The 121,896-nt window shown below is 40.9% G+C and overlaps 6 protein-coding genes and 3 pseudogenes across 9 annotated transcripts; all 9 read left to right on the forward strand.

The window, feature by feature from the left end:
* Positions 1–6,758: 6,758 nt before the first annotated feature.
* LOC308634514 (interferon-induced protein with tetratricopeptide repeats 1B-like) lies at positions 6,759–15,353 on the forward strand. Its single transcript, XM_081268371.1, has 2 exons — positions 6,759–7,175; positions 13,665–15,353. Exons 1-2 carry the CDS (start codon positions 7,171–7,173, stop codon positions 15,067–15,069), a joined length of 1,410 nt encoding a protein of 469 aa, XP_081124497.1. The 5' UTR covers positions 6,759–7,170; the 3' UTR covers positions 15,070–15,353.
* A 3,551-nt stretch (positions 15,354–18,904) lies between these two features.
* On the forward strand, positions 18,905–24,617 carry LOC308634406 (interferon-induced protein with tetratricopeptide repeats 1B-like; annotated as a pseudogene). The gene is made up of 2 exons: positions 18,905–19,053; positions 23,184–24,617. The product of its transcript is annotated as an interferon-induced protein with tetratricopeptide repeats 1B-like (transcript).
* A 1,992-nt stretch (positions 24,618–26,609) lies between these two features.
* On the forward strand, positions 26,610–34,918 carry LOC308634624 (interferon-induced protein with tetratricopeptide repeats 1B-like). Its single transcript, XM_081268621.1, has 2 exons — positions 26,610–26,741; positions 33,230–34,918. The coding sequence occupies exons 1-2, from the start codon at positions 26,737–26,739 to the stop codon at positions 34,632–34,634; spliced, it is 1,410 nt and encodes a 469-aa protein (XP_081124747.1). The 5' UTR covers positions 26,610–26,736; the 3' UTR covers positions 34,635–34,918.
* LOC308634625 (interferon-induced protein with tetratricopeptide repeats 1-like) lies at positions 26,643–44,120 on the forward strand. The gene is given in 3 exon segments (XM_081268622.1): positions 26,643–26,741; positions 42,749–42,942; positions 42,945–44,120. Coding segments are annotated over 3 exon segments (747 nt in total). The 5' UTR covers positions 26,643–26,736; the 3' UTR covers positions 43,493–44,120.
* Positions 44,121–46,265: 2,145 nt separating this feature from the next.
* On the forward strand, positions 46,266–54,546 carry LOC308634623 (interferon-induced protein with tetratricopeptide repeats 1B-like; annotated as a pseudogene). Its single transcript, XR_014024337.1, has 2 exons — positions 46,266–46,306; positions 52,776–54,546. The product of XR_014024337.1 is annotated as an interferon-induced protein with tetratricopeptide repeats 1B-like (transcript).
* Positions 54,547–66,380: 11,834 nt separating this feature from the next.
* On the forward strand, positions 66,381–74,140 carry LOC308634120 (interferon-induced protein with tetratricopeptide repeats 1B-like; annotated as a pseudogene). The gene is made up of 2 exons (XR_014024338.1): positions 66,381–66,481; positions 72,742–74,140. The product of XR_014024338.1 is annotated as an interferon-induced protein with tetratricopeptide repeats 1B-like (transcript).
* Positions 74,141–81,384: 7,244 nt separating this feature from the next.
* LOC308634119 (interferon-induced protein with tetratricopeptide repeats 1B-like) lies at positions 81,385–93,579 on the forward strand. Its single transcript, XM_081267699.1, has 2 exons — positions 81,385–81,430; positions 89,811–93,579. The coding sequence occupies exons 1-2, from the start codon at positions 81,426–81,428 to the stop codon at positions 91,213–91,215; spliced, it is 1,410 nt and encodes a 469-aa protein (XP_081123825.1). The 5' UTR covers positions 81,385–81,425; the 3' UTR covers positions 91,216–93,579.
* A 7,284-nt stretch (positions 93,580–100,863) lies between these two features.
* LOC308634121 (interferon-induced protein with tetratricopeptide repeats 1-like) lies at positions 100,864–110,418 on the forward strand. The gene is made up of 2 exons (XM_081267700.1): positions 100,864–101,287; positions 107,279–110,418. Exons 1-2 carry the CDS (start codon positions 101,283–101,285, stop codon positions 108,669–108,671), a joined length of 1,398 nt encoding a protein of 465 aa, XP_081123826.1. The 5' UTR covers positions 100,864–101,282; the 3' UTR covers positions 108,672–110,418.
* A 1,345-nt stretch (positions 110,419–111,763) lies between these two features.
* On the forward strand, positions 111,764–121,655 carry IFIT5 (interferon induced protein with tetratricopeptide repeats 5). Its single transcript, XM_081267698.1, has 2 exons — positions 111,764–112,698; positions 117,241–121,655. Exons 1-2 carry the CDS (start codon positions 112,694–112,696, stop codon positions 118,682–118,684), a joined length of 1,449 nt encoding a protein of 482 aa, XP_081123824.1. The 5' UTR covers positions 111,764–112,693; the 3' UTR covers positions 118,685–121,655.
* The last annotated feature ends 241 nt before the right edge of the window (positions 121,656–121,896 follow it).

Below are 121,896 nucleotides of genomic sequence, written 5' to 3' on the forward strand. Positions count from 1 at the left end.
TGTTTGAGTTATTGATATATCTTGGAGATATATCAGAGGTGCATGTGGTAATGATTTTCTCCCTTTCTGTTCGCTCTCTCTTCATGTTATCATTTTTTTTTTTTTTTGCTGAGAAGAAGCATTTTAGTTTGGATCCCATCCCATCTTTTGATTATGTTTTAATTTGTTCAAATTAGTTATACATGATAGAATAATTCATGTTGATTCATTCTACACAAAAGGAGCACACCTTTTCATTTCTCTGGTTGTATACAATGTAGATTCACACCACTTGTACCTAGGGTAATGATGTTCATCTCATCCCACCATCTCTCCTGCCCCCATGTCCCCTCCCCTTCCCTCTCTCTGCTTTGTGCAATCAGTGTTCCTCTATTCTCCAGCTCCCCCAATTATGGATCAGTATCCACTTATCAGACAGTACATTCATCCTCTGGGTTTTTGGGATTGGATTACTTTCCTTAGCATGATATTTCCAGATCCTTCCATTTACCTTCAAACACCATAATTTTATTCTCTTTTAATGATGAGTAATTTTCCATTGTGTATACATACCACAGTTTCTTTATCCAAGTGCAAGTTGAAAAATGGGAGTTCAAAACCCAATTGAGTCTAATGTATGAAAGATGATATATCATGAGCTCTGTAATGTTTTCAACAATCAATAAAAAAAAAGAAAAAGACATAAAGAAGTTTCTATAGTTTTTAGGTGGTGTGTGATATACGCTCCGTTTTTCATCTGCCCTGAAATGATCATTAAAATTTGCCAAAAGTACAAACTCTTCCAGTGTGTTTTGTTGGCCACATGACATAAGGACAGATGTGAAAGAAAAGTGTGTAAGGGAAGGGGAGAAGGGATAGGCAGGGTAATAGATTTGGTGGATACAATCAAAGTTTGTTAGATATGTGTATGAAAATGTCACAGGGGAACCCATTATTTTGTACAATTAATATGCTCTAATAAATATAATGAAATGTTTTTATTAAAAGTTTTGTGATGAAATGGAGAACTGTGGAACCAACTCACACAGCCCTGGGAGTCCAAAGAAAGGGAAGTGAAAAAGGGTGTGCATGTGGCTTAGTATCAACGTCATGGCTCTTTGCACAACAGACATTGAAAGGTTGGCAGCATCAGCATTCTCCACGAGTGGAGTTTTGGATAATCTTGCTGACCCCATACAGCATATATATAGTTATCTATGCATATATATAGTTTCATTCAACTATAAATATTCAGCAAAATGTTCTAAGATCACCAATTCTTTAAGTGTGGTTAGAAACTTCACAAAATATGTATATTCCCTGTTTGCTTGCAAACAGAAAACTGTACAATCCACTCCTACACTATTATAAGGTCTGAAGCAAAGACATTCATGCCAATATCTACACTACCAAAGTCTTTAGAAAAGACAAGGGAGGTATTCAGTTTCAGAAGCCATAAAATTGGAGGGCTGACATGTCACCTAAATTCCTGAGTTATGAAACTGGCCAATAGCACATAAACACACACATTCACATCACATATAACTAGATACATGAGAGCACCTTTTAAAATTCTCTCAAATATCTCTGCTTGCAATACACATGATAAAATGTTTCAATGAAAGAGCAAATACTAATCTCCAAGAAACAAAGCAGAGTGAGATAAATGAGCCAAAATATGTATGGGTAGAGAGAAACCCATGTGGAGAGGCAGTGTTCCCAAGAACTTTTAATTAAACCACTCCTATTTAACAAGATATACATAAGAAAGAGAGAAAGAGAGAAATATTTGGTCTTATTTTGTTTGTGTGGAACTTTTAATATTTTTCTCTGTGAATGCTTAATAACTCGAGTCTGTGAAATAAATTAGCAATAGTGAGAGTTATGGCTTCAATCTTAAATGTTCCCCCAAGTCTCATTTTTTGAAAGTTTGATTCCCAATTTGATTGGATCATGAGGGCTCAGACTTCATAAGTAGATTAGTCCACAGATTCATCATTTGAATGAGAAATTAGGAGGTGGCAGAAACTGTAGAGGGAAGGGCCCATTAGGAGGGAATGGGTTTTGGATGCATAATTTTGGGGACCCTATCTTGTGCTTGGTCTCTCTCTCTCTCTCTCTCTCTCTCTCTCTCTCTCTCTCTCTCTCATTCTGTCTGTCTCTCTCTTTATCTCACCTTCCCATATTCCCACCTGTGATTCCCATCTGCAATGTGTTGAACTACTTGCACCCACCATGCCCTTCCACCATGATGTATTGCCTTACCACAGGCCCAGAAGGAATGGAGTCAGCCAACCACACACGGAAACTTCTAAATCTGTGAGACAAAACACATGTTTTATTCTCTAAGTTGATTTCCCCAGGTATTATGTCCCAGTGACAAAAACTGACTAACATAGAAAATTGATGCCAAATAGAGAGGTCATTCTTGTGACAATACTTGACCATGTGGCTCAGAGCCTTTGGAACTGGTTTGCAAGAAGAGTTTGGAAGTTTTGGTGATACAGGCTAGAAACCTCCTAGAAAGTTAGACGCAGAGCTTAATGGACAATTCTGGTATGAGCTCAGAAGACCAGAATGCTGATGAAAATTCACAAAGTACAGACAGTGCTGATGAGTTTCCACATGGGAATGAGGACACTATTGGTAAATGAACTAGAGGCCATGTGAGTCACATTATGTCAAAGAACTTGTCTACATTTTGTCCATGCACTGAGATTTTTGTGAGATACCCTGAGGGCATATTAAGAATTAGTTGGGCCTCACCTATCATAGCAACATACATGCCCCTGCCTGAATGCTGTATTGCATTAAAGGTGATAAACTAATTAATTAGATGGAGAATATTTCCAGGGAATACAGCATTCAGGCAGGGGCATGTGTGTTGCTGATGGTTATGAGTCCCATTTCCTGTAAGAAAAGAGTAAGAAGCTGAGCAGAAAGCTTTGAACAACTTTCAGTTTGGCTAGAAAAGCAAATGTACAATTGGGCCCAAGGAAGTGGACACTAAAGAGATTACCCCTACTAAAGAAAAGCGAAGGACTATGCACTAGGACAATGAGATGCTTTGAGGGCATATTAAGCATTAGTTGGGTCCCACCCATCACAGCTCAAGGGTGTAAAAGTGTAAACTGTTTCAAAAAACTTTGGTTGAAAAGAGACCCTGTGATGCCCTATGTGCAGAGGGCCATCTAGGGAATTGTCTCAATGGGATGCCTTTCCCCATATTCAGCCATCCAGGCACTCAGAGATCACACAGTCATGGTCCCAGGTGTCTGGACTACTACCTCCACTGGTGGCAAACCTTGGCATTATCCAGGTGGTGCTAGCTTGGCAGGAATGCAGAATGTCAGAGTTATGGGGTCATGGAAGCTTCCACTAACATTTCAAAAGAAAGCCTAGGGTCCCAGGCAGTGTGTGACAAGGTTGGAATCCATGAGGGCAGCCCCTTAGTGGATGACATATGAAGCTGTGAGAATGAAGCCAAAACTGCAGTGGAGACCCCAGGGACTTAAAGATGCCAGGAAAATGGAACATCTGCCCAGGAAAGCTGTAGGCAGCAAAGACAGCCAGCCCAACAGAGAGGCCCTGTGTGCTGGAGAGGCCCTGTGTGCTGTGACCAGCAAGTCCACATAGGTAGGACTGCCCCAGCTCTTTGGAATTCACATTTCACTGTCTCATGGCCTAGTTGTTTGACACGGACCAACAGGATATCATGATTGCCCAGCTGGGTTTCAGTCTTGCTTTGGCCCCATCATTTCTTCCCTTGTCAGCATTTCTCTTTTTTGAAATGGAAATGTTTATTTTGTGCATATCTCACCATTTGATAATGGGAATCTGAAACACACTTTATTATTTTGACAGAGGCTGACAGATAAGAGCTGCCTTGAGTCTGAGAAGAGTCTTTGGGCCTGGACTTTTGGGCAATGCAGAAACCATTAAAACTATAGGGACACTTTGGGATGGACTAATAGTATTTTTCATTATGAGATGGACATGAACTAGGGTGAAATGTTATGATTGGACAGGAAATGTACCTCAAATTCAAATGAGTTGAAGGTTTGGTTCCCAATGTAGCAATGTAGAGAGGTAGGGGTTTGGAGGAATGGCAGATCATGAGGGTTCTTACCTCATCAATGGATTACTCCATTGAGGGATTCAAGGCCATGTGACTATTGGCAGTTGGTAGCATCTATAGGAGGTACAACCTATTGGGAAGGGGTGGGTCCTTGGGCATGAGTCCTTGGGGGCTATATCATGTCCCTGAACCCTTCCTCACTCTCTGCTTCCCTGTTACCATGAGGTGAACAGCTTTCCTCCATCACACCCTTCTGCCATGATGATCTGCTTCATCTCAAGCCTAAAGCAATGGAGCCAGCTGACCATGAATTGAAACCTCTGAAATTATGAGCCAAAATAAATCTTTCCTTCTTTCCATTGTTCTTCTCAGGTATTTTGAAAAAGTGATGATAATCTGATTAACAAAGAGAGATTATGGGGGTGGGGTGGGGAGATACACAACTACTAGTGTGCTCAAACATGAGGCCATGACAAAAGAACAAGTCTCAAAGGCAGATGTGATATTGAGGCTTAAGTAACCTGCTAACAGGGAAGAAGAGAAGAGGGAAGAGGACTGTAGGCAATCTTAGAGACACAGTAAGTAATGATTAAAGAGAATAAATGGATGAAGAAACAGAAAACCACTTGTGAAACATTCTCTGTGGAATTTGAGTGAGCCTTGGGGGCAGATATTACCTTGTGAGAAAATCCATCTGAGTTTGCATATACTCCTTATCATCTCTTCTGCCACAGAAAGTGAGATTTCAGGATGCTGTGGAAAGCAAATGTACTCACTTTTTGGTTCTGATTTTAAAGCAGATTAAATAAAATCTTCTCCCCTGCATTTGGGAGGTGAGAAACAAGGTATGAGGTACTAGGATTCTGAGGCCCAATCTAAGCATCTCAGCATGTCAAGGGACCAATCTTTGTCAGTTTTGTTTTAGGTAGCTTTTTTTTTTCTACTGTGACTAAAAGACCTGACAAGAACAAATTTAAAACGGGAAATTTTTTTTTTTTTTTGCGAGATGTAGGGGGGCTTGCAGTTTCAGAGGTCTCAAACCATAAATGGCCAACTCCATTGTTTGTGTGAGGGGTGGTGAAATGTTAGGGCAAAAGGGCATGAGGACGAAAACAGCAGCTCAGGATGTGACAATCAGGAAACAGAGATACACTAAGCTTGGCTCCCCAGAGACAAAATACACACCCCAAAAGCACACCTCCACCAACCCACTTCATCCAGCCTCACCCTACCTGCCTACAGTATCACCCAGTTAATTCATTCAAGTGAATTCACGCACCGATTAGGTTAAGGCTCTCCTAACTAGACATTTCACCTCTAAACTTTCTTGCATTGCCTCTCCCATGAGCTTTTGAGGGACACATCACAACTTAGTCATAACACACTTTCTCACCCCTAACACACTCACTCCTAAACCAAGTTGATCATTTATTTCTGTCAAACTGACTCACATATAAGAATCAGAAAGCTTTTTACTACGTTAGGAAGCCTCTTTATATGCTATACCAGATACCCCTGCACCGAGAAAGCTAAGTAAAACAGAACTGCCTCCCTCAATTCTCTTCTTCTCTAAGCAGTCCAGATACTAGACACCAACCTCCATGAGAGTCCACAAAGGGCTCTTGTTCCTTGGTAGGGTGTGAGGCAAATGTATTTCCCAACGCTGACCAGTCACTGGGTTTCTGCACCTAAGAAGGACGTATGGTCCAGCAATATAGTCACTGGTAATGTGCTTTTGACAAATCAACACTCATCCGAGAAGCATAAAATGCTGCATTTGGACTTGCACCATGACTCTTGACCACACAACTATGAGGGAAAAGCCAAAAAAGAAAAAAAACAACTTCAGGAATTTCCATGTCTTATCTCATATTCCCTTTATCCCAGTTCAATTGCCTGATGTTCTTCTCTGTTTGAGAACAATATTGTTTTTATGTTCAGGCCACAGGGAAAACATGGTTGACTGTGGTACCGAAATTATACATGACAGGCCCAGCACATTCAGATTCAGCTTTCCAGAGAAGGAAGTCTGACACCTCCTCCCAATAAAGGGCTTTGCCATGATTAAATGAACTGAGGCTGGGGTGAGTTTGCTCTCTGTAAGCTATTGGAGAGCCATGACATCACCACAAAAGCCAGGAAAAGGGAGAAATTTCCAGAGAAAGTTAGGAAAAGCAGAGCTCAGCAGAACATCAGTAAAAAGAACCGAAGCTGTACCCATAATCTTACATGCAGCACAGGGGTATTCTTCTTGGGCTCTGCCTATGAATTCAGAAGATTGCACGGGCAGGTAAAGGCAGAGCAAGGACAGTTTTCATGACACCAAGGGGACTTCACACAGCTCTGAAGAATGTTCTCGTATGCATGGCTGTGAGAACCATTTCTGGGGAATCAGATCACCTTAAGGGGCTAGAGAAGAGAGCCTCATCACTGAGAAACACATTGTCATTCAGCCCCAATGTGCTCTGTTTGAAGGCTCAGAATGCAGGCATATTGGGCTTCTCTCTTCCTATGAATAAACAAGAGGTTAATAGACCATTTAGGACTCTCTAGAAGGTAAGCACAATATAGACTACTTAGTAAAACAACCTCTCTGAGAAAGGCAGCACACTTGGAATAAGACTTCATTCAGATAATTATAGAATTTTACGCCATATCTGAACAATCCCTATTCCAGATGGGCAAAGGGGAGGCATGACTTCTCCAAGTTCACACAGCCATTTCCATAGGTCCTCCTGACTCGGGGGACTCTGAAGTAACTCCCAAGTCCTTGCACCCAGAATGTCCCCCAGGCTGGGAGACAGGAATTCACACCTCAGAACAACTGCTGTCACCAGCCTTCTCTCATCCAGTTCTCAGAAGGAAACAAAGAAGGAATTTCTATCTCTGCTTAAGTTTCAGTTTCTTTGACCAGGAACATGCCAAGTTGAGTTGCACTTTTGACTTTCAGATTCCAGTTCCAAATTGCAAGGACACACCTTCAAATTACATCATCTGTTGCTTATAAAGCCCTGAGGTTTCACTATAAGAAGACCTACACACCAGCAACGAGATCTCTGAGAAACCAACCTGACTGAAAATACTTCAGAACTGCAACCTCATTCACAGCAACCATGAGGTGAGAATTTCTCTGCTATTTGTTTATTTATTTTTAAATTAATTAATCTATTTATTTTAATTAGGTATATATGACAGCAGAATGAATTTTTCTTTGTAGACAATTGCAGCATAACTTTTCATCTCTCGTTGTACATGATGTAGCATCATACCATATATGCAATCATACATGTACCTAGGGTAATGACTGCTATTGCATTCCAACATCTTTCCTGCCCCCATTCCCTTTCCCCATCTCTCCCTCCCCTTTGCCTAATCAATATTCCTCCATTTATCCCATGACTGCACCCTCATTTCTCTGCTTTTTTGCCATTATGTCTTAAGGATTAGAAGCAATGTTAATCAATATTATCTCAACAGGTTGATTTTCAGGCATCCTAAATTTTCTATTTGAGTATCTGTTCATAGACTGATGTGTACATGTGAGTGTGTTACCCGCTAGTGCATTCATACCAGAACTTGAGCTGTTGTATTAGTGTAGGCATTTTCATTTCTGTTGGCCTTATGAAGCTGTCTTCATGCTTCATAAAGAAAGACAGGAAAAAGGGAGAGAGTTTGCAGGAAAGGAGAAAATCATTCCAGATTGCGAGATTTTTTTCATCACACTATTTTCCATCTAGGGAAAGGAGATCAGTTTGTCGGATCTCTGATTAGAGACATCTCTTTCTCTTCATTCCTCATTTTGCTGGAAAATTAGGACCCACACAGCAATATGAGCTTCAGTGGAACCTCCCAGATGTCTGGGGAGATACTGTGGGGATGGGGTGGGAGAAGCTCATGGCCTTCTTCTGGAGACTCCTCAACTCACCTTCTGAGGGGCCAACTCTGATGAAGCTGTGATTAGATTGAATTTGATCAGATCACATTTCCTGGGGCTGCCCATTACCTGCAGGTTCTTGGCATCCACCTGTCCATGGGTCTTGGCTGGACTTCTGAGCTTAGGAACATTCACATCTTCCTTACAGGAAGGGCTAAATGGGAATTTCTCTATGGTCCCAACCGAATCTTAAATCAAGCAACTACTCAGATCAAAAGATAAAAATCCTCTAGTTAATATTGACTTGCAAATGTCCCCTAAGAGTTCCACTGGGCAAAATTTGAGAGAGGCAGAATTTCCAGGAACTACAAAACCACAAGTCAACCCTGTGTCAAATATACACTTGTAACTGATACCTAAAATGAGAAATAGTAATAATACCAAAGGATATATAGTAGTTATCTCATCCTCAATAATTATTCAATGCCAGACTGTTTTCTAAAACTGTTTTGTAAATTATTACATTTAAATCTTAAAAGAAAACAATGAGATAATCATATATCCTAATGTTGCAAAGGGGGGTGATGTCAGATTTAGATAAGCTAAGGTCACCCAGTCCATTAGAGGTGGAACTGAGATACGAAAAAGACAGTTCATTAAACTCTTAAGCCTATTGCTCCAAAAGAGTTACAATGCAGGTTCCTGACCTCATTTCAGAATACATCCTAATGAGTTCTAAAATTTTAATTTCAATATGTACCAGGAAAGAAATATGCGTAAAATGCGACATCATTTGCCATTTAAAAATTTTAAGCACTAAAATTTATTGGTGTTTAGCATCTTCACCATGTTGTGGGAGCATCACCATGATATAGTTTAAGGATGTCTAATAACTGTGAGAAGATACCTCGTATACATTGTCACTTCCTACTCGGCCCTTGCTCCAGGCCCCAGCAAATTTTCTGCATTTGCCTATTTGGTTCTGTCACATGAATGGACACGTACAATATGTGACAGGAGTGGATTCCTTCAATTTTATGTTGCCTCAGTCTCCATTTTGAAGACGAGTTGGCCTTTCTCATGTGGAAACAGAGCTAAGTCTCCCTTGACACAGCTTCCAGTTCTTTACCACCTCCCAACTCCTCAGGGTGACTGATCCAGACATCTGCCTTCTGCAAACTCCTCCTGGTAACCAATTTTGTGGGATCTCCTTTGGGACCAGACAATAATTCACGCCTAAGGAGATTTACCCAACTGACCCCTAAGCCCTTCCCAGACTGGGTAGATATGCCACAGGACCATATCTCAGTGACACCATGACCCCTTAGAACTAGAACCAACTTGCTCAAAGCTGACCAATTAATATTCTCTGCACATTTCTCATCTAAGTGATGTTGTAGACCCCAGTAAAGGATCATCCCAAAGAGGCGATCTTCTTTCTCTTTTTATGCCCACCCACTGCTTAAGCTTCAGTGTCCCTGAAGCTCCCCAATTCCTGTTCTCCCTGAAACGGGTCTTGCTGTCTTTTCTCTGGGATCTGTTAGTGAGAACTTGCTTCTGTTATTTCCCCTGTGTCTTGGAGTGGCTGCCTCTGTGTCTCTCCTGATGGACATGTCTGCAGTGGAGAGTGGTTACTTTGTTGTGAAGAAGGTAGAGAAGGTCCAACAGAAGCCACTGGATGGTTTTCCGGTATAAAGAGGTTTGCTGTGAGGGGACAGGGGACACCTGGTCATGGGTCAGACACACAGGTACTGGGCTGTACACCAGGATGAAGAAGTAGCCACTGAAGGCACACTGCAGATATCCAGGAACAAATACCATGAAGTTACATCAGAGCAGGACAAGAGTTTACAATCACTTCCAGGAGAAATCTCAAAACTAAAGAAGAAAAAAAAAATGAACACTACAATGTCCTTTTATCCTGTATCCCTTCATCTGCCATAAATTTGCTTTTTGGAAGGGGGCAGCACTGAACATTGAACCCAGGACCTCTCTCAGGTGAGGCAAGCACTCTACCATAGAGCTACATTCCTAGCCCTTTTTCACATTATTTTGTGATAAGGGCTCTCACTAAGTTGCCCAGGGTAGACTCATACTTGCAGTCCCCCTGCCTCAGCCTCTTGATAAGCTGGATTACAGGCACACACACCTACACCTGGGGACCATCATGATTTCAAGGCTCTTCCCTATTGTAACATGTATCAGCCTTTGTTGCTTTCCATGGCTGAATAATATCCAGTTGTGTGGGTATATGACATCTGCTTATCCATTTATTAATTCATGAACATTTGTGCAGTTGTCACCTTTGGCTATAGATAGTGCTACAATAAACATCCATGCACAAGTGTTGGTTTCAAACCTGTTTCCAATTGTTTTGAGCATCAATGTATGCTAAAGATACACTCATTTCAGATAGTGGTTGCAAATATTTTCTATCATTCTGGGAGCTCTTTTATCAGTCTGTTGATGGTGGCCTTTGATGCACAAATTTCTTCATTTTGGTCAAGTTCAACTCATCCCTTTTTCTGTTGTTTCCTGTGATTTGGTTGTCACAGCCAAGAAAGCATTGTCAAATGCAATGTCAAGAAGCTTTTCCCTTATATTTTCCTCTGCAAGTTTTATTGTTTTCGTCTCACATTTAGGTTTTTAATTCATTTTGAGTCATTTGGTATACTAAATGAGGTAGATGTCCAACACACTGTTGTACAACTGATGTTCTAGTTTTTCCACAACATTAGTTGTAAAGACTGTCCTTTATCCCAGTGAGTGGACTTGACATGCTTGTCAAAGTTGTTTCATCAGTGTTCTTAACTGAATCCAAATCACAAGTTCAAATCTCTAAATATTAGCTTAATGTGACAGTCTCTTGAGATAGGGTCTAGAAGGAGGTACAAAGATTAAGGAGAAACATAGGATGAGGCCTTACTTCTCTAGGGTCAATGTCATTAGAAGAAGGTAAAGGGATATTTAAGTTGTCTGAATCCACGGGCCAGGGAGGGATGGCCTAGTGAAGTACAAAGAAAGTGACCACTGGGCTGGGGTTTTGGCTCAGTGGTAGAGCGCTTGCCTAGCATATATGAGGGTTCAATTTTCAACACCACATAAGTAAATAAAATAAAGGTTGTGTCTACCTACAACTAAGAAATATTTAAAAAATAAATGATTCATATGGCCATCTCCCAGTCAGTGGCCTTCTGTAAAGAGCCCTTGCTAGGAACCATAGGCACACACTTTTACTTGCAATTCTAGCGTCCAGAACCCTGAGAAGAGTTTTGCCACCACATGCTTTGTTATTATGGCAGCCTGGGCTGACTAATGTAACTCTACAGACAAGAGTTTATTTCCAGGGTCTCTCTTTTCTTGGTCTTTGTGTTTCTTATATCTTTCATGTGGTCATTACACCACACCATAATGTTTGGATTTCTATAGCTTTGTATTCACCTCTGAAATCAGAAAGTGTGAGAGGTCCAGCTTTGTTCTTTGTTCTCAAGATTATTTTGGCTATCTCAGTGCCTTTGTGTAATGGTTAATCTGCATTGCCAACTTGATTGTGATAAGAGATGCTGAGGATTATGGGTGTGTCAATGATAGTGAGTCTAGGAATGATTGGCATGTGGGATAGCCTAACCAAAAGGAGAACCTCCAATAGGATGATGGTTTAAATGTAATAAAAGTTGGAAGAACAAAGAAACAGCAGCAGATGCAAGCTGGATTCTTACTGAAAGTCTTCTTGATTGCTGCTACCATATCTGGGGATATCAGACTCTCTCTTCTTTACTTTTCTGAAGCAGACTCTGACAGTGATTCTCCAGGAGGCTTAGTGCTCAGACTCGAATAGCACCATTGATCCCTCTTGTTCTGAGGCTTCAGCCTCTTGGACTGCCCAGCTACTGGTTTTCCCAGCTCTCCAGCCTGCAGATGGCCACTGTGCACTATTCAACTTCTGGTTGCATACGCCAACTCTCTTCACGTTATCATTTTTTTTTTTGCTGAGAAGAAGCATTTTAGTTTGAATCGCATCCCATCTATTGATTATGTTTTAATTTGTTCAAATTAGTTATACATGATAGAAGAATTCATTTTGATTCATTCTACACAAATGGAGCACACCTTTTCATTTCTCTGGTTGTAGACAATGTAGAGTCACACCACATGTGCAGTTATACTTGTACCTAGGGTAATGATGTTCATCTCATTCCACCATCTCTCCTGCACCCATGTCCCCTCCCCTTCCCTCTCTCCAATTTGTGCAATCAATGTGCCTCCATTCTCCACCTCCCCCCAATTATGGATAAGTATCCACTTATCAGACAGTACATTCAGCCTCTGGGTTTTTGAGATTAGATTACTTTCCTTAGTATGATATTCTCCAGCTCCTTCCATTTACCTGCAAATGCCATAATTTTATTCTCTTTTAATGCTGAGTAATATTCGATTGTGTATACATACCACAGTTTCTTTATTCTTTCATCTGTTGAAGAGTATCTAGGTTGGTTCCACAGTTTAGCTATTGTGAATTGAGCTGCTATGAACAATGATATAGCTGTGTCACTGTAGTATGCTGATTTTAAGTCCTTTGGATATAGACTGAGTAGTAGGATAGCTGGATTAAATGGTGGTTGCATTCCAATTTTCTATGGAATATCCAAACTGCTTTCCACAGTAGTTGCACCAATTTGCTCAGCCACCAGCAGTGTATGAGTGTACTATTATCCCCACATCCTTGCTAACACTTATTTTTGCTTGTATTCTTGATAATTGCCTTTCTGATGTGAGACAAAATCTTAGAGTAGTTTTGATTTGCATTTCTCTAAACACTAGAGAAGTTGAATGTAAATGTTTCTGGGAAAACTGGAAATCCACATGTAGCCAAATGAAATTGAAGAAATATTTCTCACCATGCACAAAGCTCAACTCAAAGGGGATTAAGGACCTAGGAATTAGATCAGAAACCGTGCACCCAATAGAAGAAAAAATAATCCCAAATCTTCATCGTGTCTGCTTAAGTCCTGACTTCTTTAACAAGACTCCTAAAGCACAAGCAGTGAAATCAAGAACCAATAAATGGTCTATTGTATATCCTCTTCTGAGAAGTGTCTGTTACATCACATTTTTATTCATTTATATATATATATAATATATGTATTTTATATATATAATATATGTATTATATATATACATACACACACATACACAATATATATGATTTACTATTACTCAACTTTATAAAAGAATAAAATTATGGCATTTACCAGTAAAGGAATGGAGCTGGAGAATATTATGCTAAGTGAAATAAGGCAACATCAAAAAACCAAAACCTCAATGTTTTCTCTGATAAATGAATGCTAATTCACAATGGGGGCACTATGGAAAAATAGAGTTACTTTAGATTAGGTAGAAGAGAGTGAATGGAGGGGAGGGGTGTGTGGGTAGGAATGATAGTAGAATCAATCAGACATTATTATCCTAAGTACACACATTAACTATAAGACTGGGAGGATTCTATACTATGGACAACCAGAAGAATGGCAAATTATATTCCATTATATATGATGCAAAAAAGTGCATTATACTGTCATGTATAACTAATTAAAACATATTTTTAAAATTATTTTTAAAAATCTGAATACAGGGGAAACATTCAGTTTGCACTAATGTTGTAGTAGGTGTTTCACTGGAGTTTTCCTTATGACTGTTCCTCACCTAAAGACAAAATCCACTTTTGTTTCACAGTGAGAATGCACATGATCATGGGATCCAGGACAAGCTGCGGCAGTTGAGATGTCACTTCACGTGGGAGCTGGAAATTGAAGACAATGAAATACCAGATTTAGAAAGTAGGGTCATGGAAGAGATTGAGTTCCTAGACACCAGATACAATGTGGGGATTCACAACCTCCTGGCCTATGTGAAGCACCTGAAAGGCCAGCATGAGGAGGCCCTGCAGAGCTTGAGAGAAGCTGAAGACTTGGTCCAGAGGGAGCACGCAGACCAGGCAGACCTGAGGAGCCTGGTGACCTGGGGCAACTGTGCCTGGGTGTATCACCACATGGGCAGATTGGCAGAAGCCCAGACTTACCTGGACAAGGTGGAGGACACTTGCAAGAAGTTCACAAGTTTCTCCCGCTACAGGCTGGAGTCTCCTGAGATGGAGTGTGAGGAAGGATGGGCCTTGCTGAAGTGTGGGAGAAAGCACTATCAGAGGGCCAAGACCTGCTTTGAAAGGGCTCTGAGCGGGAAGCCTGAAAACCCTGAATTCAGCCTGGGGTTCGCCATCTCCTCCTTCCATCTGGATTATGATGATAAAAATGTAATTTCTCTAGAGCCCCTGAGGAGAGCTGTCAGTTTAAACCCAGAAGATGTATATGTTAAGGTTCTCCTTGCCCTGAAGCTTCAGGATGTAGGACAGGAAGTGGAGGGAGAAGGCTACATTGAGGAAGCTCTGAACAGCACATCCTCCCAGCCCTATGTCTTTCAATATGCAAGCAAATTTTACCGAAAAAAAGGCTGTGTGGATAAAGCTATTGAGCTCCTTAAGAAAGCCTTGGAGGAAAGACCCAACTCTGCCTCCCTGCATCACCAGTTAGGGCTTTGCTACAGGGCAAAAATGTCTCAAGTAAAGGATGCAACAAATGTGAACCCTAGAAGGCAGGAAAGAGAAAATGTGCACAGATGGGTTCAATTGGCTATAAAAGAATTTCAAGAGACTGTAAGATTAAAGCCAAGATTAGAGATGGCTTACGTTTACATGGCTGAAATGTATGCAGAAATACACAAGTATGAAGAGGCAGAGAAAAATTTTCAGAAAGCATTATGCATGGACAATATTGCTCCCTGCATTCAGCAAGACATTCATCACCGCTATGGCCGTTTCCAACAATTTCACATGAGATCTGAAGACAAAGCAATCACCCACTATTTAAAAGGTCTAAAGATACAAGAAAAGTCCTTTGCCAGGAAAAAACTCATAAGTGCCTTAGAAAAACTGGCTAAAAGCCAGGTGAACCAGAATCTGAGAGATGTGAAGAGTGTCAGCCTCAAGGGGCTCACCGATGAATTAAAAGAGGAAATGAACGAGGCCCTGAGGTGGTATGAGAAGGCTCTGAGGCTCCTTGATCAGCTGAACCCTGTGTTTTGAGGAAGGGCCCCACCCTCCATTTCATCTACTCACAACTAAATAGAACAACAAGCTTCCCTGCTTGCTGCCTCCCAAAATGTACGACTGACGAAATAAAAAAGTAGATCGGGCAGCACATGCCCTCTCCCCTCCCTGCCTGCTCCTGCCTTCTCCCTGCTTCCTTAGTGCCTAGGCCAGGAGCATCCATCCTCTCTCCTGGCATCCCTGCACTCATTGGCCCTGGATGAAAATCCTGTTTGACACCCAGCAGCTGCTGGATCCACCAGGATCCTTTTGCTAAAGACTGTGCCTTAGAAATGAAGTGCTTCCTCCTTGAGTGAGACTGTTGTCCTGGACCAAGGAGAATTCAACAGAAAGGGTTCTTTTTTTTTTTTTTTTTGATGGTGGTGGGGGGGTCCTGGGAATTAAACTCAGGAGCATTCAAAAACTAACCCACAAATATTTTTTGTATTTTATTTAGAGACAGGATCTCACTAAGTTGTTGAGTGCCTTATAGTTGCTGAGGCTGGCTTTGAACTCTCAGTCTTCCTGTCTCAGCCTGCAGAGCAGCTGTGATTAAAGATGCAGGCTATCATACCCTGCCAGGGTTTCTTTCTTATGTGGCCAGGTCTCCTCAAGTACTTCAAGATCTAAGAGTAAGACAACTTTTCGTCCTCTAAAATCATTCCTGTCAGGTCTCTTGGTTACAGCAAGGAAAAAGCTGAACAAACCAGATCAGTAAATATAATACTATATAACAATAACCATTATTATTATTATGTACCACTAGAATGGCCATCCTATGTATCAAAAAGAGAATGAGGAGTTCCTTGTCCACTGTGTCGGGAGGGCAACAACATAGAGTAAGGAAGACATTGATATTGACCTCAAAGAAAGGGAAGTGGGGCCAGAGATTGGGTCCCACACCAGTGAACAAGACCAGTTCAGACATACAATAAGCACCAGGGATCTCTGAGGCCCTGATCAGAGCCCAGGTGCACAGCTAAATCCATCCCCTCAGAATTCCTTTTTAACATTGAGTCTGGGGGCCCACTGCACATCCAGAAAGGAGTTCCATAGATCTTGGGCAGGGCCTAGTAGGAATTACTTTTAAAACTTCCCTGCACATGACCCTTCTGTGTTATGAGGGTCGAGATCTGCATAGCTATTCCAAATCACTTTTTTTTTTATTAGCCAAGAGAAAGGAGGTTCACAGAGGTCTGTAGGTTCTCATAACTGTTCAGTGTCTACAGAGATGGTCTAGAATTCCGGGAAAACACTCAGAAGCTAGTACTGACATTACATTTCTTCAAGTTTCGTTTTCTCCAGCTCTAATTTTTTATCTTATCTCTGCACTTGTGCCAGCGCAAAATGGCTAGGGATGTAGTTTAGTGGTAGAACTATTGCCTAGAATGTATGAGGCCTTGTGTTCATTTCTCAGGGGGAAAATAAAAGCCTTTGTCACATATTATTCTCAGTTTAATGGTCTTCTAATGCACTTCTAATCAGTCTTTCTTATTTTTTACTAATAGTTAAATAAAAACCTTTTACATAGCATGTGATATGGAATGTGCTCTGCATAAGTAGGCTTATTAATGTTCCTAAAGGCCAGGGTGACAAGTGCCATTGTTATCATAACTTTACAAATGTGATTCTAAAGAATGGAGTGGTGACTGGCTTAGAATGTGCCAGAACAATGCTATGAAGCCAAGCAAACTACAATCACTATTCATGCATAGCTTAAAGATCTAAATACATTGATGTCGTTTCATGTTGTGGGCCACAGCTGAGTCGGAATGGCCCCTGGCATTTTGCCAGAAGTAATGATTGAGAGGCGAGCCATTAAGATGACGCTGGATTGATTCAATTGTATATAGACCCCTTCTGTCTGCCTCGGGCTCCCGCTACTTTGGAGTTCTCAAGAGGATTCCTGGGGAGTTCATGTTCATTGGTGAAGTTCCAGTGGTGGGAGTTCCGGTTGGTGTCTGGTGCCTGAGAGGGGCCACGTGGATGGCATTTGGGAGAGTTCCCGGGGAGGGTGCATGGAGTGCTGTTGGAGTTCAGGCAATAAAGTTTCCTGTTTGAACATACAAGTGCTTTGTGGCGGCTTGATGACTTGTGCCCAGCCAGACTGCGGCATTTGGTGGCCCATGCAGGGAACGCCTGAAGCTTGGGGGTAAGTGAAATTGCTTGCTCCTGAAGGAAGGCGAGAGAATGGGTGACCAAGTCTAACTGTCTGTCTGATACAGGAATACATCTTTCACAAATCCAGTCGTCAATTCATTATGTTTTCCTTTAACAAGAACTAGACTTCAGATGCCATCTAACTGAATTTTTTGTGATTGAAACTAAAAAAAAAAAAAAAAAAAAAAAAAAAAAAACCTTAAGTATCAATTCCAATGGGTGTGGCTATTTACATACATTTTTCTTTGTATTATTTTTGATGTCTTCTTAAGGCCAAAATATTTCTCTCTGCTGCATAATAATGCTGCTTAGTAAAAGCAGCCCCAAATTGATGGTTTAAAACAAGGCTTTTCTTAGTTTACAAGTCATCAAGTTAGCAGATCAGGTTAAACTCTGCAGAGCTGGTCTTAGGTGAGTTCAAAAAGATATGGGTTGAGTGGCTGGCTACAGACACAATAGTGGCTAGGCCATGTGTCTCGTCATTCCTGTGGAGTAGCCTGCATCAGCTTCCCTGGCAAAAATGAGATGAAAAGAGAAAATGGATACCTGCACTTGCCTCATGTTTGCCACCCATGAACTAGCACTTGTTCTGTAGTCAATCACGGAGGCAGTGGAGAGTACATAAAAAGTGTTGGGTAATAGCAGAGTTAGATATCAACATAAAGCAAATAAAACAATCACCCTACGTGCACAATTAATGCAATTTTATATGTGTCAGGACTAATCTAATAAAGGGATAAATCCTATTACCTGTGCTGATCAATAGGCTAAATGGTTTTATTTAGCAATAAATTAAAAATGTAGGTATCATCTGTTTGCAATATTTTCCATGACTAAAACTTTAAAATCATCCCTATTATCATTTTTTATGAAGTTGGTTATCCACACATACTGTGCTTGATTGGCTTATTGTAAGAGTCTTTTCATTTCATCCCAGTGAATAAATATAAATGCAAACCTCAAAAAAAAAAAAAATCAAAAAACAATCTGTTCTCATTTTAATTTGTTTTGTTTTTGTTTTAAGCTGCCTGTCCCTAGAACTTTCTCAGGCAAACTGGGTAAAATGGTTTGCTCAAGGTTTGAAGTTGTTCGGCCCTGAGAAGAGATAGAGATAGACCACGAAAATACATTTCAAGAAAACAGGAAAATTGATACAACGATTTTTTGTTCCGTTTTTGTTTCATTCTGTTTCGGTTTTGTTTTGTGTTATCTTGTTGGGTTGCATTATCTTTATAGTAGATTAGAAATTAGTAAAAAACAAACTGAAAGAGTGTTAAGTAAATTGTTAGAGGTTCTGACTATGGAGGAAGACATTTTAGACCAAGTAAAAGAGAAGGTCTCTTGAGCTAGTCAGACAGAGGAAGAAAATGAGGAAGGACTATCAGGCAAAAAGTTAAAACAGGAGGCTGCTACTAACACCTTTCTATCACCAGAGAGCGTAAGTGTCCAACGAACAGCTCCACCTGTACAGACAACATATGCTGTTGATAGATGGGATCCTGAGACAGGACCTCAAAGATTAGCATGCCCTGTACTTGATCAGGCAGGAGGGCAGCAAATTCACCGTGCTTTAGATTTCAAAACAGTGAAGCAGTTAAAGGAGGCTGTAACAACCTATGGTCCCCAAGCACCCTTCACTGTAAGCATGGTCGAATCCATTAACAACTTGGACATGACGCCAGCAGATTGGGCTAGAATGTGTAAAACTGTGCTAAATGGAGGGCAGTATTTGTTATGGAAGGTTGCCAACGAAGAATTTTCCACTGAGATGGCTGGGCGATATGCAGCAGCCAGTTATCCTCAGCGAAACCTAGATATGTTGTTAGGAAAAGGACCTTATGAGGATCAGCAGCAACAAATTAGATATGATCCTGCTATATACTCACAAATTGCTGCAGATGCAGTTAGGGCATGGAAGACTTTACAAGGACATGGAGATTTACAATGTCAATTATCTAAGGTAATACAGGGCGCTAATGAACCTTACGCTGAATTTGTAGATAGGCTTATTCAAACAGTTACCAGAGTTTTGGGGGATATAGAACAAGCAATGCCATTAATAAAACAACTGGCATATAAGCAAGCAAATCGTTGGTGCAAAGAGGTCATTAGACCAAGGAAAAATGAAGATTTAAACACATATATTAAATTATGTAGAGAAATTAATGAACAAGGGCAAGTCTTGGCAGCTTCAGTACAACAGGCTTTCGTTACCAGGCCAAAAACATGCTGCAAATGTGAACAAACAGGACATTTTAAAAGCAATTGTCCCATAGGAAGATGGTTTAACAAAACTAGGTATAAAAGAGGTAGAATACCGGGTATTTGCCCATGATGCCGTAGAGGGAGACATTGGGCTAATGAATGCCATTCTCAACCACCATAGAGGGTACTCCATTATCAAAAAATGGACAAGAACCAGGTGTTTACCCATGATATCATGGAGAAAGGCATCAGGCTCCATTGCCAAAAAATGGACAGGGGGGCCCAATGCTCTGGGGCCCACGACCACAAATATACGGGGCACTGGAGGAACCCAGCAACACCATGGAGGAACCCAGCAACACCATCAGGGTAGTGTTCAGGACACATTATCCATCAGATCTCTCATCAGACAAACCACAGGAAGTGCAAGGTTGGACATCTGCACCTCTGCCAGAGCAGTACTAACTCCAGAGATGGGAGTTCAAATCATTCCCACAGGAGTAAAAGGACCTCACACGCCCACTGGCACCAAGGCCAAATTTGGGGGCCAACAGACATGAGGTAAAGAACCTCATCCCTCCACTGGCACCAAGGACAAATTTGGGGGCCAACAGAGGTGAGGCAAAGAACCTCACCCCCCCCCCCCACTGGTGCAAAGGCCTATCCACAAGTAAGGCTTTATGCTGGACCTGTAGTCAATGATGGGTAGATCCAATTACAATGGTACCAATCTGGACAGGAGGCTGACGCCTTGAGGTCAGCTGATCCAATGACGGGTAAGACCATATGTAGAATTGGACAACCTAAACAGGCATGGTGCCTAAGCCACATTGCTTATTGTTTGATTAAACAGAAGGGGGGAGATGTTGAGGACCACAACTGAGTCCGAATGGCCCCTGGCATTTTGCCAGAATTAATGGTTGAGAGGCGAGCCATTAAGATGATGCTGGATTGATTCAATTGTATATAGATCCCTGCTGTCCGCCTCGGGCTCCCGCTACTTTGGAGTTCTCAAGAGGATTCCTGGGGAGTTCGTGTTGGTTGGTGAAGTTCCAGTGGTGGGAGTTCCGGTTGGTGTCGGGTGCCTAGAGGGGCCACGTGGGTGGCGTTTGGGAGAGTTCCCGGGGAGGGTGCATGGAGTGCTGTTGGAGTTCAGGCAATAAAGTTTCCTGTTTGAACATACAAGTGCTTTGTGGTGGCTCAGTGGTTTGTGCCCAGCCAGACTGCAGCAGTTGCATCATTGTTATATGCTCATTTTAAATCCTTTGGGTTTGGACCCAGGAGGGGATACCTGGGTCAAATGGTGGTTCCATGCCACATTTTCTGAGGAATCTCCACATTGCTTTCCATAAAGGTTGCAGCAATTTGCAGGCCCCCCAGCAATGTATGAGTTTGCCTTTTCCCCACATCCTCACCAACATTTATATTTGCTTGTATTCGTGAATATTGCCATTCTGACTGGGGTAGATGAAATCTTAGAGTAGTTTTGATTTGTATTTCTCTAATTGCTAAGGATGTTTAACATATTTTCATATATTTGTTGATCAATTGTACTTGTTCTCCTGTGAAGTGTCTGTTCAGTTCCTGAGTCCATTTACTGATTGGGTTATTTACTTTTTTGGTGTTAGAGTGTTTGAGTTATTGATATATCTTGGAGATATATCAGAGGTGCATGTGGTAATGATTTTCTCCCTTTCTGTTCGCTCTCTCTTCATGTTATCATTTTTTTTTTTTTTGCTGAGAAGAAGCATTTTAGTTTGAATCGCATCCCATCTATTGATTATGTTTTAATTTGTTCAAATTAGTTATACATGATAGAAGAATGCATTTTGTAGACAAAAGGAGCACACCTTTTCATTTCTCTGGTTGTATACAATGTAGAGTCACACCACATGTGCAGTTATACTTGTACCTAGGGTAATGATGTTCATCTCATTCCACCATCTCTCCTGCCCCCATGTTCCCTCCCCTTCCCTCTCTCTGCTTTGTGCAATCAGTGTTCCTCTATTCTCCAGCTCCCCCAATTATGGATCAGTATCCACTTATCAGACAGTACATTCATCCTCTGGGTTTTTGGGATTGGATTACTTTCCTTAGCATGATATTTCCAGATCCTTCCATTTACCTTCAAACACCATAATTTTATTCTCTTTTAATGATGAGTAATTTTCCATTGTGTATACATACCACAGTTTCTTTATCCATTCATCTGTTGAAGGGCATCTAGGTTGGTTCCACAATTTAGCTATTGTGAATTGAGCTGCTATGAACAATGATATAGCTGTGTCACTGTAGTATGCTGATTTTAAGTCCTTTGGATATAGACTGAGGAGTGGGATAGCTGGGTCAAATGGTGGTGCATTCCAATTTTCTATGGAATCTCCATACTGCTTCCTACAGTATGTGCACCAATTTGCTTTGACACCAGCAATATATGAGTGTACTTTTTTCCCCACATCTCTGCTAACACTTATTTTTGCTTGTATTCTTGATAATTACCATTCTGATGTGAGACAAAATCTTAGAGTAGTTTTGATTTGCATTTCTCTAAACACTAGAGAAGTTGAATGTAAATGTTTCTGAGAAAACTGGAAATCCACATGCAGCCAAATGAAATTGAAGTAATATTTCTCACCATGCACAAAGCTCAACTCAAAGTGGATTAAGGACCTAGGAATTAGATCAGAAACCATGCACCCAATAGAAGAAAAAATAGTCCCAAATCTTCAACATGTCTGATTAGGTCCTGACTTCCTTAACAAGACTCCTAAAAAACAAGAAGTAAAATCAAGCATGAATAAATGGTCTATTGTATATCCTCTTCTGAGAAGTGTCTGTTCAGTTCCTTAGCCCATTTATTGGTTGGGTTATTTACTTTTTTGATGTTAAGTTTTTTGAGGTCTTTATATATCCTGGAGATTAGTGCTCTATCTGATGTGTGTGTAGTAAAGATGTTCTCCATTCTGTGGGCTTTCTCTTCATGTTAATGATAGTTTCCTTTTAGGTACTAGAGCAGAGAGCCTGTGCCTAATAGAAGAAAAATAGGTCCAAATCTTCACCATGTGAGCTTAGGATCTGACTTCCTTAATGAGATTCCTGAAGCACAAGCAGTAAAATCAAGAATCAATAAATCGTATATTGTATATCGTTTCTTAAGAAGTGTCTGTTACATAACATTTTTATTCATATACACACACACATACATAATATATATAAGTTACTATTAATCAGTTTTATAAAAGAATAAAATACGGCATTTCCAGTAAAGGAATGGAACTGGAGAATATACTATTATGCTATGTGAAATAAGGCAACACCAAAAAATCAAAAGCTCAATGTTTTCTCTGATAAATGGATGCTATTTCACAATGGGGGCACTATGGAAAAATAGAGTTACTTTAGATTAGGTAGAAGAGAGTGAATGGAGGGGAGAGGTGTGTGGGTAGGAAGGATAGTAGAATGAATCAGACATTATTACCCTATGTACACATATTAACTGTAAGACTGGCAGAATTCTATACTATGGAAAACCAGAAGAATGACAAATTATACTCCATTATATGTGATGTATCAAAGTGCATTCTATTGTCATGTATAATTAATTAAAACATATTTTAAAACTTATTTTTTAAAAATCTGAATAGGTGAAACTTTCAGTTTGCACTAATGTTGTAGTAGGTGTTTCACTGGAGTTTTCCTTATGGCTATATCTCACCTAACAGAGAAAATCCACTTTTGTTTCACAGTGAGAATGTACATGATCATGGGATCCAGGACAAGCTGCGGCAGTTGAGATGTCACTTCACGTGGGGGCTGGAAATTGAAGACAATGAAACACCAGATTTAGAAAGCAGGGTCATGGAAGAGATTGAGTTCCTAGACACCAGATACAATGTGGGGATTCACAACCTCCTGGCCTATGTGAAGCACCTGAAAGGCCAGATGAGGAGGCCCTGCAGAGCTTGAGAGAAGCTGAAGACTTGGTCCAGGGGGAGCACGCACACCAGACAGACCTGAGGAGCCTGGTGACCTGGGGCAACTGTGCCTGGGTGTATCACCACATGGGCAGATTGGCAGAAGCCCAGACTTACCTGGACAAGGTGGAAGACACTTGCAAGAAGTTTGGAAGTCTCTCCCACTACAAGCTGGAGTCTCCTGAGATGGAGTATGAGGAAGGATGGGCCTTGCTGAAGTGTGGGAGAAAGAATTATGAGCAGGCCAAGGCCTGCTTTGAAAGGGCTCTGAGAGTGGAGCCTGAAAACCCTGAATTCAGCCTGGGGTTCGCCATCTCCTCCTTCCATCTGGATTATGATGATGAAAACATAATTTCTCTAGAGCCCCTAAAGAGAGCTGTCAGGTTAATCCCAGAAGATGCATATGTTAAGGTTCTCCTTGCCCTGAAGCTTCAGGTGGTAGGACAGGAAAAAGAGGGAGAAGGCTACATTGAGGAAGCTCTGAACAGCACATCCTCCCAAACCTTTGTGGTTTAATATGCAAGCAAATTTTACCGAAAAAAGGGCTGTGTGGATAAAGCTATTGAGCTCCTTAAGAAAGTCTTGGAAGCAAGACCCAACTCTGCCTACCTACATCACCAGTTAGGGCTTTGCTACAGGGTAAAACTGTTTCAAGTAAAGAATGTGAGAAATATGAACCCTAGAAGGCAAGAAAGAGAAAATGTGCACAGAATGGTTCAATTGGCTATAAAAGAATTCCAAGAGACTCTAAGATTAAGGCCAAGATTTGAGATGGCTTACGTTTTCATGGCTGAAATGTATGCAGTAAGAGGCCAGTGCAGAGAGGCAGAGGAAAATTTTCAGAAAGCATTATGCATGGATAAACTTGGTGACCACATACAGCATGACATTCATTACCAATATGGCCGTTTCCAACAATTTCACATGAGATCTGAAGACAAAGCAATCACCCACTATTTAAAAGGTCTAAAGATAGAAGAAATGTCCTTTACCAGGAAAAAAAATTATAAGTGCCTTAGAAAAACTGGCTAAAAGTCATGTGAACCAGAATGTGAGTGTTGTGGAGAGTGTCAGCCTCCTGGGGCTCAGCCATAAATTAAAAGGGGAAGTGAAGGAGGCCCTGCTGTGCTATGAGAGGGCTCCTAGGCTCCCTGATCAGCTGAACCCTGTGTTTTGAGAAAGGGGCCCCACCCTCCATTTCATCTACTCACAACTAAATAGAACAACAAGCTTCCCTGCTTGCTGTGCCTCCCGAAATGTATGACTGACAAAATAAAAAAGTAGATCGGGCAGCACATGCCCTCTCCCCTCCCTGCCTGCTCCTGCCTTTTCCCTGCTTCCTTAGTGCCTAGGCCAGGAGCATCCATCCTCTCTCCTGGCATCCCTGCACTCATTGGCCCTGGATGAAAATCTTGTTTGACACCCAGCAGCTGCTGGATACATCAGGATCCTTTTCCTAATGACTGTGCCTTGGAAATGAACTGCTTCCTCCTTGAGTGAGGCTGTTGTCCTGGACCAAGGAGAATTCAACACAAAGGGGTTCTTTTTTATGTGGCCAGATACCCTGAGGCACTTCAAAATCCAAGAGCAAGACAACTTTTCCTCCTCTAAAATCATTCCTGTCGACTCTTTTGGTTATAGCAATGAAAAAGCTGATGAAAATGCATCGCTGGAAATTTGTTCAAGCTAACAAGACTTTTGATGTTTTAGGGAAATAAAAAGAAGAAGAAAAACAAATCTTGTGTGAAATGTGCAAGTTGAAAAATGGGAGTTCAAAACCCAATTGAGTCTAATGTATGAAAAATGATATATCATGAGCTCTGTAATGTTTTGAACAATCAATAAAAAAAAAAGAAAAAGACATAAAGAAGTTTCTATAGTTTTTAGGTGGTGTGTGATATACGCTCCGTTTTTCATCTGCCCTGAAATGATCATTAAAATTTGCCAAAAGTACAAACTCTTCCAGTGTGTTTTGTTGGCCACATGACATAAGGACAGATGTGAAAGAAAAGTGTGTAAGGGAAGGGGAGAAGGATAAGGCAGGGTAATAGATTTGGTGGATACAATCAAAGTTTGTTAGATATGTGTATGAAAATGTCACAGGGGAACCCATTATTTTGTACAATTAATATGCTCTAATAAATATAATGAAATGTTTTTATTAAAAGTTTTGTGATGAAATGGAGAACTGTGGAACCAACTCACACAGCCCTGGGAATCCAAAGAAAGGGAAGTGAAAAAGGGTGTGCATGTGGCGTAGTATCAACGTCAGGGCTCTTTGCACAACAGACATTGAAAGGTTGGCAGCATCAGCATTCTCCACGAGTGGAGTTTTGGATAATCTCGCTGACCACATACAGCATATTTCCAGAGAAAGTTAGGAAAAGCAGAGCTCAGCAGAACATCAGTAAAAAGAACCGAAGCTGTACCCATAATCTTACATGCAGCACAGGGGTATTCTTCTTGGGCTCTGCCTATGAATTCAGAAGATTGCACGGGCAGGTAACGGGAGAGCAAGGACAGTTTTCATGACACCAAGGGGACTTCACACAGCTCTGAAGAATGTTCTCGTATGCATGGCTGTGAGAACCATTTCTGGGGAATCAGATCACCTTAAGGGGCTAGAGAAGAGAGCCTCATCACTGAGAAACACATTGTCATTCAGCCCCAATGTGCTCTGTTTGAAGGCTCAGAATGCAGGCATATTGGGCTTCTCTCTTCCTATGAATAAACAAGAGGTTAATAGACCATTTAGGACTCTCTAGAAGGTAAGCACAATATAGACTACTTAGTAAAACAACCTCTCTGAGAAAGGCAGCACACTTGGAATAAGACTTCATTCAGATAATTATAGAATTTTACGCCATATCTGAACAATCCCTATTCCAGATGGGCAAAGGGGAGGCATGACTTCTCCAAGTTCACACAGCCATTTCCATAGGTCCTCCTGACTCGGGGGACTCTGAAGTAACTCCCAAGTCCTTGCACCCAGAATGTCCCCCAGGCTGGGAGACAGGAATTCACACCTCAGAACAACTGCTGTCACCAGCCTTCTCTCATCCAGTTCTCAGAAGGAAACAAAGAAGGAATTTCTATCTCTGCTTAAGTTTCAGTTTCTTTGACCAGGAACATGCCAAGTTGAGTTGCACTTTTGACTTTCAGATTCCAGTTCCAAATTGCAAGGACACACCTTCAAATTACATCATCTGTTGCTTATAAAGCCCTGAGGTTTCACTATAAGAAGACCTACACACCAGCAACGAGATCTCTGAGAAACCAACCTGACTGAAAATACTTCAGAACTGCAACCTCATTCACAGCAACCATGAGGTGAGAATTTCTCTGCTATTTGTTTATTTATATTTAAATTAATTAATCTATTTATTTTAATTAGGTATATATGACAGCAGAATGAATTTTTCTTTGTAGACAATTGCAGCATAACTTTTCATCTCTCGTTGTACATGATGTAGCATCATACCATATATGCAATCATACATGTACCTAGGGTAATGACTGCTATTGCATTCCAACATCTTTCCTGCCCCCATTCCCTTTCCCCATCTCTCCCTCCCCTTTGCCTAATCAATATTCCTCCATTTATCCCATGACTGCACCCTCATTTCTCTGCTTTTTTGCCATTATGTCTTAAGGATTAGAAGCAATGTTAATCAATATTATCTCAACAGGTTGATTTTCAGGCATCCTAAATTTTCTATTTGAGTATCTGTTCATAGACTGATGTGTACATGTGAGTGTGTAACCCGCTAGTGCATTCATACCAGAACTTGAGCTGTTGTATTAGTGTAGGCATTTTCATTTCTGTTGGCCTTATGAAGCTGTCTTCATGCTTCATAAAGAAAGACAGGAAAAAGGGAGAGAGTTTGCAGGAAAGGAGAAAATCATTCCAGATTGCGAGATTTTTTTCATCACACTATTTTCCATCTAGGGAAAGGAGATCAGTTTGTCGGATCTCTGATTAGAGACATCTCTTTCTCTTCATTCCTCATTTTGCTGGAAAATTAGGACCCACACAGCAATATGAGCTTCAGTGGAACCTCCCAGATGTCTGGGGAGATACTGTGGGGATGGGGTGGGAGAAGCTCATGGCCTTCTTCTGGAGACTCCTCAACTCACCTTCTGAGGGGCCAACTCTGATGAAGCTGTGATTAGATTGAATTTGATCAGATCACATTTCCTGGGGCTGCCCATTACCTGCAGGTTCTTGGCATCCACCTGTCCATGGGTCTTGGCTGGACTTCTGAGCTTAGGAACATTCACATCTTCCTTACAGGAAGGGCTAAATGGGAATTTCTCTATGGTCCCAACCGAATCTTAAATCAAGCAACTACTCAGATCAAAAGATAAAAATCCTCTAGTTAATATTGACTTGCAAATGTCCCCTAAGAGTTCCACTGGGCAAAATTTGAGAGAGGCAGAATTTCCAGGAACTACAAAACCACAAGTCAACCCTGTGTCAAATATACACTTGTAACTGATACCTAAAATGAGAAATAGTAATAATACCAAAGGATATATAGTAGTTATCTCATCCTCAATAATTATTCAATGCCAGACTGTTTTCTAAAACTGTTTTGTAAATTATTACATTTAAATCTTAAAAGAAAACAATGAGATAATCATATATCCTAATGTTGCAAAGGGGGGTGATGTCAGATTTAGATAAGCTAAGGTCACCCAGTCCATTAGAGGTGGAACTGAGATACGAAAAAGACAGTTCATTAAACTCTTAAGCCTATTGCTCCAAAAGAGTTACAATGCAGGTTCCTGACCTCATTTCAGAATACATCCTAATGAGTTCTAAAATTTTAATTTCAATATGTACCAGGAAAGAAATATGCGTAAAATGCGACATCATTTGCCATTTAAAAATTTTAAGCACTAAAATTTATTGGTGTTTAGCATCTTCACCATGTTGTGGGAGCATCACCATGATATAGTTTAAGGATGTCTAATAACTGTGAGAAGATACCTCGTATACATTGTCACTTCCTACTCGGCCCTTGCTCCAGGCCCCAGCAAATTTTCTGCATTTGCCTATTTGGTTCTGTCACATGAATGGACACGTACAATATGTGACAGGAGTGGATTCCTTCAATTTTATGTTGCCTCAGTCTCCATTTTGAAGACGAGTTGGCCTTTCTCATGTGGAAACAGAGCTAAGTCTCCCTTGACACAGCTTCCAGTTCTTTACCACCTCCCAACTCCTCAGGGTGACTGATCCAGACATCTGCCTTCTGCAAACTCCTCCTGGTAACCAATTTTGTGGGATCTCCTTTGGGACCAGACAATAATTCACGCCTAAGGAGATTTACCCAACTGACCCCTAAGCCCTTCCCAGACTGGGTAGATATGCCACAGGACCATATCTCAGTGACACCATGACCCCTTAGAACTAGAACCAACTTGCTCAAAGCTGACCAATTAATATTCTCTGCACATTTCTCATCTAAGTGATGTTGTAGACCCCAGTAAAGGATCATCCCAAAGAGGCGATCTTCTTTCTCTTTTTATGCCCACCCACTGCTTAAGCTTCAGTGTCCCTGAAGCTCCCCAATTCCTGTTCTCCCTGAAACGGGTCTTGCTGTCTTTTCTCTGGGATCTGTTAGTGAGAACTTGCTTCTGTTATTTCCCCTGTGTCTTGGAGTGGCTGCCTCTGTGTCTCTCCTGATGGACATGTCTGCAGTGGAGAGTGGTTACTTTGTTGTGAAGAAGGTAGAGAAGGTCCAACAGAAGCCACTGGATGGTTTTCCAGTATAAAGAGGTTTGCTGTGAGGGGACAGGGGACACCTGGTCATGGGTCAGACACACAGGTACTGGGCTGTACACCAGGATGAAGAAGTAGCCACTGAAGGCACACTGCAGATATCCAGGAACAAATACCATGAAGTTACATCAGAGCAGGACTAGACTTTACAATCACTTCCAGGAGAAATCTCAAAACTAAAGAAGAAAAAAAAAATGAACACTACAATGTCCTTTTATCCTGTATCCCTTCATCTGCCATAAATTTGCTTTTTGGAGGGGGCAGCACTGAACATTGAACCCAGGACCTCTCTCAGGTGAGGCAAGCACTCTACCATAGAGCTACATTCCTAGCCCTTTTTCACATTATTTTGTGATAAGGGCTCTCACTAAGTTGCCCAGGGTAGACTCAGACTTGCAGCCCCCCTGCCTCAGCCTCTTGATAAGCTGGATTACAGGCACACACACCTACACCTGGGGACCATCATGATTTCAAGGCTCTTCCCTATTGTAACATGTATCAGCCTTTGTTGCTTTCCATGGCTGAATAATATCCAGTTGTGTGGGTATATGACGTATGCTTATCCATTTATTAATTCATGAACATTTGTGCAGTTGTCACCTTTGGCTATAGATAGTGCTACAATAAACATCCATGCACAAGTGTTGGTTTCAAACCTGTTTCCAATTGTTTTGAGCATCAATGTATGCTAAAGATACACTCATTTCAGATAGTGGTTGCAAATATTTTCTATCATTCTGGGAGCTCTTTTATCAGTCTGTTGATGGTGGCCTTTGATGCACAAATTTCTTCATTTTGGTCAAGTTCAACTCATCCCTTTTTCTGTTGTTTCCTGTGATTTGGTTGTCACAGCCAAGAAAGCATTGTCAAATGCAATGTCAAGAAGCTTTTCCCTTATATTTTCCTCTGCAAGTTTTATTGTTTTCGTCTCACATTTAGGTTTTTAATTCATTTTGAGTCATTTGGTATACTAAATGAGGTAGATGTCCAACACACTGTTGTACAACTGATGTTCTAGTTTTTCCACAACATTAGTTGTAAAGACTGTCCTTTATCCCAGTGAGTGGACTTGACATGCTTGTCAAAGTTGTTTCATCAGTGTTCTTAACTGAATCCAAATCACAAGTTCAAATCTCTAAATATTAGCTTAATGTGACAGTCTCTTGAGATAGGGTCTAGAAGGAGGTACAAAGATTAAGGAGAAACATAGGATGAGGCCTTACTTCTCTAGGGTCAATGTCATTAGAAGAAGGTAAAGAGATACTTAAGTTGTCTGAATCCACGGGCCAGGGAGGGATGGCCAAGTGAAGTACAAAGAAAGTGACCACTGGGCTGGGGTTTTGGCTCAGTGGTAGAGCGCTTGCCTAGCATATATGAGGGTTCAATTTTCAACACCACATAAGTAAATAAAATAAAGGTTGTGTCTACCTACAACTAAGAAATATTTAAAAAATAAATGATTCATATGGCCATCTCCCAGTCAGTGGCCTTCTGTAAAGAGCCCTTGCTAGGAACCATAGGCACACACTTTTACTTGCAATTCTAGCGTCCAGAACCCTGAGAAGAGTTTTGCCACCACATGCTTTGTTATTATGGCAGCCTGGGCTGACTAATGTAACTCTACAGACAAGAGTTTATTTCCAGGGTCTCTCTTTTCTTGGTCTTTGTGTTTCTTATATCTTTCATGTGGTCATTACACCACACCATAATGTTTGGATTTCTATAGCTTTGTATTCACCTCTGAAATCAGAAAGTGTGAGAGGTCCAGCTTTGTTCTTTGTTCTCAAGATTATTTTGGCTATCTCAGTGCCTTTGTGTAATGGTTAATCTGCATTGCCAACTTGATTGTGATAAGAGATGCTGAGGATTATGGGTGTGTCAATGATAGTGAGTCTAGGAATGATTGGCATGTGGGATAGCCTAACCAAAAGGAGAACCTCCAATAGGATGATGGTTTAAATGTAATAAAAGTTGGAAGAACAAAGAAACAGCAGCAGATGCAAGCTGGATTCTTACTGAAAGTCTTCTTGATTGCTGCTACCATATCTGGGGATATCAGACTCTCTCTTCTTTACTTTTCTGAAGCAGACTCTGACAGTGATTCTCCAGGAGGCTTAGTGCTCAGACTCGAATAGCACCATTGATCCCTCTTGTTCTGAGGCTTCAGCCTCTTGGACTGCCCAGCTACTGGTTTTCCCAGCTCTCCAGCCTGCAGATGGCCACTGTGCACTATTCAACTTCTGGTTGCATACGCCAACTCTCTTCACGTTATCATTTTTTTTTTTGCTGAGAAGAAGCATTTTAGTTTGAATCGCATCCCATCTATTGATTATGTTTTAATTTGTTCAAATTAGTTATACATGATAGAAGAATTCATTTTGATTCATTCTACACAAATGGAGCACACCTTTTCATTTCTCTGGTTGTAGACAATGTAGAGTCACACCACATGTGCAGTTATACTTGTACCTAGGGTAATGATGTTCATCTCATTCCACCATCTCTCCTGCACCCATGTCCCCTCCCCTTCCCTCTCTCCAATTTGTGCAATCAATGTGCCTCCATTCTCCACCTCCCCCCAATTATGGATAAGTATCCACTTATCAGACAGTACATTCAGCCTCTGGGTTTTTGAGATTAGATTACTTTCCTTAGTATGATATTCTCCAGCTCCTTCCATTTACCTGCAAATGCCATAATTTTATTCTCTTTTAATGCTGAGTAATATTCGATTGTGTATACATACCACAGTTTCTTTATTCTTTCATCTGTTGAAGAGTATCTAGGTTGGTTCCACAGTTTAGCTATTGTGAATTGAGCTGCTATGAACAATGATATAGCTGTGTCACTGTAGTATGCTGATTTTAAGTCCTTTGGATATAGACTGAGTAGTAGGATAGCTGGATTAAATGGTGGTTGCATTCCAATTTTCTATGGAATATCCAAACTGCTTTCCACAGTAGTTGCACCAATTTGCTCAGCCACCAGCAGTGTATGAGTGTACTATTATCCCCACATCCTTGCTAACACTTATTTTTGCTTGTATTCTTGATAATTGCCTTTCTGATGTGAGACAAAATCTTAGAGTAGTTTTGATTTGCATTTCTCTAAACACTAGAGAAGTTGAATGTAAATGTTTCTGGGAAAACTGGAAATCCACATGTAGCCAAATGAAATTGAAGAAATATTTCTCACCATGCACAAAGCTCAACTCAAAGGGGATTAAGGACCTAGGAATTAGATCAGAAACCGTGCACCCAATAGAAGAAAAAATAATCCCAAATCTTCATCGTGTCTGCTTAAGTCCTGACTTCTTTAACAAGACTCCTAAAGCACAAGCAGTGAAATCAAGAACCAATAAATGGTCTATTGTATATCCTCTTCTGAGAAGTGTCTGTTACATCACATTTTTATTCATTTATATATATATATAATATATGTATTTTATATATATAATATATGTATTATATATATACATACACACACATACACAATATATATGATTTACTATTACTCAACTTTATAAAAGAATAAAATTATGGCATTTACCAGTAAAGGAATGGAGCTGGAGAATATTATGCTAAGTGAAATAAGGCAACATCAAAAAACCAAAACCTCAATGTTTTCTCTGATAAATGAATGCTAATTCACAATGGGGGCACTATGGAAAAATAGAGTTACTTTAGATTAGGTAGAAGAGAGTGAATGGAGGGGAGGGGTGTGTGGGTAGGAATGATAGTAGAATCAATCAGACATTATTATCCTAAGTACACACATTAACTATAAGACTGGGAGGATTCTATACTATGGACAACCAGAAGAATGGCAAATTATATTCCATTATATATGATGCAAAAAAGTGCATTATACTGTCATGTATAACTAATTAAAACATATTTTTAAAATTATTTTTAAAAATCTGAATACAGGGGAAACATTCAGTTTGCACTAATGTTGTAGTAGGTGTTTCACTGGAGTTTTCCTTATGACTGTTCCTCACCTAAAGACAAAATCCACTTTTGTTTCACAGTGAGAATGCACATGATCATGGGATCCAGGACAAGCTGCGGCAGTTGAGATGTCACTTCACGTGGGAGCTGGAAATTGAAGACAATGAAATACCAGATTTAGAAAGTAGGGTCATGGAAGAGATTGAGTTCCTAGACACCAGATACAATGTGGGGATTCACAACCTCCTGGCCTATGTGAAGCACCTGAAAGGCCAGCATGAGGAGGCCCTGCAGAGCTTGAGAGAAGCTGAAGACTTGGTCCAGAGGGAGCACGCAGACCAGGCAGACCTGAGGAGCCTGGTGACCTGGGGCAACTGTGCCTGGGTGTATCACCACATGGGCAGATTGGCAGAAGCCCAGACTTACCTGGACAAGGTGGAGGACACTTGCAAGAAGTTCACAAGTTTCTCCCGCTACAGGCTGGAGTCTCCTGAGATGGAGTGTGAGGAAGGATGGGCCTTGCTGAAGTGTGGGAGAAAGCACTATCAGAGGGCCAAGACCTGCTTTGAAAGGGCTCTGAGCGGGAAGCCTGAAAACCCTGAATTCAGCCTGGGGTTCGCCATCTCCTCCTTCCATCTGGATTATGATGATAAAAATGTAATTTCTCTAGAGCCCCTGAGGAGAGCTGTCAGTTTAAACCCAGAAGATGTATATGTTAAGGTTCTCCTTGCCCTGAAGCTTCAGGATGTAGGACAGGAAGTGGAGGGAGAAGGCTACATTGAGGAAGCTCTGAACAGCACATCCTCCCAGCCCTATGTCTTTCAATATGCAAGCAAATTTTACCGAAAAAAAGGCTGTGTGGATAAAGCTATTGAGCTCCTTAAGAAAGCCTTGGAGGAAAGACCCAACTCTGCCTCCCTGCATCACCAGTTAGGGCTTTGCTACAGGGCAAAAATGTCTCAAGTAAAGGATGCAACAAATGTGAACCCTAGAAGGCAGGAAAGAGAAAATGTGCACAGATGGGTTCAATTGGCTATAAAAGAATTTCAAGAGACTGTAAGATTAAAGCCAAGATTAGAGATGGCTTACGTTTACATGGCTGAAATGTATGCAGAAATACACAAGTATGAAGAGGCAGAGAAAAATTTTCAGAAAGCATTATGCATGGACAATATTGCTCCCTGCATTCAGCAAGACATTCATCACCGCTATGGCCGTTTCCAACAATTTCACATGAGATCTGAAGACAAAGCAATCACCCACTATTTAAAAGGTCTAAAGATACAAGAAAAGTCCTTTGCCAGGAAAAAACTCATAAGTGCCTTAGAAAAACTGGCTAAAAGCCAGGTGAACCAGAATCTGAGAGATGTGAAGAGTGTCAGCCTCAAGGGGCTCACCGATGAATTAAAAGAGGAAATGAACGAGGCCCTGAGGTGGTATGAGAAGGCTCTGAGGCTCCTTGATCAGCTGAACCCTGTGTTTTGAGGAAGGGCCCCACCCTCCATTTCATCTACTCACAACTAAATAGAACAACAAGCTTCCCTGCTTGCTGCCTCCCAAAATGTACGACTGACGAAATAAAAAAGTAGATCGGGCAGCACATGCCCTCTCCCCTCCCTGCCTGCTCCTGCCTTCTCCCTGCTTCCTTAGTGCCTAGGCCAGGAGCATCCATCCTCTCTCCTGGCATCCCTGCACTCATTGGCCCTGGATGAAAATCCTGTTTGACACCCAGCAGCTGCTGGATCCACCAGGATCCTTTTGCTAAAGACTGTGCCTTAGAAATGAAGTGCTTCCTCCTTGAGTGAGACTGTTGTCCTGGACCAAGGAGAATTCAACAGAAAGGGTTCTTTTTTTTTTTTTTTTGATGGTGGTGGGGGGGTCCTGGGAATTAAACTCAGGAGCATTCAAAAACTAACCCACAAATATTTTTTGTATTTTATTTAGAGACAGGATCTCACTAAGTTGTTGAGTGCCTTATAGTTGCTGAGGCTGGCTTTGAACTCTCAGTCTTCCTGTCTCAGCCTGCAGAGCAGCTGTGATTAAAGATGCAGGCTATCATACCCTGCCAGGGTTTCTTTCTTATGTGGCCAGGTCTCCTCAAGTACTTCAAGATCTAAGAGTAAGACAACTTTTCGTCCTCTAAAATCATTCCTGTCAGGTCTCTTGGTTACAGCAAGGAAAAAGCTGAACAAACCAGATCAGTAAATATAATACTATATAACAATAACCATTATTATTATTATGTACCACTAGAATGGCCATCCTATGTATCAAAAAGAGAATGAGGAGTTCCTTGTCCACTGTGTCGGGAGGGCAACAACATAGAGTAAGGAAGACATTGATATTGACCTCAAAGAAAGGGAAGTGGGGCCAGAGATTGGGTCCCACACCAGTGAACAAGACCAGTTCAGACATACAATAAGCACCAGGGATCTCTGAGGCCCTGATCAGAGCCCAGGTGCACAGCTAAATCCATCCCCTCAGAATTCCTTTTTAACATTGAGTCTGGGGGCCCACTGCACATCCAGAAAGGAGTTCCATAGATCTTGGGCAGGGCCTAGTAGGAATTACTTTTAAAACTTCCCTGCACATGACCCTTCTGTGTTATGAGGGTCGAGATCTGCATAGCTATTCCAAATCACTTTTTTTTTTATTAGCCAAGAGAAAGGAGGTTCACAGAGGTCTGTAGGTTCTCATAACTGTTCAGTGTCTACAGAGATGGTCTAGAATTCCGGGAAAACACTCAGAAGCTAGTAGTGACATTACATTTCTTCAAGTTTCGTTTTCTCCAGCTCTAATTTTTTATCTTATCTCTGCACTTGTGCCAGCGCAAAATGGCTAGGGATGTAGTTTAGTGGTAGAACTATTGCCTAGAATGTATGAGGCCTTGTGTTCATTTCTCAGGGGGAAAATAAAAGCCTTTGTCACATATTATTCTCAGTTTAATGGTCTTCTAATGCACTTCTAATCAGTCTTTCTTATTTTTTACTAATAGTTAAATAAAAACCTTTTACATAGCATGTGATATGGAATGTGCTCTGCATAAGTAGGCTTATTAATGTTCCTAAAGGCCAGGGTGACAAGTGCCATTGTTATCATAACTTTACAAATGTGATTCTAAAGAATGGAGTGGTGACTGGCTTAGAATGTGCCAGAACAATGCTATGAAGCCAAGCAAACTACAATCACTATTCATGCATAGCTTAAAGATCTAAATACATTGATGTCGTTTCATGTTGTGGGCCACAGCTGAGTCGGAATGGCCCCTGGCATTTTGCCAGAAGTAATGATTGAGAGGCGAGCCATTAAGATGACGCTGGATTGATTCAATTGTATATAGACCCCTTCTGTCTGCCTCGGGCTCCCGCTACTTTGGAGTTCTCAAGAGGATTCCTGGGGAGTTCATGTTCATTGGTGAAGTTCCAGTGGTGGGAGTTCCGGTTGGTGTCTGGTGCCTGAGAGGGGCCACGTGGATGGCATTTGGGAGAGTTCCCGGGGAGGGTGCATGGAGTGCTGTTGGAGTTCAGGCAATAAAGTTTCCTGTTTGAACATACAAGTGCTTTGTGGCGGCTTGATGACTTGTGCCCAGCCAGACTGCGGCATTTGGTGGCCCATGCAGGGAACGCCTGAAGCTTGGGGGTAAGTGAAATTGCTTGCTCCTGAAGGAAGGCGAGAGAATGGGTGACCAAGTCTAACTGTCTGTCTGATACAGGAATACATCTTTCACAAATCCAGTCGTCAATTCATTATGTTTTCCTTTAACAAGAACTAGACTTCAGATGCCATCTAACTGAATTTTTTGTGATTGAAACTAAAAAAAAAAAAAAAAAAAAAAAAAAAAAAACCTTAAGTATCAATTCCAATGGGTGTGGCTATTTACATACATTTTTCTTTGTATTATTTTTGATGTCTTCTTAAGGCCAAAATATTTCTCTCTGCTGCATAATAATGCTGCTTAGTAAAAGCAGCCCCAAATTGATGGTTTAAAACAAGGCTTTTCTTAGTTTACAAGTCATCAAGTTAGCAGATCAGGTTAAACTCTGCAGAGCTGGTCTTAGGTGAGTTCAAAAAGATATGGGTTGAGTGGCTGGCTACAGACACAATAGTGGCTAGGCCATGTGTCTCGTCATTCCTGTGGAGTAGCCTGCATCAGCTTCCCTGGCAAAAATGAGATGAAAAGAGAAAATGGATACCTGCACTTGCCTCATGTTTGCCACCCATGAACTAGCACTTGTTCTGTAGTCAATCACGGAGGCAGTGGAGAGTACATAAAAAGTGTTGGGTAATAGCAGAGTTAGATATCAACATAAAGCAAATAAAACAATCACCCTACGTGCACAATTAATGCAATTTTATATGTGTCAGGACTAATCTAATAAAGGGATAAATCCTATTACCTGTGCTGATCAATAGGCTAAATGGTTTTATTTAGCAATAAATTAAAAATGTAGGTATCATCTGTTTGCAATATTTTCCATGACTAAAACTTTAAAATCATCCCTATTATCATTTTTTATGAAGTTGGTTATCCACACATACTGTGCTTGATTGGCTTATTGTAAGAGTCTTTTCATTTCATCCCAGTGAATAAATATAAATGCAAACCTCAAAAAAAAAAAATCAAAAAACAATCTGTTCTCATTTTAATTTGTTTTGTTTTTGTTTTAAGCTGCCTGTCCCTAGAACTTTCTCAGGCAAACTGGGTAAAATGGTTTGCTCAAGGTTTGAAGTTGTTCGGCCCTGAGAAGAGATAGAGATAGACCACAAAAATACATTTCAAGAAAACAGGAAAATTGATACAACGATTTTTTGTTCCGTTTTTGTTTCATTCTGTTTCAGTTTTGTTTTGTGTTATCTTGTTGGGTTGCATTATCTTTATAGTAGATTAGAAATTAGTAAAAAACAAACTGAAAGAGTGTTAAGTAAATTGTTAGAGGTTCTGACTATGGAGGAAGACATTTTAGACCAAGTAAAAGAGAAGGTCTCTTGAGCTAGTCAGACAGAGGAAGAAAATGAGGAAGGACTATCAGGCAAAAAGTTAAAACAGGAGGCTGCTACTAACACCTTTCTATCACCAGAGAGCGTAAGTGTCCAACGAACAGCTCCACCTGTACAGACAACATATGCTGTTGATAGATGGGATCCTGAGACAGGACCTCAAAGATTAGCATGCCCTGTACTTGATCAGGCAGGAGGGCAGCAAATTCACCGTGCTTTAGATTTCAAAACAGTGAAGCAGTTAAAGGAGGCTGTAACAACCTATGGTCCCCAAGCACCCTTCACTGTAAGCATGGTCGAATCCATTAACAACTTGGACATGACGCCAGCAGATTGGGCTAGAATGTGTAAAACTGTGCTAAATGGAGGGCAGTATTTGTTATGGAAGGTTGCCAACGAAGAATTTTCCACTGAGATGGCTGGGCGATATGCAGCAGCCAGTTATCCTCAGCGAAACCTAGATATGTTGTTAGGAAAAGGACCTTATGAGGATCAGCAGCAACAAATTAGATATGATCCTGCTATATACTCACAAATTGCTGCAGATGCAGTTAGGGCATGGAAGACTTTACAAGGACATGGAGATTTACAATGTCAATTATCTAAGGTAATACAGGGCGCTAATGAACCTTACGCTGAATTTGTAGATAGGCTTATTCAAACAGTTACCAGAGTTTTGGGGGATATAGAACAAGCAATGCCATTAATAAAACAACTGGCATATAAGCAAGCAAATCGTTGGTGCAAAGAGGTCATTAGACCAAGGAAAAATGAAGATTTAAACACATATATTAAATTATGTAGAGAAATTAATGAACAAGGGCAAGTCTTGGCAGCTTCAGTACAACAGGCTTTCGTTACCAGGCCAAAAACATGCTGCAAATGTGAACAAACAGGACATTTTAAAAGCAATTGTCCCATAGGAAGATGGTTTAACAAAACTAGGTATAAAAGAGGTAGAATACCGGGTATTTGCCCATGATGCCGTAGAGGGAGACATTGGGCTAATGAATGCCATTCTCAACCACCATAGAGGGTACTCCATTATCAAAAAATGGACAAGAACCAGGTGTTTACCCATGATATCATGGAGAAAGGCATCAGGCTCCATTGCCAAAAAATGGACAGGGGGGCCCAATGCTCTGGGGCCCACGACCACAAATATACGGGGCACTGGAGGAACCCAGCAACACCATGGAGGAACCCAGCAACACCATCAGGGTAGTGTTCAGGACACATTATCCATCAGATCTCTCATCAGACAAACCACAGGAAGTGCAAGGTTGGACATCTGCACCTCTGCCAGAGCAGTACTAACTCCAGAGATGGGAGTTCAAATCATTCCCACAGGAGTAAAAGGACCTCACACGCCCACTGGCACCAAGGCCAAATTTGGGGGCCAACAGACATGAGGTAAAGAACCTCATCCCTCCACTGGCACCAAGGCCAAATTTGGGGGCCAACAGAGGTGAGGCAAAGAACCTCACCCCCCCCCCCCACTGGTGCAAAGGCCTATCCACAAGTAAGGCTTTATGCTGGACCTGTAGTCAATGATGGGTAGATCCAATTACAATGGTACCAATCTGGACAGGAGGCTGACGCCTTGAGGTCAGCTGATCCAATGACGGGTAAGACCATATGTAGAATTGGACAACCTAAACAGGCATGGTGCCTAAGCCACATTGCTTATTGTTTGATTAAACAGAAGGGGGGAGATGTTGAGGACCACAACTGAGTCCGAATGGCCCCTGGCATTTTGCCAGAATTAATGGTTGAGAGGCGAGCCATTAAGATGATGCTGGATTGATTCAATTGTATATAGATCCCTGCTGTCCGCCTCGGGCTCCCGCTACTTTGGAGTTCTCAAGAGTATTCCTGGGGAGTTCGTGTTGGTTGGTGAAGTTCCAGTGGTGGGAGTTCCGGTTGGTGTCGGGTGCCTAGAGGGGCCACGTGGGTGGCGTTTGGGAGAGTTCCCGGGGAGGGTGCATGGAGTGCTGTTGGAGTTCAGGCAATAAAGTTTCCTGTTTGAACATACAAGTGCTTTGTGGTGGCTCAGTGGTTTGTGCCCAGCCAGACTGCAGCAGTTGCATCATTGTTATATGCTCATTTTAAGTCCTTTGGGTTTGGACCCAGGAGGGGATACCTGGGTCAAATGGTGGTTCCATGCCACATTTTCTGAGGAATCTCCACATTGCTTTCCATAAAGGTTGCAGCAATTTGCAGGCCCCCCAGCAATGTATGAGTTTGCCTTTTCCCCACATCCTCACCAACATTTATATTTGCTTGTATTCGTGAATATTGCCATTCTGACTGGGGTAGATGAAATCTTAGAGTAGTTTTGATTTGTATTTCTCTAATTGCTAAGGATGTTTAACATATTTTCATATATTTGTTGATCAATTGTACTTGTTCTCCTGTGAAGTGTCTGTTCAGTTCCTGAGTCCATTTACTGATTGGGTTATTTACTTTTTTGGTGTTAGAGTGTTTGAGTTATTGATATATCTTGGAGATATATCAGAGGTGCATGTGGTAATGATTTTCTCCCTTTCTGTTCGCTCTCTCTTCATGTTATCATTTTTTTTTTTTTTTGCTGAGAAGAAGCATTTTAGTTTGAATCGCATCCCATCTATTGATTATGTTTTAATTTGTTCAAATTAGTTATACATGATAGAAGAATGCATTTTGTAGACAAAAGGAGCACACCTTTTCATTTCTCTGGTTGTATACAATGTAGAGTCACACCACATGTGCAGTTATACTTGTACCTAGGGTAATGATGTTCATCTCATTCCACCATCTCTCCTGCCCCCATGTTCCCTCCCCTTCCCTCTCTCTGCTTTGTGCAATCAGTGTTCCTCTATTCTCCAGCTCCCCCAATTATGGATCAGTATCCACTTATCAGACAGTACATTCATCCTCTGGGTTTTTGGGATTGGATTACTTTCCTTAGCATGATATTTCCAGATCCTTCCATTTACCTTCAAACACCATAATTTTATTCTCTTTTAATGATGAGTAATTTTCCATTGTGTATACATACCACAGTTTCTTTATCCATTCATCTGTTGAAGGGCATCTAGGTTGGTTCCACAATTTAGCTATTGTGAATTGAGCTGCTATGAACAATGATATAGCTGTGTCACTGTAGTATGCTGATTTTAAGTCCTTTGGATATAGACTGAGGAGTGGGATAGCTGGGTCAAATGGTGGTGCATTCCAATTTTCTATGGAATCTCCATACTGCTTCCTACAGTATGTGCACCAATTTGCTTTGACACCAGCAATATATGAGTGTACTTTTTTCCCCACATCTCTGCTAACACTTATTTTTGCTTGTATTCTTGATAATTACCATTCTGATGTGAGACAAAATCTTAGAGTAGTTTTGATTTGCATTTCTCTAAACACTAGAGAAGTTGAATGTAAATGTTTCTGAGAAAACTGGAAATCCACATGCAGCCAAATGAAATTGAAGTAATATTTCTCACCATGCACAAAGCTCAACTCAAAGTGGATTAAGGACCTAGGAATTAGATCAGAAACCATGCACCCAATAGAAGAAAAAATAGTCCCAAATCTTCAACATGTCTGATTAGGTCCTGACTTCCTTAACAAGACTCCTAAAAAACAAGAAGTAAAATCAAGCATGAATAAATGGTCTATTGTATATCCTCTTCTGAGAAGTGTCTGTTCAGTTCCTTAGCCCATTTATTGGTTGGGTTATTTACTTTTTTGATGTTAAGTTTTTTGAGGTCTTTATATATCCTGGAGATTAGTGCTCTATCTGATGTGTGTGTAGTAAAGATGTTCTCCATTCTGTGGGCTTTCTCTTCATGTTAATGATAGTTTCCTTTTAGGTACTAGAGCAGAGAGCCTGTGCCTAATAGAAGAAAAATAGGTCCAAATCTTCACCATGTGAGCTTAGGATCTGACTTCCTTAATGAGATTCCTGAAGCACAAGCAGTAAAATCAAGAATCAATAAATCGTATATTGTATATCGTTTCTTAAGAAGTGTCTGTTACATAACATTTTTATTCATATACACACACACATACATAATATATATAAGTTACTATTAATCAGTTTTATAAAAGAATAAAATACGGCATTTCCAGTAAAGGAATGGAACTGGAGAATATACTATTATGCTATGTGAAATAAGGCAACACCAAAAAATCAAAAGCTCAATGTTTTCTCTGATAAATGGATGCTATTTCACAATGGGGGCACTATGGAAAAATAGAGTTACTTTAGATTAGGTAGAAGAGAGTGAATGGAGGGGAGAGGTGTGTGGGTAGGAAGGATAGTAGAATGAATCAGACATTATTACCCTATGTACACATATTGACTGTAAGACTGGCAGAATTCTATACTATGGAAAACCAGAAGAATGACAAATTATACTCCATTATATATGATGTATCAAATTGCATTCTATTGTCATGTAAAACTAATTAAAACATATTTTAAAACTTATTTTTTAAAAATCTGAATACAGGTGAAACTTTCAGTTTGCACTAATGTTGTAGTAGGTGTTTCACTGGAGTTTTCCTTATGGCTATATCTCACCTAACAGAGAAAATCCACTTTTGTTTCACAGTGAGAATGCACATGATCATGGGATCCAGGACAAGCTGGGGCAGTTGAGATGTCACTTCACGTGGGGGCTGGAAATTGAAGACAATGAAACACCAGATTTAGAAAGCAGGGTCATGGAAGAGATTGAGTTCCTAGACACCAGATACAATGTGGGGATTCACAACCTCCTGGCCTATGTGAAGCACCTGAAAGGCCAGATGAGGAGGCCCTGCAGAGCTTGAGAGAAGCTGAAGACTTGGTCCAGGGGGAGCACGCACACCAGACAGACCTGAGGAGCCTGGTGACCTGGGGCAACTGTGCCTGGGTGTATCACCACATGGGCAGATTGGCAGAAGCCCAGACTTACCTGGACAAGGTGGAAGACACTTGCAAGAAGTTTGGAAGTCTCTCCCACTACAAGCTGGAGTCTCCTGAGATGGAGTATGAGGAAGGATGGGCCTTGCTGAAGTGTGGGAGAAAGAATTATGAGCAGGCCAAGGCCTGCTTTGAAAGGGCTCTGAGAGTGGAGCCTGAAAACCCTGAATTCAGCCTGGGGTTCGCCATCTCCTCCTTCCATCTGGATTATGATGATGAAAACATAATTTCTCTAGAGCCCCTAAAGAGAGCTGTCAGGTTAATCCCAGAAGATGCATATGTTAAGGTTCTCCTTGCCCTGAAGCTTCAGGTGGTAGGACAGGAAAAAGAGGGAGAAGGCTACATTGAGGAAGCTCTGAACAGCACATCCTCCCAAACCTTTGTGGTTTAATATGCAAGCAAATTTTACCGAAAAAAGGGCTGTGTGGATAAAGCTATTGAGCTCCTTAAGAAAGTCTTGGAAGCAAGACCCAACTCTGCCTACCTACATCACCAGTTAGGGCTTTGCTACAGGGTAAAACTGTTTCAAGTAAAGAATGTGAGAAATATGAACCCTAGAAGGCAAGAAAGAGAAAATGTGCACAGAATGGTTCAATTGGCTATAAAAGAATTCCAAGAGACTCTAAGATTAAGGCCAAGATTTGAGATGGCTTACGTTTTCATGGCTGAAATGTATGCAGTAAGAGGCCAGTGCAGAGAGGCAGAGGAAAATTTTCAGAAAGCATTATGCATGGATAAACTTGGTGACCACATACAGCATGACATTCATTACCAATATGGCCGTTTCCAACAATTTCACATGAGATCTGAAGACAAAGCAATCACCCACTATTTAAAAGGTCTAAAGATAGAAGAAATGTCCTTTACCAGGAAAAAAAATTATAAGTGCCTTAGAAAAACTGGCTAAAAGTCATGTGAACCAGAATGTGAGTGTTGTGGAGAGTGTCAGCCTCCTGGGGCTCAGCCATAAATTAAAAGGGGAAGTGAAGGAGGCCCTGCTGTGCTATGAGAGGGCTCCTAGGCTCCCTGATCAGCTGAACCCTGTGTTTTGAGAAAGGGGCCCCACCCCCCATTTCATCTACTCACAACTAAATAGAACAACAAGCTTCCCTGCTTGCTGTGCCTCCCGAAATGTATGACTGACAAAATAAAAAAGTAGATCGGGCAGCACATGCCCTCTCCCCTCCCTGCCTGCTCCTGCCTTTTCCCTGCTTCCTTAGTGCCTAGGCCAGGAGCATCCATCCTCTCTCCTGGCATCCCTGCACTCATTGGCCCTGGATGAAAATCTTGTTTGACACCCAGCAGCTGCTGGATACATCAGGATCCTTTTCCTAATGACTGTGCCTTGGAAATGAACTGCTTCCTCCTTGAGTGAGGCTGTTGTCCTGGACCAAGGAGAATTCAACACAAAGGGGTTCTTTTTTATGTGGCCAGATACCCTGAGGCACTTCAAAATCCAAGAGCAAGACAACTTTTCCTCCTCTAAAATCATTCCTGTCGACTCTTTTGGTTATAGCAATGAAAAAGCTGATGAAAATGCATCGCTGGAAATTTGTTCAAGCTAACAAGACTTTTGATGTTTTAGGGAAATAAAAAGAAGAAGAAAAACAAATCTTGTGTGAAATGTGCAAGTTGAAAAATGGGAGTTCAAAACCCAATTGAGTCTAATGTATGAAAAATGATATATCATGAGCTCTGTAATGTTTTGAACAATCAATAAAAAAAAAAGAAAAAGACATAAAGAAGTTTCTATAGTTTTTAGGTGGTGTGTGATATACGCTCCGTTTTTCATCTGCCCTGAAATGATCATTAAAATTTGCCAAAAGTACAAACTCTTCCAGTGTGTTTTGTTGGCCACATGACATAAGGACAGATGTGAAAGAAAAGTGTGTAAGGGAAGGGGAGAAGGGATAAGGCAGGGTAATAGATTTGGTGGATACAATCAAAGTTTGTTAGATATGTGTATGAAAATGTCACAGGGGAACCCATTATTTTGTACAATTAATATGCTCTAATAAATATAATGAAATGTTTTTATTAAAAGTTTTGTGATGAAATGGAGAACTGTGGAACCAACTCACACAGCCCTGGGAGTCCAAAGAAAGGGAAGTGAAAAAGGGTGTGCATGTGGCGTAGTATCAACGTCAGGGCTCTTTGCACAACAGACATTGAAAGGTTGGCAGCATCAGCATTCTCCACGAGTGGAGATTTGGATAATCTCGCTGACCACATACAGCATATTTCCAGAGAAAGTTAGGAAAAGCAGAGCTCAGCAGAACATCAGTAAAAAGAACCGAAGCTGTACCCATAATCTTACATGCAGCACAGGAGTATTCTTCTTGGGTTCTGCCTATGAATTCAGAAGATTGCACAGGCAGGTAAAGGCAGAGCAAGGACAGTTTTCATGACACCAAGGGGACTTCACACAGCTCTGAAGAATGTTCTCGTATGCATGGCTGTGAGAACCATTTCTGGGGAATCAGATCACCTTAAGGGGCTAGAGTAGAGAGCCTCATCACTGAGAAACACATTGTCATTCAGCCCCAATGTGCTCTGTTTGAAGGCTCAGAATGCTGGCACATTGGGCTTCTCTCTTCCTATGAATAAACAAGGGTTAATAGATCATTTAGGACTCTCTAGAAGGTAAGCAAAAGATAGACTACTTAGTAAAACAACCTCTCTGAGAAAGGCAGCACACTTGGAATAAGACTTCATTCAGATAATTATAGAATTTTACGCCATATCTGAACAATCCCTATTCCAGATGGGCAAAGGGGAGGCATGACTTCTCCAAGTTCACACAGCCATTTCCATAGGTCCTCCTGACTCGGGGGACTCTGAAGTAACTCCCAAGTCCTTGCACCCAGAATGTCCCCCAGGCTGGGAGACAGGAATTCACACCTCAGAACAACTGCTGTCACCAGCCTTCTCTCATCCAGTTCTCAGAAGGAAACAAAGAAGGAATTTCTATCTCTGCTTAAGTTTCAGTTTCTTTGACCAGGAACATGCCAAGTTGAGTTGCACTTTTGACTTTCAGATTCCAGTTCCAAATTGCAAGGACACACCTTCAAATTATATCATCTGTTGCTTATAAAGCCTTGAGGTTTCACTATAAGAAGACCTACACACCAGCAACCAGATCTCTGACAAACCTACTTGACTGAAAATACTTCAGAACTGCAACCTCATTTACAGCAACCATGAGGTGAGAATTTCTCTTCTATTTGTTTATTTATTTTTAAATTAATTAATCTATTTATTTTAATAGGTATATATGACAGCAAAATGCATTTTGCTTTTGTAGACAATTGCAGCGTAACTTTTCATCTCTCATTGTACATGATGTAGCATCACACCATATATGCAATCATACATGTACCTAGGGTAATGACTTCTATTGCATTCCAACATCTTTCCTGCCCCCATTCCCTTTCCCCACCTCTCCCTCCCCTTTGCCTAATCAGTATTCCTCCATTTATCCCATGACTGCACCCTCATTTCTCTGCTTTTTTGACATTATGTCTTAAGGATTAGAAGCAATGATAATCAATATTATCTCAACAGGTTGATTTTCAGGCATCCTAAATTTTCTATTTGAGTATCTGTTCATAGACTGATGTGTACATGTGAGTGTGTAACCCGCTAGTGCATTCATACCAAAACTTGAGCTGTTGTATTAGTGTAGGCATTTTCATTTCTGTTGGCCTTATGAAGCTGTCTTCATGCTTCATAAAGAAAGACAGGAAAAAGGGAGAGAGTTTGCAGGAAAGGAGAAAATCATTCCAGATTGCGAGATTTTTTTCATCACACTATTTTCCATCTAGGGAAAGGAGATCAGTTTGTCGGATCTCTGATTAGAGACATCTCTTTCTCTTCATTCCTCATTTTGCTGGAAAATTAGGACCCACACAGCAATATGAGCTTCAGTGGAACCTCCCAGATGTCTGGGGAGATACTGTGGGGATGGGGTGGGAGAAGCTCATGGCCTTCTTCTGGAGACTCCTCAACTCACCTTCTGAGGGGCCAACTCTGATGAAGCTGTGATTAGATTGAATTTGATCAGATCACATTTCCTGGGGCTGCCCATTACCTGCAGGTTCTTGGCATCCTCCTGTCCATGGGTCTTGGCTGGACATCTGAGCTTAGGAACATCCACATCTTCCTTACGAGAAGCGCTCAATGGGAGTTTCTCTATGGTCCCAACTGAATCTTAAATCAAGCTGAGATCAGAAGATAAAAATCCTCTAGTTAATATTGCCTTGCAAATGTCCCCTAAGAGTTCCACTGGGAAAATTTGAGAGAGGCAGAATTTCCAGAAACTACAAAACCACAAGTCAACCCTGTGTCAAATATACACTTGTAACTGATATCTAAAATGAGAAATAGTAATAATACCAAAGGATATATAGTAGTTATCTCATCCTCAATAATTATTCAATGCCAGACTGTTTTCTAAAACTGTTTTGTAAATTATTACATTTAAATCTTAAAAGAAAACAATGAGAGAATCATTTATCCTAATGTTGCAAAGGGGGGTGATGTCAGATTTAGATAAGCTAAGGTCACCCAGTCCATTAGAGGTGGAGCTGAGATACGAAAAAGACAGTTCATTAAACTCTTAAGCCTATTGCTCCAAAAGAGTTACAATGCAGGTTCCTGCCATCATTTCAGATGACATCTTAATCAGTTCTAAAATTTTAATTTCAATATGTACCAGGAAAGAAATATGTGTAAAATGCGACATCATTTGCCATTTAAAAATTTTAAGCACTACAATTTATTGGTGTTTAGCATCTTCACCATGTTGTGGGAGCATCACCATGATGTAGTTTAAGGATGTCTAATAACTGTGAGAAGATACCTGGTATACATTGTCACTTCCTACTCGGCCCTTGCTCCAGGCCCCAGCAAATTTTCTGCATTTGCCTATTTGGTTCTGTCACATGAATGGACACGTACAATATGTGACAGGAGTGGATTCCTTCAATTTTATGTTGCCTCAGTCTCCATTTTGAAGACGAGTTGGCCTTTCTCATGTGGAAACAGAGCTAAGTCTCCCTTGACACAGCTTCCAGTTCTTTACCACCTCCCAACTCCTCAGGGTGACTGATCCAGACATCTGCCTTCTGCAAACTCCTCCTGGTAACCAATTTTGTGGGATCTCCTTTGGGACCAGACAATAATTCACGCCTAAGGAGATTTACCCAACTGACCCCTAAGCCCTTCCCAGACTGGGTAGATATGCCACAGGACCATATCTCAGTGACACCATGACCCCTTAGAACTAGAACCAACTTGCTCAAAGCTGACCAATTAATATTCTCTGCACATTTCTCATCTAAGTGATGTTGTAGACCCCAGTAAAGGATCATCCCAAAGAGGCGATCTTCTTTCTCTTTTTATGCCCACCCACTGCTTAAGCTTCAGTGTCCCTGAAGCTCCCCAATTCCTGTTCTCCCTGAAACGAGTCTTGCTGTCTTTTCTCTGGGATCTGTTAGTGAGAACTTGCTTCTGTTATTTCCCCTGCATATTGGAGTGGCTGCCTCTGTGTCTCTCCTGATGGACATGTCTGCAGTGGACAGTGGTTACTTTGTTGTGAAGAAGGTAGAAAAGGTCCAACAGAAGCCACTGGATGGTTTTCCAGTATAAAGAGGTTTGCTGTGAGGGGACAGGGGACACCTGGTCATGGGTCAGACACACAGGTATTGGGCTGTACACCAGGATGAAGAAGTAGCCACTGAAGGCACAGTGCAGATATCCAGGAACAAATACCATGAAGTTACATCAGAGCAGGACTAGAGTTTACAATCACTTCCAGGAGAAATCTCAAAACTAAAGAAGAAAAAAAAAATGAACACTACAATGTCCTTTTGTCCTGTATCCCTTCATCTGCCATAAATTTGCTTTTTGGAAGGGGGCAGCACTGAACATTGAACCCAGGACCTCTCTCAGGTGAGGCAAGCACTCTACCATAGAGCTACATTCCTAGGCTTTTTCACATTATTTTGTGATAAGGGCTCTCACTAAGTTGCCCAGGGTAGACTCAGACTTGCAGTCCCCCTGCCTCAGCCTCTTGATAAGCTGGATTACAGGCACACACAACTACACCTGGGGACCATCATGATTTCAAGGCTCTTCCCTATTGTAACATGTATCAGCCTTTGTTGCTTTCCATGGCTGAATAATATCCAGTTGTGTGGGTATATGACGTATGCTTATCCATTTATCAATTCATGAACATTTGTGCAGTTGTCACCTTTGGCTATAGATAGTGCTACAATAAACATCCATGCACAAGTGTTGGTTTCAAACCTGTTTCCAATTGTTTTGAGCATCAATGTATGCTAAAAATACACTCATTTCAGATAGTTGTTGCAAATATTTTCTATCATTCTGGGAACTCTTTTATCAGTCTGTTGATGGTGGCCTTTGATGCACAAATTTCTTCATTTTGGTCAAGTCCATCTCATCTCTTTTTCTGTTGTTTCCTGTGTTTGGTTGTCACAGCCAAGAAAGCATTGTCAAATGCAATGTCAAGAAGCTTTTCCCTTATATTTTCCTCTGCAAGTTTTATTGTTTTCGTCTCACATTTAGGTTTTTAATTCATTTTGAGTCATTTGGTATACTAAATGAGGTAGATGTCCAACACACTGTTGTACAACTGATGTTCTAGTTTTTCCACAACATTAGTTGTAAAGACTGTCCTTTATCCCAGTGAGTGGACTTGACATGCTTGTCAAAGTTGCTTCATCAGTGTTCTTAACTGAATCCAAATCACAAGTTCAAATCTCTAAATATTAGCTTAGTGTGACAGTCTCTTGAGATAGGGTCTAGAAGGAGGTACAAAGATTAAGGAGTAACATAGGATGAGGCCTTACTTCTCTAGGGTCAATGTCATTAGAAGAAGGTAAAGGGATATTTAAGTTGTCTGAATCCACGGGCCAGGGAGGGATGGCCAAGTGAAGTACAAAGAAAGTGACCACTGGGCTGGGGTTTTGGCTCAGTGGTAGAGCGCTTGCCTAGCATATATGAGGGTTCAATTTTCAACACCACATAAGTAAATAAAATAAAGGTATTGTGTCTACCTACAACTAAAAAATATTTTAAAAATAATTCATGTGGCCATCTCCCAGTCAGTGGCCTTCTATAAAGAGCCCTTGCTAGGAACCATAGGCACACACTTTTACTTGCAATTCTAGCGTCCAGAACCCTGAGAAGAGTTCTGCCACCACATGCTTTGTTATTATGGCAGCCTGGGCTGACTAATGTAACTCTACAGACAAGAGTTTATTTCCAGGGTCTCTCTTTTCTTGGTCTTTGTGTTTCTTATATCTTTCATGTGGTCATTACACCACACCATAATGTTTGGATTTCTATAGCTTTGTATTCACCTCTGAAATCAGAAAGTGTGAGAGGTCCAGCTTTGTTCTTTGTTCTCAAGATTATGTTGGCTATCTCAGTGCCTTTGTGTAATGGTTAATCTGCATTGCCAACTTGATTGTGATAAGAGATGCTGAGGATTATGGGTGTGTCAATGATAGTGAGTCTAGGAATGATTGGCATGTGGGATAGCCTAACCAAAAGGAGAACCTCCAATAGGACGATGGCTTAAATGTAATAAAAGTTGGAAGAACAAAGAAACAGCAGCAGATGCAAGCTGGATTCTTACTGAAAGTCTTCTTGATTGCTGCTACCATATCTGGGGATATCAGACTCTCTCTTCTTTACTTTTCTGAAGCAGACTCTGACAGTGATTCTCCAGGAGGCTTAGTGCTCAGACTAGAATAGCACCATTGATCCCTCTTGTTCTGAGGCTTCAGCCTCTTGGACTGCCCAGCTACTGGTTTTCCCAGCTCTCCAGCCTGCAGATGGCCACTGTGCACTATTCAACTTCTGGTTGCATACGCCAACTCTCTTCACGTTATCATTTTTTTTTGCTGAGAAGAAGCATTTTAGTTTGAATCGCATCCCATCTATTGATTATGTTTTAATTTGTTCAAATTAGTTATACATGATAGAAGAATTCATTTTGATTCATTCTACACAAATGGAGCACACCTTTTCATTTCTCTGGTTGTAGACAATGTAGAGTCACACCACATGTGCAGTTATACTTGTACCTAGGGTAATGATGTTCATCTCATTCCACCATCTCTCCTGCACCCATGTCCCCTCCCCTTCCCTCTCTCCAATTTGTGCAATCAATGTGCCTCCATTTTCCACCTCCCCCCAATTATGGATAAGTATCCACTTATCAGACAGTACATTCAGCCTCTGGGTTTTTGAGATTAGATTACTTTCCTTAGTATGATATTCTCCAGCTCCTTCCATTTACCTGCAAATGCCATAATTTTATTCTCTTTTAATGCTGAGTAATATTCGATTGTGTATACATACCACAGTTTCTTTATTCTTTCATCTGTTGAAGAGTATCTAGGTTGGTTCCACAGTTTAGCTATTGTGAATTGAGCTGCTATGAACAATGATATAGCTGTGTCACTGTAGTATGCTGATTTTAAGTCCTTTGGATATAGACTGAGTAGTAGGATAGCTGGATTAAATGGTGGTTGCATTCCAATTTTCTATGGAATATCCAAACTGCTTTCCACAGTAGTTGCACCAATTTGCTCAGCCACCAGCAGTGTATGAGTGTACTATTTTCCCCACATCCTTGCTAACACTTATTTTTGCTTGTATTCTTGATAATTGCCTTTCTGATGTGAGACAAAATCTTAGAGTAGTTTTGATTTGCATTTCTCTAAACACTAGAGAAGTTGAATGTAAATGTTTCTGGGAAAACTGGAAATCCACATGCAGCCAAATGAAATTGAAGGATTATTTCTCACCATGCCCAAAGCTCAACTCAAAGGGGATTAAGGACCTAGGAATTAGATCAGAAACTGTGCACCCAATAGAAGAAAAAATAATCCCAAATCTTCATCGTGTCTGCTTAAGTCCTGACTTCCTTAACAAGACTCCTAAAGCACAAGCAGTGAAATCAAGAACCAATAAATCGTCTATTGTATATCCTCTTCTGAGAAGTGTCTGTTACATCACAATTTTATTCATTTATATATATATATATATATATATATAATATATATGTATTATATATATACATACACACACATACACAATATATATGATTTACTATTACTCAACTTTATAAAAGAATAAAATTATGGCATTTACCAGTAAAGGAATGGAGCTGGAGAATATTATGCTAAGTGAAATAAGGCAACATCAAAAAACCAAAAGCTCAATATTTTCCCTGATAAATGAATGCTAATTCACAATGGGGGCACTATGGAAAAATAGAGTTACTTTAGATTAGGTAGAAGAGAGTGAATGGAGGGGAGGGGTGTGTGGGTAGGAATGATAGTAGAATGAATCAGACATTACTATCCTAAGTACACACATTAACTATAAGACTGGGAGGATTCTATACTATGGACAACCAGAAGAATGGCAAATTATATTCCATTATATATGATGCAACAAAGTGCATTATACTGTCATGTATAAGTAATTAAAACATATTTTTAAAATTATTATTAAAAATCTGAATACAGGGGAAACTTTCAGTTTGCACTAATGTTGTAGTAGGTGTTTCACTGGGTTTTCCCTTATGGCTATATCTCACCTAACAGAGAAAATCCACTTTTGTTTCACAGTGAGAATGCACATGATCATGGGATCCAGGACAAGCTGCGGCAGTTGAGATGTCACTTCACGTGGGGGCTGGAAATTGAAGATAATGAAATACCGGATTTAGAAAGGAGGATCATAGAACAGATTAGGTTCCTAGGCACCAGATATAATATAGGGGGGATTCACAACCTCCTGGCCTATGTGAAGCACCTGAAAGGCCAGGATGAGGAGGCCCTGCAGAGCTTGAGAGAAGCTGAAGACTTGGTCCAGAGGGAGCACACAGACCAGGCAGACCTGAGGAGCCTGGTGACCTGGGGCAACTGTGCCTGGGTGTATCACCACATGGGCAGATTGGCAGAAGCCCAGACTTACCTGGACAAGGTGGAGGACACTTGCAAGAAGTTCGCAAGTCTCTCCCACTACAGGGTGGAGTCTCCTGAGATGGAGTGTGAGGAAGGATGGGCCTTGCTGAAGTGTGGGAGAAAGAATTATGAGCGGGCCAAGACCTGCTTTGAAACGGCTCTGAGAGTGGAGCCTGAAAACCCTGAATTCAGCCTGGGGTTCGCCATCTCCTCCTACCGTCTGGACTATGATAATGAAAATGTAATTTCTCTAGAGCCCCTGAGGAGAGCTGTCAGTTTGAACCCAGAAGATGTATATGTTAAGGTTCTCCTTGCCCTGAAGCTTTAGGATGTAGGACAGGAAGTGGATGGAGAAGGCTACATTGAGGAAGCTCTAAACAGCACATCCTCCTAGCCCTATGTCTTTCAATATGCAAGCAAATTTTACCGAAAAAAGGGCTGTGTGGATAAAGCTATTGAGCTCCTTAAGAAAGCCTTGGAGGAAAGACCCAACTCTGCCTCCCTGCATCACCAGTTAGGGCTTTGCTACAGGGCAAAAATGTCTCAAGTAAAGGATGCAACAAATGTGAACCCTAGAAGGCAGGAAAGAGAAAATGTGCACAGATGGGTTCAATTGGCTATAAAAGAATTTCAAGAGACTGTAAGATTAAAGCCAAGATTAGAGATGGCTTACGTTTTCATGGCTGAAATGTATGCAGAAATACACAAGTATGAAGAGGCAGAGAAAAATTTTCAGAAAGCATTTTGCATGGACAATATTGCTCCCTGCATTCAGCAAGATATTCATCACCGCTATGGCCGTTTCCAACAATTTCACATGAGATCTGAAGACAAAGCAATCACCCACTATTTAAACGGTCTAAGGATACAAGAAATGTCCTTTTACAGGAAAAAACTCATAAGTGCCTTAGAAAAACTGGCTAAAAGCCATGTGAACCAGAATCTGAGTGTTGTGAAGAGTGTCAGCCTCCTGGGGCTCAGCCATGAATTAAAAGGGGAAGTGGAGGAGGCCCTGCTGTGCTATGAGAGGGCTCTGAGGCTCCTTGATCAGCTGAACCCTGTGTTTTGAGGAAGGGCCCCACCCTCCATTTCATCTACTCACAACTAAATAGAACAACAAGCTTCCCTGCTTGCTGCCTCCCGAAATGTATAACTGCTGAAATAAAAAAGTAGATCGGGCAGCACATGCCCTCTCCCCTGCCTGCCTGCTCCTGCCTTCTCCCTGCTTCCTTAGTGCCTAGGCCAGGAGCATCCATCCTCTCTCCTGGCATCCCTGCACTCATTGGCCCTGGATGAAAATCCTGTTTGACACCCAGCAGCTGCAGGATACATCAGGATCCTTTTCCTAAAGACTGTGCCTTGGAAATGAACTGCTTCCTCCTTGAGTGAGGCTGTTGTCCTGGACCAAGGAGAATTCAACAGAAAGGGTTCTTTTTTTTTTTTGGTGGTGGTGGGGGGGTCCTGGGAATTAAACTCAGGAGCATTCAAAAACTAACCCACAAATATTTTTTGTATTTTATTTAGAGACAGGATCTCACTAAGTTGTTGAGTGCCTTATAGTTGCTGAGGCTGGCTTTGAACTCTCAGTCTTCCTGTCTCAGCCTGCAGAGCAGCTGTGATTAAAGATGCAGGCTATCATACCCTGCCAGGGTTTCTTTCTTATGTGGCCAGGTCTCCTCAAGTACTTCAAGATCTAAGAGTAAGACAACTTTTCGTCCTCTAAAATCATTCCTGTCAGGTCTCTTGGTTACAGCAAGGAAAAAGCTGAACAAACCAGATCAGTAAATACAATACTATATAACAATAACCATTATTATTATTATGTACCACTAGAATGGCCATCCTATGTATCAAAAAGAGAATGAGGAGTTCCTTGTCCACTGTGTTGGGAGGGCAACAACATAGAGTAAGGAAGACATTGATATTGACCTCAAAGAAAGGGAAGTGGGGCCAGAGATTGGGTCCCAAACCAGTGAACAAGACCAGTTCAGACATACAATAAGCACCAGGGATCTCTGATGCCCTAATCAGAGCCCAGGTGCACAGCTAAATCCATCCCCTCAGAATTCCTTTTTAACATTGAGTCTGGGGGCCCACTGCACATCCAGAAAGGAGTTCTGTAGATCTTGGGCAGGGCCTAGTAGGAATTACTTTTAAAACTTGCCTGCACATGACCTTTCTGTGTTATGAGGGTCGAGATCTGCATAGCTATTCCAAATCACTTTTTTTTTTTATTAGCCAAGAGAAAGGAGGTTCACAGCGGTCTGTAGGTTCTCATAACTGTTCAGTGTCTACAGAGATGGTCTAGAATTCCGGGAAAACACTCAGAAGCTAGTACTGACATTACATTTCTTCAAGTTTCGTTTTCTCCAGCTCCAATTTTTTATCTTATCTCTGCACTTGTGCCAGCGCAAAATGGCTAGGGATGTAGTTTAGTGGTATAACTATTGCCTAGAATGTATGAGGCCTTGTGTTCATTTCTCAGGGGGAAAATAAAAGCCTTTGTCACATATTATTCTCAGTTTAATGGTCTTCATTTGTTGTATGCACACAGTTTATAGTCCCGAAGTCGATAATGTTCACTAAAGCTACGCACTTCTAATCAGTCTTTCTTATTTTTTACTAATAGTTAAATAAAAACCTTTTACATAGCATGTGATATGGAATGTGCTCTGCATAAGTAGGCTTATTAATGTTCCTAAAGGCCAGGGTGACAAGTGCCATTGTTATCATAACTTTACAAATGTGATTCTAAAGAATGGAGTGGTGACTGGCTTAGAATGTGCCAGAACAATGCTATGAAGCCAAGCAAACTACAATCACTATTCATGCATAGCTTAAAGATCTAAATACATTGATGTGGTTGCATGTTGTGGGCCACATCGAAGTCGGAATGGCCCCTGGCATTTTGCCAGAAGTAATGATTGAGAGGCGAGCCATTAAGACGACGCTGGATTGATTCAATTGTATATAGACCCCTTCTGTCTGCCTCGGGCTCCCGCTACTTTGGAATTCTCAAGAGGATTCCTGGGGAGTTCGTGTTCATTGGTGAAGTTCCAGTGGTGGGAGTTCCAGTTGGTGTTGCGTGCCTGAGAGGGGCCACGTGGGTAGCGCTCGGGAGAGATCCCGGGGAGGGTGCGTGGAGTGCTGTTGGAGTTCAGGCAATAAAGTTTCCTGTTTGAACATACAAGTGCTTTGTGGCGGCTTGATGATTTGTGCCCAGCCAGACTGCAGCATTTGGTGGCCCAGGCGGGGAACGCCTGAAGCTTCGGGGTAAGTGAAATTGCTTGCTCCTGAGGGAAGGCGAGAGAATGGGTGACCATTTCAAAAAACAATGTGTTCTTATTTTAATTTGTTTTGTTTTTGTTTTAAGCTGCCTGTCCCTAGAACTTTCTCAGGCAAACTGGGTAAAATGGTTTGCTCAAGGTTTGAAATTGTTCGGCCCTGAGAAGAGATAGAGATAGACCACGAAAATACATTTCAAGAAAACAGGAAAATTGATACAACGATTTTTTGTTCCGATTTTGTTTCATTCTGTTTCGGTTTTGTTTTGTGTTATCTTGTTGGGTTGCATTATCTTTATAGTAGATTAGAAATTAGTAAAAAACAAACTGAAAGAGTGTTAAGTAAATTGTTAGAGGTTCTGACTATGGAGGAAGACATTTTAGACCAAGTAAAAGAGAAGGTCTCTCGAGCTAGTCAGACAGAGGAAGAAAATGAGGAAGGACTATCAGGCTAAAAGTTAAAACAGGAGGCTGCTACTAACACCTTTCTATCACCAGAGGGCGTAAGTGTCCAACGAACAGCTCCACCTATACAGACAACATATGCTGGGGGGCCCCCAACCGCCGTAGTTGATAGATGGGATCCTGAGACAGGACCTCAAAGATTAGCATGCCCTGTACTTGATCAGGCAGGAGGGCAGCAAATTCACCGTGCTTTAGATTTCAAAACAGTGAAGCAGTTAAAGGAGGCTGTAACAACCTATGGTCCCCAAGCACCCTTCACTGTAAGCATGGTCGAATCCATTAACAACTTGGACATGACGCCAGCAGATTGGGCTAGAATGTGTAAAACTGTGCTAAATGGAGGGCAGTATTTGTTATGGAAGGTTGCCAACGAAGAATTTTGCACGGAGATGGCTGGGCAATATGCAGCAGCCAGTTATCCTCAGCGAAACCTAGATATGTTGTTAGGAAAAGGACCTTATGAGGATCAGCAGCAACAAATTAGATATGATCCTGCTATATACTCACAAATTGCTGCAGATGCAGTTAGGGCATGGAAGACTTTACAAGGACATGGAGATTTACAATGTCAGTTACCTAAGGTAATACAGGGAGCTAATGAATCTTACGCTGAATTTGTAGATAGGCTTATTCAAATAGCTACCAGAGTTTTGGGGGATATAGAACAAGCAATGCCATTAATAAAACAACTGGCATATAAGCAAGCAAATCGTTGGTGCAAAGAGGTCATTAGACCAAGGAAAAATGAAGATTTAAACACATATATTAAATTATGTAGAGAAATTAATGAACAAGGGCAAGTCTTGGCAGCTTCAGTACAACAGGCTTTCGTTACCAGGCCAAAAACATGCTGCAAATGTGAACAAACAGGACATTTTAAAAGCAATTGTCCCATAGGAAGATGGTTTAACAAAACTAGGTATAAAAGAGGTAGAATACCGGGTATTTGCCCATGATGCCGTAGAGGGAGACATTGGGCTAATGAATGCCATTCTCAACCACCATAGAGGGTACTCCATTATCAAAAAATGGACAAGAACCAGGTGTTTACCCATGATATCATGGAGAAAGGCATCAGGCTCCATTGCCAAAAAACGGACAGGGGGGCCCAATGCTCTGGGGCCCACGACCACAAATATACGGGGCACTGGAGGAACCCAGCAACACCATGGAAGAACCCAGCAACACCATCAGGGTAGTGCTCAGGACACATTATCCATCAGATCTCTCATCAGACAAACCAGAGGGAGCACAGGGTTGGACATCTGCACCTCTGCCAGAGCAGTACTAACTCCACAGATGGCAGTTCAAATCATTCCCACAGGAGTAAAAGGACCTCACACGCCCACTGGCACCAAGGCCAAATTTGGGGGCCAACAGACATGAGGTAAAGAACCTCATCCCTCCACTGGCACCAAGGACAAATTTGGGGGCCAACAGAAGTGAGGCAAAGAACCTCACCCCCCCACACTGGTGCAAAGGCCTATCCACAAGTAAGGCTTTATGCTGGACCTGTAGTCAATGATGGGTAGATCCGATTACAATGGTACCAATCTAGACAGGAGGCTGACGCCTTGAGGTCAGCTGATCCAATGACGGGTAAGACCATATGTAGAATTGGACAACCTAAACAGGCATGGTGCCTAAGCCACATTGCTTATTGTTTGATTAAACAGAAGGGGGGAGATGTTGAGGGCCACAACTGAGTCCGAATGGCCCCTGGCATTTTGCCAGAAGTAATGGTTGAGAGGCGAGCCATTAAGATGATGCTGGATTGATTCAATTGTATATAGATCCCTGCTGTCCGCCTCGGGCTCCCGCTACTTTGGAGTTCTCAAGAGGATTCCTGGGAAGTTCGTGTTGGTTGGTGAAGTTCCAGTGGTGGGAGTTCCGGTTGGTGTCGGGTGCCAGAGAGGGGCCACGTGGGTGGCGTTTGGGAGAGTTCCCGGGGAGGGTGCATGGAGTGCTGTTGGAGTTCAGGCAATAAAGTTTCCTGTTTGAACATACAAGTGCTTTGTGATGGCTCAGTGATTTGTGCCCAGCCAGACTGCGGCAGTTGCATCATTGTTATATGCTGATTTTAAGTCCTTTGGGTTTGGACCCAGGAGGGGATAGCTGGGTCAAATGGTGGTTCCATGCCACATTTTCTGAGGAATCTCCACATTGCTTTCCATAAAGGTTGCAGCAATTTGCAGGCCCCCCAGAAATGTATGAGTTTGCCTTTTCCCCACATCCTCACCAACATTTATATTTGCCTGTATTCGTGAATATTGCCATTCTGACTGGGGCTAGATGAAATCTTAGAGTAGTTTTGATTTGCATTTCTCTAATTGCTAAGGATGTTTAACATATTTTCATATATTTGTTGATCAATTGTACTTGTTCTCCTGTGAAATGTCTGTTCAGTTCCTGAGTCCATTTACTGATTGGGTTATTTACTTTTTTGGTGTTAGAGTGTTTGAGTTATTGATATATCTTGGAGATATATCAGAGGTGCATGTGGTAATGATTTTCTCCCTTTCTGTTCGCTCTCTCTTCATTTTAGTTTGAATCGCATCCCATCTATTGATTATGTTTTAATTTGTTCAAATTAGTTATACATGATAGAAGAATGCATTTTGATTCATTCTACACAAAAGGAGCACACCTTTTCATTTCTCTGGTTGTGTACAATGTAGAGTCACACCACATGTGCAGTTATACTTGTACCTAGGCTAATGATGTTCATCTCATTCCACCATCTCTCCTGCCCCCATGTCCCCTCCCCTTCCCTCTCTCTGCTTTGTGCAATCAGTGTTCCTCTATTCTCCAGCTCCCCCAATTATGGATCAGTATCCACTTATCAGACAGTACATTCAGCCTCTGGGTTGTTGGGATTGGATTACTTTCCTTAGCATGATATTTCCAGATCCTTCCATTTACCTTCAAACACCATAATTTTATTCTCTTTTAAAGCTGAGTAATTTTCCATTGTGTATACATACCACAGTTTCTTTATCCAAGTGCAAGTTGAAAAATGGGAGTTCAAAACCCAATTGAGTCTAATGTATGAAAGATGATATATCATGAGCTCTGTAATGTTTTCAACAATCAATTAAAAAAAAAGAAAAAGACATAAAGAGGATTCTATAGTTTTTAGGTGGTGTGTGATATACGCTCCGTTTTTCATCTGCCCTGAAATGATCATTAAAATTTGCCAAAAGTACAAACTCTTCCAGTGTGTTTTGTTGGCCACATGACATAAGGAGAGATGTGAAAGAAAAGTGTGTAAGGGAAGGGGAGAAGGGATAAGGCAGGGTAATAGATTTGGTGGATACAATCAAAGTTTGTTAGATATGTGTATGAAAATGTCACAGGGGAACCCATTATTTTGTACAATTAATATGCTCTAATAAATATAATGAAATGTTTTTATTAAAAGTTTTGTGATGAAATGTAGAACTGTGGAACCAACTCACACAGCCCTGGGAGTCCAAAGAAAGGGAAGTGAAAAAGGTGTGCATGTGACGTAGTATCAACGTCATGGCTCTTTGCACAACAGACATTGAAAGGTTGGCAGCATCAGCATTCTCCACGAGTGGAGTTTTGGATAATGTTGCTGACAACATACAGCATATATATAGTTATCTATGCATATATATAGTTTTATTCAACTATAAATATTCAGCAAAATGTTCTAAGATCACCAATTCTTTGAGTGTGGTTAGAAACTTCACAAAATATGTATATTCCCTGTTTGCTTGCAAACAGAAAACTGTACAATCCACTCATACACTATTATAAGGCCTGAAGCAAAGACATTCATGCCAATACCTACACTACCAAAGTCTTTAGAAAAGACAGGGGAGGTATTCAGTTTTAGAAGCCATAAAATTGGAGGGCTGACATGTCACCTGAATTGCTGAGTTATGAAACTGGCCAATAGCACATAAACACACACATTCACATCACATATAACTAGATACATGAGAACACCTTTTAAAATTCTCTCAAATATCTCTGCTTGCAATACACATGATAAAATGTTTCAATGAAAGAGCAAATACTAATCTCCAAGAAACAAAGCAGAGTGAGATAAATGAGCCAAAATATGTATGGGTAGAGATCAACCCATGTGGAGAGGCAGTGTTCCCAAGAACTTTTAATTAAACCACTCCTATTTAACAAGATATACATAAGAAAGAGAGAAAGAGAGAAATATTTGGTCTTATTTTGTTTGTGTGGAACTTTTAATATTTTTCTCTGTGAATGCTTAATAACTCGAGTCTGTGAAATAAATTAGCAATAGTGAGAGTTATGGCTTCAATCTTAAATGTTCCCCCAAGTCTCATTTTTTGAAAGTTTGATTCCCAATTTGATTGGATCATGAGGGCTCAGACTTCATAAGTAGATTAGTCCACAGATTCATCATTTGAATGAGAAATTAGGAGGTGGCAGAAACTGTAGAGGGAAGGGCCCATTAGGAGGGAATGGGTTTTGGATGCATAATTTTGGGGACCCTATCTTGTGCTTGGTCTCTCTCTCTCTCTCTCTCTCTCTCTCTCTCTCTCTCTCTCTCTCTCATTCTGTCTGTCTCTCTCTTTATCTCACCTTCCCATATTCCCACCTGTGATTCCCATCTGCAATGTGTTGAACTACTAGCATCCACCATGCCCTTCCACCATGATGTATTGCCTTACCACAGGCCCAGAAGGAATGGAGTCAGCCAACCACACACGGAAACCTCTAAATCTGTGAGACAAAACACATGTTTTATTCTCTAAGTTGATTTCCCCAGGTATTTTTTCCCAGTGACAAAAACTGACTAACATAGAAAATTGATGCCAAATAGAGAGGTCATTCTTGTGACAATACTTGACCATGTAGCTCAGAGCCTTTGGAACTGGTTTGCAAGAAGAGTTTGGAAGTTTTGGTGATACAGGCTAGAAACCTCCTAGAAAGTTAGACGCAGAGCTTAATGGACAATTCTGGTATGAGCTCAGAAGACCAGAATGCTGATGAAAATTCACAAAGTACAGACAGTGCTGATGAGTTTCCACATGGGAATGAGGACACTATTGGTAAATGAACTAGAGGCCATGTGTGTCACATTATGTCAAAGAACTTGTCTACATTTTGTCCATGCACTGAGATTTTTGTGAGATACCCTGAGGGCATATTAAGAATTAGTTGGGCCTCACCTATCATAGCAACATACATGCCCCTGCCTGAATGCTGTATTGCATTAAAGGTGATAAACTAATTAATTAGATGGAGAATATTTCCAGGGAATACAGCATTCAGGCAGGGGCATGTGTGTTGCTGATGGTTATGAGTCCCATTTCCTGTAAGAAAAGAGTAAGAAGCTGAGCAGAAAGCTTTGAACAACTTTCAGTTTGGCCAGAAAAGCAAATGTACAATTGGGCCCAAGGAAGTGGACACTAAAGAGATTACCCCTACTAAAGAAAAGCGAAGGACTATGCAGTAGGACAATGAGATGCTTTGAGGGCATATTAAGCATTAGTTGGGTCCCACCCATCACAGCTCAAGGGTGTAAAAGTGTAAACTGTTTCAAAAAACTTTGGTTGAAAAGAGACCATGTGATGCCCTATGTGCAGAGGGCCAACTAGGGAATTGTCTCAATGGGATGCCTTTCCCCATATTCAGCCATCCAGGCACTCAGAGATCACACAGTCAAGGTCCCAGGTGTCTGGACTACTACCTCCACTGGTGGCAAACCTTGGCATTATCCAGGTGGTGCTAGCTTGGCAGGAATGCAGAATGTCAGAGTTATGGGGTCATGGAAGCTTCCACTAACATTTCAAAAGAAAGCCTAGGGTCCCAGGCAGTGTGTGTCAAGGTTGGAATCCATGAGGGCAGCCCCTTAGTGGATGACATATGAAGCTGTGAGAATGAAGCCAAAACTGCAGTGGAGACCTCAGGGACTTAAAGATGCCAGGAAAATGGAACATCTGCCCAGGAAAGCTGTAGGCAGCAAAGACAGCCAGCCCAACAGAGAGGCCCTGTGTGCTGGAGAGGCCCTGTGCGCTGTGACCAGCAAGTCCACATAGCTAGGACTGCCCAGCTCTTTGGAATTCACATTTCACTGTCTCATGGCCTAGTTGTTTGACACGGACCAACAGGATTTCATGATTGCCCAGCTGGGTTTCAGTCTTGCTTTGGCCTCATCATTTCTTCAATTGTCAGCATTTCTCTTTTTTGAAATGGAAATGTTTACTTTGTACATATCTCACCATTTGATAATGGGAATGTGAAACACACTTTATTAATTTTGAAAGAGGCTTACAGATAAGAGCTGCCTTGAGTCTGAGAAGAGTCTTTGGACCTGGACTTTTGGGCAATGCAGAGACCATTAAAACTATAGGGACAATTTGGGATGGACTAATAGTATTTTTCATTATGAGATGGACATGTAGTTGGGTGAAATGTTATGAGTGGACAGGAAGTGTACCTCAAATTCAAATGAGTTGAAGGTTTGGTTCCCAATGTAGCAATGTAGAGAGGTAGGAGTTTGAGGGAATGGCAGATCATGAGGGTTCTTACCTCATCAATGGATTACTCCATTGAGGGATTCAAGGCCATGTGACTATTGGGAGTTGGTAGAACCTACAGGAAGTAAACCTACTGGGAAGGTGTGGGTCCTTGGGCATGAGTCCTTGGGGGCTATATCATGTCCCTGAACCCTTCCTCACTCTCTGCTTCCCTGTTGCCATGAGGTGAACGGCTTTCCTCCATCACACCCTTCTGCCATGATGATCTGCTTCATCTCAAGCCTAAAGCAATGGAGCCAGCTGACCATGAATTGAAACCTCTGAAATTATGAGCCAAAATAAATCTTTCCTTCTTTCCATTGTTCTTCTCAGGTATTTTGAAAAAGTGATGATAATCTGATTAACAAAGAGAGATTATGGGGGTGGGGTGGGGAGATACACAACTACTAGTGTGCTCAAACATGAGGCCATGACAAAAGAACAAGTCTCAAAGGCAGATGTGATATTGAGGCTTAAGTAACCTGCTAACAGGGAAGAAGAGAAGAGGGAAGAGGACTGTAGGCAATCTTAGAGACACAGTAAGTAATGATTAAAGAGAATAAATGGATGAAGAAACAGAAAACCACTTGTGAAACATTCTCTGTGGAATTTGAGTGAGCCTTGGGGGCAGATATTACCTTGTGAGAAAATCCATCTGAGTTTGCATATACTCCTTATCATCACTTCTGCCACAGAAAGTGAGATTTCAGGATGCTGTGGAAAGCAAATGTACTCACTTTTTGGTTCTGATTTTAAAGCAGATTAAATAAAATCTTCTCCCCTGCATTTGGGAGGTGAGAAACAAGGTATGAGGTACTAGGATTCTGAGGCCCAATCTAAGCATCTCAGCATGTCAAGGGACCAATCTTTGTCAGTTTTGTTTTAGGTAGCTTTTTTTTTTCTACTGTGACTAAAAGACCTGACAAGAACAAATTTAAAATGGGAAAATATATATATATATTTTTTTTGCGAGATGTAGGGGGGCTTGCAGTTTCAGAGGTCTCAAACCATAAATGGCCAACTCCATTGTTTGTGTGAGGGGTGGTGAAATGTTAGGGCAGAAGGGCATGAGGACGAAAACAGCAGCTCAGAATGTGACAATCAGGAAACAGAGATACACTAAGCTTGGCTCACCAGAGACAAAATACACACCCCAAAAGCACACTTCCACCAACCCACTTCATCCAGCCTCACCCTACCTGCCTACAGTATCACCCAGTTAATTCATTCAAGTGAATTCACGCACCGATTAGGTTAAGGCTCTCCTAACTAGACATTTCACCTCTAAACTTTCTTGCATTGCCTCTCCCATGAGCTTTTGAGGGACACATCACAACTTAGTCATAACACACTTTCTCACCCCTAACACACTCACTCCTAAACCAAGTTGATCATTTATTTCTGTCAAACTGACTCACATATAAGAATCAGAAAGCTTTTTACTACGTTAGGAAGCCTCTTTATATGCTATACCAGATACCCCTGCACCGAGAAAGCTAAGTAAAAGCAGAACTGCCTCCCTCAATCCTCTTCTTCTCTAAGCAGTCCAGATACTAGACACCAACCTCCATGAGAGTCCACAAAGGGCTCTTGCTCCTTGGTAGGGTGTGGGGCAAATGTATTTCCCAACGCTGGCCAGTCACTGGGTTTCTGCACCTAAGAAGGACATATGGTCCAGCAATATAGTCACTGGTAATGTGCTTTTGACAAATCAACACTCATCCGAGAAGCATAAAATGCTGCATTTGGACTTGCACCATGACTCTTGACCACACAACTGTGAGGGAAAAGCCAAAAAAGAAAAAAAAAAACATCTTCAGGAATTTCCATGTCTTATCTCATATTCCCTTTATCCCAGTTCAATTGCCTGATGTTCTTCTCTGTTTGAGAACAATATTGTTTTTATGTTCAGGCCACAGGGAAAACATGGTTGACTGTGGTACCGAAATTATACATGACAGGCCCAGCACATTCAGATTCAGCTTTCCAGAGAAGGAAGTCTGACACCTCCTCCCAATAAAGGGCTTTGCCATGATTAAATGAACTGAGGCTGGGGTGAGTTTGCTCTCTGTAAGCTATTGGAGAGCCATGACATCACCACACAAGCCAGGAGAAGGGAGAAATTTCCAGAGAAAGTTAGGAAAAGCAGAGCTCAGCAGAACATCAGTAAAAAGAACCGAAGCTGTACCCATAATCTTACATGCAGCACAGGAGTATTCTTCTTGGGTTCTGCCTATGAATTCAGAAGATTGCACAGGCAGGTAAAGGCAGAGCAAGGACAGTTTTCATGACACCAAGGGGACTTCACACAGCTCTGAAGAATGTTCTCGTATGCATGGCTGTGAGAACCATTTCTGGGGAATCAGATCACCTTAAGGGGCTAGAGTAGAGAGCCTCATCACTGAGAAACACATTGTCATTCAGCCCCAATGTGCTCTGTTTGAAGGCTCAGAATGCTGGCACATTGGGCTTCTCTCTTCCTATGAATAAACAAGGGTTAATAGATCATTTAGGACTCTCTAGAAGGTAAGCAAAAGATAGACTACTTAGTAAAACAACCTCTCTGAGAAAGGCAGCACACTTGGAATAAGACTTCATTCAGATAATTATAGAATTTTACGCCATATCTGAACAATCCCTATTCCAGATGGGCAAAGGGGAGGCATGACTTCTCCAAGTTCACACAGCCATTTCCATAGGTCCTCCTGACTCGGGGGACTCTGAAGTAACTCCCAAGTCCTTGCACCCAGAATGTCCCCCAGGCTGGGAGACAGGAATTCACACCTCAGAACAACTGCTGTCACCAGCCTTCTCTCATCCAGTTCTCAGAAGGAAACAAAGAAGGAATTTCTATCTCTGCTTAAGTTTCAGTTTCTTTGACCAGGAACATGCCAAGTTGAGTTGCACTTTTGACTTTCAGATTCCAGTTCCAAATTGCAAGGACACACCTTCAAATTATATCATCTGTTGCTTATAAAGCCTTGAGGTTTCACTATAAGAAGACCTACACACCAGCAACCAGATCTCTGACAAACCTACTTGACTGAAAATACTTCAGAACTGCAACCTCATTTACAGCAACCATGAGGTGAAAATTTCTCTGCTATTTATTCGTTTATTTTTAAATTAATTAATGTATTTATTTTAATTAGGTATATATGACAGCAAAATGCATTTTGCTTTTGTAGACAATTGCAGCGTAACTTTTCATCTCTCGTTGTACATGATGTAGCATCACACCATATATGCAATCATACATGTACCTAGGGTAATGACTTCTATTGCATTCCAACATCTTTCGTGCCCCCATTCCCTTTCCCCATCTCTCCCTCCCCTTTGCCTAATCAGTATTCCTCCATTTATCCCATGACTGCACCCTCATTTCTCTGCTTTTTTGCCATTATGTCTTAAGGATTAGAAGCAATGTTAATCAATATTATCTCAACAGGTTGATTTTCAGGCATCCTAAATTTTCTATTTGAGTATCTGTTCATAGACTGATGTGTACATGTGAGTGTGTAACCCGCTAGTGCATTCATACCAGAACTTGAGCTGTTGTATTAGTGTAGGCATTTTCGTTTCTGTTGGCCTTATGAAGCTGTCTTCATGCTTCATAAAGAAAGACAGGAAAAAGGGAGAGAGTTTGCAGGAAAGGAGAAAATCATTCCAGATTGCGAGATTTTTTTCATCACACTATTTTCCATCTAGGGAAAGGAGATCAGTTTGTCGGATCTCTGATTAGAGACATCTCTTTCTCTTCATTCCTCATTTTGCTGGAAAATTAGGACCCACACAGCAATATGAGCTTCAGTGGAACCTCCCAGATGTCTGGGGAGATACTGTGGGGATGGGGTGGGAGAAGCTCATGGCCTTCTTCTGGAGACTCCTCAACTCACCTTCTGAGGGGCCAACTCTGATGAAGCTGTGATTAGATTGAATTTGATCAGATCACATTTCCTGGGGCTGCCCATTACCTGCAGGTTCTTGGCATCCACCTGTCCATGGGTCTTGGCTGGACTTCTGAGCTTAGGAACATTCACATCTTCCTTACAGGAAGGGCTAAATGGGAATTTCTCTATGGTCCCAACCGAATCTTAAATCAAGCAACTACTCAGATCAAAAGATAAAAATCCTCTAGTTAATATTGACTTGCAAATGTCCCCTAAGAGTTCCACTGGGCAAAATTTGAGAAAGGCAGAATTTCCAGGAACTACAAAACCACAAGTCAACCCTGTGTAAAATATATACTTGTAACTGATATCTAAAATGAGAAATAGTAATAATACCAAAGGATATATGATAGTTATCTCATCCTCAATAATTATTCAATGCCAGACTGTTTTCTAAAACTGTTTTGTAAATTATTACATTTAAATCTTAAAAGAAAACAATGAGAAAATCATTTATCCTCATGTTGAAAGGTGGGGGTGATATCAGATTTAGATAAGCTAAGGTCACCCAGTCCATTAGAGGTGGAGCTGAGATATGAAAAAGACAGTTCATTAAACTCTTAAGCCTATTGCTCCAAAAGAGTTACAATGCAGGTTCCTGACCTCATTTCAGATGACATCCTAATGAGTTCTAAAATTTTAATTTCAATATGTACCAGGAAAGAAATATGTGTAAAATGCGACATTATTTGCCATTTAAAAATTTTAAGCACTACAATTTATTGGTATTTAGCACCTTCACCGTGTTGTGGGAGCATCACCATGATGTAGTTTAAGGATGTCTAATAACTGTGAGAAAACACCTTGTATACATTGTCACTTCCTACTCGGCCCTTGCTCCAGGCCCCAGCAAATTTTCTGCATTTGCCTATTTGGTTCTGTCACATGAATGGACATGTACAAGGATCATCCCACAGGGCGGTCTTCTTTCTCTTTTTCTCCCCACCCACTGGTTACAGTGCCCCTGAAGCTCCCCAATTCCTGTTCTCCCTGCAAGGGGTCTTGCTGTCTTTTCTCTGGGATCTGTTAGTGAGAACTTGCTTCTGTTATTTCCCCTGTGTCTTGGAGTGGCTGCCTCTGTGTCTCTCCTGATGGACATGTCTGCAGTGGAGAGTGGTTACTTTGTTGTGAAGAAGGTAGAGAAGGTCCAACAGAAGCCACTGGATGGTTTTCCAGTATAAACAGGTTTCCTGTGAGGGGACAGAGGACACCTGGTCATGGGTCAGACACACAGGTATTGAGCTATACACCAGGATGAAGAAGTAGCCACTGAAGGCACACTGCAGATATCCAGGAACAAATACCATGAAGTTACATTAGAGCAGGACTAGAGTTTACAATCACTTCCAGGAGAAATCTCAAAACCAAAAGAAAAAAAAAATGAACACTACAATGTCCTTTTGTCCTGTATCCCTTCATCTGCCATAAATTTGCTTTTTTGGAGGGGGCAGCACTGAACATTGAACCCAGGACCTCTCTCAGGTGAGGCAAGCACTCTACCATAGAGCTACATTCCTAGCCCTTTTTCACATTTTATCGTGATAAGGGCTTTCCCTGACTTGTCCAGGGTAGCCTCAGGCTTGCAGTCCTCTTGCCTCAGCCTCTTGATAAGCTGGATTACAGGCACACACACCTACACCTGGGGACCATCATGATTTAAAGGCTCTTCCCTATTGTAACATGTATCAGCCTTTGTTGCTTTCCATGGCTGAATAATATCCAGTTGTGTGGGTATATGACATCTGCTTATCCATTTATCAATTTATGAACATTTGGGTAGTTGTCACCTTTGGCTATAGACAGTGCTGCAATAAACATCCATGCACAAGTGTTGCTTTCAAACCTGTTTCCAATTGTTTTGAGCATCAATGAATGCTAAAGATACACCCATTTCAGATAGTGGTTGCAAATACTTTCTATCATTTCTGGGAGCTCTTTTCTCACTCTGTTGATGGTAACCTTTGATGCACAAATTTCTTCATTTTGGTCAAGTCCAACTCATCCCTTTTTCTGTTGTTTCCTGTGATTTGGTTGTCACAGCCAAGAAAGCATTGCCAAATGCAATGTCAAGAAGCTTTTCCCTTTTATTTTCCTCTGCAAGTTTTATTGTTTTAGTCTCACATTTAGGTTTTTAATCTATTATGAGTCATTTGATATACTGAATACGGTAGGGGTCCAACACACTGTTGTACAACTGGTGTTCTAGTTTTCCACAACAGTAGTTGTAAAGACTGTCCTTTACCCCAGTCAGTGGCCTTGACATTCTTGTCAAAAATTGCTTCACCAGAGTTCTGAACTGAATTTTATCCCCTCCCTAAATCACAAGTTCAAATCTCTAAATACTCTCCTTAATGTGACAGTCTCTTGATACAGAGTCTAGGAGGAGGAGATAGGAATGATTGAGGGGAAATATTTAGGATGAGGCCTTACTTCTCTAGGGCCAATTTCTTTAGAAGAAGGGGAAGAGACACCCATCTTCTCTGGGTCCATGGGACAGGGAAAGATGGCCAAGTGAGCATGTAACATAAAAGTGGCAATCTAAAAATCAGGGGGGCAGCCCTTGCTAGGAACTACAGGCACACACTTGAACTGGCATTTGTAGCTTCCAGAACTGTGAGAAGATGTCCACCACCAGATGCTATATTATTATGACAGCCTGGGCTGACTAATGTCATCCTATAGTCAAGTGCTTATTTCCAGGCTCTCTCTTTTCTTGCATTGGTCTACGTGTTTCTACTTGCTTTCATACGGTCCTTATGCCATACCATAATGTTTTGAGTACTCAAGCTTTAATGTAACCTCTGAAGTCAGAAAGTGTGAGAGGTCCAGCTTTGTTCTTTGTTCTCAAGATTATTTTGGTTATTTCAGTCCCTTTGAAATACCACATGAATTTTAAGATGACATTTTGTACTCTTTTTTTTATTGGTTGTTCAAAACATTACAAAGCTCATGACATATCATCTTCCATACATTTGATTCAAGTGGGTTATGAACTCCCCTTTTTTACCCCAAATACAAGTTGCAGAATCACATCGGTTACACATCCACATTTTTACATAATACCTTCATATTAATGACTGTTGTATTCTGCTACCTTTCCTATCCCCTACTATCCCTCCTCCCCTTCCCTCTCATTTTCCCTCTCTATACCATCTGCTGTTGTTAAATTCTCTCCCTTGTTTTTTTTTTTGTGGAAATGGAAAAAGACCCTCATTGTTACACAAAATTACATATAAGAGTTTGTGAGGGGAAAGGGAAAAAAAAACATTTTGTACTCTTGAAAGAAACTTTCATTGGAACTTTGGTAGGGATTGCACTGCATCTGTAGCTCATTTAGGGCAGTACTGACAACTTAGCAATATTAAAATTCTGGCCCATGTATTTGGGATGTCTTTCACATTTTTGTGTGTCTTCTTTCTTTCTAAAATAACTTGCAGTGTTCAGTATAATCTCCTTTGCCTTCTTGATGGAGTTTATAACTAGTACTTCATTCTTCTCCATGCTATTGTAAACAGGATTGTTTTCTTCATTTCTTTTGAATTGTTCATTGCTTGTGTTTAGAAACACAACTGAGTTTTGCATACTGATTTTGCATTCTTCATTTGTTTAGTAGTTGTAACACTTCTTGTGTGGCCTCTTGAGACTGTTGTACATAAAAGATTTATGTTGATTGGAAAAGGTGAAAACCAGAATCCTTATCTTGTTCCAGATGTTGGAAATAGTTTTCATTGTTTCTTCATTGAGGTTAATATTAGCTGTGCATTTTTCATACATAAACTTGCTTGGGTTTAGGATTTTGTTATCCATCTATTGAGTGTTTCTAATCCTGATAGGGAGGTAAATGTTGTCGATGGATTTTCTGCACCATTCGCTCAACCTGACCCTTTTTTCTGTCACTGTGCTAATGATTGTTCACATTTATGATTTTTATGTGTTGAATGACCCATTTGTTTAACATTCTCTAAGTACACGACATTCTTGAAATGATAAAATAACAGACATAAAGAACAAGTTTTTAGTTGTCCATGGCTATGAATTTTTGAGCATGTAGCAGAGGCAGCCACTGGTAGGACTAAAAGGGGTAGATGAGGTGACAATGTGCTGATGGAGTAGATCTCCATATGCATCAGTGTGGTGCTTCCAAAGATTTACTTTGTGAAAGAATGATGGAGCTGCACACATGTTGTGGTACCCAAACTAATTACCTTATATTGATACTGTACTAGAGTTATAAAAGTTATAGTTAATGGGAGAATTTGGGTATAAGATGCACTAGATCTCATCACAACTATCTTTGATTTTATATTTATTCCAAGTAAAAGTTAAAAAAGGCAGGCTCAAGGTTGCTTTTCTGTAATTCCAAGCTATCAGGATGCTATGCCAAGAGAAACCCAGTCTGGGCATTTTAGCAAGACCTTCTATCAAAATAAAATACAAAGGGCTGGGGATATATAGTTCAGTGGTAGAGCAAAGCCTAGACTGTATGGGGCCTTGTGTCATTCCTCAGTGTAGACAAAAAGCCTTTGTCAAATACAGTTCTCAAAAGATTAACATTAAACAGAGACATGAGATGGGAGGGAAAGGGAGAGAAAAGGGAAATTGCATGGAAATGAAGGGAGACCCTCATTGCTATACAAAATTACATATAAGAGGTTGTGAGGGGAATGGGAAAATAAACAAGGAGAGAAATGAATTACAGTAGATGGGGTAGAGAGAGAAGATGGGAGGGGAGGGGAGGGGGGATATTAGGGGATAGGAAAGGTAGCAGAATACAACAATTACTAATAGGGCATTATGTAAAATTGTGGATGTGTAACCGACGTGATTCTGCAATCTGCATTTGGGGTAAAATTGGGGGTTCATAACCCACTTCAATCTAATGTATGAAATATGATATGTCAAGAGCTTTGTAATGTTGTGAACAACCAATAAAAAAATAAAGAAACAAAAAAAATACAGTTCTCAGTGGTTGTTATTGGTTGTATTCATGCCCATTATATTCCTGAAGTCATTAATGTTCACAAAAGTTCTGCATTACCAGTCTCTCTCTCTTATTTTTCAATAATAGTTAAATAAAAACCTCCTAGATAGCATGTGATATGGTGTAAGCTCTTTACATGGATAGGCATATTAATGTTCCAAAATGTCAGTGGGACAAGTGCTATTGTAATCATAATTTTACGAATGAGACTTTGAAGATCAAAGTGGTGGTCTACTTCGAATGTGCCAGAATAACGCTGTGAAGCCAAGGAAATTACACTCACTAATTCATGCATAATTCAAAAATCTATATACCATCAAAATCTGAGTTTGCACTCCTACAGTAATAGAGGTTTCACTGGGTTTTCCCTTATGGCTGTATCTCACCTAACAGAGAAAATCCACTTTTGTTTCACAGTGAGAATGCACATGATCATGGGATCCAGGACAAGCTGCGGCAGTTGAGATGTCACTTCACGTGGGGGCTGGAAATTGAAGATAATGAAATACCGGATTTAGAAGGCAGGGTCATGGAAGAGATTGACACCAGATATAATATAGGGAGGACTCACAACCTCCTGGCCTATGTGAAGCACCTGAAAGGCCAGCATGAGGAGGCCCTGCAGAGCTTGAGAGAAGCTGAAGACTTGGTCCAGAGGGAGCACGCAGACCAGGCAGACCTGAGGAGCCTGGTGACCTGGGGCAACTGTGCCTGGGTGTATCACCACATGGGCAGATTGGCAGAAGCCCAGACTTACCTGGACAAGGTGGAGGACACTTGCAAGAAGTTCGCAAGTCCCTCCCACTACAGGCTGGAGTCTCCTGAGATGGAATATGAGGAAGGATGGGCCTTGCAGAAGTGTGGGAGAAAGAATTATGAGCGGGCCAAGGCCTGCTTTGAAAGGGCTCTGAGAGTGGAGCCTGAAAACCCTGAATTCAGCCTGGGGTTAACCATCTCCTCCTTCCATCTGGATTATGATGATGAAAATGTAATTTCTCTAGAGCCCCTGAGGAGAGCTGTCAGCTTAAACCCAGAAGATGCATATGTTAAGGTTCTCCTTGCTCTGAAGCTTCAGGTTGCAGGACAGGAAAAAGAGGGAGAAGGCTACATTGAGGAAGCTCTGAACAGCACATCCTCCCAGCCCTATGTCTTTCAATATGCAAGCAAATTTTACCGAAAAAAGGGCTATGTGGATAAAGCTATTGAGCTCCTTAAGAAAGCCTTAGAGGCAAGACCCAACTCTGCCTCCCTGTATCACCAGTTAGGGCTTTGCTACAGGGCAAAACTGTTTCAAGTAAAGAATGCAACAAATATGAACCCTATAGGGCAGGAAAGAGAAAATGTGGACAGATTGGTTCAATTGGCTAAAAAAGAATTTCAAGAGACTATAAGATTAAAGCCAAGATTCAAGATAGCGTACACTCATATGGCTGAAATGTATGCAGAAATAGGTCAACAGAGAGAGGCACAGAAAAATTTTCAGTAACCATTATGCATGGACAATATTGCTGACCACATACAGCAAGGCATTCATTACCTCTATGGCAGTTTCCAACAACTTCACATGGAATCTGAAGACAAAGCAATCACCCATTATTTAAAAGGTCTAAAGATACAAGAAATGTCCTTTGCCAGGAAAAAAACTTATAAGTGCTCTGGAAAATCTGGCTAAAAATCGTGTGAACCAGAATGTGAGTGTTGTGGAGAGTGTCAGCCTCCTGGGGCTCAGCCACAAATTGAGAGGGGAGTGAAGGAGGCCCTGCTGTGCTATGAGAGGGCTCTGAGGCTCACTGATCAGCTGAACCCTGTGTTTTGAGGAAGGGGCCCCACCTCCCACTTCATCTACTCACAACAAATAGAACAACAAGCTTCCCTGCTTGCTGCCTCCCAAAATGTATAACTTTTAGTTTTCTGCCCTAACTTAGATAATAACTACCAATCTTTTATAATATTGGTGTGTCTGCTCTGTCTTCAGAACAATACTCTACATTCCAGAAAGACCAGATATGAGGTTATACTACTTATAGAATGTATTATTTTCTAATACATTTTTCCTATATATCCCAAGATTGTAAAGAAAATCAAACAAGAATATTGGGGAAACATGTTGAAAGATAAAAGTGTATTACAAATATCATAGGCTGTTAAACTACTCAATGCGTAGTTATTTAGCGATTTGGAAATGCAATTAAATGGTAGTAACAAGAATTGCACTGAGGTGGTGGTGATGGGGTACCCAGCCTAAAACCGTTCTAGTAAGAAAGCATACTTTTAAAACTTACAGACTTCCTCACAGTGCTTGCCCCTGGGGTGGGACACCCTTCACAACAGTTGAGTCAAGTTCTTTCAGTTAATTCTTATACATTCCCAGCCCTTATTATTTATATATATATATATATATATATATATATTAATTTTGAGACAGAGTCTCTCTAAATTGCTTAGGGCCTAAGTTGTTCACATTATCTTTGAACTTCCAATTCTCCTGCCTTAGCCTCCCAAGTCAGTAGATTGCAGGCATGCACCACTTTGTCCAGCTATTTCCCCCAAAATGTATAACTAATGAAATAAAAAAGTAGGTGGCAACAGCACATGCCCTCACCCCTGCCTGCCTGCTCCTGCCTTCTCCCTGCTTCCTTAGTGCCTAGGCCAGGAGCATCCATCCTCTCTCCTGGCATCCCTGCACTCATTGGCCCTGGATGAAAATCCTGTTTGACACCCAGCAGCTGCAGGATACATCAGGATCCTTTTCCTAAAGACTGTGCCTTGGAAATGAACTGCTTCCTCCTTGAGTGAGGCTGTTGTCCTGGACCAAGGAGAATTCAACAGAAAGGGGTTCTTTTGGGGGGAGGGCTGGTGGTACTGGGAATTGAATTCGGGGGCACTCCACCACTGAGCCACATCCCAAGCGCCTTTTTGTACTTTATTTAGAGACAGGGTCTCACTGAGTTGCTGAGTGCCTTATAGTGGCTTAGGCTGGCTTTGAACTTGCAATCTTCCTGTCTCAGCCTCCAGAGCAGCTGGGATTGCAGGTGCAGGCCACCACACACTGCCAGGGTTTCTTTTTTATGTGGCCAGGTCTCCTCAGGCACTTCAAGATCTAAGAGCAACACAACTTTTCCTCCTCTAAAATCATTCCTGACAGGTCTTTTGGTTACAGCAAAGAAAAAGCTGAACAAACCACATCACTAAAAATTTATTCACAGCTAATAAGACTTTTGATGTTTTAGGGAAAGAAAAAGAAAGAAAAAAAAAACCTGTCTGGAATGTGCAAGCTGAAAATGACATAAATAGCTCCCTATAGTGATATATTTTATATGTGTATATATTCATATCACATATAAAGAGAACCCTAAGAACATCTTTTGAAGTGTTTATGTCGAGGTATGTGATATAATCTCCTTCTTCACCTGACCCAAAGTATTCATTAAAATTTGCAAAAAGTACTAACTCTTACAGTGTGTTTGTTGGCCACATAACAAAAGAATACATAGGAAAGGAAAGTGTGTGAGGGAAGGGGAGAAGGGGTATGGCAGGGTAATAGATTTCATGAATAGAATCCAAGTTTGTTATATGTATGAAAATGTTTGTGTATGAAAATGTCATAGAGGAACCCATTAGTTTTTCAATTAATATGCACTACAAAATATAATGAAACTTTTTAAAATATACTTTTTTAGTTATAGATAGACCCAATATCTTTCTTTTATTTATATTTATGTGGTGCTGAGGATAGAACCCAGTGCCTCACACATGCCAGGTGAGCATTCTACTTCTGAGCCACAAACCCAGCTCGTGAAAAGGTTTTATTAAAATATTTTGAACAAACCAAGAACTGTAGAACCAAATCACACAGCCCTGGGAGACCAGAGCTACGGAAGTAAAACACAGTAATCACATTGTGTAGTATCAACTTCATGGCTCTTTGCAGGACAGACATTGAGAGGAAGGCAGCATCAGCATTCTCCATGGGTAGAGTCTTCGTAACGTGATGAAGATCACCTTTGATCACTTGAACAGGACCATGTGAAATCCTGAAATCTTTTCCAATTAACTATAAATATTCAGCAAAATGTTCTAAGATCACCAATTCTTTGAGTGTGTTTGGTTAGAAACTTCACAAAATATGTATATTCCCTGTTTGGGTGGAAACAGAAAACTGTAGAATCCACTCATGCACCATCACAAGGACCGAAGCAAAGACATTCATGCCGATACCAACACTACCAAAGTCTTTAGAAAAGACAGGAGGTGTTCAGTTCTTGAAGCCATAAAATTGGAAGGCTGAGTTACTGAGACATGAAATTGGCCTTACACACAAATATTCATATCACATATAAAGAAAACCCTAAGGACATCTTTTAATATTCTCTCAATTTTCTCTGGTTGACAATATACATGATGAAATGTTTGGATGAAAGAGCAAATACTAATATTCAAGAAGCAAAGTAGAGTGAGATAAATGAGCCAAAATATGCATGAGATAGAAGATAAACCCATGTGGAGATGCAGAAGTAGGGAACTGAGGGAGAGAGAAAGACAAAAATTTCTGTGCTCTGTTCTGCAAACATTCTGGAAGTTTCTTTTGCTTTTGTAATTCTGAGGCTGCTTGTGCATTTTGGAATTGGTCACGTGAAGAACGATGTTGGTATCAGAGAAGGAGCTATCCACTTGAGAGCAAATACATAGAGATATAAGACAGAATCAGTTGAATAGAAATCCTGAGTACCTGAATTTATAAGAAGAGCTCATTACATTCCATCTTAAAACACACAATGTCAAGTTCCTTTTCCTGGTCTTAATTCTGTTCTACAGTTATATAAAATATCACCATTACAAGAAGTTTCCTGAGGGAACAAAGGAAACTTCCTGCCACTTCTTGTAAGATATTGTTTCAAAAAAAGCCTGAACTGTAAAACATTGACATAGGGGCTGGGGCTGGAGCTCAGTGGCTGAGCTCTTGCCTGGCATGTGTGAGGCACTGAGTTCGATCCTCAGCACCACATGGAAATAAATAAAAATAAGAAAGGTACATTAACAACTAAGAAATTTTTACCAAAAAAATTTTGACATAAAAATTCTGCCAGTACTTGATTAGTTTGTAGTAAGCCAAATTGTGGTTCAAGGTGGACAAGTGGTCCCTTGAAGATGCACAAATATGTGTGAAAAATCAGACCATTTACAAAAAAGGTACTGTTGCTGTCTGAGTCCTTTCTTCATAGATGTGATTGGAAGCAATTAAGAATGATCTCAAAAGCTGTGAACATATTTCATACAGTGGTGAAAACACGGAGTTGCATATTTCAAAAAACAGGCTGAGGCTAAAAATATCCTTCTGATTAAATAAATTTAGGTGAGGATAAGATGTGTAATTGACAACAATATTCCAGATGTTCAATACCCAATTTTAAATCTTGAGGATAAATAGCTTTCAGCCTGACTTATGATGAACTTAAAACTCTAAGGAAATTCAAAAATGCAAGAAAGCATCCCCAAGGCCCTGATGGGAGCCCAGCTGCACAGCCAAATCCATGCTCTCAGAATTTCTTTTTAACATTGAGTCTGGGGGCCCACTGCACATCCTGACAGGAATTCGATTGATCTTGGGCATGGCCTAGTGGGAATTTTTTTAAAATATTTTAAAATAATTTTTAATTATTTTAAAATATGGGATTGATGGCTTCAGTGAAGTCTTTACTCTTCATGATCCTAGCATGGAAACATCCTGTACATCCTTCAAGGACACTGCAGTGCTTCCATTTAACTACCAGTACTCCAAACAAACACAGTAACTTCTGCAGTGCATGCTAATTTGTAGGATGTCCAAGAATACAGAAAAGTTCACTGAGGAAAGCAGGGCCACCTAGGGGTTGAATTTGACTCTATCAAGAACTGTTTTGTGTGTCTGTGGGTGGTGCTGGGGGTTGTGGGTGCCAGGAAAGCCACTGACTGATATCCCCAGCCCTTTTAATTCTTTTTTATTTTGAAACACTCTCTCACTAGGCTGGCCTCAACTTTGTGATATTCCTGCTTTAGCCTTCCAAGCAGCTGGAATTAGAGGCATGTACCCTGATACCCAGGAGAAACCAGCTTTCAACAGGCAACCATGTCATTATCCCCTATTCTACATGGCCTTTAGCAAACTCCTCAGAGACTTTAGACCACAAGTCACAACCTTAAAAGAAGTAAGGGAATTTTGTATGGTACACATTCCCAATAGTGTGCAACTGGATGTATGAGGCATTTTAGCAAAAATAACTCATGTCTGTCCATATAACAATAATTATTTGTGTTATGATGCATATTATAAGTATATAATGCAATATTATATAATAATAAGCATTATTATTATTATGTAGCACTAGAATGGCCATCCTATGTATCAAAAAGAGAATGAGGAGTTCCTTGTCCACTGTGTCGGTAGGGCAACAACATAGAGTAAGGAAGACATTGATATTGACCTCAAAGAAAGGGAAGTGGGTCCAGAGATTGGGTCCCACACCAGTGAACAAGACCAGTTCAGACATACAATAAGCACCAGGGATCCCCAAGGCCCTGATCAGAGCCCAGGTGCACAGCCAAATCCATCCTCTCAGAATTCCTTTTTAACATTGAGTCTGGGGGCCCACAGCACATCTAGACAGGAGTTCCATAGATCTTGGGCAGGGCCTAGTAGGAATTACTTTTAAAACTTCCCTGCATGTGACCCTTCTGTGTTCTGAGGTTCAAGATCTGCATAGCTATTGCTAGTCACTTTTTTTATTAGCCTAGAGAAAGGAGGTTCACAGAGGTCTGTAGATTCTCATAACTGTCCAGTGTCTTGCAGAGATGGTCTGGAATTCTGGGAAAAAACTCAGAAGCTAGTACTGACATTACATTTCTTCAAGTTTCGTTTTCTCCAGCTCCAATTTTCTATCTTATCTCTGCACATGTGCCAGTGCGCGCTCACACACACACACACACACACCTTTTCCTCTTTCCTCTCCCCTTAATGTTTCTCTTCCTGAGTTGCACAAGGGTCTGTTTTGTTTTTTATTTTGAAACACTCTCTCACTAGGCTGGCCTCAACTTTGTGACATTCCTGCTTTAGCCTCCCAAGCAGCTGGAATTACAGGCATGTACCTGTAAAGATTCACTAAGCAAGGTGGTCAACAACAAACCAGCCTGAGCCAGATATTTGCTGAACCAGAACCAATGACATTTCAGAGCAATGACAGGCAAAATACTCCCTCCCTGCTCTGCATGATATCTAGCACTTTGGGAAATGGACAGCCCAAATGTTCTCTACCCATGAGAATTCTAAACACACTATCAAATAACAGATCCTTTCTAATTGATTGATATTTGGCATTTTCTTTTAGCCTGAACATCTGATGACTACAGGAGAAATCCTGTCTCACTGATTCAGCAACTTGTACTTATGTCTAGCTTTGCGAAGACCTCCAGGAGGTCCCTGTGGAAGCTGATGGAATTGAAGAGGACTGCAGTGGGGGATGAGCTGGGCAGGAGGGGTTGAGCAGGACCTGTTTCCATCAGGCAGTGTGTCCAGGGACGCTTTCTAAGAGGAAAACTTCTTGATGCTACTCTTCTTTTGCCTTTGTTTTGAAAAGCATTAAGAGGTAACTTATTTAGAGGAAGCATTATTTTTAATTTGGTGACTGAAAAGAATATCAGCAATCACCTTTGCTTGGCATGCCTCAATGTGCCAAGTAGTTGCTAAGATGCTTAGTGTTTAAACTCGAAGTCTATGAACTAGGTTGAGGTTGAGTGGGAATTTGAATCAGATGAAGGCATCCATGCTGGAGCAATAGAGGGTTTTCTACCTAAGGAATCCTTTTTTAAAAAAATATATTTTGGTTGTGGATGGACACAATACCTTTATTTTATTTATTTATATTTGGTGGTGAGGATCGAACCCAGTGCCTCATACCATCAGCGTGAAACAAGCACTCTGCCACTGAACCATAATCCCTGCCCTCAGGAAACGTGTGTGTGTATGTGTGTGTGTGTGAGAGAGAGAGAGAGAGAGAAAGAGAGAGAGAGAGAGAGAAATATTTGGTCTTTTTGGGGAACGTTTAATATTTTTCTCTGTGAATGTTTAATAACTTGAGTCTGTGAAATTAACTAGCAACAGAGAGTGTTAAGTCTGCTATCTGAAATGTCCCCCAAAATCTCATGTTTTGAAAGTTTGATTCCCAATGCAGCATTGCTCAAAGGTGGCTCTTTCTTCAATTGATGGGATCATGGGGACTCTGATATCATAAGTGGATTAGTCCACAGATTCATCATTTGAATGAGAAATTAAGAGGTGGTAGAAACTGTAGGGTGAAGGGCCTAGTAGGAGGGAGTGGGTTTTGGATACATAACCTTGGGCACGCTATCTTGTGCTTGTCTGTCTGTCTCTCTCTCTCTCCCTCTCTGTCTCTCTCTCTCTCTCTCTCTGTCCCCCCCTGCCCTACCCATGTACCAGTCAGTGCTTCCCATCTGCAATGTAGTGGGGTCTTCTCCTTCACTATGCCTTTCCACATGATGAGGACACAATACATAGGAACGCAAACCTCTCAAAAATGCAGCACATTTAGGATAAGATTCGTATTCAGAGAATTACATAATGCTATGCCATATCTGAACAATCCCTGTTTCCAGATGGGCAAACAGGAAGCTGAGGGGAGGCATGACTTTTCTAAGTTCACACAGCCATCTTCACAGGTCCTGCTGCCATAGGCTCAGGGGACTGACTTTGCAGTAACTCCCATGTCCTTGCCCCCAAGGGTCCTGCAGGCTGAGAGACAGGAATTCACACCTCAGGACAGTCTCTGTCACCAGCCTTCTCTTAACAAGTTCTCAAAAGGAAACAAAAAAGGAATCTCCATCTCTGCTTAAGTTTCAGTTTCTCTGAGCAGGAACTTGCCAGTTTCACTTTCCACTTCCAGATTCCACTCAACTATTGTGTGGAGACATGGGCAGATTACATCATCGGTTGCTTATAAAGCCTTGTCCTGGGTTTCATTAGGAGAATACCTACAGACAAACCACCAGATCTCTGAAAAGCCCACTCAACTGAAAAAAACTGTAGAACTGCAACCTCATTCACAGCAACCATGAGGTGAGAAATTTTCTGTTTTTTTGCCCTCATGTCTAATGGTTTAGAAGCAAAATTAATCAACACTACCTCAACAGGTTGATTCTCGGGCATCCTAAACTTTCTATTTGAGTATCTGTTCATAGACTAATGTGTGTGTGTGTGTGTGTGTGTGTGTGTGTGTGTGTAACACAAAAGTGCATTATAGCCACAGCTAAGCTGTTGTATTAATGTAGGCATTTTCATTTCTGAGAATGAAAATTGAACTTACATAGCTACATTTATGCAATTCCTGGAGAAGCTTACAACAGAGTAAATGAGTTTTGCAAGAAGAAAGAAAATGATCCCAGAATCAGAAATTCTTTTTCCTCAGCAGGTTAGTTCTCTGAGATCAAGCTTTCTGATTTTTCTATTTGATTATCCACTCATAATGTGTGTGTGTGTGTGTGTGTGTGTGTGTGTGTGTATACACATGCAAGGACATTCATAGCCACAGCTAAGCTGTTGTATTAATGTAAGCATTTTCATTTCTGTTGAACTTATGTAGCTACATTCATGAAATTCCCAGAAGAAGGGTAGGACAGAGGATAAGAGTTTCGCAAGAAGAGAGAAAATGATCCCAGAATCAGAAATTCTCTTTCCCGACACTATTGCCCATCTAGGGAAAAGAGATCAGCTTGTCAGGTTAGAGACATCTCTTTCTCCTCACTCCTCATTTTGGTGGGAAAGGACCCACACAGTAGTGTGAGGTTCAATGGAGCTTCCCAGATGTCTGGGGAGATACTGTGGGGATGGGGTGAGAAGCTCGTGCCCTTCCTCTGGAGACTCCTCAACTCACCTTCTGAGGGGCCAGCTCTGATGAAGCTCTGAGTAGATTGAAGGTGAGCACATCACGTTTCCTGCGGCTGCCCATCACCTGCAGGTCCTTGGCATCTACCTGTCCATGGGTCTTGGCTGGAGGTCTCTGCTTGGGAACATCCACATCTTCCTTATCAGAAAGGCCTTTTGGGAATTTCTCTATGGTCCCAGCTGAATCTTGAATCAAGCAACTCCTGAGATCAGCAGATATAATTCTTTTAGTTAATATTGACTTGCAAATGTCCCTTCTGGGAAAAACTTGGAAGAGGCAGAATTTCCAGAAACTACAAAACCACAGGTCAACCCTCTGCCAAATATTGACTTGGAACTGGTAATTTAAAATGAGAAAGAGTAATAATACCAAAGGATACAAGGTAGCTATCTCATTCTGAATAATTATTCAATGCTAATCTGTTTTCTAAAACTATTTTGTAAATTACTACATTGAATCCTTAAGAGAAAACTATGAGGCAATTATTTATCCTAATTTTACAGCGGTGTTGTCTGACTTAGATAAGCTAGGATCACCCAGTCCATAAGAGGTGGAGCTGAGATATGAATAAGACAGTGTATTAAACTGTTAAGCCAGTTTCTCCAAAAGAGTTACAGTGTGGTTTCCTGACATCATTTCAGATGCCATCCTAATCAGTTGTTCCGTTTTGATGGTTTAATGTGAATTTCAATATGTGCCACGACAAAATGTGTATAAAATAGCACTAGGACAAAGTTTGCCATTTTAACTTTTCAAAGTCTAAAATTTACTGGTATTTATCATCTTCCTTGTTGTTCTCCCCACTCACTGGTTGAGGTTCAGTGTCCCTGAAGCTCCCCAATTCCTGTTCTCCCTGCAAGGGGTCTTGCTGTCTTTTCTCTGGGATCTGTTAGTGAGAACTTGCTTCTGTTATTTCCCCTGTGTCTTGGAGTGGCTGCCTCTATGTCTCTCCTGATGGACATGTCTGCAGTAGAGAGTGGTTACTTTGTTGTGAAGAAGGTAGAGAAAGTCCAACAGAAGCCACTGGATGGTTTTCCAGTATAAAGAGGTTTCCTGTGAGGGGACAGGGGACACCTGGTCATGGGTCAGACACACAGGTATTGGGCTATATACCAGAATGAAGAAGTAGCCACTGAAGGCACAGTGCAGATATCCAGGAACAAATACCATGAAGTTACATCAGAGCAGGACAAGAGTTTACAATCACTTCCAGGAGAAATCTCAAAACCAAAGAAGAAAAAAATAAATGAACACTACAATGTCCTTTTATCCTGTAACCCTTCATCTGCCATAAATTTGCTTTTTTGGAGGGGGCAGCACTGAACATTGAACCCAGGACCTCTCTCAGGTGAGGCAAGCACTCTACCATACAGCTACATTCCTAGCCCTTTTCCACATTATTTTGTGATAAGGGCTCTCACTAAGTTGCCCAGGGTAGACTCAGACTTGCAGCTCCCCTGCCTCAGCCTCCTGATAAGCTTGATTACGGGCATACACAACTACACTTGGGGACCATCATGATTTAAAGGCTATCCCTATTGTAACATGTATCAGTCTTTGTTGCTTTCCATGGCTGAATAATATCCAGTTGTGTGGGTATATGACATCTGCTTATCCATTTATCAATTCATGAACATTTGTGCAGTTGTCACCTTTGGCTATACACAGTGATGTAATAAACATCCATGCACAAGTGTTGTTTTTAAACCTGTATCCAATTGTTTTGAGCATCAATGTATGCTAAAGATACATCTCATTTCAACTAGTGAATGCAAATATTTTCTATCATTCTGGGAGCTCTTTTATCAGTCTGTTGATGGTGGCCTTTGATGCACAAATTTCTTCATTTTGGTCAAGTCCAACTCATCTCCTTTTCTGTTGTTTCCTGTGGTTTGGTTGTCACAGCCAAGAAAGCATTGCCAAATGCAATGTCAAGAAGCTTTTCCCTTATGTTTTCCTCTGCAAGTTTTATTGTTTTCGTCTCACATTTAGGTTTTTAATTCATTTTGAGTCATTTGGTATACTAAATAAGGTAGAGGTCCAACTCACTGTTGTACAACTGGTGTTCTAGTTTTTCCACAACAGTAGTTGTAAAGACTGTCCTTTATCCCAGTGAGTGGGCTTGACATGCTTGTCAAAGTTGCTTCATCAGTGTTCTGAACTGAATCCCCAAATCACAAGTTCAAATCTCTAAATATTAGCTTTAATGTGACAGTCTCTTGATACAGAGTCTAGAAAGAGATAGGAATGATTGAGGGGAAATATTTAGGATGAGGCCTTACTTCTCTAAGGCCAATGTCATTAGAAGAAGGTAAAGAGATACTTAAGTTGTCTGCATCCATGGGCCAGGGAGGGATGGCCAAGTGAAGTACAAAGAAAGTGGCCACTGGGCTGGGGTTTTGGCTCTGTGGTAGAGCGCTTGCCTAGCATGTGTGAGAGTTCAATTTTCAGCACCACATATGAGTAAATAAAAGGTATTGTGTCTATCTGCAACTAAAATATATTTAAAAAATAAATAATTCAAGTGGCCATCTCTAAATCAGTGGCCTTCTATAAGGGAACCATAGGCACACACTTTTACTTGCAATTCTATCATCCAGAACCCTGAGAAGAGTTCTGCCACCACATGCTTTGTTATTATGACAGCCTGGGCTGACTAATGTACTTCTACAGACAAGAGTTTATTTCCAGGGTCTCTCTTTTCTTGGTCTTTGTGTTTCTTATATCTTTCATGTGGTCATTATGCCACACCATAATGTTTGGATTTCTATAGTTTTGTATTCACCTCTGAAATCAGAAAGTGTGAGAGGTCTAGCTTTGTTCTTTGATCTCAGGATTATTTTGGCTATCTCAGTGCCTTTGTGTAATGGTTAATCTGCATTGCCAACTTGATTGTGTTAAGATTATAGGTGTGTCTATCAGGGTGTGTCTATGAATGATTGGCATGTGCAATAGCCTACCCAAATGGAGAACCTCCCTAAGTATGGGCAAAGCCAACCAATAGAATGATGGCTTAAATGGAATAAAAGAAGAACAAAGAGGCAGCAGCAGATGCAAGTTGGATTCTTCCTAAAATTCTTCTTAATTGCTGGTACCATATCTGGGGATATCAGACTCTCTCTTCTTTACTTTTCTAAAGCAGACTGACAGTGATTCTCCAGAAGGCTTAGGGCTCAGACTAGAATAGCACCATTGATCCCTCTTGTTCTGAGGCTTCAGCCTCTTGGACTGCACAGCTACTGGTTTTCCTAGCTCTCCAGTCTACAGATGGCCATTGTGGACTATTCAGCTTCTGGTTGCATAAGCCAACCTAATAAGTCCCCTTTTTATAATCATACTTCTAATTGACTCTGTTCCTGAGAAGAGAACTGTTCCAAAGAACATTCTGTTCCAGAGAACCCTAACTAATAATATACTGAGACACCACATGAATTTTAGGATGAAATTTTCTACTCCTGAGAGAAACTTTCAGTGGAACATTGGTAGGGATTGGCCTGAATCTGTAACTCACTTTGGGCAGTACTGACAACTTAGCAATATTAAGCTTCTGGCCTATGAACTTGGAATGTCTTTCACTTTTTTGTGTGTCTTCTGTCTTTCAAAAATAGCTTGCAGTGCTCAAGTGTAGTCTCCTTTTCCTCCTTGATTGAGTTTATTCTTAAGCACTTCATTCCTCTGCTTGCTATTGTAAACAGGATTGTTTTCTTCATTTCTTTTGAATTGTTCATTGTGTTTAGAAACACAACTGAGTTTTGCGTACTGATTTGCATTCTACTACTGTGCTTCATTTGTCTAGTAGTTGTAACAGTCCTTGTGTGGTCTCTTGAGACTCTTGTACATATAATTTATGTTAATTGGCAAAGGGAAAAGCCAGTATCCTTACCTTGTTCCAGATGCTGGAAAAAAAGATTTCATTGTTTATTTTTTTAAATTGATTTTATTTTGTTAAATATATGACAGTGGAATGCATTACAATTCTTATTACACATATAGAGCATAATTTTTTATATCTTTGTATATAAAGTATGTTCATGCCAATTCATATCTTTATACATGTACTTTGTATTTTTTGCCTTACAATTATTATTACACATATGTACCACAATTTTTTATCTCTATATATTACGTATGTTGACAACCAGTTTGTGTCTTCATACATGTACTTTGGATAATGATGTCCATCACATTCTACCTTCCTTGCTAATCCCCTACCTTCTCCTTTTCCCTCCCACCCCTCTTTCCTAGAATTCATCTATTCTTCCCATGCTCCCCCTCTATTCTAGATTCCTCCCATGCTCCCCCTCCCTACTTCACTATGAGTCAGCCTCCTTATATCAGAGGAAAAAATTGGCATTTGTTTTTTGGGGGATTGGCTAACTTCACTAAGCATTATTTTCTCCAATGCCATCCATTTTCCTGCAAATGCCATGATTTTATTCTCTTTTACTATTGAGTAAAATTCTATTGTGTATATATATCACATTTTTTTACCCATTCATCCACTGAAGGGCATCTAGGTGGGCTCCACAGTTTAGCTATTGTGAATTGTGCTGCTATAAACATTGATGTGGCTCTGTCCCTGTAGTATGCTGTTTTTAATTCCTTTTGGTATATTCGGAGGAGAAGGATAGCTGGGTCAAATGGTGGTTCCATTCCCAGATTTCTAAGGAATCTCTCCATACTGCTTTCCATATTGGCTGTGCCAATTTGCAGTCCCACCAGCAGTGTATGAGTGTGCCTTTTCCCCCACATCCTCGCCAACACTTATTGTTGTTAGTCTTCATAATAGCTGCCATTCTGACTGGAGTGAGATAATATCTTTCATTATTAGTTCATTGAGGTTGATACTAGCTGTGGACTTTTCATATACAACCTTTATTGTGTTAGGACATTTCCTTCTGTTATCCTGACAGGGAGATAAATGTTGTTGATGGGTTTTCTGCAAAATGACTCTTTTTCTGTGACTCTGCTAATGATCACTTATGTTTATGGTTTTTATGTGTTGAACCACCCTGTTGTATAACATTCTCCACTTACCTGACATTCTTTACATTACAAATTAACAGCTGTAAGACTCTAAGGGGTACATGAGGTGATGATGTAGTGTATCTTCATCTGCATCTTGTGGTGCTTTCAGAAGTTTATTTTGTGAAAGAATGGTAGAGCTGTACACATGTTGTGGTAACCAAAGCAATTAGCTTGTGTTGATACTATACTAGAGTTGTAAAAGTTATAATTACTGGAGAAATTGGGTGTAAGATACACTGGATCTCATCACAATAACCTTTCATTTTATATTTATTTCAAAGTAAAAAGTTAAGGGGAAAAAAAAGCCAAGCTCACAGTTTCTTTTCTGTAATTCCAAGCTATCAGGAGGCTATGCCAAGAGGAACCCAGTCTGTGCATTTTAGTAAGACCTTCTATCAAAATAAAATACAAATGGCTAGGGATGTAGTTTAGTGGTAGAACTATTGCCTAGAATGTATGAGGACTTGTGTTCATTTCTCAAAGGGGAAGAAAAGCCTTTGTCTCCTATTATTCTCAGTTCAATGGTCTTCATTGTTTGTATCCACACACTTTATAGTCCCGAAGTCGATAATGTTCACTAAAGTTACACATTTGTAATCAGTCTCTCTTATTTTTTACTAATAGTTAAATAAAACCTTTTTACACAGCATGTGATATGAAGTGTGCTTTCCTTAAGTAGGGAAAAAAGTTAAAAGTTCCCAAAGGCCAGGCTGTCAAATGCCATTGTTATCATAATGTTACAAATGTGATTCTAAAAAATGGAACGGTGACTTGCTTAGAATGTGCTGGAACAATGCTATGAAGCCAAGCAAACTACAATCACTATTCATGCATAACTTAAAGATCTAAATACATTGATGTGGCTGCATCACTCTAATATGCTAATTTTAAGTCTTTTGGGTGTAAACAGAGGAGTGGGATAGCGGGGTCAAATGGTGGTCCCATGCCACGTTTTCTGAGGAATCTCCACACTGCTTTCGATAAAGGTTGCAGTAATTAGCAGTCCCTCCAGCAATGTATGCGTGTTCCTGTTCCCCACATCCTCACCAACATTTATATTTGCTTGTATTCTTGAAGATTGCCATTCTGACTGGGGTGAGATGAAATCTTAGAGTAGTTTTGATTTGCATTTCTCTAATTGCTAAGGATGTTAAACATCTTTTCATATATTTGTGGATCAGTTGTACTTCTTCTGTGAAGTGTCTATTCAGTTCCTTAGTCCCTTTATTAATTGGGTTATTTGGTTTTTTGGTGCTAGAGTGTTTGAGTTATAATATATCTTGGAGATATATCAGAGGTGCAAGTGGTAAAGATTTTCTCCCTTTCTGTTCGCTCTCTCTTCATGTTATCATTTTTTTTTTTTGCTGAGAAGAAGCATTTTAATTTGAATCCCATCCCATATATTGATTATGTTTTAATTTGTTCAAATTAGTTATACATGATACAACAATGCATTTTGATTCATTCTACACAAATGGAGCACACCTCTTCCTTTCTCTGGTTGTATACAATGTAGAGTCACACCACATGTGCAGTTATACTTGTACCTAGGGTAATGATGTTCATCTCATTCCACCATCGTTCCTGCACCCATGTCCCCTCCCCTTTCCTCTCTCTGCTTTGTGCAATCAATGTTCCTCCATTCTCCAACTCCCCCTCCCCTTATGGATCAGTATCCACTTATCAGACAGTACATTCAGCCTTTGGGTTTTGGGGATTGGATTACTTTCCTTAGCATGATATTTCCAGATCCTTCCATTTACCTGCAAATGCCATAATTTTATTCTTTTTTAATGCTGAGTAATTTTCCATTGTGTATACATGCCACAGTTTCTTTATCCATTCATCTGTTGAAGGGCATCTAGGTTGGTTCCACAGTTTAGCTATTGTGAATTGAGCTGCTATGAACAATGATATAGCTGTGTCACTGTAGTATGCTGATTTTAAGTCCTTTGGATATAGACTGAGGAGTGGGAGAGCTGGATCAAATGGTGGTTGCATTCCCAACTTTCTAAGGAATCTCCATACTGCTTTCCACAGTAGTTGCACCAATTTGCAGTGCCACCAGAGTGTATGAGTGTACCTTTATTTTCCCCACATCTTTGCCAAAATTTATTATTGCTTATATTCTTGATAATTGCCATTCTGACAGTGTAAGATGAAATTTTAGACGAGTTTTGATTTGCCTTTCTATAAATATTAAATGGGGGGGGGAGAAATAAGGGGTAGGAAGGATAGTAGAATGAATCAATATTATTACCGTATATATACACACATTAACTATAAGACTGGCAGGATTCTACACCATGTACAACCAGAGAATGACAAATTATACTCCATTATATATGATGTATCAAAGTGCATTCTACTGACATGTATAATTAATTAAAACATTTTTTAAATTATTTTTAAAATCTGAATACAGGTGAAACTTTCAGTTTGCACTAATGTTGTAGTAGGTGTTTCACTGGGTTTTCCTTATGGCTGTTCCTAACCTAACAGATAAAATCCACTTTTGTTTCACAGTGAGAAAGCATATGATCATGGGATCCAGGACAAGCTGGGGCAGTTGAGATGTCACTTCACATGGGGGCTGGAAATTGAAGACAATGCAATACCAGATTTAGAAAGTAGGGTCATGGAAGAGATTGAGTTCCTAGACACCAGATACAATGTGGGGATTCACAACCTCCTGGCCTATGTGAAGCACCTGAAAGGCCAGGATGAGGAGGCCCTGCAGAGCTTGAGAGAAGCTGAAGACTTGGTCCAGAGGGAGCACGCAGACCAGGCAGACCTGAGGAGCCTGGTGACCTGGGGCAACTGTGCCTGGGTGTATCACCACATGGGCAGATTGGCAGAAGCCCAGACTTACCTGGACAAGGTGGAGGACACTTGCAAGAAGTTCGCAAGTCCCTCCCACTACAGGCTGGAGTCTCCTGAGATGGAGTGTGAGGAAGGATGGGCCTTGCTGAAGTGTGGAGGGCAGTATTATGAGCGGGCCAAGGCCTGCTTTGAAAGGGCTCTGAGAGTGGAGCCTGAAAACCCTGAATTCAGCCTGGGGTTCGCCATCTCCTCCTACCGTCTGGATTACGATGATGAAAACGTAATTTCTCTAGAGCCCCTGAGGAGAGCTGTCAGGTTAAACCCAGAAGATGCATATGTTAAGGTTCTCCTTGCCCTGAAGCTTCAGGATGTAGGACAGGAAGTGGAGGGAGAAGGCTATATTGAGGAAGCTCTGAACAGCACATCCTCCCAGCCCTATGTCTTTCAATATGCAAGCAAATTTTACCGAAAAAAGGGCTGTGTGGATAAAGCTATTGCGCTCCTTAAGAGAGCTTTGGAGGCAAGACCCGACTCTGGCTACCTGCATCACCAGTTAGGGCTTTGCTACAGGGTAAAACTGTTTCAAGTAAAGAATGTGAGAAATACAAACCCTACAAGGCAGGAAAGAGAAAATGTGCACAGATGGGTTCAATTGGCTATAAAAGAATTCCAAGAGACTCTAAGACTAAGGCCAAGATTTGAGATGGCTTATGTTCACATGGCTGAAATGTATGCAGAAAGAGGCCAGTGCAGAGAGGCAGAGGAAAATTTTCAGAAAGCATTATGCATGGATAACCTTGCTGACCACATACAGCAAGACATTCATTACCACTATGGCCGTTTCCAACAATTTCACATGAGATCTGAAGACAAAGCAATCACCCACTATTTAAAAGGTCTAAAGATAGAAGAAATGTCCTTTGCCAGGAAAAAACTTATAAGTGCCTTAGAAAAACTGGCTAAAAATCGTGTGAACCAGAATGTGAGTGTTGTGGAGAGTGTCAGCCTCCTGGGGCTCAGCCACAAATTAAAAGGGGAAGTGAAGGAGGCCCTGCTGTGCTATGAGAGGGCTCTGAGGCTCACTGATCAGCTGAACCCTGTGTTTTGAGGAAGGGGCCCCACCTCCCACTTCATCTACTCACAACTAAATAGAACAACAAGCTTCCCTGCTTGCTGCCTCCCAAAATGTATGACTGACAAAATAAAAAAGTAGATCGGGCAGCACATGCCCTCTCCCTGCCTGCCTGCTCCTGCCTTCTCCCTGCTTCCTTAGTGCCTAGGCCAGGAGCATCCATCCTCTCTCCTGGCATCCCTGCACTCATTGGCCCTGGATGAAAATCCTGTTTGACACCCAGCAGCTGCTGGATCCACCAGGATCCTTTTCCTAAAGACTGTGCCTTGGAAATGAACTGCTTCCTCCTTGAGTGAGGCTGTTGTCCTGGACCAAGGAGAATTCAACAGAAAGGGTTCTTTTTTATGTGGCCAGATACTCTGAGGCACTTTAAGATCTAAGAGCAAGACAAATGATCAAACAGAAGACTATAAAAGGCGAGGCCTTGAGAAGTTCAGTATAGCATTCTAGCCCAACGTCCATTTGCCCGGCCCCACTATACCCTAGACCTGCTGGTCAGTGGGCCCTTTATACAACCTTCTCATCATTTAACCTTTCATTTTCATGTGTCCAGCTGCTGGAAAATCACAAGGGAGCTATGTGATACAAACACATAGCTGGAAATTTATTCATAGCTACAAAGACTTGATGTTTTAGGGAAAGAAAAGGGAAGTCAAAAACCTGTTTGGGATGTGCAAGGTCAAAATGACACAAATAGGTTCATACCATTTTTTGGTGTTTATTAGGTGGTATGTGATATAATATTTTTTACCTGACATAAAAATATTTCAGTAAAATTGGCTAAGAGCATCAATTCTTTGAGTGTATTTTGAGTGATATTCTAAAAAGATATATATTCTCTGTGTAGAAATAGAAAACTATAGAACATAAAAAGGCAGCCATGACAATTCAAATATCACCAAGTCTTTAGAAAACACAGGGAAGATATTCCCTTTAGAGGGCATGGGATTAGAAGCCTGACTTATGTGACCTGGATCCCTGAGGGATGTTAACCAATGGTGGGGACTGGGAGTGGGAATGAGTTTGGTTGTGGCATTCATTTCACACTTGGGGAAGCCACAAGTGACACATTTTTGATTTTGTTGATACTTAACCAAGAACAAATTTAGTAAATTAAACCAGAGGAAACTATTAGAACAGAAATATTGTCCTTTATTGTGTGTGGGAGGAAAAACAAAGTATGAGTTAAGCTCACCAGGCCTCTCTCTGAATTTGTTACCATGCCTGTTGCAGAGTAACTTGGAGGGGGAGATTTGCCTCTACTCAGAGAATTAATCTAAATGAGAACTCTGAGGGCACATCTGTACTCATTGGAAGATACACACAAGGTACTTCTGGTTGTCACACTAGACAGCTCTTGGTTTGGCTCAGTTTTATAGTTGTTGGTAAATTGAAGGCCATTGTTCCAGAGCCATTGGATGGTTTAGGCAAAAAGATGTATGGGCATTTATATCCCCTTGGCTGAATTCATCACAAATGTAATGAAGCTAGTTGGTAAGTTGTCAGAAAGTGTGATTTCAATGCACCAAACTCACTCATCAATGAATATTGAAACATCCCCAGTACTCCAGGTATTGGAACCAAAATCAGTTTGCTAGCAACCAGTTTTTGAGTTTCTACAAGTTTGTGTGCATGTATGTATGTCTATGTGCATGCACGCAGGTGTGAGTGTGTATGCGCTTGGAACAGCAAAAGGTAACTTCTCATATAATCTCTTTTAAACAAAATCAGCTCTCAGACAAATAAGAGGCACTTGATAAGGCATAATGGGTTGGTTGACTGAAAGTCTTGTGAGTGCTACTTTTGTGTAGCTCATATATGCAATATGTAGCAGAGAAGAACAGAGGACCAGGAGTATAGGACTGTATAGCTCTCTCTGCTTACGTGAAAATGAAGACTATGGAAGGATACATTAATCTTTGCAATGTTTCCCGGTGCAGAAGAGTGTGGAAAAGAAAGAGGAACTGCAATAAAAGATAGACTTCTCTGTATTCACTTTTGGAACCATGTCAATGTTCTATGAAATTCCTATTTTAAAAGCCATCCACATATGTATGCAATTCATGAATTTATCTTTTTATTTTTTAGTTGTAGTTGACACAATACCTTTATTTTATTCATTAAATGTGGTGCTGAGGATTGAACCCAGCACCTCGCACGAGCTGGGCAAGTGCTCTACTGCTGAGCCACAACCCCAGCCCGCAATTCATGAAATGTTTAGCAATTAGTTATGCTGATTGCATTTTTATCCAACAACAAAGAAACAGAGAAATTGATGGATAGATAGAGAAATGAGTGGATTAATAAATATGCAATAAACAAAATAAAATGTAAAATGTAGACTCTAGGTGTGTGAATGTTCATTGCAAAATTCTCTCAGCTTTTCTGTTTGACAATGTGCATTATAAAATGCTTGGATTAAAAAAAAAAAGGCAATACTAATATCCAATTAGTAAAGCAGACTGAGTGACACAAAGGAGCCAAAATGTATATGGAATGGAGGACAAAACCACACACAGAGAAAGGATTTCCAGGGATTGGTAATATACAGCAATTTCACTCTACATATTTAGTAGGATGTATCTTTTGACAAAAAGAATAGGGAAAATTCTTTCACTCCATTTAGCACTCATTCTGAAGGGTTTTGTTGGCTGTCAATGTGTTTTAGAATAGACTCCATGAAAATGAGTTGTTGTCACTTTAAAAAGAATTGCTCTACTTGGGAGCAAAGATGCAGAGAGCTAAGTTGGACGCAGTTAAATAGAAATCTTGTGTACCTGAATTTATCAGATGAGCTCATTACACATCATCTTAAAATGCACACATAATATCAATTTCATTTTCCAGGTTTTCATATTGTACTACAATTATATAAAATATCACTGTTGGGGGAAGTTGGTTGAAAGGTACACAGGAACCTTCCTGCTGCTACCTATGAGTTATCACAGTTTCAAAAAGTGAGTGAAATACTAAAAATGACACAAAAACTCTATTAGTACTTGAGTACTTGCAGTAAGACAAACTGCAGGTCAAGTTGGGATGAGGGGGTCCCTTGAAGATCTCTAAGAAGGGGTGAAAATTATCATACCATTTGCAAGAAAGGAGTTTTATATTCTGAGTGCTTTCTCTTTGGTTGTAATTGGAAGCAGTTTAGGAATAATCTCAAAGCCTCAAGTACATATTTATATCTTGGTCAAAACAATGAGTAGTATATTCTTAAAAAAAAAAGGCATACCACAGTGGCACAGCCACTTCAATATTCATAGCAGCATAATTCACAATTTCTAAACTGTGGAACCAACCTAGATGCCCTTCAATAGATGAATGGATAAAAGAAACTGTAGTACATATTCACAATGGAATATTACTTGACATTAAAAGAGAATGAAATTATGGCATCTGCAGGTAAATGGATGGAGCTGGAGAGTATCATGTGAAGTGAAATAAGCCAATTGCACAAATCCAGAAACCAAATGTTCCTCTGATAAGTGGATGCTAATCCATATGCGGGGCATGGAATGAGTAGAGGAATTTTGAATAGGGCAAAGGGGAGGGGGAGGGACAAGGAGATAAGAAAGATGATGAAATGAGGTGGACATCATTACCCTAGGTACATGTATGATAGCATGAATAGTGAGACTACTTTGTGTACAGAGAAATGAAAAATTATGCTCCATTTGTGTACAATGAATCAACAAGCTTTCTACTGTCATGTGTGACTGATTACAACTAACAATAAAAGAAAAACAGGTTGTAACATTATTGTACAATGGTTACTTTTCAGTTACACCACTCTAACTCTGCTAAAAATTGGTTAATTTCTCAATGTAGGTATCCTCCCAATACCATGTTATTTTGGAAGAGAAGATTATTGGCAAGGATGTGAGTGGTGGTGGGTCGAGGTCAATTAACAAAAATAAGGATTAAAACAACAAAGAATAAATGAAAAACAGGTTGTAACTAAGAATATCCTTATGATTGAATCAATTGGGGAAGTGTGATGTGCAATTAACAGAGATATTCCAAATACTGAGTGCCAGTTTTCAAATTATAAAAAGAAATATTTATACATCTGACTTGATGAAAAAGTGAAAAATCTAAGAAAAATCAAAGACCCTGAAAAGCATATATGGGTTGGCGACTGCAGTTAAGCCTTTCCTGATCCTAGCATGAACGCATCCTGTATGTCTTCTGAGGTCACTAAATTGCTTTTGCTTTGCTATAATTACCACCAACACTAGCTTGGGCAATGCAGGCTATTGCAAAGGATGAGCCCAATGCAGGAAAGTCGGCTGTAGGAAGAGCGCCACCTAGGGGTTTAATTTGTTTCTGACCCCCCACCCCCACCCCACAAAAAAACAGATTTTCAATACTTTCCTGGTCACTAGCTCTTATTTGACATGGGCTTCAGCAAGCTGGTAACAGATTTCGGGCCAAAAGTCATGACTTCTGGAAATGTGTACAGTAAGCATTTACTAATACTATGTGATTGGGTATTTGAGATATTTCAGCAGAAATGGTTCAATGTCTGTCTATGAAATAATAATGACGACGAAGATGATGACAACGATGTTGATAGTAAACCACTCAGAACTGCATTCTTTTTCCATACCATTCTGTTGAGGATCAGGAACAGAAGGAAGAATTCCTTTCCTGTTGTATCGATGTGGAAACAAGGCAGAGAGTAATACCTAGATAGAAGTGGGGGCAGGGATTGCGTCCCATACCACTGAACAAGTTCCTTATAGCTGAACATTTGCTGAATACAGGATAAAACCTGTCCCATTAATTCAGCTCCCTGATGGCCTCAGGAAGTCCCTGTGGAAGCTTATGGAATTGGTGAGGACCGGAGTGGGAGATGAGCTGGACAGGAGGGGTTGAGCAGGAACAGCATCCATCAGGCAGCATGTCTAGGGATTTCTAAGAGGAAAACTGCTTCCAGCTGCTCTTCTTCTGCATCTGATTTGAAAAGACATAGGAGGTAACTTTTTTAGAGGAAGCATTATTTTTAATACAATGACTGAAAAAGAATAACAATAACTCAATTACCTCTTTTTGGCATGCTTTTTTAGAGTCAGCAGCTAGAAAGAGAGCAAAGGAGATGGAGAAAAGAAAATTCAGACTCTACCTCTGGGTGGCACCATAACCAGGTGCTGCCTTTATAGGATTAGACAGCTCCCTGTCAGTCTGGAGAGAATGGATGTGGTCTATGCTGAAAAAAAATTTCCAATGTGACAAAATTGGCACAAGCACACTAAGCTGTGGTGGAAAACCTCAGTAACTGCCCCAAATACATAATACACGAGGAGAGAGGTCCCCAAGCCAAATATAAAAAATTTCCATGTGGGTGACTCCCCCAGCAGGCCCTTTCTTCTCTTGAAGGTGGTTTGCTTCACACACGTCTTCCACCTCCAAACAAACTTCCACATCGCCAAATAAATAATTTTTTTATTTTCTATGATTCTTGATTAAAATCTTTCTTTCAAGAAGACAAGAACTGAGAAACCCTTCACCTGATAATTTTCATGTGCCCAGTAGTGTCTAAATGTTTGAACTCAAATTTCACAAACTGTAGTTGAGATTGGATGGGAATTGGTATCGGAACAAAGGGGTCCAACTGGGCGCAGTGGTGCATGCTGGTAACTTGGGAGGCTGAGGCAGGAGGATAAAAATTTTGAGGCCAGCTCAGCAATTTAGCAAGATCCCCTGCAACTTAGTGAGACCCTGTCTCAAAATTAAAAAAAAAAAAAATTAAAAATCAGGGCTGAAGATGTAGCTCAGTGGTTAAGTGCACCTGAATTCAATCACCAGTACCCCTCCCCCCCCAAAAAAAAATAAACTTAGAGGAGGTCCATGCTGGAGCAATAGAAAGTTTTCTGTTCCAACCATAGGATCCAGGGTTAGGAAGCACTTTTTGAGATTTGACTTCTTTCCTTTATAGGGAAGTTTTAAACTTTATTTTCTCTTTGATGTTTCAATAACTTTAGTCTATGAAACAATGTGCGAATGCAGAGATTAACAGGAAAAAATAAGGCACATAGTTATAAATGTGATAAAAATTGGCCCATGACAAAAGAATTAATCTCAGTGGTAGAGGAGATAGTTGAAGCTTAAATATTCTCCTCAGGAGGAAAAGAGAATGAGATAGGCGAGGGGGTGGTAGGCAACTTTAGAGGTACACTAAGCAATTATTAAAGAGACTGGACAGACCTAAGGACAGGAAGTGACTTGTCAATGATTCGTTCTGGAATTTGAATGAGCCTCAGGAACAGACATAACCTTGGGAGAAAGTCCTTCTGAGTGTGAATACACTCCTGCAGAAAGTGAGATATCAGGGTGGGATCCAAGGCAACTCTGGTCAATTTTTGGTTCTGGTCTTAATCCAGAGTAGGGAATTGCAGAGAAGCTCCATCTCTGTTTTGGAGATAGAAACAAGACAAGGTATGATACAGTTTGATTCTGAGGTCCCATCTGAGCTTCTCAGCATGACAGCAGGCTAATCTTTGGTTTGTCAATTCCTCCTCCCCCTCCTCCTCCCCCTCCTCCTCCCCCTCCTCCTCCCCCCCTCCTCCTCCCCCTCCTCCTCCCCCCTCCTCCTCCCCCCCTCCTCCTCCCCCTCCTCCCCCCCCTCCTCCTCCTCTTTCTTTTTTTTTGTACCAAGGATTATACCCAGGGGCACTTAACTACTGAGCTACATCCCCAGCCTTTTTTTTTTTTTTAATACAGACATGGTCTTGCTAAGTTGCTTCTGACCTCCCTAAATTGCTGAGACTGACTTTGAATTTGAACTTGCAATCCTCCTTCCTTAGCCTCCCATGCCTCTGGGATTACAGGAGTGAATCACCATGCCCAGCTCTAACACCTCATTTCTAAACAAGGTTGATTGCTTATTTCTGTCAAACTGACACCAAATGTAACAACTAGAATGCTTTTTACTTCATTAAGAGGACACCTTTATGTGTTATATGTGCCTTCAGCAAGCAGAAGGCCAAGTGAGAATGTGGTAAGAGCCCTCCTGAGAGACAAGACAAGGCGACTAGGCATAGTCAGTTTCTCTATGTATAGGTGTCTGTTGCAAGTTTGTTGCAACTCTTTGTGGCCTAGGATACCTAACCAAACTGTATATTACCATATATGTGAGACAAAGGGGCTGACATGTGAAAGAAACTAGTAAAGGGTATATAAGGCAATGCCCCAATTGCACTCCAGGCTCAGCCTTTGGATACAAATCCCTGGGCCAGTGCTGGCACTAATAAATATTGCCCCCATGCCCTGTGTCTCTGCCCAAGAATTGCACACAAAAGCAGAGCTGCCTCCTGAAATTCTCCCTTTTCTGTGCAGTCATCCAGATTCCAGACACTGGCCTCCATGAGAGGCCACAATGAGCTGGATACCAGAAGAGTTCCCTGAGGAAGGACCTCAACTCAGGACAAGCGGGGTCTTTGGCATAGGTGATGGACAAGAATTTCAGCACATGCCAGTCAGAGACACAAAGAGATTTATTTAGGAAAGCAGATGCACATTCAAGAGAGAAGGTGGCCTATCTCAAGGGTGAGAGGCTTTGGGGGTAAAGCAAGGAACACACGTTCAAGGGAGAACACGAACCATCTGCAGAGGAATAAAGAGCAGCCCCTTGTTCTGGGGTGTTAATGTGTATAGAGGGGGAGTAACAAGAGGCTGACCTAGAGGAGTCAGGGTGGAGTTACACAGTTTCGTACCAGTTTTCCCTCTGCTTTCATATTTCCTGTTACTTTTGGTAGGCTAGCACCTGGGCCGAAGAAGAGGGGCATGGACATGGACCAGGTTGCTCATGAGTTCCTCATTGTATATTTCAAAGGTCCCTGGGCATTTCCTGTTTCCAAGGGGTCATTGAGACTCAGTGCTTTTGAGATTCATTATATCTTTCTTTTTTCTGTATTCTCAAATCCTTATCTCAGGTTGATATTCCCTGTTAGGGAAAGAGGCAGATGTGGGCGCAAATGCTAGCCAATGACTGGATTTCTGTAACACTAGAAATATCTATGGTCCAGGTGCACAGTTACTGGTAATATGCTTTCAGTTACTCAGCACACACCTGAAAATCTCAAAAAAAAAAAAAAAAAAAAAAAAAAAAACAGTACTTGGTTCTTATCCCTTGACTCTTAAGCATAAAGCCATGGGCAAAAGGCACCTTCAGAAATTTCCATCTCTTATCTCCAATTCTCTCTGCCTCTGCTTGACTGCTTGATATTCACCTCTGTTTATAAACAAGAGTCCTCTGTTTTTATTCTTTTTCAGACCATTAACCAGAGGTGGGAACTTTGGGCTGGGAAATGATAGATATGAGACTGAGCCCCGTATTAGGAGCCAACAGAGGGAAAGCTTGGATTGAGCCTTCAGTGGAAGGGAGACAGCACTGATTGACAAGGGGAACTAAGCCACTCCTCAAAGGAAAGGGCAGCTTTTGACCAAGTTGCTGAGGAGGTGCCTTGGGCCTGGTATTTCTTATCTGAAATGAGTGTCAAAATTTTTAAAGAAATTTCTTCCTTATGAAAGATATGGATCAGTTGATAATTAGTTTCTTCTTAGAGACCTTATGATATCAATGTTCTGAATCTTGAGGTGCACTAGCTCTTATGGCCCTCCCAGTCATTGAGATAAGATTGTTGAAACTGTGGAAAGAAGAAGAAAGAAAAAAAAAAAAACGCCTCCCTATCAAAGGAATGACAGGTTGGGGAATTAAGGCCTCTGGGGTTCTGCAGCCTTTCTGAATACCATTCTTCTAATGAATGACAGGTCAAGGCTAAGGCCTCAGGTTTTTTGTCTTCTGTGCTCATGGTGGTTCCAAACCATCACATAGCCACGAGGAAAATTATGTAGTATCCAAATTATACATGACAAGCCCAGCACATTCAGGTTCAGTTTTCCAGGGAAGCAAGTCTGACATCTCCTCCCAATAAGGGGCTTTGCCATGATTAATAAACTGAGGCTGGGGTGAGTTTGCTTTCTGTAAGCCACTGGAGAGCTATGACATCACTACATCTGCCAGGAAAAGGGAGAAATTTCCAGAGAAAGTTAGGAAAAGCAGAGCTCAGCAGAATATCAGTATTAAGAACCAAAATTGTACCACAATCTCACACTCAGCACAGGGGTATTCTTCCTGAGCTCTGCTCACAAACTAAGAAGATTGCACAGGCAGGTAAAGGCAGAGCAAGGACAGTTTTCATGACACCAAGGGGACTTCACACAGCTCTGAAGAATGTTCTCGTATGCATGGCTGTGAGAACCATTTCTGGGGAATCCCACTGCCTTAGGTGGCTAGACTAGAGAGCATCAGCATTGGGAAACACATCGTCGTCATTCAGTCCTAATATGCTCTGTTTGAAGGCTCAGGAGGCTGCTGGCACCTAGGGCTTCTCTCTTCCTATGAATAAGCAAGAGGTTACATAGATAGATGCTTAATGACAGTGAGCACTCTCCAGAAGGTAAGCAATGGATAGAACACTTGGTGACACACACCTCTCAGAGAAAGGCAGTACTCTTGGAATAAAATTCCTATTCAGAGAATTACATAATGCTATGCCATATCTGAACAATCCCTGTTTCCAGATGGGCAAACAGGAAGCTGAGGGGAGGCACGACTTCTCCCAGTTCACACAGCCATCTTCACAGGTCCTGCTGACTCAGAGGACTCTGAAGTAACTCCCACGTCCTTACACCCAGAGTGTCCCCCAGGCTGGGAGACAGGAATTCACACCTTAGGACAATCTTTGTCACCAGCCTTCTCTCCACCAGTTCTCAGGAGGAAACAAAGAAGGAATCTCCACCTTGGCTGAGGTTTCAGTTTCTGTGAGCAGGAATTTGCCAGGCTTAGTTTCACTTTCCACTTTCAGTTTCTAATCTTCAATTGCAAGGACACATCTGCAGATTACATCGTCTGTTCCTTATAAATCCCTGCCCTGGGGTTCCAATTTATGAGCATATCTACAGACAGACCGCCAGATCTCTGAGAAGCCCCACCAAACTGAAAACACTGCAGAACTGCAGGCTCATTCACAGCAACCATGAGGTAAGGATTTCTTTGCTTTTTGGCCATTATATCTAAGTGTTAATACTATCTCAGCAGGTTAGTTCTCTGAGATCAAGCTTTCTGATTTTTCTATTTGATTATCCACTCATAATGTGTGTGTGTGTGTGTGTGTGTGTGTATACACATGCAAGGACATTCATAGCCACAGCTAAGCTGTTGTATTAGTGTAAGCTTTTCATTTCTGTTGAACTTATGTAGCTACATTCATGCAATTCCCAGAAGAAGGGTAGGACAGAGGATAAGAGTTTCGCAAGAAGAGAGAAAATGATCCCAGAATCAGAAATTCTCTTTCCCGACACTATTGCCCATCTAGGGAAAAGAGATCAGCTTGTCAGGTTAGAGACATCTCTTTCTCCTCACTCCTCATTTTGGTGGGAAAGGACCCACACAGTAGTGTGAGGTTCAATGGAGCCTCCCAGATGTCTGGGGAGACACTGTGGGGATGGGGTGAGAGGCTCATGGCCTTCCTCTGGAGACTCCTCAACTCACCTTCTGAGGGGCCAGCTCTGATGAAGCTCTGAGTAGACTGAAGGTGAGCACATCACATTTCCTGTGACCTCCAGTCCCTGCCGGTCGTGCTTAAGAACATTCACATCTTCCTTACCAGAAGGGCCCAATGGGAATTTCTCTATGGTCCCAACTGAATCCTGAATCAAGTAACTCCTGTGATCAGCAGATAAAAAATCATCAGTTAACATTAACTTGCAAATGTCCCCTCAGAGTTCCACTGGGAAAAAGTTGGGAGGGGAAGAATTTCCAGAAATCACACAACCACAGGTCTATGATCAACCCTCCTGCAAAAACAGATTAGTCACTGCCTAAAATAATCAATTAAGCATAAACATTGTAAAAATAGTTATCACTCCCTGAATGTTTATTAAGTGCCAGTCTGGCTTCCAACAGTATAATATAAATTATTATATTTAATCATAAAAAAAAAACAATGAGACAGGTACCTATATTATGACTTTGCAATATGGAATCTTAGATCTTGAAATGTAGTGATTACACAGACAATAAGAAGTAGAGTTTGGATATGAATAAGTCTGTTTATTAAATTATTAAACTGAAGTTTCCCATAGAATTACAGTGGGTTTGCATGACATCACTTCAGGTGGCATCCTAATATGTTGTTACATTTTGATGATTTAACGTTAATTTCAACCTATGCTAGGAAAAAATTATATATGTCATATAATATGTAAGTTATATAATTTGTAAAATTTCTATTTAGGTTAGCAGCATGAGTCTTTTTATTAGGATAATATAACATGTAAGATAAAATTTGTCATTTTTAACTTTTCAAACTCGAAAATTCACTGGTATTTAGCACCTTCACCATGTTGTGTGAGCATCATCACCACGATGTAGTTCAAGGACCTCTAATAACTATGAGAAGACACCTCGTACACATTGTTACTTCCTACTTGGCCTCGCTCAGGCCCCAGCAACCTTTCATCTGCTTTCTGTGTCTCTGCGTTTGCCTGTTTGGCTCTGTCATATGAATGGACACATACAATATGTGGCTGGAATGGATTCTTTCAATTTTATGTTGCCTTCAGCCTCCATTTTGAAGACGAGTTGACCTTTCTCATGTGGAAGCTGAGTGAAGTTCCTCTTGACACAGCTCCCAGTTCTTTACTACCTCCCAGCTCCTCAGGGTGACTGATCCAGACATCTGCCTTCTGCAAATTTCTCCTGGTAACCAGCTTTGTGGGACCTCCCTTTGGGACCGGTCAATAATTAATTCCTTAGGAGATTCATCCTACTGACCCCTAAGCCCTTCCCAGACTGGGCAGGTATGCCACAGTGTCCACCTCTCAGTGACACCATGATCCCATAGAACTGGAACCAACTTGCTCTAAGCCCACCAATTAGAACTCTCTGCAGGATTCCCACCTGAGTGATGTCTTGGACCCTAATAAAGGATTGGGCCTGTATGAGAAGAGCCTGGTGATATTCTTTCTCTCTTGGTCCCCACCCACTGGTTGAGCATCAATGTCCCTGAAGCTCCCTACTTCCTATTGTCCCTGAAAGGCATCTTGCCCTCTTTTCTCTGGGATTTATAAGTGGTGGACTTCTTCTGTTATTTCATATGTTGTTTGAGTTGCCCTCTTGTGTTTCACCTGGGTAACAAACCTGCAGTTCACTTCTTTCCAGGTCAGAGCTGCCTCAGAGAGTATATACTCAGGTGTGAATGAAGAGGACAAAGCCAGAAAAACAGCCACTATGGATTTTGCCAGTGTCTACAGATTTGCTATAATGGGGCACCTGGTCATGGATCAGATATTCAGGCATTGGACTGTCCACCCAAATATAGATGTACCCCTGGAAGACACACTGCAAACATCCATGAACAAATGCCTGAAATCTCCTCAGAGCAGGACTAGAGTTTGTAGACACTATCATGAGAGCCCTCTCAAACCACTGCCCTCCCACCTACAAAAATATAAAACAAAACAGGGTACTCACGGTTGGCTTCTTTCATTTAACCCTATGTTTTTCATGTTCACCTGTGTTATATCAGGTGTGAATAGTTCATTGCTTTTCATGGCTAAAATTTTTTCAATTTTGTGGGTATGTAACTTTTTATTTATCCATTCATCAATTAATGAACATTTGCATAGTTTTAACCTTTTGGCTATCGTGAATGGTGCTGAGAATGAATATACATATACAAGTGATGTTTTCAATTATTTTGAGCATATATTCTGATGTGTAATTCAATAAAAAAATTATATTCTGTAGTGAATCATAAGGCAATTGTAAATTTAACTTACTGAGGGACTGCCAAACCCTTTTCCATAACAACTCTACCATTTTACATTCTTACCCAGCAATGTATGAGGGTTCCAATTTCTCTACGTCCTCACAATTCACTGGCTATGTTCCTCCCCCCCCTTTTTTTATTGCTCAGTTACAGGTAAGAGGTTGGGTCTCTTTGTGGCTTTGATTTGTGTTCTTCAAGTGACTAAGGATGCTGAGCATATTTTCTTGTAATTTCTGGCCCTTTGTAACTCTTCCTTGGATAATGTCTCTTCAAGGTCTTTGCCCATTTGTGAAATGGGTCTCTTGTGGTTTTGTTGGTGAGTTATGGGAGGTTGTTACACATGCTGAATATGCATCCCATTTCATATAGTGATTGCAAATATTTTCTATCATTCTGGGAGTTGTGTTATCTCTGTCAATGGTGTTCTTTGATGAACAAAAGTTCTTAATTTTAATAAAGTCCAGCATATCTCTCTCTCTCTCTCTCTCTCTCTCATTTCCTGTGATTTTGGGATCAAAGCCAAGAAAGCATTATCAAATGCAATGTCATGAAGCTATTCTCTCATGTTCTCTTTACAAAGCTTATAGTTTTAGTCTCACTTTTAGGTTTTTGATCCATAAAGGCATGCACCTTGATGTGGGAATTCTAGCTTCACAAACTGTGAGAAAATGAATTTCTGTTGTTTACGCTACCCAGTTGATGATGATATTTTTTTATGGCAGCTTGAGCTGACTAATACAACCATATATTCAAGGATTTATTTTGGGGATCTCTATTCTCTTACATTGCTCTACTTTCCATTCTCTTCCAGTGGTCTCTATATCTCTGTGGCCTTTCATATGGTCTTGATGCCCATACCAGAATGTTTTGATTTCTGTAGATTTGTAGTAAGTTTTAAAATCAAAACTATATCCCCAGCCCTATTTATTTTATATGTTGAGATAAGGTCTCACTATGTTGCCCAAAGTGGCCTTGAACCTGTGATCCACGTACCTGCCTTAGCTTCCCAAGTAGCTGGGTTTACAGGTGTGAGTCACCACATCTGGCCCATTTTGTAGTTTTCAGTGTACAAGTCTTTTATCACCTTAGTTAATTTTTTTCAAGGTATTTTATTCTTTTCTATGTTATCGAAAGTGGGATTTTTTTTCATTTGTTTTTGGATTTTTATTGTATATAGAAACACAACTGAATTTTACATATTGATTTTATGTCCTTCCATTTTGCCTAATTTGCTTATTAGTTGTAACATTTTTGTGTGTGTGTGTGCAGAATCCTGAGGGTCTTGCACATATAAGATCTATGTTGAATAGAAGAGATGAAAGGAGGCATACTTGACTTAGTCCTGATCTTAGAGGAAAAGCTTTCAGTGTTTCACCATTCAGGATGACTATATCTGTGGGGTTTTCATAAAGAGCCTTTACTGTGTCAAGGAAGTTTCCTTCAGTTACTCTCTGTTGAGTGTTTTCATCATGCAAATGTTTCTGGTTTTATTATTTTTTTCCAGCTGCTTTTCTTCATTAATTTGGACAGTTGTGATTTCTTCTTTCATTCCATTTATGGTATGTGTTATGTTTTGGATAGGAGGTGTCCCATATGTGGTGAGACAATGCAAGAATGTTCAGAGATTAATCAATGAATTTATCCATTGATAAATTGTAACTATAGGCAGGTAGGGTGTGGCTGAAAGAAGTAGGTCATGGGGGGGGGGTGCCTTTGGGATTTACATTTTGTCCCTTGTGAGAACAGCTCTCTCTGCTTCCTATTTCCCATGTCCTGAGCTGCTTTCCTTTGCAACACTCTTCTGCTATGATGTTCTGCCTCACCTCGGGCCCAGAGCAGTAGAGTCAGCTGTCTATGGACTGAGACCTCTGAAGTGTATTGAGACCTCAAATGTATTAAAATATGTGAACAAATTTGACTAAGGAAATGGCTGTGTGGATAAAGCTATTCAGTTCTTGGCAAAGGCCTTGTGGGCAATACCCAACTCTGCCTTCCTGCAGCTCCAAATAAACTTTTTCTTCTCTATATTGTTTTTGTCAGGTCTTTTAGTCACAGTGACACAACAGTTGATTAAAACAGTATATTACATCAACGATTTTCATGTGTTGAACCACCCCTTTCTATGACATTATCCATTTAAATGACATTTGGGAAATGCTGGGGATTAAATCCAGGGCCTGACACATGTTAGGCAAGCATTTGATCATTAAGCTGCACCCTCTGCCCTTTTTAAGTTATATGGAGACAGGATCTCACTACGTTGCCCGGGATGGACTTGAACTTGTTATCTTTCTGACTCAGTCTCCTAGGTAGCTGGAATTACAGCTGTGCAGCACTGAACCAAGCTTCCATTATATTGTTGAGTTGACATAATTACAGACATGAAGAACCCATTTTTTCTCCATGTCTGTAATTATGTCAACTCAACAATAGAATGGAAGGCCGCAGGTGTGATTGTAGAGGGGTATCATGAGGTGATATTGTGGTGATGAGGTGATTCTGTACCTTGATCAAGGTGGCGGTTCTAGAGGTTTACTCACATGAAAAAATAGCCAAGTTACCTAAACTCATTGTTGTGCCATGTCAATTTTGTAGTGTTGATTTTGTACTATAGCTGTGTAACTTATCATTGAGAGAAACTGGGTGAAAGATACATTGTATCTCTGTACTATGTTCACAACTTTTGTGAACCTATCATTATTTCCAAGTAAAAAGTGAAGGGAAAAAAACTGTAAAATATTTTCTCATTTCAGTCATCTTCATTGGTTGAATACCATGCACAGTGCAGTCCTGAAGTCAATAATGTTTACTGGAGTTCTGCCTTTCTAACTGGTCTCTGTTGTTTTCAGTTAAATAACAAGTTTTACACAGCATAAAATAAACTTTAATAGTTTCCATATGTAGACTTATGAATCCTCTCGGAGCCTAGCATGACAAATGTTAATGTTATCACAATTTTGCAAATGTGACCTTGAAGAACAGAGTGGTTACTTGCCTAGAAAGGGCTGTAAACACCTTAGAAAGCCACACAAATTACATTCATTGTTCCTGCATATTTTAAAAATCCAGGGAACTCTAAGTAAAATTTCTGTAAATGTGACACTTTCAGAATAAGAACTAAAATTGAACAGGATGTTTTATTGGGCTTTTTCTTATGACTGTTCCTTACTCAAAAAATAAAATCTGCTTTGGTTTCACAGTGAGAACACCGATGAGATCCGGGACAGGCTGTGGCAGTTGAGATGTCACTTCACGTGGGATCTGCAATTTGAAGACAGTGAAATACCGAATTTAGAAAGCAGGATCTTGGAACAGATTGAGTTCCTAGACACGAAAAACCATGTGGGGATTCACAACCTCCTGGCCTATGTGAAGCATGTGAAAGGCCAGGATGAGAAAGCCCTGCAGAGCTTGAGAGAAGCTGAAGACTTAGTCCAGAGGGAGCATGCAGACCAGGCAGACCTGAGGAGCCTGGTGACCTGGGGCAACTGTGCCTGGGTGTATCACCACATGGGCAGATTGGCAGAAGCCCAGACGTACCTGGACAAGGTGGAGGACACTTGCAAGAAGTTCGCAAGTCCCTCCCGCTACAGGCTGGAGTCTCCTGAGATGGAGTGTGAGGAAGGATGGGCCTTGCTGAAGTGTGGGAAAAAAAATTATGAGAGGGCCAAGGCCTGCTTTGAAAGGGCTCTGAGAGTGGAGCCTGAAAACCCTGAATTCTATGCGGGGTTTGCCATCACTGTCTACCGCCTGAATTACAATAATGTAATTTCTCTTGGCCCCCTGAGAAAGGCTGTCCAGCTAAATCCAGATAATACATATGTTAAGGTTCTCCTTGCCCTGAAGCTCCAGGAAATAGGACAGGAAACTAAGGGAGAACACTACATTGAGGAAGCTCTAAACAATACCTCCTCCCAGATCTATGTCTTTCGATATGCGAGCAAGTTTTACCGAAGAAAAGGCTGTGTGGATAAAGCTATTCAGTTCTTGGCAAAGGCCTTGCAGGCAACACCCAACTCTGCCTTTCTGCATCACCAGATGGGGCTTTGCTACAGGGCAAAACTGTTCCAAATAAAGCAAGCTAAAAACATGCAGGATAGAGAACATGTGGACAGAATAGTAAGATTAGTCATATTTCATTTTGAATTTGCTCTGCAACAAAAGCCCACATTTGCTCTTGCTCTTCTGCACTTGGCACGTATGTATGTTGAAGCAAAGGATTACAGAAAAGCTGAAGACAGCTATCAAAAATTGTTAGTGATGGAAACAGATGAGGATCAAATACTGGTAGATGCACATTTCTACTATGGCCAATTTCAGGAATTTCAAAAGAAATCTGAAGTTGATGCAATTAGGCATTACTTAAAAGCAATAATAACAGAAAAAGAATCACATTCAAGGAATCAAAGTATGAAGTCTTTGGAGAAATTGGCCTTAAAGAAACTTCAGAGAAATGCATTTGACCTGGAAGGCCTGAGCCTTGTTGGTTTTGTCTACAAATTGAAAGGAAAAATAAATGAAGCCCTGGATTACTATGAGCGGGCCCTGAGCCTGGCTGCTGGTTCTGAGAAAACTGTGGGACATGGTCCTTAGGCACTGAATATCAGCCACTTTCACATTTTATTCTCTTTTAGGTTAATATGTACTATAATCATCTATTCTGTTTGCTGCTTTCAGAAACATTCTGTGTAATTCATTGTAATGATGTAATTCTTAAACAATTACTCAAAACCTAATATAACCTTAAACAGACTTAAATTGTATTTAGAAAATGGTGAAACAGAATATTTGTGTGTGTGTGTGTGAGTGTGTGTGTGGTGTGTGTGTGTATGTGTGTGTGGTGTGTGTGTGTAAGTGTGTGTGTGTAGAGGGGGGGAGGGAGACAACATTTGTGTGAATGCTATTTAGTAAAATAAAAGTTTACCGAGCAGATTGGTAGCAAGTAAAGACACTGAACTTGCATACACAACATGTTTAATTAATTCATTTTATCAACAAGTAGTTTATAGTAATATATACCAAAAATACTAAGGTGAACAAGCAAATACTTTTCCTGAACCTCATGCAGCTTATGATCTAGTCAAAGAAACAGGTACATAATTAAAAGTGGACTTTATCCATATTTCAGGTTTAATTTACTATCAAATTGTCCCAGGGAGTTTCTCTTGTTCTATGCCATTTTATTTGAAGCACTATTTAAGTTACTTACTAATAATCTATTGATCTAAGTCAAGAAATATGAAAAGGATGTAAAACAATTTGAAAGCAGAGCTCACTGATGCAAAACAAATCTCCAGATTGCATAATATGTTGTTCAAGGTAGGTTTGACCATTTCCAAGTAGCACACTTAGATAATGTCTTTTTGTTAACTCAACAGCACCTCTCTTTCTCATTCTTCTCAATTCTGGAAGAGGTATTTGCACTTCTCGGTGCTGAATAATACTACAGTGTGATACAGCCCCAATGTTTTCCAGAGAAAAACAACACATAGCAAATCCTGAAACATAGGTGCTCTTTTGTATTGAAAATACTACTGACAAACTTATACATGAGCATTACCAAGAAGTCTGTTTAAGTTGGCAACTGAATTTTAGGAACTTATTACTTCCGAATAAATGACTGACAGATCCTCAGCTGGTACTCTTATTTAGATTGACTCCTGAGGTGCCCAAGCCCAGGCCTTTGCTAATTGCTTTCACTGTAGGATCCAGTCCATTGTGGACTACTCTAGCCACCAGTGTATTCCATTCTCATGAACTGCTTCGGGAATCAGTCTACCCTATAGCCCCCTCCAACTTGTATTACCTACTCTATTCATCCATTTTCTGTTACTATGACAAAATATTTGAGGCTTGGTAAGTTATAAAGAAAATAGATCTACTTAGCTCACAGTTTTGGAGGCTGAAAATTCAAATAGTATAGCATAGGCTCTAACAAGGTCATCCCCCCCCCAAAAAAACTGTACCATGTCATGGTGTATGATATGATGGAGTGCACAGATAAGGAAGCAATCACACAGCCAGACAGGAAGTCAGAGAGGGAAGAGGGGTCATTTTTACAACCTCTCACTAGGCACTACCTCTTGAAGTTTCCACCACCTGTTAACATCACCACACTGGGGACATACTCAAAACCATATTCAAACCATAATCACCATCATCAGCCTGTGGCCACAGCTATGTGCCTTGCTCCAACTAGACCAAATGCGATGGCAACCACTTCCACCCTGAAGTTCCATGCTAAAGGACATACTCCTTGAAACCTCCACTTTTACTCAGGCCTCTTCCTCCTAAATATCAATATATGCCCAACATCTCTTGATCTGTATTCATTTTTCCTCTCTGACCTGAAGTCTGCCTCAGATCACTTGCAGGAGGTATAATTATTTTTAATTAGATATATAAATGATGGTATTATTTACAGCAGGGATTCTCAACCCTGGTGGGGTGGGGGTAGTGAGAGGTGAGGATTTTGCTTCCCAGAGGGCTTTGACAAGGTCAGAAGGGTTTTGTTGTTGTTGCTGGGGGGGGGGGGGGGGGGGGGCAGGAATCACAATTGTGGGGTACTTCTGCCATCTAGTGGATGAACACAAGAATGCTGCTTAAAGAGCCTAGAATGTACTGGACAGCTTCCCACAACAAAGAATTATCCAGCCCAAATGTTACTAGTGCCAAGTTTGAGAAAGTCTGACTTCATCTACTTCTTGGAAGTTATTGACAGTCAGTGTTTACTCTGAAGGACTACTTTGGGAATCCCTATTATGTTTGTTTCCCAAGCAGGTTTTACAACAGTTGTGTTTAATTTTCTGTTCCCCTTTTCTCCAGTTGTTGTATTTTACATGTTGATAAACATAATGTTCAAAAGACAATGAATTATTGATTCTCTCAAGATTTGCTCAGTTCAACAGTCTGTTTAAAAAAGATTGGTATTCAAATGCCATGTAATAATTTCAGCATGTTCAACACACTCCCTCAACAGCCAGGTCTTTTTTTTTTTTTTTTTTTCAGTCCTGAAAATGTAGTCCTATAACACTTTTTACAGATGATTTGTGTTTTTCTAAACAATGTAAGTAGATATCCGAGAATTTTTCCCTTTGACTTTTTTTTAACCACTGATGGCTTAGTTATGGTCATTTAAACTTCTATAAACAAAAACTATTTCTTAGCCCATACACAGCTAAGAAAAGGGAAGGAGAAGAAGTAGGAACACATAAGGGGAAGAAAATGATGGGTGTATGGGAAAACTTTCCAAACATCAGAGCTTTATCAAACTTTTCTATAATCTTGGCAAGATGGAAATTCTGGGTTTATTTTTTCAATGCAAAATAAATCTGTGAGTACATTTTCTAAAATTTGGTTTCAGACTTCAGGTAAATAGTACTCTAACTTACAGGCCTACCACGCCCATGTTCTCTCCCACCTAATTTCTGACAACAAACTTCATGTTTGCCAAGTATGTTCCCCCCTGAGGGCCTTTGCACCTACCTTTTTATCTACCTGGAATGCTTTTCTCCAGTCTCATATCCACAGTGCTCACTCCTTCATCCCCTTCAGATCTTTGTGCAATGACCATCTTCTCAGTGAAACCTTCGCTTACCCCCATATTTATAAAACAATCTACACCCCCAACCCTCTCTTTGCTCGACTCTTCCCCGTAGTACCAGCATTTAATAGGTTTTGCTTATTGTCTTTATCACCCCACACCAGAAACGAACTCCATGAAGGTATGGGCCTCATCTGTTTTATTTATTGCTATGTTGACAGTTCTTTGAACCAAGTCTGGCTCTTAGGAGTTGTTCAATAAAATCTGTTCAATGAACGAACATCTGAATCCAATGAGCACAGAAATCTTAATGTATGGAAATTTGACACTTTCTGCTTAGGTCCCCAATTCAACCCCCACCCCTTATCTTCATTGGGACCTTATTGCACAAAGCGCCGCAGCAAGGGCACAGAAGTATAACACTCATACAACTGTGCGTGGAAATGTACACCTCTTTGTAAAGCCTAAAATGTATATGCATTTTGACAACAAACTTTTCCTGTTTTAAATATACCAAGTAAGAACAGCGGTGTACAGCGCTGCAGTGTTGCTGGTTGTATCAAAAGACAGGACCGGAAGCAGAGACTTCAGATTCACTTAGATGGTAGAGAGCTGGAGAGAGCATCGTTACCACAATTGCAACAAAAATAACGCTGAACAACCTCCTGAGGCTTTTGCTTAAAATAATGATAGACAAAAATTCGACAGTTAACCGAGAGGCACATGAAATCCAGCAGGTCAGAGGCCCTGCTGCAAACCCAACTCAGAACGACCCTGCGCTCAGCAAAGGTTTTGCCGCGGCTGGTCTGCGCTCGCGTTAAGTTTCGGTTTCTGGAGCCGGTCTCGGCGCCCAGGGGGATCAGATTCGGTTTCCAGTTTTCTTTTCCCGTTTGGGTCCAGCCTTTAACAAAGACCTGCGCGCTGCCGAGTCCCGGCGCTGCCCACGCCAGGCGGGAAGCGCGCGCACGCGCACTCGCCTCCGGTCCGCCCGCCGCGACAGCCGAGGCGCCGGGTGCTGTGGAGCGAGCCCGAGGGCACCGCCGCCTAGGACGGCCCGCAGAGCCCCGCCGCCATGAGGTAAGGGCTTCCCCGCCTAGCTTCTCTCAAGTGCTGCGTCCGCCTTTGTTTGAAACCGTGGTCGCTCTCGTGTTCGTTCCCAGGGCAGCGCTGAGGCCCTTCCAGGGGACGCGCCCCCCGCGCGGGGCAGCCGGGCGTCTGTGTTTGGGGCGCTCCCCGGAGTCCCGTCCCGGCAGGCGGCGTCCGAAGTCCGGCGGGCCGCGGAGATGGCCAAAAGGACGCTGCCCGGGAGTCCCGACCTCCTCCCGCGGGCTCTGAAAGCGGCCCGGGCAGGGCGGAAGGCAGGGCGACAGTCCCCTGGAGCCCGTCCCTTGCCGGGGTCTGCGGTCGGGACCCTCGCGGAGGGTGGCCAGGAGACGCCGGTTTCCCCCCGCGCTGTTCTCAGCCGCCGCAGTTGAGGCGGTGCAGCGCCGGCGGCCGTCGTCCCCGCTCGTCAGCGCCCGCAGAGCCCTCCTTTCCTGCCCGGGAAGCCCCCGGGGCCGTGCGAGGCGGCGGCTGCGTGGCGCTGGTCACCTTCCCAGGCCGCCTTCCAGCTGCCCTGCCCTCCGCGTGGCACTCGCGGTTTCGCCGCAGCCTCCAGGCGTCACGTTTGCTTCCACTACCATTTGCTTTTCCGTTATCCGGCTCTTGAATGCTACGCTTTCTTGACGCTATCCTCGTACCACGGACGGATTGTTCGTGTTCCATCCAATCCGTTGTCTAAAGCGCTACAAGTTTGTTTTAACTATAAAAATTAGTGGCATCCAGCTCTGGGGTCTGTGGAAAGGGTTAATTGCTTAGCACCTAATAGTTGCACAATAAATGTTAAGTGTTACTATCATTATTGTCGTTATAACAAGTTAGAAAAAAAAAGTTTAAGTGCCTCACTTCTAACATTTGTAAGAAAGGAAGAGGTAATCAGAAAAGGGCTTGAAGAAACTACCAGGAAGGGCTGGGGTTGTGGCTCAGTGATAGAGGGCTCACCTACCATGCGTGAGGCGTGAGGCACTGGGTTTGATCCTCAGCACCACATAAAAATAAAATAAAGATCTTGTGTCCACCTGTAATTAAAAAATAAATATTAAAAGAAACAACTAGGAAAATGGGATGCATTGCATTTTGTGCGGGATGGACTGGAAGAGGGTTTGGCCCCACTGTGGTCTGTCTCCCAACGACAAAATTACCTAAAGTCAAATTGGTTTATCAGCTCTCATAGCCTCTCTACCAGTTTTCCAGAATCAAAGTTAAAAAATTAACCAGAGGGTGGCACATGCCTGCAATCCCAGATGATCAAGAGTTCAAAGCTAGCCTCAGCAAAAAGCGAGCTGCTAAGCAACTCAGAAAGACCCTGTCTTTAAATAAAATACAAAATAGGGTTGGGGATGTGGCTCAGTGGTCAAGTGCCCCTGAGTTCAATGCCTGGATACCCCACACCCACAAAATTAACCAGATGAAGTTTAAACAGTAGAACTTCTCATGGTGTCCAATTGAGCATCAGTTCCCCACCATCTGAGCAAAGCACTTTAGTGTCTCAGTGTCCCTTTTGAAGTCTCACAGCTGCATTCCTAATATCTCTTCCTTGGTGGGACTGATTGAGATCTTATGAACAAAGGCAAGTGTTTATTTGATTCTATGATGGGCAGAAGACTAGTAAGGCCACATTGTCATGAATTTGGTTGGGCTGTAAGGACATGGTGCATCTTGTCATGCTTTTAGTATAATTACACCAGAGAAGGAACAATTTCCAAGGTGCAGTCTTTACAGGTTTCCCAGTCTGAATCTCTGGGTCAAATGCAGTAGTCCAAGATCTATTCTCAAACCCAAACATAGAGCTAGACAGCAAGCAAGGATATAAAACAAGTGGGACAGAGACCACTGAAATGGGAGGAGTTTGGAGCCATCATTTGGAAGGGTGGAACTGGCAAGAATTCCCTCATTTGAACTTTAGGTGCTTTTTATGCTAAACTTGTGCTGGACACACTAGGAGCTGACAGTATATAAGTGGATTCATTCATGCAACAAATATTTATTGAGCTTCTGTTATGTGTCTGGTATACACAGAGGTGAAAAAACAACACAAAGTACTTACTCTCAGGGGATTTATATTTTAATGGAAGAAATGGACAAACAGCAGATAAGTAAGTAACATAATTCAAAACTGATAAGAGCTATAAGGAAAATAAAACAGTAGAATAAAGAGTGAACTAAATTGGATGGGGCAATTTTTAGATAGCTCTGTCACAGGCAGCCTCTTGGGTAGGGAATATTTGTGCTGAGTTACAGAAAAGCTGGTCATGTGAAGATTTGGAAGCAGAACATATCAGGTATAATAAGAACAATAGGTGATAAAGCCCTGAAACTTCTGTGCCCAAGACTGGAAGAAGGTCAGTTCATCTAAAAAACAGTGAAAAGGGGGGAGAAGTAAGGAAGTAGGTTGGACAGATGGATAAGGCCAGCTCCTTTAGGGGCTTGTAGAACATAGCAAGGGCTATATTAATATCTAAGGGAAGCCCTTAGATTAAGGGAGATTAAAAATTGGGCTTATTTAAGCAGAAGAAACATAATTTAGTTTCCTGCCTTTTCAAAAGTTTATTGGTGCTGATTTAGAGAATGGATCATAGGGGGCCAAGAGTACAAACAGGCATAACAGATCTTTGCCCATCCCAAAGGAAAGATAGCTGTGATTTAAACTAGGAAAATATATAGTCTCCCTCCACCTGAGGTTACACTTCTTTACTCTCATCATAATAAGAATTCCTGGAAACAGTGGTCTGTACACCCCCATATTATTATCTCCATCTCTCATTATGCCCTGGAACCATCCCAGTAATGTTTTCATTCTTACCATTGTATTAAATGCTTTTATCAAGATCCCCATAGATTTCCTGACAAAACAATAATCTGTTTTCTGTCTTTATTTTCTCCACCTCTGTGAATCGTTTTACACATTGGATGTTCATCTCTCTTCCTTGAAATAAATACTTTCTTCCTTCAGCTTCCATTACACCATGTTTTTTGGTTTTCTTACTTTCCTCACTGAGTAGTATTTCTTGGCCTCCTTTCCAGATGCTTCTAATCGCTGGTCCTGGAGTATCTCACAGCTTAGTTTGTAAACTTCTTTTCTATCTATGCTCACTCCATAGGTAATCTCATCTAGGTCTTGTGGTTTTGAAATTCATCTGTATGCTAATAACATATAGATAAACTTCAAACCACAAGACCTAGATGAACATTTTATATCTCTTACTAATTTCACCCCTCCACATCTCCAGAATTTTATTCATTTCTATTATCCAACTTCATATTTGACATTTTCACTTGACTGTCTAGTAAATATCCAAAATTTACATTTCCCAACAGTCCTTCAGATTCATTCACTCAGTTTTTGAAGTCAAAGTAGGGGAGTCATCCTTGATTCCCCCTTTCCCTGCTGGCCTTTCCCATACCCAATCCATCAGAAAGATCAAAATAGGACTATCCGGGGCTGGGGATGTGGCTCAAGCGGTAGCGCGCTCGCCTGGCATGCGTGCGGCCCGGGTTCGATCCTCAGCACCACATACCAACAAAGATGTTGTGTCCACCGAGAACTAAAAAATAAATATTAAAAATTCTCTCTCTCTCTCTCTCCTCTCTCACTCTATCTTTAAAAAAAAAAAAAAAAAAAATAGGACTATCCACTCCTCAGAAACCCTCTACTGCAACTCTAGAGTAAGTCTGTACTGTCTCTTTTTGGATTTCTTCAACCCTCCCTCATATCTGTCAGGGAGATTTGCTCTGGCCATCTGACTTTAAACTGTCTTGCAGAGTCCTTACCAACCTCCTGTTTCTTTTCCAGCTTTCTTTCTTTTTTAAATATCTATTTTTTAGCTATAGGTGGACACAATATTTTATTTTTATGTGGTGCTGAGGATAGAACCCAGTGCTTCACGCATGGTAGGCGAACGCTCTACCTCTTAGCCACAACTCCAGCCCCTCCAGCTTTACTTCTTATCTTAGTAATTATCATCATCTCACTCTTTATTTTCATTTATTGTTTTGTCTTTATGTTATACCCCCTCCCATTAGAATGTAAATGGCATTAGGTCATGATTTTATTTTGTTCACTTCTGTATCCCCAACACTTATAATAGCACCCTGCATATAATAGGCTTTCACTAAATATTCTAATGAATACATAGCTTCCCTGTCTTTTTGTCTTGACCCCCTATTGTTCTTTGTTTACAGAGTAGACAGGGATTTTTAAAAACCTAGACCAAAGGCTACCATTTCCCTACTTTAAAATCTCCTTCCAGGACTAGGAATGTAGATCAAGGTTAGAGTGCTTGTCTAGCATGTGTAAGACCCTGGGTTTAAATCCCCAGCGCTGAAAAATAAAATTTAAATGAAATATTTCTGGGATAGAACTATAAATCAAGGAAACCAGAATAAAGTTGTGAGATCCTAGTGCTTTAGTTAAAAGATCAAATAAGATATAATTGGTTGGTATGTAAAGAACAGTAGGTAAGGTTTAGAAATTATTCCCTTTATTTCTTCAAAAAATAAAAAAGATTTTATCTTTTACAGTGAAATTCCTAAGGACTCCTTGAAAGCCATTCTGTTAGAGTTGGACTGTCACTTTACTTGGAATTTACTTAAGGAAGATATTGATCTGTTTGATGTAGAAGATACAATTGGGCAACAGCTTGAATTTCTTACCACAAAATCCAGACTTGTTCTTTATAATTTATTGGCCTATGTGAAACATCTAAAAGGTCAAAATAATGATGCCCTAGAGTGTTTGAAACAAGCAGAAGAAATAATCCAGAGAGAACACTCAAATGAAAAAGATGTACGAAGTCTGGTCACTTGGGGAAACTACGCCTGGGTATCTTACCACATGGACCAGCGTGAGGAAGTTCAGAAGTATATAGACAAGGTAGGGAATGTCTGCAGGAAATTGTCCAGTCCTTCTGACTACAAGTTGGAGCGCCCTGAGATTGACTGTGAGAAAGGGTGGGCACTCTTGAAATTTGGAGGAAAGTATTACCAAAAAGCTAAAGCAGCTTTTGAGAAGGCTCTGAAAGTAGAACCTGACAATCCTGAATTTAACATTGGCTATGCCATCACTGTGTATCGGCTGGATGATTCTGATAGAGAAGGGTCTGTAAAGAGCTTTTCTCTGGGACCTCTGAGGAAGGCTGTTATGCTGAACCCGGACAACAGCTACATTAAGGTTTTTCTGGCTCTGAAGCTTCAAGATGTTCATGCAGAAGCTGAAGGGGAAAAGTATATCGAAGAAATCCTAGACCAGGTATCATCTCAGCCTTATGTCCTTCGTTATGCAGCTAAATTCTATAGGAGAAAAAATTCCTGGGACAAAGCTCTTGAACTTTTAAAAAAGGCTTTGGAGGTGACACCAACCTCTTCTTTCCTGCATCACCAGATGGGGCTTTGCTACAGGGCACAAATGATCCAAATCAAGAAGGTCACGCGCAACAGACCTAAAGGAAAAGATAAACTGAAGGTCGATGAGTTGATTGCATCCGCTATATTTCATTTCAAAGCAGCTGTGGAACGAGACTCTATGTTTACATTTGCCTACACAGACCTTGCCAACATGTATGCTGAGGGAGGCCAGTATAGCAATGCTGAGGACATTTTCCAGAAAGCTCTTCATCTGGAGAATATAACTGATGATCACAAACACCAGATCCACTACCACTATGGCCGCTTTCAGGAATTTCACTGTAAATCAGAAAATACTGCCATCTACCATTATTTAGAAGCTTTAAAGGTCAAAGACAGGTCATCCTTGCGGACCAAATTGATAAGTGCTCTGAGGAAATTGGCTACCAAGAGACTTTGTCACAATGCTTTAGATGTGCAGAGTTTAAGTGCCCTAGGGTTTGTTTATAAGCTGGAAGGAGAAAAGAGACAAGCTGCTGAGTACTATAAGAGGGCCCAGAAGATTGATCCTGAAAATGCAGAATTCCTTACTGCTCTCTGTGAGCTCCAACTTTCCATTTAAATACTTACTCTAGGAAATGTGGTTTAAGTTCCCCGCCCCCATTTTGGTTTCTTGTATTTTGATTGTTTTGATCCATCTTCATTATAGAGCCAATATTTTTTGAGTTAACTATGTACTAGACATTGTGCTAAATATTTTCTATTCATTACGATGAATTTTGCTGTTTTAATTCTTTTTTTAATTATAATTCCATAATTCATTAAGAAATAGCAAGAGTCCAGCTGTTGTTATTTTTTAAATGATATGGCCATTATAATTTGACACCCTTTTTCTCTGCTATTTATAATAATTTTATGATTAAATTTTGTGAAATTTCCCATATTGCTTATGCTACAAAAACTTGATAGCTAAGTCAGGAATACTCTTCAGAAATGCAAAATGGTGTTAAACTCTTACCTATAGAGCTTGCAAAAAACAGAACCTTTCACTTAACAGATGTTTTGAGTCTAAAAGGATGTTTTTCAACCTGAAAGTCACCTGAAGAATTCTTTTTGTTGGAAAAAGTAATAGTAAAAAGTTTGTCAATCTTTGTTGACTTCAGTAAAAGGGGGAAACTAGAATAGGAGAAAAAAGATATTCTCAAATTGTAAATATTACAGAACTTAGATGATTTATAAGAAATTGAAAATATTGTCTTTCTGAATGTTCAATATAGACCTAGAAATTATGAGAAAAATGAATAATGGAATATCATTAAGCTCATGTGTTTTTTAACTAGAAAAATAAACCTACACTGAATGTAGATGGAGTTAATTTTATTCTTTCCAATTAAAATTGCAGTATTTTTAGGTTAAGATCATTGAAATAAGAAGCAGACCAGCTGAGAAACTGAAAGAACTGATAAACAAATGGATAAAGTAGATATCTCTAACCTATATTCCCAGACTACCAAGATTTCAGTATATTAATTGGATCTGGACTGGGTGGGGCTCTCCCACTTCCAGTCTGGCCTTGTTTAACTGTTTTAGTATTCCAAAGTGACTTCTGTGAAACTTTCTTTTGTCTAAAATTTTCATATTGTCAGTGTGTATCTCAGGATTTTTCTGTAGATCCTTAGGAATAGTTAAGCTTTGTTTTCAGTTTTAATATTCATCTTGAGGGGTCATTTCCTAAAGACTTTTATCCAAGAGGGATTAAAAACATCCTAAGTTGGGATATTACAGTGTGGTTTCTCTAATGGTGTATCTTTGGTGATAGACCAGTTGTATAACTACACTGCATAACTGGAAAAGTATGCCGTATACTTAATTCTCCATTTTTCCAGTGTAATTCTTAAAATTCTTGTGTGTTTGTTTTACTTTATTTTTTATTTTTTTAGTTCACAGAACTCCAATTCTTTATTAATCACAGCTTGCTCACAATGATATACAGGAAAATAGCACTAATGAAGAGTATATATGCAGGCAGCAACCTTCAGGAGTTGTGGGGTGGGAGTTGGGGGAGAAACGACTTCAGAACTGTGATAGATACTTATGATGGGTATCTGGTGATTCTCTTAGTTGGCAAAAATGCCCTGCCTAGCCCCCTTTGACTGTATCAGCTTCACAGATTAAGTGATTTTTTTAAAATTTTTTAATTTTTATTAATAGGCAGGGTTGCCTCACACTGGGGAAGAAAGACCAGCTTGAGTGGAAGTCCACAGTGTTTTGATTTTGTTTGTGTTTGAATGCAACAACCAACTCACAGTTTCCAAGTGGAAAAATATTCAGTAGCATCATGTAATTGTACTATAGGTAAAAGCTTAAAATGAACATTATCAATCATGGCATCCACAAATAAGCCACCTGACACATTAATTAATTCATTCCATCAAAAGAACTTAAACTAGAGAAGTCAGCCCACTTTATGAAGAGCAATTTTCCACATGTTAGGCAAGCCCTCCACTACTTCTTTCAATATTACCCAAGCTGTACTCATACTTGTGATCATCCTACCTCAGCCTACTGAGTAGATAGGGTTATAGGTGTGTAGTGCCATGCCTGACCCATACATGCCATTTTAAGGTACCTCTTTCACATCCTGTACCTGAGCTGTATCCAAGTTGGGTTTTTTAAAATGTTTTGTCTTTTGGTTGCATTCAGGGCTTCAATTCATATGACCCCATAGGTCTAAAAAGTTGTTCAGAAAAAGCTTGTTTACAAAATACTGTTCATTGCAAAAAACAGAAAACCAAATTTAAACTGGCTTTAAAACAATAACAAGAGGAAAGACGCCAGGCGCCCAGCCAGATCGGAGGAGGAAGTCCGGCCCCGCACCAAGTGCTAGTCCAGAGAAAGCCCATCAACCCTTAAAACCCATCAAAGGGGGCGTGGCTACCAGCACGGTTCTGTGGCTGATCCAGGTACCCGGTTTCCAACTCCCCCACCCTTAGCTGCCATAACTCAAAATATTTCCCACAAGCTTTTGGGGGTTGTAGCTATCAACGCAAAACAACAACTGTACAGACACCTGGTTTCTACCTCAGAGACTAGAGTAGGGAAGATACAGGTGGAAGCTCATTTCCTTTCACACTGGCTATACCCACCACCCTGAATACAGAGGCTCAAGCTAGGAATAGACAACGCCACCTACTGGAAGCAAGGAAAACAGTGTTCTGAGAGACTTTTTTTTTCTTTTCTTTTCTTCCTCTCTTTCTTTCTCTCTTTTCTTCTCTCTCTTCCACAACTTCAGCATATGTGAAACCAAGAACTGTGCATGAACAACCGAATTACCAAAGTAATATAGAGGAATTGCATATACCCCACCTTCCCCCATTTTTTTTCTTGATTTCTATCTTACTTTCCTTTTCCTTCTCTTATTTCTCTTTTCTTCCTTCTTATTTTTTTCTTTTTCTTTTCTTTTTTTCATTCGTATTCTCTCGATCCCACTTTCAATCTCCTAACTTTTGCTATCTATACCTAGGGTAACTATCTAAATAGATAGGAGGTTGAGTCTATACATTCTTCCATAAATTACCAGTCTAGTGGTTAGAGTTCTCCAAAGGTGCTAAGTTAGTTTAACCTCATACCCTCACTCCTTTCCCTCTAAGTATAACATCCTTCGTCTGAAATTAAGTTTTCTATATGCCACCGGATTTGGTACGCCTTTTATGAAACTAATGAATATATTCTTAAGTAATAATTAAAACCAATATCTATAGTCTTATAATCCAACTATAAATGTATTAATAATGAAAACTTGTGCTTAGATAATGTACTGTTGATATTGGGAAC

Source organism: Spermophilus citellus, assembly GCF_964194105.1.
Source record: "Spermophilus citellus genome assembly, chromosome: 15".
NCBI lineage: Eukaryota > Metazoa > Chordata > Mammalia > Rodentia > Sciuridae > Spermophilus > Spermophilus citellus.